The sequence below is a fragment of the Poeciliopsis prolifica genome, unplaced genomic scaffold, assembly GCF_027474105.1.
Source record: "Poeciliopsis prolifica strain line A6 unplaced genomic scaffold, Auburn_PproV2 SCAFFOLD001, whole genome shotgun sequence".
Taxonomy (NCBI): domain Eukaryota; kingdom Metazoa; phylum Chordata; class Actinopteri; order Cyprinodontiformes; family Poeciliidae; genus Poeciliopsis; species Poeciliopsis prolifica.
The window spans coordinates 22,083,664-22,227,842 of record NW_026562376.1 but is presented as its reverse complement, the minus strand read 5'-3'; the positions used below and the strand labels follow the sequence as shown (position 1 = coordinate 22,227,842).

At 42.1% G+C, this 144,179-nt stretch overlaps 1 protein-coding gene across 1 annotated transcript; it reads left to right on the top strand.

Annotated features, from left to right (window-relative positions):
* The first annotated feature begins 49,906 nt into the window (after positions 1 to 49,906).
* On the top strand, positions 49,907 to 122,735 carry cspg4 (chondroitin sulfate proteoglycan 4). Its single transcript, XM_055034087.1, is given in 12 exon segments — positions 49,907 to 50,068; positions 94,318 to 94,481; positions 95,732 to 99,265; positions 101,383 to 101,571; positions 101,710 to 101,985; positions 106,398 to 106,574; positions 115,063 to 115,261; positions 115,576 to 115,707; positions 116,982 to 117,142; positions 118,326 to 118,509; positions 119,147 to 119,386; positions 119,389 to 122,735. Coding segments are annotated over 12 exon segments (6,876 nt in total). The 5' UTR covers positions 49,907 to 49,992; the 3' UTR covers positions 120,933 to 122,735.
* The last annotated feature ends 21,444 nt before the right edge of the window (positions 122,736 to 144,179 follow it).

Sequence of the window (144,179 nt, the reverse complement as noted above, 5' to 3'; positions counted from 1 at the left end):
ATAGATTGAAATTGACTTTGAAATGTAAACAATACAGGAGATAAACCAATTAAGCATGACATCATTTGCCCTGACTGGGGGGTGTACAGCATTCGGTAGCAAGTAGATGTTTGATAAAGGCAAGACTGTGACAGCTAGACAGCCAGGTCAGAGCATGTAGAAAACCACACAGTGCATCGTGAACAGGTGACAGGGTCACTGATCATGTGGAGCAAAACCTGATCTAATGCAGCTATAAGGAGCAGTATGTACTTTCCTGCAGCGTTTTTACCCTGTTTTTAACATCAGTTGTTGTAAAATTGCTGAAAATGTCAAATATGTCAAATTTACTTCTTGATTTAATGTCTCTCAATTGGCCCTTTGTCTTTTTAAAAGCAGGTTTATTTGAATTCCTTCAGAAAAATCATCACAACATGGCTACTCTTTTAACCCTTTAGTGACATTTTTACCAGTGTTTCATTGAGAAGCGGCTCATATGTTCAGCTCAGGTGTTCCACCAGGTGTTTGCTAACCGCTGCTGGCTAGTCTGAAGGAGCTGAGCGGGGGAGTAACAGGGGGAGGAGGGCTGCTCTGTGAGGCCGAAGCTCGGAAACTGCAGCTCTGAGGAGGAGCTGCGCCTCAAAGGCTGGGCTCGGTCCAACCAGGCGTTTCGCACAACTGAACGCTTGCCACAGGAGATTGAAGGATTTGGCAACACTCCAGCCATGTTTTTGATGACATGACATGAGGCGAAGCTCAAAAAAAAAAAGCCCATTTTGTAAAGAACTTTGCCCCTTTCACGAAGTAAAGGTGGTGCAGCTGTGATTCGAGAAGCACAAACGAGTTGCAATCCAACAGAGCAAAAGCATGAAGCGACGAAGAAGTCCAACGTAAGGAGGCTTCACCTCATAACTTAAATGACTGAAGGCAGCACACCTTCAGAGCTTCAGTGGAGTTCGTACCTCAACCTGGCAGGTGTAAACTGTTCTTCTTAGTGTAAACTGTTTGTTTACACTAAGAAGGGAAGAGGGTCTAACTCCAATAAGAAGGTGGTCTTAATTACAAATACTTTTTTACTTCTACTCTAGCTGATGACGTTTGCAGCAAGCAACTACAACTACATTTCAGTAAAATCTGAAAAGACAAAAATTCCTCATCCTTTTTTGCAGAGCTAGGAAATATATATATATATATTCTCTTTCATGGCGCTGTGGTGTTCCTCAGTCATTCGTCTTGGGTTATGGTGCACTAAAACACACTCCAGTGCCTCCGCTGACCCCGTCCGGCTCTATAGATCTGCATTAGAGACTTGTTCCTGCACAGTCTGTCTGTATGACTGATTCTGCCATGCTCCTCCGCTCTTCTCCTCACAAGGGCAGAACTCTGAGTTCCTCTGTTTTCAAAGTTTCCTGTGCTTGGCATTGCAATGACAGTATGCTGGTAGAACTTGCTCTTTGCTCCTTTGGCGCTCAAATACTCACATTGTACAAAGGGAGAAAATAAGAGAAGTGTGACTTCGGCATCCAATTATAAAAGATCGGCGTGTCCAGATGAATCAACGTGGCGCTGTGATGTGGTGAACAACGAGGACGGGGATGACCTTGGAGAGCAGCCGAGGAGCGCAGATCTTTTTAGGTGTTTACTGTCAAATCATTTTAATCAGCGAAGCCCTGGCTACCGGGTTGCACGCCGTCTCGTCTGTCGGACTGCTGTTCCGACAGATGTAAAAAGGCTCGCCTTTCATTAGGGATTCCGCTCCACCCTCAGGTAGCCGTCTTTGCGACGTGTGCGTCTGTCACCTGCTCTCTCGTTCGTGTCTCCGTCTTCTTGTCGGCGCGCGCGCACGCTTTGTCGGTCACTTTTTGGATCGTGATTTAATGGCGGCGGGGGATATTGATGGGCTGCGCCGCAGACTCTGTCGGAGTTCATCTTAGTCAAGGGTCTTTTGATGTCTCCCTCTGCAGACGAGGTGTGGAGTTATTACACCCTCATCACGCCCCCCTCACCCCCCACCCCCCACCGCCGGTCCTCATCAGCACGTCTGCCGTCTCGGAGATGGAGAGAGGAAAGACGACGGCTCAAAGTAGCCTTCTGAATCTCCAAGTCAATCAATGCAGCCGCCCGGCTGTTTTAAGTGTGACTATATGCTTGAAGAGGTTTTTGATTATCCAGAAATTTGGCAGCTTCATTTTTTGTGACTTAAACTGTAGTTAGCATTCTCGCTCTATTCTTGAACGACAGAAAGTCTTGATCAGCGTTACGTTAAAAGTGTCGGTTTTACCTAAAACAAGAGTTCTTTGAGCTTTGCGTCGTTATAATTTTTTTTCCCCCATCAAAAACGTACCTGGCGTGTTGCTATGATTCGTTCATGCATGTTTGAGAAACACTTCAATCTCCATTGCAACCGGTTAGCTGTACAAAGCACCTGGGGGGACCAAGGGCGTCCTGCAGTTTCCAAGCTACCGAATTACAAAGCTCCTCCACGGCTGCCTCAATCAGCTCCTTCAGACTAGCCAGCAGCAATTAGCAGACATCTGGTGGAGCTGGGCCTCAGCTGAGCTCATTTTAATATAATATATTAAACAGTGCTTCTTAAAAAGTGGTTGAAAACTTGGAAGAAAGTACTATAATATAATTTATTCAAGGGTATGACAGTGATGAGGAGGAGTTAAGGGAAATCCACTCTACATTGTATTTAAAAAAAATGACAAAATGTCAAAAAAATTAAGACATGATGGGCAGCTAAACAACCAACGGGAGATTAATTTCTTTTTTACGTTACGACGTTAAGTTCCAGTTGGCAACTACAACGCCGTTAAACAAACTAAGCAGCTAAGCTACTTCTGGCAGCTGCTCATGTTGCTGCACTGCCTTCCCGATCATCGCAAAAACCATTTGATTCACGGTAACAAGCTTTCATCTAAAGCGGCATTTTTAATTCCTGCCGGTGTCGTGACCGTCGGAAAACCCGTATTCTTCATTAATTCCATTAAAAAACTATTTTGAGGTCTGAATTATTCATTTCTCACTGAAGTCTTTAAGGCCGTTTTATTCTGAACAGCTCTCGTGTTGCATAAACAAACTGACAGAACATAAGGACTGAGCTGTTCAGTCTGATCCTACTGAGCACCATTACGCTGCCTTATGTACCAGGTCACAGTTGTCCATCATGTCGGAGAGAAAGAGAGGAAGACTGGAAATGGAAAATCAGTGGGGAGTTCAGAATGACTAAACGAGTCACGCAGATGAAGACAGATACAAGGCCTTTCTGTCAGTTCTTTAGTTTTGCCAACATGGAAACGATCCGGCAATATTAGAAACGTGAAGGGTTAGTTTGGATTTCTTTGGAGAGAGATTCTGGGAACGGCTCACTATGAGCCGTCACCAGTTACTTTTATTTACTTTTTGAAAAGTAAATAAATTGCAGAAGTGGTGAAAACTTAATTGGCTTTTATTGTACGGTTCCTGCTCATTTGGCTGACAAGGTGGATTGGTGGATCGGACGTTCAATGCATGGGACTGTACAAGAAAATATCACTTTGTTTCTATTTGAGTTCCCTAAGGGGGTAAAGGCCAGACCGTTGATCTACGCTTTGCTCCATTCGCTAACATTGTCCCGTTCGAACTGTCCAGAAATTGCCTGCGCAGTAAACATTCATCCTCCACTGCGACCAGATCTCGTCACAGCATTCGCTTTCATGTTGGGAAAACAAAAGAACTGAGAGAAAGCCCTTGTATATGTCTTCATCCAAGCTACTCATTTGACCTTGATGAAGTCCTACGCTGCCATCTCTAAAGCGACAGACAGACTGCAATTCTAAAGCAGTGCAGAAAATCATTCACAGCTTCTTCTGTTTCCTGATTGGTCCGGTAGAAAATCTACCGGAGGAATCCAATTCTATGGGAGAAATCCCAGACAGGCATGCTCCAAAATCACTAAAGTACTAACGGGGCACAAATTTTTGCTAAAATAAATTGAATGTATTATTTAAAAATGGGTCCTTTTCCATCAAATTTTTGTGCTGCCCAATTTGCCACCGTTCCTGAATTGGGGGGCCACACACAATCATTCCAGGGGCTAAAAATTGCCAACGGGTCGCACTCTGGGAATTCCTGGTCCGAGAAAAATACTATACAGCAAAATCATATTTTATGTATATGATTCTTTCTCATGGGCATAAATACTGGTTGATGTATAAATAATTGACAAAGCAAAACGTTTACAAACCATTATATTCATTAATATATATATATAAGTATATATATACTGTATTCATTAAACATGTCTACTTTTAGTCTTAAAGTTGGTTTAAGATGATTGAATCCTCTTTGGCCGCTTTCAGGCTGTTAGCTTCAGCCCGGATGAACTCACTTGAATTCATATGAAATGAAAAGCTACTGCAGCCATAACTGTTTATGCAAACCTTTTAACAGGAATTCATTTTCTAAATCCTCAAGAATCCTTTTAATTTACAGGATTGAAGTACATGAAAAGACTTTTCTAAATCTGTATTTTTGTCTTCTGGTTGCCCAGGAGGCAATTATTGTTGCAAGTAGCAGTTGACTTGTAATCACAATCGTGACCACTGCTTGGATTTATGGAACCAATGTGAAAACTCAACAACCTTGATTTCCATTCCTTTCCAGAATTAAGCCGCGATTTTCTTTCTTACAACAATTCCCTTTCGGGCAAAGCGTTTGGTCCGCGCTCGAGTGTTTTAAATGCACCATAGTGATGATGGTGCATTTAAAAGATAACACTTTCATTACACTTAAATAAATCTATTTAGGAAGGTGAAATTAAAATTACCCAGCTATGAACAATTTGAGGCAGCCGAGTCTTAGCCGTCCGTAATTAAGGTGAAACGTAAAATCGGTTAGTCACATCCCATTAAAGGCCGAAAACCTCTCCGAACCTTCGCTAACGGTGGGGGGGGAAGGAGGGTTCATAAGTTCAAGCGAGACATGAGGGTTGAAGCGGTGAATCTCTGCAGTTTATCGAGGGCTGTGGGCTTTTTGATCAGCCTAAGTGAAGGTGATCCGCCGCGATCCTCGCCGGAATCGTCGGAAGGACGGCCTCATGATCTTCCATCTCTAAAACGCATACAGCTACGCTTAATTCCTCCTAATGCTTTCCAGTAACCTCACCTAATCCTGCACCCTTAATTCCACAAATTCTTGTTTCTCATGAGTCACTGACTGCTTATCCCTCAGAGCCACGTCTCTGTGATACAGTTTAAAAAAATAAATAAATAACCCGTGTCGAGAGAGGATTCCGTGTTTCAGCCGTAGGAAGCGATAAGACTTGTGCGGGTTGTTGGTGTGAAAGGGGCATTTGCTTATTTGTAATACCCTGGGCTGCACTCTGACCAGTCATGCTGGAAGGACACGAACAAGGCAATAAAAAGCAAGGACGTTGGTCTCTCTCTCTCTCTCCCTCCCTGCACCTCCGCTCACCCGTCATCCTCCTCTCCCCTCCACGCTCACAATGAGGAGGGAAATGATGCGTTAAACGCTACGGAGCCACTCATGAAGGAGAGGAGATAGTGCTGGTAAAAAAAAAAAGAGGCAGAAATGACAACTCGTTATTCACAGTTCCTACTGAATGTGCCCACAGTTTTATGACTATGAGCTCCACGACTGTGAACATTAATGAATTTGCTCACGAAGCCGTTCGCGCAGCAGATGCAGTCTGCACGAACTGGAATATCCAGAATTTCTCAAAGGAGTCCATTCGACAAAGAATGCAACTTGGAACCCAAACACAATCAGAATGGTGTAAATGCACATAATAGATAATAGTATAAACAAAAAAAACTACTAAAGAAGCAGAGGAATTTAAAAATTCTGGTTGAAACAACAGGAGAGACAAGCAAGTAGTGACTGAGAAAGAGAGAATTGTGTGGCGGGATAGGTGCTTATTGGAGGGGGAACAGGTGAGGCTAATTAAGGAAACACAGACAGCAGCATTTATTTGCACGCGTTGTCCCACTGAGATCCAAAACGTCACTTACGAGTGACCCTCTTCCATAAAACAAAATTCCACACACAGTGACAGCAAGCAATTAAGAAATTGGTCTCATTTAAATGGATTCAGCAAAAAAAGCCAACTCCTTTTGACACACCTAGCGCACGACGACCCATCAGAACGTTTTTTTCTGAAGCAAAAGTGAAACACTGGCAGGGGAAAGAGAAGCGGCGTCCGATGCTGTTTGCTGGTGTCACTTGTGCGTCCGGTTTACAGGCGTACTGGAAACACGCGCACACAAAGGTTCCACCATGAAACTGTTGCAAATTTTAAAAAAACGCAAACGACTCCACTAAAAAATTGTTTTAACATGGTAAAATCTACGCAATTCATTAATAATATACCACACCATATATATATATATATATATATAATATATATATATATATATATATATATATATATATATATATATATATATATATATATATATATATATATATGTACATATTTTTTATCTCAAGCCCTAAAAGCAAAAAGAAATGCAATATATACATCAGCTTCTCATCCCAGCACCATTTAACTTGGCAGAGCATCTCATTGGATTCCCAGCAGCATAAACACCAAATCTGAAGTAGATTGGATGACTGGCTATAAAGAAAAACAAAACAAAGAAAATGGACACACACACACACAGAGTAGCCCACACTTTTTCCAGATAATTTACTTGAAAAGGGTTCAACAAAGGATTTTGGAAGGATTCAGATTCAATAAACGGATTGAAATCAGATAAATGCTATTGAATCTCATCCCAACTTCCACCTGAGCCCACGCCACACTGCACTCCTAAAGGATTTGGAATCATAAAAAACAGACAAACAAAAAAAAATAGCAAAATGCCCCTTGCAACTTTAAAAGCACCTGAGAAATTCAGGAGTATCAAGTTAGGATGTTTGCTAGTGCTCTTAATCTTTTCGCAGAAAACACAGAGGCACCACCGTGAGCACACACGGCCCCCGTAAGGTGGAGGAAGCGGAGCCGAAATTGAAAAGATTGAGGCGAAAATTGAATCGCTAGACCTCATTTGTCAGCGAAAGAAGCGGACTGTGTGGAAACTGAGAAACCCGGGAACCGTACCAGGCTGCAAAAACGCCGAGAACCCTCCCCTTCCTGTGACGTTTTCATTGGTTGATATTTCGTTCTGCCACTCCCTTCCATGTAAAAATCTAAATTAGATGGCGTCATAGAGTCGGTTTGTGGACAGGAATCTTTCTTGTTTGATTTTTAGTGAGCAAATCTAACCGACTGCAGTCGGCTCTTACTGCCCAGAGAAGAAAACAATAAGGACCCGTGTCGTTCTGTCATTCTGAAGCGCCGTCCCCCAGGGCTTTAGAGCCTTCAGTCGGCTGTGAACGGGGCGGCTTTATTAAAACTTTGCTCAACACGCCGGGGGAGCTGATGAACCTGGCCACGGCTGAACGCCCCGTTGCAGAAACACACGGCACACGCCAAGGGTCTGTTTCCTTCAATCACACGCAGACTCCAAATAAGCATCTCAGGCAACAAAAGTAGTTGGCTTAAAAAAAATAAAAACAGCAACAGTTATTCAAACTGAAACCAAACTAATCAAGATTAGAAAACTCTTTGTGGCAAATGTGTGGAATTTGATTACAAAGAGGCCTAAATGAGAGAGGGTTTGCGACGTGCTCTCCGACTGGAGCGGCGCTGGGAGGCGCGGCTGTTTGAGGTGCACACGGCGACACCGTCAGGGTTCGTTGATTCAGCAGCAAACTCCTGGCATAATCAAAGCCCATCCCAGAGGCAACGCCGTCACTGCTCTGCTGCACTCCAATCATATTTGCACTTGATCACATCCCAAAGAGCTTGTCACCTCTGTGTTTTGTGACATTAAAACTAAATATATATACACACACACACACAACACACCCCGACCCCTTCGTCCCGCTCCCAACATATAAAATGGAAGTTGGCCTCTCTTCCCTCCGGTGAAGTTCAGGCTCCAGTGGATTTTTTAAAGGTCCGTTTGTTTGTGTAGTGCTTGGTAATTCTAACCCAAATAGTCTAATGGCGTCTCTCCCAGAGAGGCGCTGTGAATATGGATCAGCTGGGATCCCAATTCCCTGCTGAACGGATGGAGCGGCCAAAGTCCGAAGCAGAGATAAAACGTCGCAGGGAACAGTGAGCGGCTTCGGTTATCACAGCTGGAAACCGGCGATACGATGGACTCCGAGCAGAGCCTTCAGAGTCACATAAAGACAGTTAGAAAGTCGGCCTTCTGTCACCCGAAGAACATTTCCAGGATTAAAGGATTAATGTTCCTAGAGAAACTCATCCAGGCGTTTATCTTCAGTCAAATTCGAAAGTACTTTATTAATCCCAAAAGGACATTGAAGGTTGTTTTAGCTCTTTGAGTTTCTTCAAAGAGCCATTGAAGTTGGCGATGGCTGTCAGCAGGAAAGACCTCCTGTAGCAGTCTGTACCACATTCAACCTGAAGAAGCCTCTGACTGGAGATGCTCCTTCCCAAGACCGTTTTCTGAAGAGGATGGTCAGGGTTGTCCATAATTTTCTTGACTTTATGAAGATATCTTTTATATGTCTTTGTCAGTGAGATATTTTTCTCACTGGTGGAATGTTCTTAAATTCAAGGTTGTATTTAAAAATTGTGTTTTAAAACATACAATTTTATGTTTTAAAAATCCACACCTCTTTACCAGGTGTGAAGGTCACTGTACATGCTGTACCTATTAGTGACATTTGGACCTTTCCTTCTAAATTTCTTTCAAAAAAAAAAAGAAAAAAGGTTAATCCTTGATCTACTTTCAATAATTGAATTTTTTTTAATGCATTATTTTGAACACAAGCACACTCCGCTCAGGTAATGTCATACATAACCTATAGGAGACTGTGAGGAAGAGATTTGTTGAGAGTCAGTATAAGCTGTCCTGAGCATTCAGCATCACTGAGCTTCCACCTACTGAAACTCCTCAGAGGCGAAGCACCAATTCTCTTCTGTCTCCCTAACTTACTCGGAAAGGCGTTGCTTAGTTTCTGGTCACCTCAGTTTATGCTAGGCCAGCTCTTGCCATTTGTGTTACTGCCTTGTCTTCAAATTTATAAGGTATGGCTAGAAAGTCTCCCACCATTTCCTCGTGCGTCTGCACTGTCAGGATTTCGGCGACACATTGATTTGATGCTCGCGCTCCCTCCTTCCTAAGGGAAATACAACCTGTTGGATCAGAAATCATCAACGCCGCAGCTCTTGCGCCGCCGCCACTAAGAAATGCGGCGTGTCACCCCTGGGCTCGGACGTGGGGAAAGGTAATTGATCTGCGTGGTCAGATGGATTCAAAGCAGACAGAATCCCACCAGGGAGCGACCTGCAAAAAAAAAAAAAAAAAGACATCCCCCCGGTAAGCTGCGTACGAATTGCTTTCCTGGCCGATGCGCCCCGCTCTGTCAACCCACATCTGGCTGCCGGGGTGAGTGATTGATGACAGCTGTCAGTCTGCGATCCGCTCCACCTCGTCATTCCCGTCAGATACCACTTCTGCCACGGTGAAAGTCCATCTCCTTTCGGCTGGCAGCTCTGACAGAGGAGCCACGCTAGAACTAGATCTCATTCCCTCCCCAGTCAACAATGGCTGCCCTGCTTTTTCCTTCCAAACTCTCTGAGCCAGAAAATGATGTTCAGACGGTTTACAAGACTGGCTTGAGTTTATCCTCACCTCGGCCAGTGGTTGAGATAGGGCATATAGGGTTTTGCAGGCCATTAATGTGTTAATTTACCTATGTTAATTTAGCCAGCCTTTATCGAGCCTACAAATTATGGAAACTATAGTTATGGAAAATGTAGCAAAAGGTAACTCTGCTGTTCTCGAGTCCTGAGCAGATCCTCTGAGGACATCGTTTGCCGATGAAGAGACATCTTCACCTCTCGTTAGCTGCGTTTTCATAGACCACACAACTGCACCACGTAACATTTAGAAAATAAATTTGCTTATTGGAAACACACCAATGCAGAAACAAACCAGTGTTTTGATAAGAAGTTTTGGTGATGGGATGATTTCCCGCAAGACAAAAATTTGCTCTGCTGCCAGGCATTTCAAACATACAAAGCAAGATGAAATACATAAAAAACTGCAATAATGAGACTGCTAATTGATCAAGCACTTATGGTGAAACAAGATTTAGTTATTTGTTTTTTTAACAAGGGTAAATCAAATCAAAAATCAAACCAAAAAGCAAAGCAGACCAGAACCAGAAGACCTGAGAGGTCTGGAAGGTTGATACAACAACAGCAGATCTTTGATGTATTGTGGTGCTAAACCGTTCAGTGATTTATAAACTAACAACAGTATTTTAAAATCTATTCTTTGAGCTACAAGGAGCCAGTGGAGGGACTTTAAAACTGGTGTTATGTCTCTATCTTCCTGGTTTTAGTGAGAACGCATGTAATGTAATCAATTGGCACTGACGTTACAACTGTTGCAGTTTTTGACATTGTTGATGAATACATATATTTTCCTATATGTTTGATTTGCCTACAGATGAAGGAACCAGCAGAGCATTCACCGGAGCATTTCAGCAGCCTAAGGACAAGCCCATTAACTGCAACACAGCGAGACGTATGCCAGGCTGTCGAGGCAGCTTCACTCCATCCTGCTGATTGGCCGTCCGTGTCTGACACGGCGAGGACCACGTTAGTCAGCAGAGGGCTTCCAGACTATGTTTTCAAAAACAGAGGATGGGGAAACCAACCACTAGAGAATAGGGTAAAAAAAAAAAAAAAAAAAATATGGAGAAGTTAGCCGGTGTATTCTTCATGTGGTTACGACACAAACGTCTCTGAAAAGATTTCAGTGTGCAGTGGTTGAAATATGATTTTTTTTTCACATCGTGGTTTTCACGGTGGTTCTAATCGTCATTTAATTTCGACATAGAAATGGAAGCTGGGCAGAGTTGATGGAAACATGTTTAAAGAATGACTGACAGGAATGAGTAACTTATGACATACGTTGTGAGTCGTCACATTTTTAATAACATGGAATGACGGCCGTAAATACGGGGCAATAGTGGAAAAAATAATCTGTCATAGTGTACAAAGGGTTTGAAACTGTAGTGGAAGTTCACGTACCGCAACAATAAATGTTGTTGTTGTTTTGCAATGGCCTAGTCAAAGTGAAATGAAAATGAAATGAAAGTAAAATTTAAAAAAAAAGAAACAAACCTTTTGTTGTTGTTGTTTTTGTTTTTTTTGCTCTTCGTTATTTTTTTTCTCTGACATTTTACATGTCTGAAATAAATGTAATAATTTTATTTAAAAAAAAAAAAAGATATGAAGATTGACTTGTTTAAAAATCATGTCCTTTTTCTCTTTTTACATTTCAGCAGAGCTATGTTATGGCTGTAAATGTGTAGATTATAAACACCGGTCGGCTTTTATTCCTCCAATCAGTGCAGAAAATTCCCAAATTGTACAACAGAGCAACACACCAAACATTGAGTTATTATTAATTTTTACACATTTTTACTCAGATGCACCTTGCCAAGCGAAAAGATCAAAACTTTGAGTATTTTTCTTTTGGCTATTTATTGCAAAGCATCCATTGAAACAAATTAGCTAAAACTGACCATGTTTTATCTCCAGCTGTAGTTTTCCTCGGTTGTTAGCAGCAAATCCAGCCGGTTGTATGTGTCTGTATCTCCGGTGGCTTTTGTCGAAGGGGATTAAAAACATAAATATGGTCGGGGAATCCAATAATTGTGTGCACTGAAGGGAGGATATGCATCATCTGCACTGAGCAAACACCTAATGTCAGCAACAGTAGCGCCACGTGTAACCTTGACAATGACAATAATGCCTATTAAAATGGAAATAATGACGCCTTGCCCCCCGGGATTAAGATGTCTGATCTGTGTGTGCAGCGGCCATGTTGCAATTACAAGTTGCTGGAATCATAAACCGCATTATAGTGTGGCACTAACACAACTTCAACCTGGGATCGATTACCTCATAAACCCAGATCAGAGAGGATGATGCTCTGCTTAAACATGTCACTCTTAAAAACACAGAGGAATGCAAGAATTGTAAAAACAATGTGCACTTCCTGATTTAAAGGGTTTGACTTTTGTGTTGTATCTTGTAGGAAGGTAGCGATATATTCTGCACATGAGACAAAGTTACATAGATGTTTGCATTTGTTTCACATGAGGATTTTGAAATAGAAAATAATACTGTTATATGCTCAGAATTCAAATGAAAAATACTGTACAATAACATTTCCACTCAGCACCATTCAGAAAGTCACATAAATGAGGAAAAAATAACTTAAACACTTTTGTCACATTGAACAAAAACTACACAAAATCTCAAATGCCTACATGGTTCTTAAATACAAGGTTATTTTTGGGTAAACTTCTGTTTGAACAAACTTAAAAATGACTGTTTAATCAAAGTGTTTCTGATTTTATAAGCATGCAGTTTGATATGATGTGAATCCAAAGTACTAAGTGTTTACCTGGTTTTATTGAGTTTGTATAAAATAAATAAATAAATGAAAGATGGACATTACTTCTGGTGGACTTATAGATGAAAAAAAAGATCTTTATTTTTTACAGTATTTACATCACTTATGTGTTTATAAGGAATGTATCACTACCTTTCTTTACATTTGATGACTTGTACAACAGTACAATAATCTCAGTGAACTCAGTCTGTAAGACTCTTACAGTCTGTAAGAGGGAGACAACTGCTACACATGGGCTAGAAATGTCACAATCCTGGCATCAAACATTTACGGACGAGAGACCGCACTTTTACACGGTGGTTCCCCTCTTCGGACAAAAGTAAAGTTTACATTTCATTTCAGGCCAAAAGCTGGTTCAGTGACCATGATGTTGCCGTGTCTGATTGGCCAGCGAACTGGATTGACCTGAACCTCATAGACAATTACTGGCCTGCTGTCAAGAGACAATGGACTCGACAACACAGGTGAGCAAAAGGAGCCCCAGCCAATCATTGAGCGCATAGGAATGAAACAGAAACCTGACATTTCTGTTTCATATCAATAATAACACATAATTTTGTACAAATTCTTTTGTAATATTCAGATTTTCTGAATATGACTTTTATGTTTTCATAATTAGTGAAGCTTAATTATCACAATTACAAGAAATAAAAGCTTGTCACAATTTTTATGCTGTATGTAATAAATCTATATGAATTTCACTTTCTGAAAAAACTGTCAAAAATGTTGAACTTCAATATTTTTATTTTTTTAAAATAAATGGAATAAATTGAATTGAATGAAATTGCATAGCATTTCAGTGATTCTTTACCGTATTTTTGGTTAACTTAAATATAAAAATTAGAGCACTTATTGCTTGTTTCTAGCCAAGCTCCCCTGTATGACGAATCAATTTATACCATATGCGGTTTGCACATATGGCACGTTTACATTCTCTGCTATTGACAAGCTATTCATTGACTTGGATTTAGGAACCCAAAGCTGCTGATTCGTGTCTACATGTGTTTGTGTGTTTCTGTGAGGGGCCATCTGCTAACAGAGAATCCATCTCAGATCTTGCAGCATTGGATAAACATTGAGAAATCTTCACTAAGTTTGCAATCTGAAAGCAAGCTGTAGTGTATACGGTTATTGCTAACATGAGTGATTGACCGTTGATTGGAGACGGTTCTTGGCAGACGGTATTAATCAATATAAATGACGGTGCGTTTCTGAAATAGGCCACCAAATCTCTGCTGCTGTTTTGGCTCCACCAGCAGATCGATGTGATCAGGTCAAGAGCAATTAGATTTACTTAACCATAAAAGTTGATGTTGCCGCTTGTTCTTTTCTTGACATTTCTTTATTTAAATGTGTTGTCATGCGTTTTTGATGTGTATGTGTACGTACTTGTTTATATGTTGTTTTGAGGATTTACTCTTGAGAAACAACTACATTTGTAGTTGTGAGGACATTTTGTCATGTCCATACTGGGTAAAGACATAAATTTGGGATTACAGGTTAGGATTACAGAACTAGGGTTGGAAATTGAGTTTTCACAACAAAAGAAAGAATATATAGCCTTAAAACATTATGTATATAGTTAAGATTTGAAACATTTAACTGTTTTAAATGTTTCAAAGCTTTATTGTTTCATCCTGCTGCTCTTGTAAAAGAGATCTTTGGTTTAACTGAGTCAATTCCTTGTTAAATAAAGATTATTCAATGTTATCATTTTTGTTTGGGTCTTAGAAAGGTCTTGAACAAACAAATTCAAACATAAACCACACAAATGTTTAATAGGCCTTTGTGATTCATTTGAAATTACACAGGAATAAGCAAACATTCAGTTCAATGTTAAGTTTGCATTTAGTTATCAGTCTGCATTAACAATCTATACGTATTAAACCTTGTCCAGCCTCACAAACTAATGTCTCTCTTAATTAAAATAATTACATTCAGTACTAATCTCTTTTTCAAAAATTACATTGGCTTTTTATTTATTTAGAGACATACAAAGATTAGATTTAAATGTTTTAATGAGATTGTGATGTTTTAGTAATGCTTTTTTAAAATCACATTTGTATGAACATGTTTGAAGATGTTTTGAAAAGCAAAACCTCCTTTTCGGAGCTGGTGCCAGTCTCACTGACTGCTGTCTCGACTCTTCCGTATGAATTTCTGGATCTTTGAACCGGCCCTTTAAGGCGAAAAATGATAGTGTTGCTCTTCCTCTTTGTGTTTCCCAAATGAGTGATTTCTGCTTATATCTACCTCGCACTTGTGTTGATTTAAAAGGAAAACTTTGACTCTTTTCAATTGTCTTTTTTAATGACCGCCGATCAAATTAATTAAAACAATTATTTACCAATACTGAAGGGTCGGAGAAACGATCAATGCACCCTTAATGAAACGACTGGGTTGAGGTTTAGGCTAAGGTCATCAATAGAGGGAGGATACGTTATACTAATCAAGCATCTGGGAAAAAAAAAACTATTAGAGTGTGTGTGTGTTTGTATAGGAGTGAGACAAAGCATGTGTCAGTATTAACAAAGATTGAGCAATGTGCAGATTTAATTAAGACTATCTATCTGAATAAATATCAGAGGTGATATCAGTTTGAGTTAGGACTAGACGTTATCTGGACAGGATGGATTGTGGTAATCAACAGAAATATCAGTGTTCAGGGTGATTAGGACAACAGCATGTCACATAGTATTCTGTTTGCTGAGGGATTAGTATAGTGGACACTGATATATACAACATTGTTTCAGCGAACTATTTAATATGTACCAGTAGAAGTCCTAATTTTGGAAGATTCGTCACATTTTATATTTTCTCCTCATATATTGTCACCTTTCTGAAATAATGGGCTAGTAATTTTTTGCCTAAAGTGTTTTTGTCAATCACCAAATGCCAGAAAAAAAACAGTTTTGGCAATAAAATGATTTAGGTTGTTTTTATTTTAGAAAAGCGACAGTATTTTTTTATACCAACTTTTCAATGTCTTTTTGTGAAATTTACATGACAACATTATGAATAATTGTGAACTGGAAAAAAATTATTATAAATTCAATTTTGAAAAGTTTGACATACAATATGTATTCAGCTTCCTTTACTGTGAAAGCTCTGAATAAAATCCAATAATGCTGAGCGGTTTCACCACATCACCCAATATTTGGGTCAGCCAAACACAACTACGAAGCACTTTTACTCAAGCTGTCAAATTTCATTCATACTCTACATCATGGGATTTTAAAATAATACTTTCAGACATAGACTTGGTAACTGGGTTCTTTAACTTTTCCTTACTCATGCTACTCAGCTCTTCCACTTATTCTTTTATAAATGTCTCTGAGTATGATGAGATAACACATTCAGGCAAAAATATTTTTGATGCCTCTGAACATCACTATGCTGACAATATTGTTTGCTGTGATGCCAAAGCTATTGAAATGGTATTTAAAGTGGGAATGTTATGTGTTTTCCAGGCATTTAGTGCCATTTTATAGCACAATCAAGAAACTATGTCAAGTAGTTATGTAACTCAGTTGTTATAAAAATGCTATATATATATATATATATATATATATATATATATATATATATATATATATATATACATATGCATATATATATATATATATATATATATATATATATATATATATATATATATATATATATATATATAATGTTGCTATATATATATATATATATATATGATTTAAATAAAAATTCACTCCCTGATTTAACGCCTTAAAATTCAGCCTCTGTTTCTTTAAAAACTCCTTCTCTTTCTGAAATTCCACCTTCAGGAAGTTATCACGGCATCTCTCTACTATTAATTATTTAACGACGGTTTTACCAGCATTGCCCTGAGAAGTAGCTTGTACAATGAGCTCAGCAGATGCTCATCTCCACCAGGTGTTTGCTAATTGACACAGGCTAGTCTGGAGGAGCTGAGTGGGGGAAGGCTGCTTTGTGAGGTGGAAACTCAGAAAATTGGAAGCTTGGAAACTGCAGCTAAGAGGAGGAACTTCATCCAGATTGAAGGATTTCTCAAACATGCTTGGACAATTCAAAGCAACACTCCAGGTATGTTTTTGGTGAGGGGTTAACATTGCAACATGATGTGAAGCTCCAAAAAGCTGATCTTATGTAACACTGCCCCTTTTAATATTTTTGCCTTAATTTAGCCTCATATAACAGGTCTCAAACTGCTTCTTAACTTGAACCGAGCCAAGTTATTTTTTATCTCTCTCTAACAAATAGAAAGTTCCAGCAAGATGGGCATCTAATCAATGTCTAAACATTGTAGTAGAGTATAAATACTTAAGCCTGTTGACTAATGGAACTGTCTTTTAATTCTTGTATTACGCAACTTTAAAAGAAAACTAAAACTTGGCTTCTTTTGTAGTTTTTTTTTCTTACAGAGATAGTAAATGTCTTGTTGCTGCCATTCTCCTAACAGACCTTGAGTATGGAGACATTATTTACATAAACGCCTCTGCCAACTGTCTGAGACTGTCAGATAATGTCTACTACAGTCCTTTAAGATTCATAACAGCGCATAAAACACTCCCGCACCACCACACTCTGTTCTTTGCTCAACTGGACATCATTATCCACACATTGACATATGCATTGGAGCAACTTAATATATGAATCAATACCTGGACCTTCATATTCCATAGACATGGCAGTCACAACCCCCACCCTCAGGCATTTTTAACACTCGCTCCTCCATCAGTTGGTACAGAGATGAGCAAAAGGGACTGACTATTAAATAGAGTTCAATGGAGTTCAGTGATGCTAATATAGAAATATGAGATGGGAATGATAAGTTAGTAAGCAGAGTTTGTGAGTTATTTAATCTCAGGTGCATTCACACCAACTCTTTTTAGTCCGCTTTAATCAAATTCTAGTTTGCATGCCTTGCAAGTCCAGTTTGTAGAGGTGTCAATGAACAATCAAGCTCTGATTTGGACCAAAAAAAGAAAACTCTGGTCTGGTTTGATTGCGTATGTGAACACTGAGCAAACTGCTCCAAAAGCAGGAAGCAAACTACAACGCAGGTCATTCTGAGTAAATGCAACCAAAACATAGTGGGAGAATTGGCTCATGATCTTTCACCAAAGACAAAAGAGAAATCCTACAACGCTAAAATCTGACGCTACTCAACTTTTGCTTTCATTTTACAAAAAAGAAAGTTGCTCTCAGGTCTTCTTCAGAGTGTTTTCTGTTGTTTCCTTTGGTAGTTCTTGGTGCAGCGCCACCACATGGTGAGGGAAGAAACAGGTTTTCCAAAGGGTTTGGATTGTTTGACACAGTGCAGTGTGAAAGCAAACGGCACCAGCTGAAGATGTAACAAATGTTGCAATTATACAACTATAAGGAATGAAAACAGTATAAATTCAGTTCTTCTGGGTTCAGACGTCTGCTAAAGAATATTACAGAACAGATAGTATCAAGAAGACCAAGGAACACAGAAGACAGGCTAAAGAGGAAGATATAAAAATGCTTAAAATAGGGTTGGGTTATTATTAAAGTATCCTTTTGCAAATCTCAATATGCTGGACTTTTAATCTGAAAATGGATAGGACAATACAAAACACCAAGCCAATCTGACGTGGTCGAGAAGGAGGGCAGTATAGTTACACAGAGATGCAACCAAGAAGCACATGGTGACTCTGGAGGACCTACAGAGAGCTACAGCTCGGGTGGCACAAACTTAGACATTTTGAAAAAGTCCCAAGATAAAAGCCATAAATGTAAAAGACAAAACAAACATGTGAAAGAAAGTCCAAAGAGACCAATAAAGATCTTATTGCAAAGAATATAACAGAAAACTAAAAAAAGAAAAAAAAAATTACAAAACTTCTGCTCAGTGTTTAACTTGAAAAATCTGTGTGATATTTCCAAAACTTTGTGAAATAAAGCTTAACGTTGCGCAACAGTTTCTGGAAGCGGACAAGTTTTCATGTGACAGAAACCTAACACTGTGCGTCATCCTGAACATACAATTTCCACGTTAACCATGGTAGTGGCAGCATGGTGCTGTGTGGATGCTTTTCTGTCAGTAAGAACTGAGAGAGATGGTGTTCCTTACAAGGCCAGATCTGTGAACGACAACAGACACTTTCTGTCCACTGAGCTCAGGCTGTTTTGCGAAACAAAGTTTGTAGAAAATTCACTGTCTGGACATGAAGAGTCGGTAAAACTGATCCCAAAAAGACTTGCAGCCACAACTGTTCACTGCATAGAAAGATTGCGCTACAAAGTATTGACTCAGCTCACTGATGATAAATGCTGCACGTCTCTGACTTTCGCTCAGTAAAACTGTGGCAAACCATGAATCATTTGCCACAGTCAATCATTTTCCTTCCTTGTACACGTTTATGTTCTTCTTCTTCTTTATATTGTGAAAAGATATGAAAATATCTGAAAGGCCCCATATAAGTTCCAATTTTTGCACAAAAAAGTTTTTCCACGAGGTTTGTTCATCTGCTATTATTAGATTTTAAGAAGTCCTTACATGCAAATGTGCTTGGAATGGACATATATCAGAAAGCGTACAAAAAAATAAACTGATATCATTGCATTTATTTTAAAGTCCCCCAATGTTTTTGATATCACATCCCTTCCTCCATTAAACTTTAAAATGCACTATTGGAACGTATCAGTCTAACATGCTTCCTTGATTTCTTGGATGTGTTTTCATTTCAGTCAGTAATGTCCTACAAATAAAAAAAAGCACTTTCAGTTAGAAAAATCAATGAATTTATGACCACCGTGTGAGTAGGACAGCAGTTGCTTGGTAACCAAAATTGTGCAAACAGTGATTCCTCAGATGATTTTCTTTCACTTTCCAATAATGAGAAAAAATATTCAAACTAAACACGGCGAGCTTGTTAAAAAAATAAAATAAAATCCTTGAGTGAATCATCACATCCGCTCCTTTGGTAGGCGTTCTGCGTCGATGCAAAGGAGACCACCAGCGACCAAAAGTGCTTCGAGTATTCACTAAAGACTTTTATGTGAGAGCTTTCCTTCTAAAATATGTCGTATTGATTGAAAATATAAAGGTGTCAGATCAAAAGAATGGAGAGAAGGACATGCTTTGTTCTCTTTCTAGCTGGAAAAACCTGCAGGAAATGTCACTTATAAAGACAGTTTATTATTTTCAGAGCAAAGCACAGAGCTCAAAATCAGTATTATCCCCCTTTTTAAACTTTGTCAGCCAGAGACAAGAAATACTCTATCAAGCTGTGGGGAATTGTAATACTCCCACACAGACTGCACAGTATTGAATAACAGCCTGATTTAAGTGCCCATCACTGTCCTAATTGGTTTCCCCTGGCTCCGTGTCGGCTCCACTTTCCCCGGCTCCCTAACATTTTGACCAGTCTTCTTCTTCTTCTTCTTTCTGGGAGCTTGAATACGTCTGCTCTGTCTATCGTACCATAATTTACTGCTTGGCCTTATCTCAGACTTCCCTCGCGTGCGGTGACTGATAACGGCTGGACAAGGTGTAACTTAGATTGATCAGTTCTCACTCTGTGTTTTTTTTCTGTGACATATTTCAAATCAGTGGTTGGGTTAAGTCACCTCTTGCTAAAGTCCAACCAAAAAGCCCCATTGAAACTGTTTCAACAACTAAACTTTCTTGGATTTCAATAGCTCCGTCAACAACAAATTCTGGAGTGATGGTTGGACTGCTTCATGTTATAGGAAGTATTTTTTAAAAATGTAAAATAAACAGTTGTGTGATTTTAATTTCCTCGTCTATGCCATTTTTTTAAACTTTCCTCTAAAGACTTATATTGGTGCGGTGACTCCAAGAAACTAAATTCAATTGAAATAAGAAATACCAGCAGCCATGATATATTCTAATCATGTTTTGGTTTATATATTTAAAAAAAAACAGACAAAACAATTATCTTTAAGTGAAATTAATTTATAGACTTTTCCCCCCCTGCCTTACTTTGATTTCAACTATTTGTGCAGCAGATAATTGAATGTTTCAGCCAAAGTCTTTCACATGCAAACGCAAGAATCTAACTTGTTTGCCAGAAGCTCAGCCACTGAAAAATTCAAAATGACCTCCATGGTGGCCAAAGAAAATCATTTTTCTTGCTCTAAAACTGCCAATATTTATTACAGTTGGATAATCCACTAAAGATAAATTTCTAAACACATAAAGAAAATTGGCAGAAGCTAACGCTAAACACATAAAACAAGAAGTGGAAGCTAATGCTAACCATTAAAGCTACTCTCTCTCAGTGTGTTTCATCTCCTTCCAGTTGACAACTGGCCTTAGATCAATTTAATGTGCCGATAGATTTTTGTAAAATATAAGCCATTTAAATTGGCCTTTAAATGGCACTCATCTTGAAAAATGGCATCATCCTGAAATTTAAGTGGCTCTAGGGAAATATAAAAAAAAACATACAATCTGAGGGATGTACATACACATTTTTTATGCTTGTATCCAGACATAAAAGATTTTTACAATAATGTGGATTTACTATATTTACTATTCCATTACATTTTACATTTTATATTCCATTGTCAGAACATGTTTCACACAGGAAGCTAAAATCTGGGGCACCGCCTCCAAACTCAATTTCCTGTTTAAATAATTAGCTGCTTCTCTGTAAATTACTGATGTATTTACTGAAATTTCAATTGTTTTCAGATTGTAAAAGTCCACTAGCTATTAGCTTTAGCCTCCAGGAACAGCTAATCTGTGCTCCATACCAGACTATGAGTCTATCAGGGACCAACAACATGATTTAGCTAGACCACAGACAGTAAGTAGTCTTTGACATGATTGGGGAAAAGGTGAACATACCAAGCTGAAAAGAGCTTTAAAATATGGAGGCTCGGAGCGAATGTTAAGGCAGAGAGAAAAGCAGCTATTAGAGGTACAGAAATGTGCAACGATGGTTGAATTTCCTTAGAAATAGTAGCAACAACAAGACTGAGAGAAAGCCGAGCAAATACTCTGCCTGGAAAGCGACTAGTATAAATTAGAGGAGACGTACAAGAACCAGAAGCAGCATGTATCACTGTCACAGACATCTGAAAGTCGAAACACTCCTCCAGGCCCGTATATGAGAATTCATAATGAGTGAGTGGCAGAGTAAATGAGCAAGTCACCGTCAAATGAGATTTATGTCCTCAGTTGAGCTAATGTTCAAAATATAGAAAACTTTCAACCGGCAGAGAAGCTCCTGTTCGGCTTCAGCCCAGTGAAGTTGTGTGGGCACATAACTCGATACGTCAATATTGGCCAGAGGGAAATTGGAAGTGACATCAGAGGAGGCAAACACCAGCTTCAGATCGACAGAGAAGTCACTCATCAGGGCGAGATTAGACACAAAACCCTGCAAACTCCTGGACTGACTAGAAGGAAAACTGTCTAAGAGAAGAAGCTGCTTTTATATCTGCGGAGTAGTTGCTGTTCTAACAGGAATTAGCCCTTGCAGTACACGCACCAGACGAATCGCTGATTCTCAACTTTCACTGCTGTGCTCGACACAAGCTCATGATCCACTAAGGTCGAAAAAGACAAAATCTCGCAATTGCGGTGTTTTCATTAAATAAGAAGCGCAATTAAAATTGCATGAACACGATTTTTTGCATCAACATACATCCCGCCCCATCATCCTCCAACTACTTCCTGTGGTCATCTTCGTCTCATCTGCCAATAGTAACATCTGGTTTCAGATGTTACTATCAGATCTTCAGCGAAACAGGCGCTTCCGTCGCGGTTTTGCGGAATACACTAGTTTTGATACAGCCAAAGGGAGAAATGGAGTTGTTGACATGCTAAAGAAACAGAAACTGAACTGGGAGAGTGCAGAGCCAGTGACGCAGTTTGAGAACTTCAGCCGGAGTGAGAAGAGTGGAGATGGTTGTGAAAGATTAAGGGATCCCGATTCAAAGGACAGACAGAAAACTGGTGATTTTAAAGCCCTTTTATATGGTCTCATTTTTAGACTGCTTTCGTGCTAGGCATTTTACTCTGACTGGAACTGCGCTTGGTTTTCAGTAAGTGTTTAAAGGTGGCGACCGCCTACATCCATTTCCTGTACACGTAATTATCGGCTTCTCATTAAGTGAACGCCTGACTTAAAGACAGCAGTCCTTTGAAGACTTATAAAATAGCCTTCATATTAACTGGTGAGAGACCGAAGTTGTTTCAAGACAGTTAGTCTGTTTTTTTCTCTTGGCCTCTTTCTGACAAGCCGTTATCCTCCAAAACACCAGACAGTGGAGACATCCTTTTTATGGTTGACTAAACTTTGTCTTTATTTAGCCTTAAAACTGTTTGGGAAAGACTTTCTTTACTCCCGGTGTCCCATCTCACCAAAACAACGTTGTAAAAAGTCTGGCTTGCTCAGCCCTTTTCATCAGCATCAAGCAGATTTAGAAATTAACACACTTCTCTACGTCGACATCCTTTGTCGACGTAAAGATGACTTGATCTTTTCTATTTCTATTCAACTAAAAATTTGCTGTGGGCAGCTGTTCAGATATTTGTGAAATAAAAACAAGTCGAGGGAGAGTTATCTACTGCAGGAAAGACATGAATTGCTCATAATCTTTAATGAGAACCTCACTTTGAAAATCCCAAAGCACCCTTTTAACATCTTTTTGTGCTTAATTGACCATCTATTTCACAAGACCTAGAGAATCAAAATAGGGCGTATTCAGCGAAAAACACTTCTCGACTTTAATCCTCAAGGCAGAGCAAAAATAAATGTCCAGTTTCATCATTTCTTTTTTGTTTTTTTATGTGCCGATAGGATAAGCAGGGAACATTTTCACCACTACTGACAATGATATCCTCCTGAGACGCACCAGTTCATCTTTGCCACTTGTAATTTGTTTAAATAACAACATTTCCTCTTCTCAGACCGACGTGAAGCATCTCACCAAAGCCAGCTCACACAGCTCAAGTTAAAAAAAATAAATAAAAAAATCAGTGGAAATGGAGAGAGGCAGCTCATGACGTCCATGAAACCAAACAGTCCTCCATGCTGTAATCTCATATTCAACGCCACATACGACTCACATTCACTATGTGGTAAAGTGAGCAACATGCTCAAGGACCGTGTGTAATGACCCCCTGCTGACTCTAACTTATGAATTCTGGTGAGACGCTATATTGAATAATCTCAAGGATCTTGCGCTTGTGTGTTATTAAATTATCAAAACGGGCTACAAGATCCCCGCCTCGCTGAGAGCTCTCTAAGAGTGACATCAAGAGGAAAATACGCTGCTTTTCTATGAAGTAATCAACATTTGAGCTGTTTTATTTTTGTAAAGTAAGAGACATGCAGCAACACAAGCTGAATGTTCACGTGCAGCATGTGAGGAAGTGGAGAGAAAATGCAGTTTGTAAAGGGAATATACATCATGATGGCCAAAAGCTTAACAGATGTCATGTTACAGGGGCAGTATTATGTGCTTTCCAGGCACATAAAATCCTTGCTGCATAATCAATAACTATGGTGCCTTCAGTTGTTATAAAATTTCTCTACACATCAAATATCACTTAAAATTTTATCACTTTCTTATTTAACGCCTTGAAATTGGGCCTCTGTCTCTTTAAAAACTCGTGCTCTTTCTGACGCTCCACCTTCAGGAAGCCATTACAACATGGCTCCTCTATTAACCCTTTAACAAGGTTTATACCAGCTTACACTGAGAAGTAGCTCCTATAATGAGCTAGGAGTTTGCTAATTGCTGTTGGCTAGTCTGAAGGGAAAGGTGGGGGAGGGACGTACTGTGAGCGCTGAAACTTAGAAACTACAGCTCTGAGGAGGATCCACGTCCTTGAAGCGACTTCCACCCAGGCGTTTTGCACAGCTGAACGGTTGCGCGGGAGATTAAAGGATTCCTCAAACTTGCATGTAAAAATCAAGGCAACACTCCAGGTGTGTTTTTGATGAAGAAATAACATAATAACATGATAAAAAAAAAAAATCAAAATAACTTTCCAAAAATGTTTTTAGCTGGATATAATTTTCAGAATGACAACGTAGAAGATTTAAGTGACACAGTTCGACCAAATCGCAGAAATAACGTCAAGATCCAAATTGGATCGCAGCTCATTGACACAGCGAGCAGTGAGGACGGTATGTCCTTGACTGTGTCCTTGACCGTGTCTCGCTCAGTGCGGCGGATTACCTCTGCTCTCTCTTGGACCGAGGTCGCGCTCCGACTTGTGACAAGTTCTGACTCGAGATCGTTCCACCTGCAGCTGCCTCCGTGGAAATCATGCCTCTTCATACAGATGTGTTGCTTAAAAACATGCCAACATGGGAGTCATTTGGAATGAAACAAAAAAAAAAACATCAATCATTGGAAGAGTTATTTTGTGGCAAAAGAGTGTCTCGAGAAAGCCTGTGGTATCTGCTTGAACAGATGCTTTAAAGTAGCACCTTGCATATCGCTTGCACTCTTGTGATTTGGTAAACTCGTGTTCTTCTTGCTCCTAAACATTTTGTTAGTGTGTTGTTAAGTAAGATGCGTTCACTGAGTAGAATAAAATCAGATTTTTGAGTTTCCAGTGGGCCAGTCAAAGGAAAGGACCAATTAAGAGCAAAATTAGTCAGTTAACCAGCTGATTTTTGTTTTAACTTTAAAATGGTGTAAAAACATTAAGTACAACAAGTAATAGTGGATGCGGCAGAAAGCACAAGACTTGTTGAAGGAAACAAAACCCTAAATGAGAATCAACGTCTCTGCATCGTTTTTATTAGTTCTGGTTGTTACAGTGAGACTTTTTACCATCATATTGTGGCATATTTCTGTCACATTGTAGGTTTTCTTATCCCTTCTGGGCCACCGTAAAGTGAAGATTGAGGAAGAATCTAGTAATTGTTTATTTGCCGATCATATTCTTGAGTAAATGAAATTCTCTTTTGTGATCAGCTGGTTTACACCCGATAATGCCTTAATTTATCTTCATATTGTCTTGGAAAATGATCGTTTACTATCGAAGAGAGAGGTGAAAGAAGAGGAAACAAACGATTGGTCAGTGTGACCATGTGCTCAAGATAACACTGGGAGTTGTAGTGAGGTTCACGACCTGCTTGCAGATGATAGATGAACTCTGGAGAGCAGAAGGTGCTCCACCTGCTGGTCCAACACTGTAACTGTGGCTGATACTGACCTTTGGTTATGAGGACACTGGCAGTAAAACATATTGCCATTATTTGAAAACAAGAAAGTTTCTTGCTGATATAATACAGATTATACCAGCTGCAAATGTGAAGTGATTGTACATATTTTATCATTTGCTTAAATCTTGAGGTAGCAAGGCTAATCCTACCACCACAAAGCGCCTCCTTGGAAATGTGTCCTGAAAAGTTTATCTCAGTTTGGTACAGAAATAAATATAGAGCTACAGCATGTTATTGTTGTTACCTTAGTTGTTTACTGGCTGGAAATCGGCTTAGACTCCAAAGGACCGTCTCCTTCAGACTTAAACATGGCAGCTGTGTTTTTTCCCCCTCTCTTGTTCTCTCTTTTTCTGTCTCTGTAAGCTGTGGGGGGGAATGCAATCTGTTTCAGGGATTGGCGTCAAAAACACTAACACTGAAGAGCTGGTGTTGCCTTGTCTTCTCTTTAGAGGCGCCCTGTCTCTAAAATATCTGTTGGCATCTTTAAAGGGAGGAAAAGAATCATGTGAGTCAACTCAGGTTGGGTTTATGTGCTTAACAGCGCAGAGAGCAATTATTTTTTTATTTTATGGCCTGATGAATAATTGTGTAACAACTGGGGAATGTAACAATACCTCAGGAAACAAATGCACAATTTAGACTGAAGAACAAGAAAGGTTCTAGCAAGTCTTTAACAATAATTTTGTGCTTCAATTATAGAGTAAAGGCTGCGCAAGTCACAAATTGTGTGCGTGTACTTGTTTATGTATTATTTTAGGACAATTTCTAACCTTCTGAAGACTGATGGGCTTTATGGGGACCAGCGCCTGGTCCTAATACAGTAGATCCCTTGCTTAGATTGGGTGTTAGGTTTAGAGGCATGATGTAATTTAAGTTTTATATAAGGTTAGAAATAGTCTAGCAATGGTTAGGGAAAATGTTTTGGCATAAATGCCGTCACTAAAATGAATGGAAGTCGATGTTATATCCTAATAAAGGTAGAAATAAATTCAAAAAGTTAGATTTAGAGGTATGGTGTAAATTAAGTTTTAGCTAACATTAGAAATAGACTAGTAATGGTTAGAGGTATTGATGATGTAAAATCACACTGGGAAATACATAATACCGGCCATTTAAAATGTGTGTTTAAGATCAGGGTCCTGTTGGTGTTTTTGTCAAATGGAGTCAAAATTTTACTAATTAACTGTTGAGAGCAAAACACTACGTGTTGGGAAAAAAATAATAAAAAAGATGCAAAGCACACTTTTTATTGCCATTATTTTTTATTTACTTCACAGTTGCACCACTGAGTGCTGGTCTGTCTCATCAAATTCTGATAAAATATACTTTGGTTGGTGGTTGTACGGTGGCACGATGCACAAAAGTTCTGCAGGGATAGAATTTTGCGAGGCGTCGTAAACTGCCTTGCACCCCCACATCCAGGGTTCTCCTGCTGTTTTCCTGCATGAAAAGCATTAGCTGCTCATCGTTCATGAAAATGACAGTTTTATGACAGTTCCAGCATCTTGGATAGAGAGTTTCTGCAGTTTTTTGGGAACAGAGAATTTTGAAAAAACTCGCTTTTCAATCTAAAAGCTTTGGTGCTAGGATGACACCATATGTTTCGGCCATATTAAAATTGTTTTATTTCACCAAACTGCAGAGGAAACACTTTTTTCATGTCACTCGAGTCACATGATCAACATTCTGATGTTGCAAGCCATGAAGAAGAAAACCCGAAGCAGTTGGAGGATGATGGCGCTACATGTTTTTTAATGACTTACCACATGAACAAACTTATTCACACATGATTTTAGTTGTGTTTCTTATTTAATGAAAACGGCACAATAGCAAAATTGTTTTATTGACAATAGTGGAATATTGACAAAGTTGGACATACGTCTGTAATGGAAATGCAGCTAGTGACTATTAGTTGGAAAACTACCAAGTCAACACTCTTTGCTATGATCGTAAAGGGCAACACGGCATTTATATAAAATCTCAACTTATATTAAAACATTTCAAATAAAATACTTCCCATATGGGCGTGGAAACTTATAAATATGTTCACATTTATGCCTGATTTCTCGTGCTGGTCACATTTCTCTGGAGGAGGAGAAGCCATCGCAGGACCAGACTGTGTAAAGGACATGGTGGCAGAAAGAGCAGCAAGCCAATGAACAAGAAAAACAGTGCAGCGCCCGATGTGAAGAAGTGATGAAACATGTTTTTTGGCAAAAGTCTTGTTTCGACAGGCAGAGTGACATTCGCATTTCGCCGGGTTCGGTTTGAAGAGCTGCAAAATGACCCTGCCGCAGGTTTTCTCCGTCAGGCTGATAAACACACACGTGTAAAAAAAAAAAAAAAAAACACACAATGCTTGGTTAATCACGTCATTCTTAGTTTAATTGTAAATTCTGGATTCTAAAAAGGATCCTGTAAAGGGAGATTGTTTTGAATGATGGAACCATTTTTCAAATAAAAAAAAAAAGATATCAAAAATACTTTTGGGTGTATTTATTTTTGGGTCTGTAGGAAAAGCTGAATACGCCAAATGTGACTTAAAAAAGAAATTTGTGCATGTGCTGTGGTGGTGTAGGGATTCAGCACAACTCATATATGGAGGCCTTAGTCCTTGTCGCAGGTTCAATTCCTGGCCTTGTGACCTTTGCCGTATGTCTTCCCCTTCTCTCATTACCTGCTTTCCTGTCAATTAACTATCAAACAAAGGCCACTAGAGCCAATAAAACCTTTGAAAGAAGAAATTTGTAATTTAGAGTCTTGAAATTGGGACTCTGCTCCTTCATAAGCATGTTGTCGCAACTTTTCTCCATTAAGCCGAGTGATGTTCTTATCAGTGTTGTACAGAAATTCAAGGATTTTTCAAACATGCAGGACAGAATCAAAGTAACACTCCAGGTTTATAACAAAACATGATGTGAAGCTCAAAAAAGTCAATTTTACATACCACTCCACCTTCAACACTAGTTTTGGATAAAGTAGTGAATATTTAACATTCGGAATATCCCAAAATTTGAATATACTACTAATTTATTCAAAAAAGACGGCTGACAGTAATCATTAAAAAACATCTTTGAAAAGAACGAACAAAAAAAGACGCTTGCACTGTATTCAAACACTAAACATCCTTTGAAACGGTGCATTTTGAGCTTCAATTGTAAGCTTTCATCGCCTGCCACAGAAAGTTTTAGTTCTGCTCCTGCAGCTTTTGTGGTATATTAATGGGTCGAGGGTCGAAACGACGAGAACTGCAGGGCAGCCTGAATGTCACGTGGTACATACAGTTCATGCAAGCAGACACAGAAGCACAGATAACTTAGGAATGAAAGAAAATCATGACAGCGTTGACTTTTTATTCTTTGAGCCTACACACTCAGACATGAGAACCTCTGAATTGGAATGGATTCCTGCATATTTGTGCTTTTAAGCCCCACTGTGACTGTTTTCACATCTGCTATCGCTGTCTGCTTTGAGGGATAAAAATCTAGTCGCTGTGCGGTAGTTAAAAAAAAAAAAAAAACATCGTAAAAAAATATGTGACAGCGTGTAATATACGACAATCATAATACAGTAAAAGCAAGTTTCTTGTTGTGGCTCATAGCCCTTGAATAGACTCTCAAAAGCGCTGAAGGATGTTTCAGAGTTTGATTTGTGTGCGGCCGACGGTAGAGTACCTAATAAATCTCAAAACGCACAGTCTGTCGCTCAGTTATCCTCTGCGTCTCTCCTGGCTGATCTAAAAGCGGCATAAACAGAAGGACATGTAGGGTTTCTATCATGTAAAAATGATACTTTAATTCCATTTTGTTCCTCGGGGCAACGTAGAATGTTGATTTTCCACAATGCGTTGGACATACTCAAGGAAAACACACATATTTTAAAGTTCTCGTGTGTTATTTTATGGAATAACACACGGTCTGGGTGACCTTTCACAATTAAAGGAGTGAACTTTTGTGGAAACGTCTCAAAAAAACTGAGAAATTTCACCTGTGGAGTTGAAGTCAAACCGGAGTGGAAATGATTGGGGCCTTTTTGTGTGTTCAAAGTCCCTTTTTGCAGGCAGAGCACTTTCACTTGAACGTTTTTACTACCTCTAAAGTAACACGCCGGTTTTGATGATAACAGTCTAAGGTATAATCTTTCCTCTCTCTTACGAGATTTTGGTGCATAGAGTCGAGAGTCCAAGTGTAAACTGTGCCATTAAGGGTGAACGCAATAAAAACATGCATTATCTGCAGCGCTGCTCATTGAAAAGGCGCAACATTATTGATGTGTTGAAGGAAATATGCAGACAGTAGGGGCACGTATTGATATTCCAGTCAACACAATTCATTGCATTAGGGAATAAATTGGGCAAGGACTTTTAAATTAAATACTTTTAAAAGCAAGTATGTATTTTTTGTGGGGGTCTGTTTACGAAAGATTTATTAGGCCGCAAAAATCCTTCCAAAGCTAATTTGACCGATGGGGGACAAAAAAATCTGAAAATAGACAAAAGTGAGTTTTTTTTTTTTTGTTTTTTGACCACTCACCAAATTAATTTTTTTTATTGGATTCCAATAAAACTTCTCTGTTACAGATGAACTCGGCTGCTGAATAACATACATTCATCCATTTTTGGCCATCCTCAACAGTTTCCTTGATATTGCTGCTAAAAAAATAGGAATTATCCCTTCATCCACATTTTATCACAAATGACGTGGCGTCTCAATCAGCCGACGGTGACTTTCGCCGCTTGTGTCGTTTCGGACCAATCAGATCCATCTGTTCTGGGAGCTTCAGCGCGACGGAAGCCGTTAAGGGCTCCATATAATCAAGTGTCTTGGAGTCGTCAGAATTTCCCATCTGGTCCCATCGGTAATGAACTCTTCTTCACATTCTTTGGATTAAACTGGCGGCAGCGCCGACTCCAGAAGACCATGTTTCGCAAACTGCGTCCGACGCTCTACGTCGCTTTGCTCGGGTTTTAACTGCAGAGCCATAAAGGCGGCGGCGCGCGATGATGAGAGGGCAAATCGCACCGTCAAGAAGTCAGATTCCATTAGAGCCTCGCCGTTAATGGAGTCTGTCGACCATAAAGAGCTAATGGCAGCTCGTACCCTGCCAGCAATTTGCACGGGGGAGGTCGTGGCATCGACAAAAGAGGAAAGAAAAGAGAAAAGAAAACGCCATAGACAGCCATCTGGAGCCGCGGCCCAAATGGCTGAGTTCTGGATGTCCCATTAGCGCCTGAACCAATCAACGTCACATAAGTAGCCCACTCAGAGCAGGCAGCTGACAGATGAGGCTCGGCCGGCCCGTCTTATCCCATCTGTAATTTCCTTGTTTGTCACTTTCTCCAGCTCTCTAATTAAAACGGCTGGATTTTTGTTGGCTTCTTTTTTTCTCTCCTGCCTTTGATGCACATGGATTTGCTCTGTCAGTTACAAAAAACAATACAATAACATTTTTCCTGCACTTTCAAAAAGTGACTTTTTTTCCCCATTACACTGTCGTTGTAGAAGCAATTATAATAACTGCTGTCGGTGTAAACAGACGTATTTTCTCCCTGAAGCTAATCAAGCAGTTTCTGTAGACGTGTATTTACATGTTAGCGTTAGCTTTGACTTGCTGACAGAACGTAGGAGAGGTTGTGGTCCTGGTTCCACCTGTCGGCCGTGACCTGCATGCATGGCAACTTGACTTCCACTGATGGAAGATGGAGGGGGTGGCAGGTTTTATGTTGCTGTGAAACGGCAATTAGGCAATCGGCTTACCTGACAGTGCCAGTCATCCGAGATGCTTAATTACGAGAACTTCCTCCTCCAAACTGAGCGGTTCATCTGAAGCATCCATTGGTGAAGTTGCATGTCTCCGCAAACCTGTCAGTCAAACCGCCTTTGATGCTCACTTTTGCTCAAAATGCTGCGTTTTTATACAAATTACATGATTATTTTTTTTCTGAATTAAAAGACATTTTGTGTAATTATAACAAAAGAGAAATACAACCAGGTTATGTTTACATTTGTCACATAGCAATTTTAGTATTTGGGACTGTTGACATAATGTAAAGGGTATGTTTTTAATAGAAAAAATCTTAAAAGTGTGGTGTGCACATGCATCAAGCTCTTTTTTTTTACCCTCTTACCAATGAACTGCTTTCGGTGACCTCCACACTTTTCCCCGGACACATTAGCTTCTGAGTTGGGAGTCTTAAAAGAAACATAAACTTTCTAAATGTTTTGTTTTTTTCTAACTTTTGTTGATTTTTCTGTAATTATAACATTCATTTAGCATAAATACTGCCTCAGACTTTCTGATTTTAGTTAGAAAACGCCTTTGTAACCTTATTCCAGGGTGATGAATGTCAATATTTTCCCGTTTTTCTTTTCCTTTTTATGCTGTGTTGATTTCTGAGATCTTTTAGCGGTCAGAAAGTTTCTATATAAATTATTTGTTATGTCTGCAGGTCAAGTAATAATTAGGCCTAGTCTCAGTTAGCAAAATTGAGCTCGATTTTTTTTTTTTTATTTGAGGTTTGATCCCAGTTAATTCATCATTTAACAAGTTTGGGAAATGCATCCCTTCAAAAGGCCAGTCTGGTTTGGAAAGCTTTTCTCCCTTATTGTACAAAATTATCATTCACTTGACAACTGCTTTTTTGTATTTTCTTAGGTTAACTTTAAGAATAAAAATGAATTGTTTGATGACCTCAAATATGTCAATGTCACAATATGAAGAAATGAATCTAAGCAAACAGCCACAATGGAAACGGCTAAAGTCAAAGTAGTCCAGATCTAAGTAAAGTTAAATTAAGAATATTTTGGCAAAATTTGACCCTAGAAGAGCCAGACGTCACATGCTAAGGATCAATAGTTCCCACAGTCTGAACAGGAAATGATCAGCGCCATTTTAGCAGGCAAGCATATGTGCGAAGAACAGTGGGCCCATGGCTCCGAGACCAATAAAAAGAAAATATGTGGACACTCAAGACCAATGTGCGAGAAAAGATACAAGATACAATTTAGCTGACCTTAATATTGCCTGTGTTGAATTTTGGCCATAAAAACATCCTGAAATGTGAAGCCCCAACCTCATGGCATGACAGAGAGGGTAGCTATTAGATGGCTAGCGCGGAAAGTTGTGCACATCTGCATCCAAAATACTGATAACTTCACATCTCGAATCATTGCGATGGACGAGGGCGATGGGTGTTTGACAGCTCACAATATTAGCCCTGCAGTCAAAATACCACATTTTCACTCGTTCACAATGGGGCTGCGAGGAAAAAGCGGGGACGCCACGAGGTGCTGGCGTCGTACAGTGGAAGCAGTGCAGAGCTTTTAAGTGCTGCGTTTTCTCTTGGCTGCGTGTGAGGCCTTGTTACGGCGGCAGGAGCCAGGAATCCGTAATCCACAGGGGTCTCAGCGGGAAGGGAAAGGCTTCTTGAACAATCCCCCGTTCTGGGAGCCTGTGGTGAAATCCAGCGATCAGTCAACCCTGAGCCTCTGAGCCTCCTGAGGGCCTGGGACTCAGGCCAGTGTTTTCCAACGGCCCCCGCGCACCGCGGAGGGAGACCGGGGGTTGGCGGGGGGTGCAGTAACAGATGACAGAGATGCAGCCAAAAGAGTAAAATAAAGAAGAGAAACTGACAACCAAAGAGTGCTGGGGGAGAAAAACACTCTATAACTCAGATCCATGGGAAAAAAAAAAAAGGAAGGAAAGGAAAAAAGGCTCAGGATTGGTGTGTTCAGAGCTGAGTTACAGTCCTGGCAGAACACATGGGTGGGTGGTGATTTCACATCGTGCCTACACACACGCACACACACGTTTGCACACATGTCCTGAAAAAGTACATGTGAGGCGAGTAGTATGTGGAAAGTGAAACAAAACCACTTTTCGGATGTGATCTGTGGGTATCAGTGGAGGCCAACAGGAGGCCCCGGCGAGCCATCTTCCTCGTTTCGAAGTGCTGATTTAGGAGCCATTCATTCTGCAGCTCCTCCTCTGTCACTGAAGGAGGTTGTGTTGTCGAAATGTGAATGGACTGCCAAACGGTTTCGCTCAGTGGAAGAACAAGGAAGGCGGCTTTTTCACTACCAGAAGCAGAATCTCAAAAACATTCCTACCTCCAGAGTTTATGGTCGCAAAAGTCATGATAAACGTTTAGACTTCGACGCAAGATAAGGTTGTGGATAATTGAACGCTGTTTCCCAAACTGATATGTGTGATTTGGTGCTCAGCCCCCCCGGAGTCGGTAGGACCGTCTTTCGCTCCATCTTCTGGGATGTTTCGCAACCAGCTTTGCACATGCAGAGGCTGAAATGTGTTTCCAATTTGAGCAGAAATAGCTCACTGTGTTGGATGGAGAGATAAAGGGAGCAGTTAATTTGAAATGTTGAAGAATAAGCTGAATATAGATCTGAACGTTGAGTAAGCCATCCTGACTAGGTAGCGTTTTCATCGGCCATAAAATTGCGCAAATTGGAATTACAAAAAGAAATGCGGCAATTTGGAAAAAAAAAAATTTTTTTATGTCTAAACAATTTTTGGTGGTTTTCCCGGCCATATCGAAAGAGATATAGTTCACAAAACTTCAATTGGAAAAGCTTTTATCACATCACAGGAGTCACGTGATCAACAGCCGGACATTACTACTGGCAAAAACCACAGAGAAGACGACAGGAAGTGGAGGGAGGATGATGGGTTGTTTTTGTTTTTGCCAGGCAACGTGCAGCTGGCTCCACCAGAGCTCATACAGCAACAGAACCATAAAAAGTTGTGTGTCATTGTGAGGTGTTGAATCCATAGCCCTTCTGCAAAATCACCAACTTCAATTTCCCTAAAACGTCACAAATGTAGCCGCTGCCAAGGAGAAAGGGTTTCTCACTCCAACGCCTTAATAAGACGCCGACGTCTCCTCTGATTGGCTGATAGAGGATCCCTTGGCTGAATTATGAAATTCATGTAATTGTTTACATCCATGGCTGCCATGATTTTCAATGATCAAGTTTATTTCATCGATACATTCTGGCATTTAAGACTGGAGGAGTTTGTGACCTTGATATGGAGCAAACTGAAAATGAGTTCACCGTTCGTTATCGTCCTCGATCGACTCAGAGGATTTGTTAAAAGTGACTTCATTAAAAAGGTTTGTGAAACCCTGTGAGGTTTTGCAGTGTTGACTTTGCTAAGCATTTTTCACTGACAGGTTAAAAATGTAGTTTATAATACTTTTCTCATGAAAATTATTTATGTGTATAGAAGGTCCACACACTGGCATTTGCGTGTTTTCCTGGATTATATATACAAGAATGTTGTGTGTCATTCCCACCACATGTTGCATTTCACATAAATTCAAAAGAAAAAAGGTTAATTTTGCTCTCTTCTGATACTTTGCTTGCCGAACTTTCCAAAGAACTCCTCAGAGAAATCTGTTCAACAACAGATTTCTCCTTTCCCGCCGCTCCTCCACTGAGGACGGACTTGTTGGCAGAGTGCACCGTCAACAAATTCCTCCACCTGAACTGTAGCTGCAGCTCCTGCAGAGTTCCCCTGGGCCCGTTGTCAGCTCCTCTGATTAATGCTCCCTCCTGCCCGGTGTGTCGGTTTTAAGGTGGACGGCCGCGTCTTTGTGAGTCTGCGGTCGCAAGATTCTCCTTCTGTCACTGAGAGATGGATGGAGCAGCACTCCGGCATAATGCTCAAGCGCCGCCGCTTTAAACTTCTCCAACACTTTTTCCCCCACCTGACCTGTCGGCTGCTTCTTGGTCTTCGAGCCGCAGTTTGATCTCCCATCAAACTGCGTCTCGATGTTCTGTTCTCTGACAAACTTGAACAGAACATCTAGATCCATACTGAGACTCCCCACTAATCAGATGATTTTTGAATTTGATCCAGATTGAAGCGGTAGAAAAGAGATGCATGCCACGCTGTTCAGAAACAGCATATTGTCAAAGTACTGAGGATGAGTCGAGCCACTTTTTTCACCTCCGTTACCGATGTCTGATGCTTTTCTCACGCAGAAAATCGGTGCTGAAGTGACGGAAACCGTTTTTTGCAAATAAATGTTATAAATAATAAGTTTATGTGAGGACTCTGCACCAGTGCAGCACATTTAAATACGGCAATATACCCGCAATCTTGGTCAAACATTTAAAAACAACACAACTTTAATTTGTGATTGGGCATATAGCAGTGAGTGCGAAACAAATAAAAAAGAAGCTGACAAAAACAACAGCTTGGCTGCCTCGCACCCTAACAAGTTAAAATCAACTTTCTTCTTTCAAATGTCTCAGGAAGTTCAAGGAGGAATTTGATGTATGAGATAAATAATATAGCACGACGTCGCTCAGAGCACAAAGCATAGAATTAGACTGAACAGATCGTGGATCCGACAGATTGTCGCCAATACTCAATCTAGAGTTTTTGTCAATATCGGAGCCGATCTCGGGATCAGATCGGTGCATCTCCAGTAAATACCAATAAAATGCATTGAAGTTTGAGGCTGTGATGTGGGAATAGAGGGGTGGGAATACTTTTGCAAGCCACTGAGAATTTAATGTTTACTTAATACTACTAATGTCTACTGCTTACTTTTTTAAAAAATCATAAACCTAAAATAACCATGAAAAAAACATCGGTGCTTAATTCAAGCCTATTTTCTTGATTCCATTCCCATGCAACTCAATTATTTTCACAAGCTCATATTTCCTGCGTTTTTTCCCAGGAACGCGGACATTTCTCTCAAAGAGGCTCGTTCTGTTTTTCTACGCGGTGATGACTCCTGCCGCCAGTTTTCAGGGCGAAACGCTGAAACGCCGAGCATTGGAGCTTCCCCATGGAAACGCTCGTGGTGAGACGTGCGTTATTCAGACCGCTTCCCAGTGAAAACCCCTCCATCCCTTTGTGTTTGCTCCTGCTCTCTAACAAGTGTGTGCAGACAGACCCGCCTGATGACAGTCATCAGAGCTCATTGGATCGGCCACCAGAGGGCAGCGCTGAGCGCTCTGTTGACCTCAGCTGGACTGCCCAGCTGTTCCTCATCGTCCCGGTGCTGCAGCAAAACACTCAGCTAAATTCACACGCGGCTCAACTCTTAAACATCTGATATGTAGTTTTCTGCAGCTGATGCTGGACTGGTCTCTGCATTCGCTGAACGTGGTGGTGCTTCAACCTTCAGACCGCCGCTGCCTCGTATCTCTCTCAGCTACAAAGCAGAGATGGATGCCACTTTGAATCTCCTATGAAGAAGAAAATAAAAAAAAAGCTATTAGGGCATCTAAAATGGAGCAGTTTCATTTTACTATTACTTTGTTTGCACTTTCCTTTCGCTGTGTGTTTCAAAGTGTCTTTTGTGACACAACAAGGAGGACGCAAAAGACGAAAACAGGATATGAAATGGGTTTCTTTATTATTCTCACAGCAGGTTTCCTTTGTGTGAGGCATTGTCTCCATGTGGTACAGGAGTCTTTAATAGAAATATCCGGAAAATGTAAAGCGTTTCCTTTTTTGCATAAATGATTTCAAGGGAACTGCATTTTCATCTTTTTATGGCCACAAAACGGGTCAAACGTCTGAAAGGAACATTTGCAGGAGAACGCGACACGCGTTTGTCCATTTTTCTGCAGACACGTTGCATGTTGCTTGTGAGCAGCTGTGCAACAATCATGGGCGCCTTGGGTGCTTCTCTGATTAATGTCAGCTTAATCACAAAGTCATGGTAGGTTTGAAGTTGCGCTTCGCCCCCTGTGACATATGCAAAGCTCAGGATATCGTTTCATAACTTAAACTCTGTTTTAAATTTTTCTCTCATTTTTTTTTTTTTTTTTTTTTTTTAACATTCTTATGGAGAAACCTCACACGCACACAGTCACACACATGCATACACACCGACACTCACACAGGCGTTTATCAGACACGCTCTTAGTCGGGCAGCTGCTGCTGCTGAACACGTCTTGTTCGTGTATTTTGATGCCATGACTGTTATTATTGTATTACACATGGATATGTTGTTCATCGCTTTGGTCCCTTCATTTATTTTTGTCCCTCTTTCTCTTCTCTGGTCACTCTTTCCTCTTAAAACTTCTCACCTCCCATTTCCTCCCCTCGGCTCATCATATTTGAAATAAACCCAAAGAGATTTCCGATAAAGTTTCACACGGTGCTCCACTTGTGAGAGTAAACCCGTTTGGCCTCAACAATTGTGATTGGCACATTGCTGGACTTGACACGTTCAGATAAATTTGAAACAATTCTCTACCAGGCGTCTACTCTCGTCTTCCGTCGGGATTGCTTGGACAAAGGGTCGTTGGCGAGACAAACGGCCTTAAATTTACGGTGAAAAGCAGATGCTACGCTAGGCTACACTCGCAGCGTCTAATGGGGAGAGCAGGAGAGTCCTCCGGTCCGAAACTCGTGCAACGAGGTTCTTCCACAACCTTGAGCAAGAGTGGATGGACGGAGTAAGTCTTGATTTATTTTATTTTTATTTTTTGTTCTTTGTCTTTTCACCGATGCTTTTGTCTGTGCAGAGCTTTGGTTCGCTGCCTTTTGTCTTCCAGTGTGCGCCGGTACATAGACTGAGCTGACCTTGCTACTCGCAGCAAGACGCCGTGAGATGCAAGCGAGCCCCGACCGGCCATGGCGGCACGACCTCTGACAGGTGAAGTGACAAACATCGATTTTCTGCGCCGGATGACGGTGGGGATTTCTCACGCGGCGTGTGAACCTCCTGACCTCGAAACCAAAGTGTCAGGAGCAAAGAGGGAGACCTGACAAAACAAATCGACACGTTTGTATTTCAGTGACTTTAGAAAGGATCGGGCTGTTGCGCACATCGTGGTTCACGACAGTAATTATACTGGGAGGATTTCAGTTTGAACTGGTTGGGACTCACCAAACCTGCGAGTTCAAATGAGCATCAATCAATAAGTCCTGAAGTGCTCTGAAGTTTCCACAGGACTATAGTCTTATAAAACCTAATATTTCACTAATATAAAAAACTAATTATTTTATTTTATTTAATTTGTTGGGATTACAAATTAAATGAATTCCAAACTGAGAAATTATTGGAGTAATGGGAGTTACAGTGGGAAACTTGACACAGCAAATTGAAGCTGCAGTAAATAATTTGTGGAATTCTTTTGTGCAACTTTTGTCAAAACTAAAGGGGAAAATAAATGTTTTATACATAATTGTTAAGATATATTACTATGGCCAGACTGTGCAATATTAAAAATCTGTAAAAAGAGAAGAAAAAAAATCAAAAATCTAGCCACCCTGCCTCCTTCCTGTTGTCCTACTGCCAGCAGCAGAAATGCACCACTTGGTCAGAAACAACCAATCAGAGCCAGGCGTAGGGTCTTATTGCTGCCAATCATTATTGTGTACTCACTGCTCACACTGTAACCAGCCTGCTGCATGTGCACAAGCTTGTTAGCATTGGATAAGTAGTTCTCCTGTAACAGTAAATTGTTTCCACTACCAAAATTTGCCGCAAACCAGCAATCTTGAGCAGCTCGTACAGAAACAACCAAGAAGATGGCAGGAAGTGGCACGAGGACGAGGGTTTGTTTTTGTTTTTGTCAGACAATGTGCGGCTGGCTCCACCAGAGCTCTCGCAGCGCCGCACAGTTCATGAAATGTGTGTAAAATCGTGTTGAACTCCCCTGTAGAATCACAGACTGTGATTTGAAGCAAAGCCACTCGCAAGGCTTAGAGGTTTCTCGCTCCAACACCTGAATGAGACGCAGACGTCTCCTCTGATTGGCTGATAGATGATGAGCGTCACGGCTGATTTTCGAATATATCTTCATCGCTGCCTTTTAATGGCTTCTTGGGTGCACAAGTCTGCTTATGTGTGATTTTGATTTAAATTCTGTTTTCTGCAGAATGGATTTCAATTTTGCAATAGTCAGAAACCTTGTAACTATTGTGGCTCCATCAGGGAAGGAAATGCCTCAAAAAGAAAAAAAAAGTCTTAATGTTACCCACAACTTCTTCAATTATTGACCTTAATTGACCTTAATTTAACTCTCACTCAGCTGTTTATTCCAGTACAGCTCTTTTACTGTTTATTAAGAAATTTCAGATTTATTTCCCAGCTTAAGTCAGTAAAAGTCTGCTTGTTGGAACAAAGAAAAAAAAAAAAGAGGAGTTTCAGAGAATAAATTTTAATATCCTGCTGATTGTGTAAATCTGGCTTTGCAGAAACAAGAAATCTGATGCAGCGCTTCCAGCCCGGTAATATGTTTTAGTAATATGCTGCAGTGCATTACTTATTGATCTCAGGTGAGAGATCAAAGGCGTTTTTTTTTTTTTTCCTCTTCTTCTTTCACTTAGAGGCTTTTACAGTCTCAGGCGACCGGCCTGAACTCCCCTCTCTGCACCTGAAGTGGCTCTCTGAACACGTTTGGCAGTTTTAGATGTTGCTCATATTTCCAAGGGGGACAGATATTCAAATAACGTCTTCTTGTGTAATGTGTGGATGCTGATCGTAGTCTTGCATGCGACTCACTACATTGGACTCCAGCATGTTGCTCCTTGTACTGCCACCTGGTGGCCAGGGTAAGTGAACAAAAAAAATTGTATTATTATTAAAAAAAAATTAACTTTCAAGAATTATTGAACTTCTCAGTTATGTTTTGCATTGAGACTTGTGAGGTAAAAAAAAAACAAAAAAAAAAACAAATCAACAAAAAATGAAGAGCTAAAATGATATTGAATGATGGCGCATTGAGTTTGTGTGGGCAAGAAAGTGCAGTGAACAATTTCCCTTTAAAAGTGGACATAACGTTCTGTTGACTATTACAACTTATGAGTTTTGCAACTGTCTGAGTCATATCCTCTGCCTTACAGCTGGACTCAAAGTGATTTGATTTATTGGGGAAATCTAAAAATTCACAAGCGTTTGTGACAAAGAAACCAAACGAAATATCAGCAGTAAAGCAACACGACAAATACTACAAGTGGGTTCTTGAAATTAAACACAGAATGCCACTTAGGCTCAGAGTGTTTCCACGTCGGTAGAGACTCGGCAGATCTAAACTTCTATCTACATAAAATAAAAATCCTAATTGATGTTAGCATAATTTATGACTGAGTGAACCTCAGCCTCTGAGCTGCAATTTCTAAGGTTCAGACTTGCAAAAGGAGTCCCTTCTCTGGACTCCTTTTTCCCTGGTCAGCTCCTTCAGACTAGTCAACAGCAACTAGCAAACACGTGGTAGATCTGAGGAGCTCATAATAGGAGGCATTTCTCAGTGAAATGCTGGTTGAAAATGTTTTTAAAGGGTCAACAGAGGAGCCATGTGGTGATGACTTCCTGAAGAAAGAAAGAGCGGGAGCTTCTTAAAGAGACAGTGGCCCAATTTCAAGGTGTGAAATTGCAATGTCTAATTTAGTAAAGTTGTATTTGATATATACAACATTTTTATGAAGTGAAAGCAACATAGTGACCTGACTGTGCTATACAATGGAACTATGCGCCTGGAAAACACATCATACCTCTTTAATGAATGATTCTTCATCCTCCATTTTCTTTGCATTATGCTACTGAACGTGTTTTCATTCTTTAATCTTCAGCGCCTCAGACAATCCCGCCCAAAGCACTGCACTGGAGATGCAAACATGTGAGTCAAAAAGCCATCAGAATTGAGATGAGATGGTTCTTCCAGTGACTTGGGCCAAGGTGAGTTTCATGCAAGCAGAGATCAAAACTCTAAAATCAAATTTACAGAAAACAGAGTTCGGGACGCAATTATTATCACACTCGGTTGCTTTTAATGTGTGTGCAGCGGCGTGATTGGCAAGCCTAATCCTCCCTGCTCTTGAAGTAAACATATCATAACACGTAATTATTTAGACTGAGAGGACGGGGGGGTGGGAGAAAGCATCGCTTAGGCATCACTAATAAACCGGGTAGATGCAATATTACGTAAGTCAACTATTTACCTATTTTCACGGATTAGCCCGGAGGAAGGCAAATTAGCTTGACGCTTCCGACGGTTTGTCAAAAGAGGGAATGTAATAGGCTTACAGCAGGAGAAAGTAACTCAGAGGACTGGCGTGTGATTCGGCTGCACAGAATGAGAGCTTGAAAAATGGTGTTGGCCATGCTTTCCTACTGAGTGAAAATGTTGTCTCATGGTCATTGGGAGAGATGAAAATGTGTCCCTTGGGTGAGCTGATGTTATCAGTAGCTGCCGGTCAGCGTTAAAAAGAAAAAAAGAAAAATCAAAAATCAAAATCACTGCGGTTGGAGACGATGCAACCCGGTCAGTTATTGACTGAAAGGACTTCAATTATTCATACTTTGACTTGCTTTTTCTTTTTATTCCTTTAAAACCCAAGCCGGAGACTGAACTCTGAAAATGGGCTCAGTTAACACTTTGCTAATGGTGTTAGCAGCTGAAATTGAACCGTGAGCAAATGATATGAATAAGAAAAATATTACAAACATCATAGTCTTTAAAAACCAAACACCTGGGGGTTTCTGAGAGGAATATGCTGCAGCAGCCAGGACCATCTCTCTTTTACCACGTTTCCACAACAAGGCAGTTCAAAGTGCCTTACGTCATAGAGGTCACGAGTTATGAAACTATTAAACATTTACATTTTGTCAAATTCCATCATCAAAATCATCAAACATATGGAATACGTTCGTCAGTGTTCCATTTTAACACTAATCGGAGGTAGCTAGCTTTTTGGGGGGTTCAGATAGCAACAAATCAGCAACAGTGTGTCCTGTGGAGGCAGATTTATAAGCTGTTCAGTGTTAAGTCAGCAAACGAAGAGGAACATAGTTTTCCTCTGTGTGTTTGATTTATGTTATGCAGCTTACAGATTCCAGCGAGGCCTCATGTTGTGACAGTGAGCGTTGGCATTCCTGAGACATTTACAGAAACACAAGCAGCCCCTGTTTATGCCGTCACAACTGCTACCGATTGTAATCTACACACAGGCGTCAAACACAGCTTCACCCAGAAGGTCACAGAGCAGACCGGAGACAAAAGTCTGATATTATACCCACAAAATGTCATACAATCCCAAAACTGCTCAGATGCTGGAATCCTGAAAATGGCATTCTGTCTCAGTGTGTGCAGGATGGACCTGACTGCTTGAAACCACCGAACAGTGGAGCTAGAAGTTGATACTTGCTGCTGATTGGAAACCCATTCGCAGACAAATAACCTTTCAAATCTTTTTTCAACAATCAAGAAAAATATATAAATTTATTTATTTTTATTTTTTTAACGTGGATATTTTTTTTGGCCTTATTATAAATTTTCCAGGGACATTCTGCTATAAAATTGCATCATCAAGTGACTGTGTTACCTTCAGTTGTTATAAAAATGCTGTATATAACTCAACATTTTACTTTTAATTTCAATATTTGAAATATTTTAAGATATTTGACTTAATTTAATGCTTTGAAATTGGCCTACTGTCCCTTTAAGAAGCTCCTGCTCTTTCTGAAACGCAGCCTCCAGGAAGTCACCACTACATGGCTCCTCTACTAACCTTTTAGCAATATTTCTACAGTAGCAGAAGTCGTTTCTCAGCCGTTCCGCCATATGTTTGCTAATTGCTGCTGGCTAGTCTGAAGGAACTGAGTGGCGGAGGTCTGCTCTGTGAGACGGAAGCTCGGAAGTTTGGAAACTGCATCTCCGGGGAGGAGCTTCATCTTTGAAGGCGGAGCTAGGTCCACTCAGGCGGTTTTCGCAAGGACATGCAAGGATTTCTCAAACATGCATAAAAGGCTCACAGCAACACACCGGGAATGTTTTTAACGAGGGAGTAACACTATAACTCGATGCAAAGCTCAAAGATCCATTCCACATAAAGAATGAAAGAAAATGCATCTCGGTTTTCAGGGACCACAGAGCATCTTGAAGTTGGGACACATTATTTATCTGAAGTTGCACCAGCTGTGAGCAGATAGGTGAGTAAACCCAGAGTGGATGAATTATATCTGGTGAAGCTAACCTTCACCCTGCCGCCAGCAGGCGCTTCTGTCCTTGAAACACACAGCACCGCGTTCAGACCCCTGCTTTTTGTCCTGTTCATCGTCCAGAAGAAGCTCTGCTTTCAATCAAGCGACGATTGTTTGCCTTCCTGAACGCAGCACACATACAATTCCTCCCATCTGAGCTCCTTACGTTTCTCTTCCTTATGTGTGTTTAAATGTCAGGTATCACGTTCTCTAAATCTGGTTGAAAATATAATTCTAAGAGTAGAGTCAGAGCTTTTTTTGATTTCTCCATAAATCCTCTAACCCATGTCCTTTGGTCTCCAGAAGCCATGTGACTGTTCGTGAACCCTTGTGATTAACTGGCTTTCCTGTTTGTCGTCTAACAAACAGGAAATGCAGTGTTTTTCACAATAAAGCTTGTTTAAAAATAACTAAAATCAGGAGCTGTTAATGGTTGGAGTCAAATGGAATCGGTTTGGGGAAAACTTTTTGCCATGGAGAAAGATCCACTGAGTGAACCTCTGCATTTGAATGTTTTCATCCAACAGGATGTTTGAGTTTCATTCGATACAAATAAAATGCGCCGACTAATGCCGCCAATGCTGGCGACAAGTCAGTGGAGATCAATTCTTTGAAGACAGTGACACACATTTGTGGTACATCTGCTACATAGAGGCACAATTCAGTCCGGCCCTGTATAATACGCCGTTCTTGGTAAATTAAATATCCGGAGGAGTTTTTGCGGCTGGTCGCGGTGAGGAAGGAGCTGACGCAGAGAGAAAAGCCCTCCCTGTTTCTCACATTTGGACAAATGGATATGGGTCACGAGGAAAAGAACGTGACTGCAGATGAAATGCGTTTTCCTTTTTCTGTAAGGTCATGCTTGGCGATAGCATCGCAAGGAGTCAGCCCAGATGCTACGAGGCTCTTCTTGCTGGACGTTTCTCGACCCTGGGTCAGCCCCGAAAACTCTGGAGGGGCGACATCTATTCCCTCTGAGCGGAGGATCTCCCACAGTGAGCTGGGGAGTGACCCAGAGGAGGGTGACGACTCGAATTGCTTCTGACCTCATATCCCAGTAACTTGATATTCCATAAACGGAAGAATGTAACTAGAGCGATTTTCATCAAACATTTTTATTAACTTATTTGACTAAAATGACTCAATAAAACTAATAATATTGAAGCAAATATAAAGAAACAACAACATAAGTTGATAACAGTCATCCAGTTTCCTTTTATTTGTGATTTAGATGGTTTAAAGTGAAATAAAGCAATATAACATGTTTATATATATATATATATATATATATATATAATATATATATATATATATATATATATATATATATATATATATATATAAACTTGTTACATATATAATTTATATATATATATATATATATATATATATATATATATAGCTGCCGATATAATATAAAACAAATAACATGGCTCTTTCCAGTGGCTCTACTGCCATCTGCAGAAATCTCCCACTTGTTCGGAAACATCCACTGAGAGCCTGCGGGGGAAAGCCTCTCTCGGCCAAACACAACTTGAGATAATTTGGTTAATAAGGAGAGAAGTACGTGGTCCAATAAACTCTGGTGATTTTGACAGCAGCAAGTGGATCATACAGCCGTTTTTGCGGTGATTGGCACCGCTGTTAAAGATGTCCAAAAAAATCCTCATAGTAAGTAAGTAGTTGCTATGGCGACCTTGGTGACCTCAAGAAGGACGTTCTGCAGCTCTGACACTGCAGGATGTTCGGGGTGGAAAGGTGATCTTTATAGGGGTGGCCGGAGCAGGCCAGTATAAAGAGTACACACTAAGAAAATAAACGTGCTAATATGAAAATATCCATGCTAATATTTTCATAAATTTGACCCCAGAAAGGATGAGGAGCAGATTCTCATGAGAGGGAGCTGTAGTTACAAATTTAGAAACTGTTTTTCAGAAACAGCACATTTCTCATGCTGACCAAGTCAGCATATAGATGAGTAAAATCTAATCTCTCCTTTTAATATGTTTTAAATTCTGTTTCATGAGTTGTTGAACAAAATGTCTCCTTTACAGTAAAAAAGGTTTGAAATTCGTCTCATTTTCACCCACACGTCGGGAGAGCGCCAGCAACGCACCTTATGCGTTACTAAAAACAGAACATGGCTCTGTTTTTCATCACTCTGATCTCCTCTGTACATGTACGGCTCCGGAGGATCGGCGGCGGCGGCAGAAAGGTGGATGACGTGAGAGCCTGAGCGTGATGGAATGCCCTGTGTGCTTGAATGTGAAGTTGCATTCCTGTGACAGAGAAACGAGCAGCTCCAACCCGATTCGAATGTTGCGCCGTGTCTTTTCATGCATTAGCTGGTGAACGGTTGTGAAACTCATCAACCTTTTGTGCTGCACAAAAGGTTGAGAACCGAAAGGGAGGAAGCCGATAAATTCAGCACTAATGTGGACACTAAACGTAGCATTTCCTCTGCGTTTGCTTTTTTGCTGTGTGTCATGTTGGCCGTCCAACATTTCAATTCAGTCTTTCATTTTTGTGAGGAGTAATTACGTGACCTCTGCTACTTCTTCTTCGTCCTCCCTCGGCTTTGGCTGCGTGTTATGGTGCACGACTTAAGTATAAAGTCCAAAATTACTTCTTTTATAATAAGAATAAGTGTCCGGGTTAGATTGCTTTTTTTTAAAAAAAAAAATTAATAAATTATGATTATTTTCTTATTTTTAAGGGTGCAAAATGTGTTTCGAGTAGCATCGGTGCATGTCCTCATTCACACCACTACTTGTTGTCCGATGTTTGATTGAGCTTTGCACTTCTTTTCCACGACCGCAAGAATTTGACGCGCACGTCCGGTTGCAGGGGGATAAATTAAACCGGAAAAATGAAGCAAAGCCGCCAGAGAAGCAGCCACAAAAGAAGAAGCAGAAGAAGAAAACAGTGCTTGCCGATGCAAACATAACAGATATTAAAAGATTAAAAGAAAAATGGGGTGAGCAGATGTTTTGTGAGGTTGGAAACACATGAAACATGTTTTTTTTCTTAAGGCTGGAGGATGCATATAATGCATTTTGGTATGCGTGGATGAATGCAAACAGAAGCCTGTTTGCTTGCAAGCCTCCGCCCGACACCTTTAATCAAAGCACGCCGATGCATTATTAAAAGCCCCGAAGCCTCCCCGTGAACACAACCGGCTTCCACTAATAAAGGCGGCTTCCCCGCACCTTGGCTTGCGTCAGGCGCCGCGCTCCAGCTAAAGGGGGTCACTGATGTTTGCGGCTTGCGTAAGCCTCAGCCCGGGCTCTCGCGTTCCTGCACCGGCTCCCACTCACTTCAGTGGGTGACATCCCCGCAGGGAAAGCTCTGCTTCCTCGGGGAGGCGAGGAGCATGTCATCCGCACAAACCGCTGGCCGAGGCTCAAAGGAAGCCCTGTTTTTTTTTTTGTTTGTTTGTTTTTCTCTCGCTCTCTCTTTTTCTTTTTTGTAGCGTGTGTCATGCTGAAATAATCAAGGAGGCTGCTGCGGTGTCAGGAAAGGTTGTGTGCAATAAACAGCGTCCCGTTACGCGAGCCGTGTGTGTGCGTGCGTGCATGTGTGTGTGTGTGGGTGTGTGTGTGTGTGTGTGTGTGTGTGTGCGTGCATGTGTGTGTGTGGGTGTGTGTGTGTGTGTGTGTGTGTGTGTGTGTGTGTGTGTGTCGTTTCACAGCTCCGCTCGCAGACGCTGCAGCTAATGCTTTCTTGGAATGGAGGCAGCTGAAAGGCCTTTAGTGTTTTTATGTTTGTTTACTAAAAAAAGAGAGAGAGACCGAGAATGGTACCTCAGGACAGAGAGCTGATTTGGGGGCTGAAAGCAGGAATATTCTTTCCACTTGAGTTTTTTTCCACACTTTGCTATAAGAAAACCACAGACTTTCATGAATTTCAATGGGACTTTACGTGTCAGATCAACAGAATTAGCACAAAACTGTAAGGTGGAAGAGAAATTATCCGTTATGTTCTTTCTTTGTTTCGTTTTACAAAGGAACTTTTACAATACTTCACAGAATCAATTATAGCTTGAAGTCTTTTCTACACGTTTTGTAGATTTAAAATGTCAGGTTTATGTGTTTTCCAGGCACATAGAGTCACTTTATAGCACAATCCAGTGAGCATATTACTTTCAGTTGTTTTGAAAATGCTACATACATAAAACGTGACTTCATATTTCAATGCCTTGGATTTGGGCCTCTGCCTCTTTAAGAAACTCCGCCCAGGAAATCATCAAAACGTGGCACCTCTATTAACACTTTAGTGGCGTTTTTACCAGCATTTCACTGAGAAGTGTCTTGGTCAATGAGCTCTGAGGATGCACAGATCCACCAGGTGTTTGCTAATTTCTGCTGGCTAGTCTGAAGGAGCTGAGGCGGAAGTTACGTCTTGAAGGCGTAACTTCAGATTCCACACCTCCTATCCTCTGAGAAACGACCTCTGCAAGACACTGTCATAAAGATGACATCAAACCCACCATGAAAATGACGGCGTCTTCATCATGAATGTTTATGAAGTGTCATTTGGTAAATAATGACACTTTTAATGTAACTTTTAGTGCAACATTCCCTACAGAAGTTACCTACTGCAGCTTTCATAAGCAAAAATGAAAAGAACATCAGTTATGTTTAGTCATGTTTCAAAGTAACACAAGCATTTCTTGTAATTTTCTCCAAATGTGAGGAATCGGCTTAAAAGGTCGAAGTTCTACGGTTCTTTTCAAAGAGCTGCGTTTGGATTGAGCATCCAGGCTAGTCGACAGTGAGAGGGAAAAAAAAAAAAAGACTCTCCGTGTTTTTCTTCTTCACATTCCAATTACTCGGGGCTGCATTTCCAAAGAACTGTATGTACAGCTGAGAGGAACGCCTAATTGAGCTTCGTGGACTCCAGTCGAGAAGTCGCAGGCAAATTCTAATTGCACACTCACTTCTCCAGCCATGGGAGAAGCGAATGAGGGATCATTTGCAAGCCAAACGCCTGAGCGACAGGTAAAATTGAATCTTCAGGCACCGACGGCGACGGCAATTATTAGTATTTTTTTTTAATATCCAGGCAGAAAATCCTCTCGTTGTAGTGCACACGATTGTTCATTACCAGAAATTTTTATTTTTTTTAAATTAGAGAGAAAACGTGAAAAAGACGAGTCTCGGATCGCGTGATGGCCCGACGCCGTCGAATTGTCCTTCGTCTTTCGATGGGGAAGACTGAGAGCGGATCCAAAGTGGCCCGCCTCTTTTTAATCGGGTTTGAGTTTAATTAGCGAAGGCTGCGGGCCGGTGGGAGAAAGCCGTCAGAAAGTCTGGCTTGTGAAGCACCAGGAAGAAGTTGGTAAACACGATTTGTCTTCAACAGTAAAAGGTTGACCTGGTGTGATCACAATTAGAAGAGAGTCCTAGAAATCTGCAGGGGGAATAGAAGCGATGCTTCCACTGCGTTTTGACGCTTCGAAAATAAATTTGCCTCACGTTAACGCGCAATTTCGAAAATGTTTTCTGCTAAAAGGTTTCGGAGCTGGAATGAGGTGGGGTTCTTTTATTTTAGTACAATCGAAACTAGTTCATTTCGCAAACCTGTAATGTTTTTCCGCATCACACAAGTCACATCATCAAGAAAACGACAGGAAGTGGTTGGAGGACGATGATGATTTGAATCGCTTTTCTCATATAAAGAAAACGCAGCACATATGAAATTGTGTTGTTTTTTTCGACGACAGCAGAATGTGCACAAAGTTGTTTTGCACATTTGCAATGAAACGCAGCAATTGAGAGCGATACAGAGAGGAGCGACTGGTGTGAGGCCTCTAAACCAACGTCTGTCAACGTGTAGCGCGCGCACGTATGTGTGTGTGTGTGTGTATTGATAAGATTTACTTCTTCTTTTAAAAACGAGCCAAATAAATCAACAGGCTGCTCGACTGGGAGTGTCTGAGTGCTGGGTCGGCAGAAAGAAGCAGCATATGATTTTCCAGCCCCACAGACATCTAAGTTTGTGTGTGTGTGTGTGTGTGTGTGTGTGTGTGTGTGTGTGTGTGTGTGTGTGTGTGTGTGTGTGTGTGTGTGTGTGTGTGTGTGTGTGGGGGTGTGTGTGTGTGTGTGTGTGTGGGTGTGTGTGTGTGAGGAGATGATGAGGGAAAAAAAAACAGGGCGTCCCTCTTGCGGTCCCACCCCAGCCCTGCCCCCTTTCACATAGAGAAGTATCCTGTAGCAGATCAACCCCCCGAAAAAAACTGGAAACTCATTCAGTCTCTTCTGAATGGAGCGTCTTTAACGTGAAGAGTGTAGGACTTATAACGTAGAGCAACCCCGACAACACAAAAATAAAGAATACCATGCGAGCCCTGAGTCCGGTCCTGGTTGGTGCCTTGGTGACCCTGCTGCTCTGCCTGCCTGGCCCCGCGCACGGAGGTAAGCGCCACAGCAGATCGGCGTTCGCATCCCGCGGCCGCCTGTCCGGTTCAGAGACGGTGTGCGAGGCGGGACGTCAGATCCCCCCCTGTACGTCAAAGGCATGACAGTCAGGGGGAGCTGATGCCTCAGACTTCAACTGAACTGACTTCAACTTTAATGCTGCTTTCTTTTTTTCTTTTTATGTAAAAGGTGTACCTTGTGAAATTCTCTACAACCTCAGTGCCCGCATCATTCATTGTGCTGAAACTTCACGCGTTGCTTGGACTCTTGTCCAAAGTCTGAGACAACATCTGTTCCCTTCTAATCCTCTTTAAGTTTTCTCTCCTTCTTCTCGCCTCTCTTCGCCTGCAGCCGGCTTGCATTTTTCTTGAAAGTGTTTTGCACGTCGCCAAAAGGAAAGAGGCGGCGCAGCCGGAGCCCTGTGAGCTTATAGGTGCCCCGTGTCAGAGGCAATGAATGGCTCTTTCAAAGAGAAGCGCGCGGTGGCAGAGCAGAGCCGCTCCGCATTCACCCGGAGAGAAGAGATGAAAGTGAGAGAGGGAAAGCAGGGCTGTGTGAGGACAGCAGCGTGTGTGTATGTGTGTGTTTGTGTGTGTGTGTGTGTGTGTGTGAGGGAGGTGGGCTGCTTCATGGAAGAGGCCCATACGATGTCCTCACAGAGAAGGTGTGAAGTGCCACAGGTACACTTTCTCGATGACACGACAACGCCAGAGGGCAGTGGGGTTCAAAAGTAGCAAGTCGGTTCACCGACGCACAACATCAGCAGGAAAACGCGTTATAAACCGTCTTTGGTTCGGACAGCTGTTGAGTCCGTTGCTTCCCCCTCCTCGCCTCCGAAGTGTCAGTGCGCTTCCCGCCAAACCTCTCCAGGAGAGGCTCATTGGCTGCTGATGAGGGCAGGATGGGGAGGGGGGCAGAAGTGACTTTGATCAGAACACGGGAAAACCGCTCTGTTTCGGGTTAGGGTTAGTCAATCAAAGCTCAGGTGGGAAGTTGGGCTCGGTTTTCTCCGCAGTGTGATCAGTTTCATCTCTGGCGTGGGAAAAAAAAAAAAAAAAAGAGTGATTTTCCCCTCATGTTTGCTCATTTGCAGATGAGTCCTGCTGAACGAAGTGATGGCGGTGACACCTCTGCTGGAGGAGTTGGCGGCGTGTTGACCCAACGGTGGCTTGTCGAGTTATGTCTGCTGGCAATTGGCGAGGCGCAGTTTAAGCGTGGCGCCAACGTTGCTGTAGCTGTGCTGTCTGGGCAGATGATGGAGATGATGCAATCTGTTCAAAAACCTGTGTTTTCCAAATTTTCTCCACAAACTATCGTATTGAATTTGGACACTGTCTGCAGAACCATTGCAAAGGTTCTGCAGATACTGAACTTTACCATATGGAGGCTATTTATATCCCTGTAGGATTTCATATTTAATTTGTGTTCAATTTAAAACTCATATAAAGTAGGATAATGTGAAAAATTTCGTTATTAGCTCTCTTTTCAAAAATTAAAGCAAAAATCTTAAGAGTATTTGAGTGTCAAAACCGGATTTAATTTGCTGGGTTTCCACTGACGATATTCTTGCGAAACTTGACATTTTGAAAAATAAATTTGCAAATTCAAAGAAACCTTATCAAAGTTTTGGCACTTTGATAAGGTGATGTTTTTTTTTTTGCCCATATCAAAATTGGTCTACTTTACAAAACTGCGATGAAAATACTTTTTTCCACACCGTACTAGTTACATAATAAACAACTGGCTATTGCCACTGCCGAAAACCACGAAGAAGACGACGACAGGAAGCAGTTGGAAGATGGTGGCATGGCACGTTTTCTAACGACTTATTGCACAAACAAACTTACTCACGTGTAATTTTAACAGCGCTTTATTTAAGGAAACATCGCCACTGTGAAATGTAACTCATAAAGGTTTTAAGTGAAATAATCTGCTAATGGAACTGGTCGTTTTTCTTCAATATTAAGGATTTATTACTTTTTTTAAACTTATAAACAAGCTCTGAAAAGTTACTTTATAAGTCAGTTTTGTCTAATTTCAAGCCTACTGAGACATTTGCACTAGAAACAAAAATACTTGGTGAGATTTTCTGTTTTTACAGCCTCCCTGCCTCCTCAGTGTGACAAAGCTCACCCACTGACCTCAGAGAGCTAAATGCTAATGTTGACCAGATGTGTCAAGTTGACGGTTAGATTCTGGGGGCTCCACAAAATCCCGACCACAAGCTCCAGATGAGCTTTTATACAACAACAAAAAAAAGTCAATAAGAACGTCATCACTTTCTTGTTCTGAAGTTGTTGTTTTGTTTTTTTTGTCTCCCTTCCCGTTTATTAAGAGCTCTGTTTGTACCAGTCTGGTCCAGGAACATCTTGCACAGGAGCAAAAGTTGTTTAGACGAAGCAGTGACCGTCGTTCGTCATGAAAAGTGCTCATGAGTGGAGAAGTTAAAGTTTCTTTCTGGTGGTAAAATCTTGACTCTGGGTTTCAACTCAGGTGTCATAGCTGCGCTGCAATGTTGGCGTCAGAACAGATTTCACAACTTGACCTTTTTTAAAATGCACCTCCCAAACTACAGGTTACTTCTAGCTCATCGTATGGATAAGTCATAAGCTTCATCCTCAAATAACGATTGTTTTGTGATCAAGGTATAAAATAGGTCAACTCAATAAACCTTCTCTTCATTTGCTGCAATGTATGTCTTATTGGTAAAGTTTTGCTTGCAAAGGAGAATATTTTCTTTCATGTGAGTGTTGTGACAAAAATATCAACGGATAGAAAAATACGAAACATAGCCATGGCTACGATTCATAAAAAAGACATTTTAGCAAGGCTGTTACCAAAACACTTCAAAACGGATCCACGCTTTGGGATATTTACTCTTAACAGGGTGGGGTGTTTCCTTGGTAGCAAGCTTGCTTGACTTTAGCATCAGTGTTGTCGGTAAAACAGCTGACAACAAGATTGCATCCGGTTTTGAAGCAAACCAGTCTTACGACTGGCTCCAAAATATTAAAAATGATGATATATTTCTTATAAACAGAACTTGTGCAAACACATCAACCCTACTGTTCTCTGCTGGACACACAATACCAGCAGAAGTAGCTAATAGTTTAGCAAAACTCCAATCAAAAAGTTCGGCGTGGATTTGTTACCAAAATAAAAGAAGCCAACGTCCTGCGAGTTTAACCATTAATCGACTAATGGTCACATTTGCAAACAGAAACGCTCTTTGGAAATGGATATAATTTAAACGGCCCTCCAAAATGACTTTCTACGATGCAGCCTCGCCGAGAAGCGCCTGGCTGATTCCACCATTATACCTGTAAGAAATGGCATTGCTGCGTTAATGGATGCCAACTTTTTGAGACGCTGATATGACGCCGCTGTGAAATGTAAAAGTGACATTTTTATGGCTCGGGAGGAGACAGGCTGTGCCGCGCTGCGTGGATCAGCCATGTGAGAGCACTTTTCCACATCAGGGGATGCTCACTTTATCATAGAACCATCTGAAATTGGACATGACATGTTCCTGTTTCAACTTTTTCCGTCAAAACATCTCAACAGCCTCCGCGTCTCCTCGGCAACCGTTTAGGTTCGTCCATTCGGCTGAATAAGAGAGAGAGAGAGAGAGAGAGAGAAACAGTACTAATAACTGGCCGGCCGAATATTTCCGATCCAAACACGCCTGTTTGGTTGGTATGGTGACAGTTTCTCTTTTTGTCGCTGTGTTAGTAAAAACAGGAAGTCTGATGGCGTTAGTGACATTTTGGAGCTGCAGCTCTTTTCTTCAGCCAGTGAACACATCTTGACTTTTCTCTCGCCCCGTTAGCAAACCCTCCACAGAGTCCTAAAATTTGCTGTGTTGGAAATCCATTTGGTGTGTTTGGGTTTCTCCTCAGAAACAACCACAAAGAGACAGACGAGCAAAATATGAGTACGATCGTTGCGTGAAGGCGAAGGTCCGCTTTCTCCGTTGCTGGACATCGACGGGGAATTTGAAGCGCAATTTGCCAACAGCAACTTAAAATCTCCAAACCAAGTCCAAGAGAACTTTCCTTGCTAATGTGAACGGTCTGCAACAGGTTTAGCTGAGACAGGTGTAGCTCCAGATGTCGACACTGAAAAGGTTTGGACCTGTCGTAATGAGTCCAACGAGAGGAGTTTTTTTTTTTCTTCTTTCTGTCTGCGCAGCATCTGCTCGTGAGTGAACGAAGAACATGTTCCCCCTTCAACTCTGTGAGGCTCATAGGAAGGAATGCATGAAACATTAACAAGCGACGATTCAAAATGAGCCAGGTTTTTCTTCCCAAAACGTTGGTTTCTATATGAACTCTGGAGGCTCCTGTGCTTCAGCGTTTCCTTAAAGCGCCGATCATTTTCTCCCGAAGACATGCTGCTCGCTTGTCCTTTGGACTTTATGAAAGCAAGACCCCCTTCTAGCATCGCTCAAGCGATCAATATTGATATTACCTCTCCTAATGTAACTCCCTCACTGCTCGCCTGACAATTATGGCTGCCACTTTCAGGCACAAAGTTTCAGGCAGTCATGGGTTATTAACTATTTTTTTGGGCATTCTGGCCCGAGGCAAACATCCTTGAAGCCGAGGAGCTAAAGTTGTCTGTGTGAGCAGCCGGCCTCACCCTGCTTTTTTTTTCTTCTTTCTGACTTCATCTCTTCCCTGCAGGATGATTTCCCTCCCCAACCTGCGGCCACAGAGTATGCAGCCCTGTAATTGCCATGCCCGGCCCAGAGTAGATTTACTCAACAAAGCTTGATTCCTGCAGCGCCAGCGCTCTCACTTCTGTCGAGGAGACCTGACATACGCCACATGCTAACTCCTCCGCCTGTCGTCCAAGTGAGCCGCTTCGGTCGGATAACAGTTTCGGCTGCAGGAAAGAAATGCGAAAGAGTGCTCGAAACGAGAGGGCACCTCATGTATTCGATCTTTCATTTCTTTCAGTTGCAACCGCAACTGCTCCGTCCTGTTATATTTGGGGAAACCGAGCTGACCTTGAAACAATTAAACACGTGCCGATACGTTAGGCGGCTCATTTTCAGCATATTGCTGGTAGAAGTTGGACAAAACATGACAAATAAGACGCGGGCGTACAGCGCGGCTGGTTAGAATCTGCAAATTGAGTTCTGGTCCATTTGGAAAAAAACTCTTTCAGCTTATCCTCCGGAGTACATTTGGCCAGCCTTCTCGCGAGGCCGGATTAGTGAATGAGCAGCAGCTGCAGGCAGAACTCAAGAAGAACTGAAGTCCACAGGTCATTTGGGAATGCAGATGATTGGAAACCTTGAATATTTCTGCTTATACTGGCCGTGTTGAGATTTTGTTTACTGTCTTGCACTTCGAAGCAGAACAATTGAGGGAGCGTTCACACCAGACCTGCTTAGTCCGCTTTAATTTAACTCTCGTCAGCTTGTACGGAGAGTCTGGTTTGTTTGGGCAGGTCTGAACGCACAATTGGACTCTGATGTGGATCAAAGGGCAAATTCTGGTCCGCCACCAAATCGGACCTCCGTTCAACTGAACTCTGGAGGTCCAGAGTGCAACTAGAGTTTCACTTGAAGTGACCTTTTAGGTTTGACCTACGGGTTCCCAGATTTTCTGAATGTCCAACCCTCAGAAAAGCACTAAAAGTGCTTTATGTCAACGCTGTTAAAAGCAGAATTTTTCAGTACCCAAACTGTGTTCCAAGGAATCTCCGATTGTCAAATAATCGACTCCGAATTTGATAACTAAGTATTTTAGATTTTAAATTGGAGAACCGTTCAGCCTCATCCAGAAACTGCAAAACAGCCGTCAACTTTAGCACTGTTAGCAGCTAGCTGTAGCTAACAGTAGCACTCACTGTGTTCAAATATCATTTATATTTTCAGTTTTTGATTTTGCTTTTCTAATTACTCAAAATGGCTGCAGCACAATTTCAACCAGAGGAGGCTTCTGCCACAAATATGTTACCGGGCGCCGTCGTTCTGCCTGACGACAAGCCTTTGTTAGCCGACTTTGTCAACACGAAAGTGAAACTCGAGACCCATTTCTCTTCCTTATGCCATTCAGTGAAAGCAGAGCAGTTACTGTGTACCAAGCAGTGCATAATTTTAGCTCCAACGAAGCATTGTGACTGTCTTGTGGGACGGCTGTGACCGTCTCTGTCCCTCCTGCTCCGACGCCTCTTGCAGCATCTCGCGTTTCATCAGTCACGTGGGAGGCGCCCACCATCATATCTGCAGCGAACGACGGCCATGTCTGCAAACGCGAAGTGTGAGTCGTGTGGCGCTGGACAGAATCAGTCTTTGGTGGAGGCGGGAGGGGGACAGAAGCTGAAGCCATCTGGTCGTCCTTCACAGATGTGCCAGATGAACCCTTCTTCCAAACAAAGAGACGCATTCTGCTTTCCTATTCCTGCTAAAAGTTCTCGCAGAGTTGAAAAAGCTCTGTCTAAGACATTGCTCATGTGTGATTGTGGTAATAAAAAAATGTGTCACAACGTAATGTGTAATTTTTCCTTTTTGTATTAGAACTGAGTAATTTGTATTTTAGTCTTTATTTTAAAAAAAAAGTTCAGTTGCTTTCATTCAGCCGTTGTCTTTAAAGGTTCAAGTATTTTGTGACCATTTGAGAAATGGTCACATTGTGATTCAGCAGCCTTAATAAGAAGAAGGAAGAAAAGACACATCCCTCGCCTTGAGGACTCGTTTTCCCTTGGCAGATGATCTTTCCCCGCGCTGCTCCCTTCGAGGCGGCTGGCAGTCAAAGGCGAGCAGCTCGGATTATATTTTGGGGCTCTGATCTGCTGAGAACGCAGCCCACACACAGACCTCATTTAGCCCTCTCCTGTACACAAAAGACTCTCTTACATAAACACGGGCCCGGATCCTGATGCTAGGCAGAAGGTCAAAGGGCGTCTTGCGACGGCGCTCCTTCATTATTGGAAACTCTTTTACGTCAGCAGCAAAAAAATAAAAATAAATGCTTGAGCAGCAGTTCATTGACAGATGGGCTACACTGAGATTCAAGGTCCATAAGTGGCAATTTGGGATTTCAGATTGTTGTGATTACCTTGTAGCCGTGTTATTTTATGCATTCTAGGGGCCTGGTGTTACCTACAGCAGCAGCAGGAGGTCCAAACCGCACCGAGAGGAAAATACTCAACGTTTCTCGAGAAGAAGGAAACTCCAGAACTGTGTCAATATTCCGCCGACGTGGAAACGGAAAACACAACAAACCCGAGCCACGCCGGCCCCGCCGCCGCGTCTGGCCGAGCTTTGTGACCGCGCAGTCATAACAGATCGACAGCGACGACAAAACTTCTAATCAGGGGCTGACGCTAAACACAGAGCAGAGCCTGTGGAAAACACCCGGTGCGACTATGAGCAGAAGGAAAACAACAGCCGTCGCTTCTCCCGAGAAACATGGCGTCTGTGGAGTTTCTGTCAAATCAGAGCAAACCCAGAGGCTCCGGTGCTTTGAATGTCCAGAAGAGTGTCGAATTGGATTTTCTGATTATTTGTTCGAGTGGGGCAACAAAAGAGAAAACTGGGTATCAATAAAGTTTCACTTTGTGTATGTTGCTTTTAATATTATGTTTTAATAAAGATCAATTCAGAGTTAGACAAATTGATCTAATCCATCAAACTTTAAGCTTTTGTTTCATCTTTTATTCGTCGTCTTTCACTTAGTTTTGTCCCGACCTTATTTTACTTCCAAAATTTGAAACGGACTGGATTGCAGTTTTAGTTGCCAAAACGAAACAAAGCATTGAAATGAATCCCGTTTTCTTTATTTATTTTTTTTATCTGGGGAAAGTTTGAGCTCTGTTTGGTGAAAACCGATTAAACAGTTATGTCCTCATATGTCTATAGATTCTAGATCTGGCTGAGACATTAGTCCTCTGATCCTGGAGATGTTCTTCAGGTGATAGAAGGCCAACTTTGTCAAGATCTACAGCCTCAAAAGTGGAAATTTCAGTCAGAAATTTGAGTCAGAGTTCAACTTGTCCATCCAGTTAATCCTGCAGTCATTTAGATTTTCTTTTTTTCTTCTGCAAACTAAGTACGCGCAGCAACACAGAGGGCGAATAAAACCAACCCTGCTGGATTATGTTTTAAGCGACAGGTAGAAGTCCGGGCAGGGTACCTGCTGTGCTGAGGCGCCCTGACCGAGGGCAGAACTTTTTCTTTTAATTTTTTTTTTAATGCAAGTGTGCTGTGACCCTGAGAAAACAACAACAACAACAAAAAGAAAGAGAAAACACTGCAGCAGCAGCAGAATTGCATGTTTATTCTTGATAAGAGCTTTTGGGGAGTTTAGTGCCCAAAATGAAAATTCTCATCATCGCAGGACTGCCAAGCTTTCAATAAGCAGGAATTATGCATGACCAGATGCCTCGATACCAGCGGCCTCCACGGGCTTTTCTTTTCAGATTTTCTCTCTTCCCTTTTTAGAGAGGACTGTCTGTTTTTATCGTTTTGACTGAAGATGAATGCGTTCTCTCTCTTTTTTCTTTTTTTTTTGTGCCTGCAATTGTTTCTTTTTATGGGCTGGATAAAAAAGAAAAAGCAGAACAGAGGAGCTTTTGTTAAATTAATCATTCGGTTTATCCCAGAGGGATTAACCATTAGGATCTTTCCTACTTGTTTACTGCGAGTGTCATCATTTCTAAAGAGCCGTTGTCGTTACGGGGCCGTAGCCACGTTAATGTGTTACATATCGTCGTCATGTTTGATTCATTAGCAGCGCTTGGCCTCTTCAGCTTACAATGCGACGCAGTGACTCATTTGTTTATCTTTTAGTTTACAAGCACTAGATGTGTACAAAACATCGATATCGAGCCGGTATCGGATCGCTACTAACGGGCTAAAATTGATAACTTTTTAAAATTTTCTTTTGGCTTGTTCTCAATTTATGTTTATTCTTTTGAACAAAATCATGTCAGTATGTTAATCAATTGTTTTTGTGACACCTTCAAGCTTTGTTAAAAGAAAAAGAAAAAAAAGCAGATGGAGGTTAGAGGTTTTATATCTCAAACGTGAATAAAAATAATCAGTATCAGTATCAGTGACACCGGGCCTGTATTTATTTGGTATTGGATCGATATCAAAATATTCAGTATCGTACACATTTAACAAGAATAAGTGTCTGTGTATTTTACTGGGATTTTAAGTGACAGGACAACAATATATGTTGCATAAATGTGAAGTTGGGGAGCCTTTTATAAAAAAAAAAAGGTGTTTCTATAAAAAGGCATAAAAATTCTTCTTAGGTTCTGAGGGTTTTTTTCTAAAACAGGTTGTTGTATCTAAAAAAACAAACTTTTAAGCACACGGAGTTGTTTTCAGGAATGTTTTCATTCACACGGGAACGCAAAGAAAATGATGTTTTTGTTCCTCCGGACCTGTGAGTGGCGCTAAACAAGCAGCATGGTACATGCGCATTAAGGCTAGCGGGAAATAGAACAAAAAAACAAGAATGACGAGAAACAAAGTGAGAACAGAGTCTTTTGCAGAACGGCATGTCGCAACTGAAACAAAGTATATAGCATGTAGGACGCCATTGTTGTTGTGTACGACGCATTTGGGGTTATAGGTCAGAATCACCTTTTCTTTTTTTTCCCCCCCAAAGAAGCCGATTTTACAGTCCTTAACATTACGCGAGGGCAACATTTTCACTCCAGAATGAGTTTTATTTAGAAATAAAAATAACTTTTGGTTCCCCTAACATGTCGTTTTTATGTGGGCGCATGAAAAAAAGGGCTAAAAACGTTCCTATTTCGGAAACAGGTGTTCCTGTGTGAACTTTTGCCACAAGCCATTTGGAAGTCAAAGTCAACATGTGAAAGAAACTAAACAAGAGAGGTTTTGGCCTCCTCTCTGTGAGCTATGAAAACTAAAAATTAAACGCCGTACCAAGTTGGCTTAGTTGGTAATTGCTAAACGCTGTTGATAGTCATTGCGAGGATTTAAGGAGCTAAATACAACACCTTGAAAAGCAAGACAACACTGGATATCCAGAATGAATGGGCTGGTTTAAATCAAACAGGTGTGTTTGTGTGAGAGACTTTGCTTACTGAAAAATGTTTGACTAATCTAGATCTTTGAAAAGAAGAACAGCGAAGCATTCAGTCTCTATATGTGAAACTCAAACCCAGAACAACTTGCAGCTGCTTTGCTGATCATCCATCTTCTTCACCACAGTTTGAAAACCAAGAGTTGGTTTTCTTTGGTAATGTTGGTCCATCACGTAAAATCCCAGAGAAACACATGGCAGCTTGACTCTGGAATGGTAAAAAAATAAATAATAATGTGACAAAGTTGAGAGGGCATTGTGTCTGCAAACCTTTACAAGGCTCTGCATATGTCTCAATCGGTCATCTGACATTAGTTTTGGCGCGGAGAAGGCATGTGGAGCCCCTGGAAAAGCAGCATGACTCAGATCATGGGAACCGCGTCCCGATTGGTCGAAACGGTGTTGGGAACAGCTTGCGGTTTCCCCGTCCGACATCTGGAGCTGGCGCGTTCAGCTTGGGGCCGGCCAAATTTAAAAAGGGCTTTAATCACATCCTGCTCTTTCTTGCCTAATATGGACGTAAAATAAAATAAAAAAGAAGGCGGCGAGAGGACCTCAACGTGCTGCAGTCAGCGAAGTTTAGAGAAACACCAGAGTGTTGTTGGGAATGGGCCCGGCTGCTATCAGACCCGATTATGTTCTGTCAGCAAATTTCCTGCTTCTGGGTCGGCGGCTTCATCAGATAAATCCACTTCAACAGGGCAAAGCTGGACGTGTGTGTCTGTGCATGTATACGTATCCAGGGAGCCATGTGTTGGATTTCACGTGGGGCGAGGCTGGATTCAGTTTCAGGTCCGTCTGGTTTGCTCTGGCCCTCGCAGACTGGAGTCTGCTATTTTAACAGCGGTGGTAGCTGAGCATGACTCATTATTTTAAATAAAGAGAACTCCGCTGTCAGTCCGCGGGGGGGAGTCCCAACACCCCCACCGCCCTGGAGCGCCGAGGGGAGATGACTCATGAGCACAAGGCCGCGGTGGCTAATCATGAGGCGTCGCACTCAGGACTAATTGTTTTTCTTGTGACTAAGCCTTCGACTCTGATACCGACTGCTTCGCCTTCGAGATTAAAAGACTTGATCTTCAGCCCAAAGGTGGCGCGCGTCCACATTTAGTCTGCGGCAAACGTACGCAGAATCTCCTCACGTTAATGCTGACTACATTCATATTCGATCCTCTGCTTGTGTGAGCCTCTACCACCTTAAAAAAAAAAAAAAAAACACAGGGACCGAACTTCAATTTTTATGCTTTGACCCGCTTTTTCAAATGGATTCGGGCCTGAGTTTTAACGGCGATGGACTGATGCAGAAATGTTTTGGTGTAAACTCTTTCATCACAGCTCGGCGTGTCTGTTTAGGGAACATTGTTCTGCTGGAATGGCAAAATCTCCCCCCCGTTTCTAAAGGCTTTTGAGACCTGAGGATTTTATTTCATAACTGCCCCATGGACAAAGTATGGAGACTGTATTTAGCTCCACAGATTTCTAGCACAGCTACCATACAGGATAAAACATTCAGTGTTGGTCTAGTATGACCAAAACAGTGGTGGACACACTTCTGCTAATGCCCTAACAGCAGGGCTAATTTATCTATTTTGTTTGTTTAGCTCTTTAGCACTTTTGCTAACTTTACAGACGTTTAGCACACTTAGCTTTAGCGTCAGCAGAGCTTCTGTTTATGATTAGTGCTTTGGGGTTAGCGCAACTGATGTTTTAGCAAGCAGTCCTCACCACTAGCCAAAAGGCAGCTGCTTCCATGTTTGCTCTGTTTCCCTACATGACCTGCCACAAAGTTTAAGCTAGGTGGCAAAAAGGAATGGGCAAAATGTTCAGTCGCTTGTCGTACAAAGGTTGTCGTTGCAGAACATTGCAACAAGAAGTATTAGTTTTGTTTCCGAGTAAATGATTAAGTGCCATGTTTTTTTCACATTAGTGTGTGAAAACAAAACAAAAAATAACGTTGCTGGCGAGTCACCGGAAACAGATTTACAAGGTTCTGAGTCACTGGGATGAGTCACTTGGTGCCTCATTCACTAAAGAAAATGGGTTTTTCTCATTCTAACTTAAATTCATTGATAGGTAGTCCCATTCAGCAGTGAGCATGAACTGATGTATTGTAGGTTTAATATGGCCAGTGGTTCCAAAAAAACCCTACAACTCCAATATTTTCAAATACTTGGTTATTGTTAATATTTATCAAAATTCCAAAATACTATTGCAACACGGATATGGGCATTAAAGTCTCACATGAAGTACAATGTTTGCAAAATATACACTCATTAAAAAGAAAAAGGAAAGTCTTTGGGGCTGCCCAAAAAAAATCACGAGCCCTGGGCTAGAGCCTTACTCACACAAAATCACAATAAAAACCTTTGAAGTTTGTGTTTGCAATGAGACAAAGTGTGTAAAATATCACACACCTGCCTGCTTCGTGAAAGATTTTCATCTGACTTGGTCAGAGTTCACTCTGAGTGTCCAGCTTCCCTGCTAGCACTTGATGGCTTTCTGCAAAAAAAAAGTGTCCTAGTTTGTTTTTTGCGCATTTCCAATTTTCGGTGATGTAAATAACCTTGGTGTCCCCCACCTCCAGCCGGGAATCTTGCCGTGTGCAGCATGGCGGCATAGAGGCAGATCAGCGCCAGCTCCTGTCTTGAAGATCATCATCAGCGCTGCTTTGGGATGAAGAAACGCTCCGAATAATTTGAGGCCAGACGGCATCATTACGCAGTAACATCAACAGGGCGATGGGGCTGAGGGGAGAGTCGGGGGTGGAGGGTGGCACCAGACCCAGCATCTGGCAGATGACAGACTGAAGTAGCATGCGGATGATAAATATAGCTGCAGCACCAACAAAAGATCATGTTGGCTTCACATGAGGCTGACGAAAAAAAGGGAAAGGAGGGAAGGCGATCCAGGGAGAGCGCAGTGTGTGTATGCGTGTGTGTGTGTGTGTGAACTCATGGTTATGTTTACTGTAGGCTCCCGTGTGAGGGCGTGTATTCTTTATGCTCTGTGGTTCACACAGAATCCAGTGTTCAGCAGCCGGAGCGAATGTCGTCATCTGGCTCGCTGAGAAGGCTTAAAATAACCGGAGGAAATAATGAATCCCGGGAAGTTTGGATTGACTCGTGGTTCGGCCGTCTACAGGGGCATAAAGCGCTGCGCAGCGGGCCTGAAATGCACGGCTCTGGTCTGCCGGGTCCCACAGCTCCTTATGGAGCAGGGAGGCGGGGTGAGGATTCTTGCACATGAGATGCTGAAACTTTAGACGTTTTAGTGAGGAAAGCAAAGAATCAACAGTAAATATCTTCACATCGAAATCGCAAAATCAGTTTTTGAAAAACAAAGAAACGGCACTCAGTCATGATATTGCGGATTCAGTGGATCTCTAGTTTTTGCAAGGCCACAACAATCGGCTAAGAGCTAAAATCGGTAAATACTGGTCTTGATTACAGACGCGTTGCAAAGTGATGTCAAGACTTTCTGACAGTTGGTCAACAATAATGACTGCCGTTGGTTTTCGCGGTTAAGTTGTCAACATAACGCGCGAAATCTTAAAGGTACGCCTGACGTGTGAATGAAAAGGGGTTTCAGTGCTTTGCTACTGATCCTCAACACCAGGACAACAAGAAAAGGTCCAAGGAGATTACTTATGATTACTCTTATGACAGATAAATAACGGGCCACTGCACATTTGAATCACTTTGGAAACAATCGGGTGTCTGCCTGGTTGACATGTACGTTTTAACACAGTTCCTCAATAACGTGAAACAGCGATGACGTGTGAGGAGAGACCGTTATTTAAGGAACCGAGAAATGTGAAGTGCTCGCACTGTTGCAGTCACACAAAAGCAAAAAATAGAAATGCTGTTGCTATAAGACAGAGAGTTAGTCAAAATACATGTCAACAGTATAAATGACACGTCAGCTTGACTTTTCTTTTTTCCAATCCCTAAAGCCATTCAGACATCCTGAAAGGAAAATGTAAGGTTTCCCCAGTTTTCCGGGCAGTGGCCCGACACCTGTCCAATAGCTGGGAGGCTCTCAGTCTTCAGAGAATTATCTCAACATAAAATATCTAAGGGAGATTAGAAAGGTCTGCAAAGCACACCTAAAGAAAGTTTGTACGTTTTTCTTATTTTGATCCATAGAGAAAGGAAGGGCACCATTTTTTAATTTTTTTTGCTCTGCAGACACTGATAGTCAATTATGCTGTGATTTTTAAATGAACAAGCACAATATTAATGACGTAAACAATCAAATGAAATTGCAAGAGGAAAGATTTGCACGCGGTCTGTTTTTTGCTCATCACTTCCTACTTCAGCATTTTCGGTGGTTTGGAACAGAAATATTTTTGGATTTGCTCGACACCTTGACGGACATTTTAAACCTGCTTTGACAATAAATATGAGTTACATATATTCTGCTTGCACAATCTCGTCGGAGCATTGTGTACTTATTTTTGGTTTGATGTCTGCTCAAATTTCTCTCATAGTTCATGAAAGCGTTGGCTCCTGACAGTCAGGATAACAAACAGTTTTTTTTTTGTTTTGTTTTGTTTTTGTTTTTTTAAGCTGAAACATCCCTGGAGCTTGCCACATACTATCCCCCTGGTAATACATCCCAATTATTGAATCTGCTCAGAAGGTTTAAGAAAAACCAGTAGGCTGCGTTAAATAATATCTAATAAATGTCTGGAATGTCTCTGAGCAAAGAAACTGGCGAGTTTCTGTATGTCCATCGCAGCCTCCTGAGAATAAAAAAAAAAAAAAAAAGTCGGTGAGTTATGGGAATCTGACGGAAAGTTCCAGCACACTTTGGGAAAATAACGTTTCATTAAATAGAAATACTGCCTGATGATAAACTGACGTGCGACGTTAAAAGTCCAGCTGGTTGACTTGATATTAAAATGAAGATGGTGAACACGGCTTGACCGGAATGTTGAACGTGACGTTTTTTTTTTTTTCATTTTATTCTCAATTTTATGATGCATCTAGCCAGTTATGTTACACCATAACAGCCTGTTTCTGTCCATGTTCAGGCGTCAGGTCTCATTTTTCTTTGCCAATAAAAGGCGAATCATGGTTTGCCACGAAGCACATATTTGCAGCTCCAGACATTCGCCACATTTCATAAGAACTTCAGAAGACCGAGCTTGAAAACAATTATATGCTTGATTTCTTTGCTTTGAAGCAAAGAAATAAAGTAAATAGCAAAATCTCCAACCACATACACACTTGTGGATGGAAAGAATGAGAGTTGAGAGAGAAGAATGTGAATCTTTTAGCTGCTGACAGCAGCAGAGCCCTTAAAAAGTCAACGAGTGATCGGCCAAAACCGACAAAAAACATAAAAAATGTGCGATAGGAGGGATCGCTCTGAACAACCTGTGTTCTGCAGCCAACTATGCAACCTGACGCACCGCATTGTCAGCCGAGGCCTCTGGGGGAATTGCGATGAGCCAGAGGTGGTCGAGGTGACCGCGTGTGACCCAGGAGCGTCCCGTGGCTTTACGGCCAAAAACGCATTCCCGAGGTTCTCCTCAGGATCATTTCCCATTGTCCCGAGCGACCGCAAGAGGATGTTTCAAACTTTGTTTGCTCCTGTTTGGATTTGGTGAAACGTAATTGTTGCCCTCTCCATCCTTTTTGTGAGGTGGAAGCGTAACTCCGTCCCAAGGAGAACTCCAGACTTTTTCTTGACAAATTCTGACAGGCATGATCTGCAACAACAAAATAAAAAAATGTCTCCGAAGGCCATGATATTGCAGGTTGCTCCACATGAGTGTGCCAACGACGACTGGACGGCAGTTTCCTTCAGGGCAGTCTGAAGGAAACTGAGGCTGGTCTTATACGGGTTCATTCATAATGACGGTCTGTGGGTGTTTGTTTAGAAAGCCACTGAGAGCTGGCTTGAAAAATGGAAACGTAGAAAAATGCTCATTTCCAAAGCAGAGCGGGAAAGGGAGCCGATGTCAAGCTTTTGAAACCAGATAGAGTTCCCGAAGCTCTGAACTGAAAGACCGGAGGCCGTTCTGGGTGGCCATTCATCCCTAACACGATGACCAGCCGCTCTGCCCTCATCAGTAGGTGGAAGCCATCATTAGCCAGGCTGACCAAGTCGCTCTCAAATGGGAGCCGCAGGCGAAGACAGGGAAGACGCTTTCAATCAGGTTTAAGCTGCAGCAGCAGTCGACTCGCACGCCACAGCTGGAGATCTGAGGCTGTGAGCTGATGATCAGGGATCCACTCATCCACGTTTCTCACTTTGCAGTGCTGAGAGCGATACAGATACGAGGTTTCGGACACAGAGAAACAACGCTGAGTCGACTCGAGTGTTTGTTCTTTTTAAAACTCAGATGAGTTCATTTGATAACTGCACCAGTGCAGCACAATTTAATACGCCAGCCGCTTCACAAGACGTCTGTTTCAGAGCTGGATGCATATTCCCGTCTCGCTGAACCTGACAGCGCAGCAGTTTGTCAGGAGCTGATGAGCGGCTGGTGGCGGCGGCGGAGCAGAAAGGAGGTTCACCATAATGGGTGTCGCTACAAAAAAAAAAAAAAAAAAAATCTCCAACAGCACAACGACGTTGTCCTGCCACTGCGTTCTGCAGTAGGACGCCTTCAACCTGAGCAGCTCTGCAGCCGCTGCTTCTGCACGACGTGATCTAACACCAAGCTGCATATTTGGAGAAATATTCTCCTGACAAACTGATGGTGGAAGGTTTTAGGCTAAAAGCTTTGCCCAAAAAAATCTTGAGAAATTTGTTAATCCTGTTAAAAGTCTGCCAGTTTCTCGACACAGGGTTTCTGTCTCCCAGACGCATTTAGGTGTCAACAAGCCCAGACTTCACTGCAACCCATGTGACACATAGACGTGGAACTACTTGATAAGCTTTAGTTGACTTTGCAAGAACCGCTCAGCCAAATAACTGCCAGGAACATCCCTTATAAGAGGCTGCAGGCTGAAACCCACTCTCACTGGAATTCCACTACCAAACTTAGCCAAGAGCTAGCTACGCTGCTACATTCCTGTCCTTTCCTGCTTTCTGAGAGATGAAAGTTTAAGATTGAAGTAGGCAACTGTCTCACGGTTTTATTGGGAAGCACTTGCCATAATATACAGAGCCTGGCATAAAAAAAAAGAAAGAAAAGAAAAAGAGCCATACCCTCTGACCTTGATGCATTTTGGTCCATGCAACCACAAACTTTGGTGGATTTGATAGCTTTTTAGTGGTAGGCAAACACAAAGTACTGGATACTTGTGCACTGTATGAACAGTTTGTATGGATTTGTACTCACACCCATAAATTTTACCGCATAAATTGACTAAATTGTTCAGAATTCATTTTATTTCTGAATACAGTTCATCTCAGTGTCGACCTAATAGATTCATTTGGGTGTTTTCACACCTGATAGTTGCAACATTTGTCACATTTTTAGCTGGTGAGGTTCACTTTCACACTGCACTGTGTCAGACGATTCAATCCAGTCGAAAACCTGTTCCACCCCCCACCTGTGATGTCACTGCACCAATGACCACTGATGGAAAAGACACAAAAACCTCTGAAGACAGTTTTCCTTTTCACAAAATGTAAGCAAAAAAGGATTTTATCACTTCTAGGATTTCTCTTTTGTCGTTGGCAAAAGGCTAAGAGCCATCTCTACTGCTAGCGCTCGATTCACACATTTGTTTTGGTTGTGTTTACCCAGAATTCCCTGCGCTATAGTTCACTTCCTGCTTCTGGAGCACTCACACCTCCCCAATCGAACCGGACACCCTGGACAAATGAACTAGAGTTCAGGACATGAGACTTCGAGGTTTATCTTCCAGGAGGGCAGGACCCTTAAACATGCCATCAGATTGGTGGAGTTTAGATCATCTCATCTGCCTCTCTGCGTTCAGGTCAGCATTCCTGAGCCTCTCAGTGAGGGTGGAGACAGCTTAGACATTTCTACAGAGAACCAGGTTGGAGAAATGCAAAACAGCTGCACTGTTTTCATCCATCAGACTTCATTGCCTTTAATCCGCATCCTTCAGAAAGACTTACAAAACACAGAAATGCTAAGTGCGTTTTAATTTCTTTTCCTTTATTTTATGCTTCCTAACTGCAGTAAACTACCAGCCAAGATAAACATCGACTTTTAAGAGTTCAGCCAATAAGATACGTTGGATACAAGGAAAGTCAAAGCGCATGCACTGCGACTCCGTATGGTTTCAGTGAAAGATTTGCTCAACAAAATATGAAAACCCTGACTTAGGCATCCCAGTCTGGGTCGAAAGCCATGTTTCCATTACAAATATCAAAACCACAATTTGCAATGGCACGGTTTCCTTTGAATAAATACAATTGAAATTGCGTGTGACTAAGCTTTGTGTTTAACCACTGCCAAAGACTTAATATTAACATTTTATACTCATAATGCAACAAATTTATTTCTTCTAGCATTTTGGCTATATTTTCATAATTCTATGACCCTATTCTCATTTTTATTTATTTTTTTATAACTTTTATTATTGTGGCCCTAATACTTCTTCATAACATAGAAACTGACATGGTGCCTGTGATGAAAAAAAAAAAAAAAAAAAAGTGCTTCCATTGCAGTTTTCTGAAGCTCATACATTTCCATACTGGAAAACAAACCTCATACTTCCAACATTTCAATTTTCCATGAAGGGAATTAAATTTTTGTCATTCCAATTTCATGGTTGTAGTTTAGGCCTCCTTGAACATCTTTATAGGCAGCGATTGAAGCGTTGGTTCTTCTCTTTGCTATGGTTCTTGCAAAGTCAATTTGAAAATATAAATTCCTTCATAAATTCATATGTAGCTTTAGTTAAATTTTTATCGACGGTTGGATGGTTTTTTTTAGTGACCTTCCTCTTACGAGGTGCTTGGATCTCGTACACTTCGGATCCCGTCTTATCTGTCGGGTTTCGTTCAAAATGCGGTTCTCTTGATGCACCGCTGTCCAATCCATTCACAAACCATTGACGGTGGTCTGCATCCGAACGCGCTGCCGGCTGCTGAATCGCATCACTCCAAGGTGAGGTCACTTGGAAACAATCTAAGCGGCCCTGAAACGGGCCGTCTGTGCAGAGAAAGAGGGTCGGAGGGGGGCGAGCGTGTGTGTGACGGGTAATATGAACTCCAACAAGCTGCAGGTCTGGATTTATGAACAAGGCTTGACCAGGTTTCATGTCTTACAGACGATGTCCTCCCCATCTGTGACTTCTTCTGGCCAACAAATATTGCTTAGGAAGAGAGGGGCTGCTGTGCATTGCTGAACCATTCAGGTGTTTGGCTGTGAAACACTCGTATGATGTGGAAACTTAAGTCAAACATATTCCTTCTCTGCTGGATTTTTCCATCTCACCCCTTTAGAGACAGAGACAGAATTAGACATGCATGCATACATACGGAGCAGTCTGCGCTTCACTCACTTCAGTTTGTGGCATGCGGCCTCATTTGCTTACGTTGAGCTCAGGTCTGGGGGTTTTTTCCCCAGACGTGTGCAGAACTTCAGTAGCACCTGAAACGGCTGAACGTTGCGACATCAGTTCGCCCCAATCTTTTCTGTGATCGCTTTGTTTCCCATAACGGCCCGACAGCGGGTTTAAGGTCTCACTCACAAAATGTCCAGTGTTAGGAGTGAGTCTAAAATCCGACCACACCATCATTAAAAAAGAAAACTTTTTAACAGCACCTCACTTTCAAAATCCCGAGCTTCCATTTGATGACGCTAAAGGTCGTGATGCGTAGACGTCGTGACGCCCAACAGCTTCAGCTTTTGGTTTGATTTCTCAGAAATGTAAAGAAAGAATTTCAGACCTCAGGCTGAACTCTCTTTGAAAACGAGGCATGACGCAATGAGCCGGCGTCTGTTCAGCACAGCCAGGACCGGCAGCAATCCTTTACGCTTTGTTTCCGGCAGAAAAAAAAGGTGCTTTACTGAACGTTCCTGACAGCTTTGGATCTACGGAGCGCTGTTAAGAGCTAAGAACACCCAACAGCTGGAGGCTCCACATGTGTAATTTTGTCATAAATGGCTCGAAAGACTGAAATGGGTTTTCTTTCACGACGCTGCAGCCACAGGCCCGAGTCCCGACGACAGGAGGCCGCGAGGCTCGGCAGTAAACGACAAGCCGATTGGCGAGCGTTGGGTTTCTTCCTCTTGCACAAACGCTTTCAGCCAATGTGCCCACGACGCTGATTGTCAAAGAGAAAGAAAACCAACTTGTGTGCGGCGTCTCTGCCCACAATAACTGATACGGCTGTCGAGGTCCGATGAGTATTCCTTCACGCAAAGAGAGAGAGAGTCTGCTGAAAGACGAGTTTGACGATACGCCAAGGCCTTCTGGTGAAACCGCGTATCACAGGCCTCAAGAAGGCGATCGCTGCCTCAAAATGCATCTTTTGCCGTTAGAAAATCCCCTCCTCCCACCGGGTACACTGCGTACTCCCTCTCGTTTGACTGCTTCTTTCCACTTGCCCTTTCCTTTGCTGCGATTAGTCGGTTGGAGCAGATTTTTGAGGGTACAAAGGCCCCCTTTACAGATGCCATCTGAAAAATATGTTTTTGTGCCATTTATTTGGTTAGCTTTTTTTGGTGGGGGAAGCAGTTTCCTGGGTTTCGGACCGCCTCTCACTCCTCGCTACAGTCACCCTGCAGCGTATAAATGTTTCAACAAAAAAAAAAAGAGAGAGAGAGACTTCTTTTTGCTCATTCCCAAAACCACGTCAAAGCCTGGCAGAGTTAAAGAGCGAATGCAGTAAAATACATTCCATGTCATCAGGAACGCTAAACAGTTTCAGTTGTGTTACTCAGTTAAAGAGGAAAAACAAAAAAAAAAACCTACATCTGTCTTTGTGGAAGTTCAGTTTAGTCTCGGCAGTGTGTTTTGTTTTTCGGACTTGGTGTTTACTCACCGTGGCCTGAATGAAGCCGCGCAGACTCTTTCAGCTTTCGCCGGGAACGGTGGCATCGGATTGGCAATCTGATGTTCTCCGCATAGCAGCAGGTGTGTGGAGGGGAAATCGCTGCAAAGGGAAGACGTTTTCCAACACTCTGCCTCAGATTCACGCCAACAGGCCCACGTCTCGCCAGAACGGACTTCGCTGAACCCTCGCCAAGGCGAAGAAATGTCGGTAGACGAACACAAAGATCGTCCAAGGGTTCAAATTTGGTGCTTCGTCTGGTCGGAAGGGTTTGGGTTTGTGTCAGCGTGAACCGAGGCTCATGAAAGGCTGTCTGAGCAAAACGGGGGACCGTTGTGCATCTAGGACGTCATTTGAAGCACGGACATGTTTTATCAGACATGTTTTATCCTTTTATTAGCGCCGATCATTTCTGAATCGGGGTTTTTGTTGCCATCAGGGATTGCGTGCCACACGAGAAATTTTAATATGTAGCCAGAAGCACCTCGTTTACTGGCAGTTGAGAAACATCAAAGATGTAACATTAAAAGAAATTGAATTTTTAGAAGTATTGATTATCTTGATCAAGCAGAATGGGGTGGGTGTGGGGGGTCAGAGCTCTGGAACATGGGTGGAAACAGTATTCACTGCTGTATTTACTGGTGTGGATATTAAAACACCAGTAGCTCCACTGGTATCGGATTGGCAATTTTTTTTCAGCAAATTCACCTCTGTCAGAGACAATCCTATTTAAATGGTAACAAACAAACACACGATAAGCGGGAGGAGCTACGGAGTTAGTTCGCGTGTTGGTTTGTCGTCTGCAGGTTTTCCAAATTTCTGTTTGTCTTCTTTCCAGAGCTAAATGAAATCATCACGCTTCCCTGGTTTTGGCTTCCTCGTGTCAGACCCCAGTCTATTTTAGAGTGTGTTGTTGGTGTTCGTAAGAGTCTTTTATAGGCTGGAAACACGGAATCCTGTCGGCCTTTTAATCGCACAAATACACCTACCAGAGCCTTGAGATCATCCATTTAACATTAACGAGCTTCCTGATCCAGGCTAAAATTAAAAACAAGCTGATCTTCCCAGGACTACGAACAATTCAGTGCACCTCTCAAAACAAACAAGTTTTAGGGAGGATCTTTGTTTTTTGTTCTTCTCTTTTTTTTTTTCTTTTTTTTTGTTGCAGTGTAGACTTTCAGTCTACAACTTAAATTAAAGTAATAGCTTGACTAATTTGTTGGATTTCTTTGTTTTGTTTGTTTGCTTGTTTCACATCAATGAATTGAAGAAAACATGACAAACGAGTCACGGTTTACATAGCGACCACAGGTGATTCGAAAACAAAATGTACCTTTAGAAGAATATGCAAAAAAAAAAAAAAAAAACGTTCTGAAGAGGAAAAAAAAAAGTTGTTAACTTCAAGTTGCTTCGCTAAATATAGACTCCGTGGATGTGTCTGTGGAAAGAAAAAAAAAAAAAAGGAGAAAAATCAATCACCAGACCCTTTAACTGACTTGATGAGAGGAAACAAAATGACATGTTGCTTCCACAAAAACTGTATTTAACATACCCAAAGAGCAGAGTCACATTGTCTTTAGACCGCCGCATGCGATGCCAACTGTATGAATCAATGCCTTGTTAGCCATTAATTAGGCTGCCATTGCAAAGTACTTGCACATTATTCAATTAACTCAATTGTAAAGGATCTCTGTAGGCGGGCTGCCAAGCAGTCATAGGCCTCTGGCTCCTGACTTCAGCTGTTTCAGTTGAAAGAGAAGCACAAAGCTGCGGCGCACGTCCTGCTGCAGCCTCACTGCGTCGTCGTTATTAGCGCCGCCGTCTCCATTGTCCTGGTCTCTCGGCGGAGCGTGTTTCTGAAGTGTCAGGGTTGTGAGCTGGCGTGGTGAACAAGCCGCTGCCGCACCGCTTCCTGTCCTGCCAGCAGGTTGAAAAAATAAAATAAAACTAGGAGAAACAGGAGAGAGAAAAACAAAACCCGTGTGTGATTTTCTGCTTCACTGTCCGTGCCGTCCTCTGCCCTGGACCTTCAAAGACAGAAAAACTTTTTTTTATTTTTTATTAAAAGGCTATTGGAGAGATGATCCTGGTGGTGCAACAAAAAAAAAATATAATTATTGTTATCTCTTGAGCTGCCAAAATATGAACTATTTAAATTCAAAATTTAACCACTAAAATGAACATACAATGGGATTTTTAAAGTATATTTTTCCCAAACACTTTGCACTTGCTCTTCATACCTTGTCTGTATGTGGAAGCTCGACTTGGAAACTGCAGTTCTGAGGAGGAGGAGCTATGTCATTGAAGGCGGAGCTAGGCCCACCCAGGCGTTTTGAACAGCTGAATGGCTGCCTGGGGGAGATTAAAGAATTTCTCCAAAATACATGAAAAGAATCAAAGCAACACTCCAGCGATGTGTCTGTTGAGAGAATAAGATTCTAATATGATGTACAGCTCAAAAAACAACAACATTACCCCTTAAATGCTGAGTTAAATATATTTGTGACCTGAAGCAGCACCGTTCGAACAGAAGTACACAAAACTGTGAAAGAAGGATTTCAGAGAGTTTTTGCTGTTCGTCCAAAGCTGTTGCTTTTGTTTGTGTGGCATAAACCAACACGATCTCCTTGGGCCTCAAAGTCACTCGAAACTTCACTGAAAACATGCAACATCAAACCCGCCAAGCCGTTCCCTCTTGAGCCCGAGTTGAGATTGGGCGTAAACACTCGCCGGCTTACAAACGAGTTCAAAGGGAGGATCCGGTCCCCGAAATCTAAGCAGAACGCGCCGCGAACAACAGATGAGATGAAAACGATATCACTCACCACACGCATGATGGTGGGGTTGGGGGGGTGCCTGCTAATGAGTCTTTATGAATGTCTGACCCTAATAAGAGCGTAATCGCATTGGGAGCTGTGAAATTATGTGTACTCCCATTAGCGGCGCAAAAAAACTCACTTCTACAGTCGCCCAGATAAGTCCAAGAAGCTCCCAAAAGGACGGTTTGCACGCGCGCCCGCCGTATTTAAATCCTGACGAATTTTAATTACTCTCAGATAGCTTTTAACCAGGCTGGCTCGCGAGGCTTCAATGGTAAATTGCAGTTTTGTAAGAGCTGCGCTCCTTTAATCTGCAAAACTCAAACACGGGGAAGAGCGAGAAGACAACATCACAGGCTCTGAGAGCGAACTAAGCACTGTAATCCTGCCTCCATGACACAAGGACGGACGAGGGGGCTGGTTTTCCACAAAAAATAAAATAAAATGTCGTTTCGCCTCAGACCTCAGCTTCAAGTCAACAGAAGGTCTTTCACCCTTAGTCTGTTTCAAACCGTTTCTTACGGTTGTTTTCTCCGTTTAACAAAAAAGAGAGGGAAATCTTGGAACTTACAGGGGAGACATTAGTTTGTGAGACGTTCTAAACAGAACTCCGGGAGCGGTGACATGATGCGGCGCCGCCAGCTTGACGGCTCATGCAGATCCGCGGCAAACTCCAAACGGTAATCCTCGGATTTCGATCGCATCTGCCGGTTCTGAGTTCCCGGCGAGATGCAACATGCACGTTCTGACCTGCCAGACGTTCCCGGCCTTTGGAGGTTTTGCTCCGTCGGCAAAGCGAGAGCAGAAACGACATCTGCAGACGGTTTGGAAGAAGAGTCGGAGGGCCCCTGTGTCCACCCCTGTCTGTCCCCCCCCACTGTGTCCCCCGTCCATGGTTCAGAGGGTTAAACTGTCAAGTTTTTATGGCATTCAGATTCGAGACGGAAAGGTTTGCATTCTCCCAGAAGCACGACGTAAAATATGGAGGCCCGTGATTTTTCTCTTTCCGTGAAAGTTGAGATGATTTTCCAATAAGCGCCGTGAACGTCTCAAACACGGGCGAGCGGCAGGACGAGCGAGGAAGAAGATGTCTGACCTTATAAAAGACGGGCTGACATTTCAGCCACACCAAAGTTTGGCTCCATGATTCGGTTTCAGATTTGGATCTTTTATTTTGCACCTGGAAATTAAATACAACCCGAGTGATTGAAAAGAGACCCAAGAAAGTTCTGTAGGATGGTTTGACTTCAAAGTTATTTACAGTTAAGCTCAGAAACTTTTTAGAGCTTAGGTTATATGTTATGTTATAAAATGTAACGTTATGTTTTAACATTATAACATTAAGTTATAATGTTATTCACTCATTAAAAACACACCCAGAGATTTATTTTGATTCCATCATGTGTGTCTGAGGAATCCTTTAATCTACATGGCAACCGCTGAGCTGTGCAGGAACTTTGAACCCGATAAAGAATCCGTTGAGGTAATCAATGACTAGGGTGATGGCAAAGTGGCCTTTCAACCTCGAAGACCTGATAAACGCGTCAGAGTCCGTAAGAGACGGGGATTACGACAAGCTTTTTACCCTGTGTGCAGCACGGCGAGGCGGCAGTGACCCCGCGTGCGCTTTTACGAGGATTTTTTTGTGCGTGTGGTTTTGGGAACTGATGGTCTGACGGGACACAAGCCAATAACCGACCGTTATTATAACGACAAATCTAAATTCTCATGATAGCATGATAAACATCCACCCCATTTCTTATGGAAATGGCTTTTCTTTTCTTCAGGTCTTTTCTTCAGGACGAAACAGGAAGTATGCCAGCACGCCTTACAAGACTGATGCGCTGGAACATTAAATATGGAAGGCCGTATACCTGCAGGTTGTCAGCACGCAGATATACGATCAGAGAGCATTAGATTAGAGACAGAGGAAGGTGAACGACTGAGAATAGAGCCGATGACATGCTGTCAGCTGCGGCAGCACCATCAAATCAAAAACACCTCGTCTACGTTTCATTTTTTTTAAAGACACGTCCGCACAACCGTTAACAATTCGGTCAGCCGCCCAAAACCATGTTTCCTCTTTCCTTTTGATGCGTCTCAACCTGTAATTAAAACTGAATAATAGATGTGTACAAATGTATGAAATTTGGCTGCAGAACAAGCAGCGAAAGCATTAATAACTGTCTCAGGAGCATCACTGGATAGACTGGAATTACAGAGTCAAAATAAACAAGATAAACCCTTCATCCAATCGATATTTAGAATCCCCAGCTCTCTGGATAGATTTTTAAAGCCCCCGGGGGTTTCTGTTTATTTATCTCTTCACAGCATCAAAGTTTACAATGGGACTGTAGCCACGATCCAGTTCTATTCTGTTCCCAGAAACTGGGTTTTATGAAGTTGAGTATTGATTTTAGTTACAGGCTTTGTTGGAGTCTTCAGTCAAAACAGTGAGCGTCTCAGCGGACTGTCTTTTGCCTCGAGCAGAGAATAAAAATAAAATAAAATAATAAAAAAATAAAAAAGAACCACAATGCTTGCTTTCCCTCCTGCGTCTGTTGGTGCTCAAGGTCCTGTTGATGATCTCTCTCTTGCTCTCAGCGACTCTCCGTCTCAAAACACTCAGACTCGGGTTTTCTTCCAGGCCCCTTTGGATTTATAAAAGTCTTACAGCTGCGTCGATATCCGCCATCCAAACAGCAAAAAGCAAATCCACAGGATGAGGTGAACAAATGTCTCTATGAATCCACACATAGCCGGAGAGCTGACAGCTTTGTTTGTAAAACTTTGTGTCGACGACGGACAAAATCTGTTCAGGGCGTCTGTGCTTAGGTCCCGCAGCGTGGAATCAGCCTCTGATTCAGCTCTGGCATGACCAGCATCGTTCGCCTTTGTATCGAAGGCAGAAACGCCACACAGCCATTTGTGCAAATAGGGAGGCTCAGATACAACCACTCTAACAGCTCATTAGATTGAGGCGAAGCAACGTAAGAAATTGGGTTCACGAGAAGATTAACTTCACCAAACGTTTGATTTGTAAAAGTTTCACAAATTACAAGATGTACTTTAAAGGGGCAGTATTGTGCATTCTCCAGGCACATGGTGCCATTTTATGATTGCAATTTTGTAACTGGGTCACCTTCTTTCTGCATGTATCAAAAATGACTTAGAAAGAGCAACTGGTGGTGTTTGAGAGACAGACTCCGCTCCGATGAGAAACGCCGGGCGGAACGAGAGAAAGTCATTTTGTGTTTTCGGCCAGCTGTCAGAAACGTCTTGACTTCTCAACCTCCACCAGAGGTTGCTTTAGTTTGATTCAGCAAAATACTGGAAAAAGAAAAGTTGGCCATTTTCTCAGATTGCAGCACATGGACGTTCAGTGCGAGTTGGGAGTATCGGTACTATATCGGCCGGTCGACTTGTACTATCTTTACATTTTCCGATCATATTCACACTCAAAAATGTATGACTTCACTGAGTCTAAGGTTTCATTTCCCTCCTCCCAGGAACACCAGGTCTCCTTTACTGCTCTTGTTACTAAGACTGAGGAGTAAATAGTTATTTGTGGTTTCTATTCTGGGCCGTTGCATTACGTCTTGGTTGGAACATGGACTTTTTCTCTTTTTCTTACGGCTTTGATTCACACCGCAAGCATTTTAGGGGCTGAGCGGCACCACATTTACGTAACTTAATTAAAAATGACTTGGTATGCATTTCCTAAGAATGTAATATATTGGTTTTAATCTCAAAACTGCTTCCTGTTTTCACAGTCACCTGCTCAAAGGTTAAATTAAAATACAATGAAATGTTGACGGAGCTTTTCTTGATTTAAAAATCCACGAGTCTAGTCTGCTCTATGTGTTCTGTCTGCCATGTTGCCATTGATATTGCAGTGACACGTGTACACTTAAGAGTCTACCCCAGACCTGATGACCGACTCCCTCTATTATTGTGACAGAAACAATGACAATAACCTACTTTACGGTTTTAGATTTACCGCAACATGACCAAAGAGTCTCATGTTATGCAAGACACCAAGAAGGGATGCAGTTTTAAAACAGGTTTTTGTTAATCCTTCTGCAAAAGTCCTTATTTTACGAGAAATTGGAGCTGAGCATCAAAGTATTGCGAGGACAACCTCACTGCCTTGTCCCGAGACACGGTGAAGAAACACCAGAGGTATTCGATTTGCTCTCATCTTATTGACGACGGCACACTGACTCGTCCTGACGTTTCACTAAAAAGATCGGGAGTTCCTTCAATCTTTGGAGATATTTTTGATAGTTCAGCAGGGAAAGTCATTGTTTGAAGTTCAAAACGTCGCATTGCAAGAAATGCCGCACCATCTCTCTTGATAGGTTGTAAGACGCAGCCTATCAACCACACCTGTACCGAGACGCAGGGACACAATTGGTAGCGCTCAAAACGTATTCAGATAAGAGTAGAAGACGCTTTCCCACACCTGTAGACGGAGCACAGGCACAGCAATACGCCACCGCTTCTCAATTCACCTGATTTGAATAAACAGGTGATTAACAGGCTTGTGCAGCACTTGAGGATGTGCATGCAGAGGAGGTCATGCAGTCATTTGAATCAGGCATTCTGGAACAGAGACACGTTTCAAATGCCAGGGGCGAAGGCTCCCGAGGACCGGAATAGAGAAACACAGCACCAACACCAACTTAAAGACATCTAGAGCTGGTGCTAACATCTGCTGCACACCAGCGTACATGGAGTCATCATAGATCAGGGACAACTTCACAGAGACCACCTCCAGAGGGGGTCCAGTGTGCTTTCATCTTCCTTACTTAACGATTCTGGGCACCGTGGGCGACCTGCTGTGACCTTCTGGCCTCTAGAGCCTGGAAGCGTGGAGTCTTTCTTTGGACGTTTTCCAGGCACACACCCTCCCACCGGGAGGAGGCCCCTGGGACAGATGCAGAACATGCTGAAGGGACTGCATTTCCCTTCCGGCTTGGCAACAGCATGGGATCACCCAGAATAATCCAGTGAGTGTCACATAAAGAGAGAGAGAGAAACAAAGAGAGAGAGAGAAAAAGAGAGACAGAGAGAGAGAGAGAGGTGGCCGGGTTTCCCACCTGGATCTGTTACCCAGTTGTTGTTTTTCCCCCATAGCCCAATTTCACATACTGAGACGTCTGTGCCTGAGTGACTGAATGGTGTGAATGCGTTCTGCTTGATTGATCACGACTTCGAAATATCTTTTAGAATTTGCCACCATTTGGCTGAGTCGCTTCAAATGGGACAATAATCCCACGGTGTTCGCCCTGCTTCTCATAACCATCTCTCTGGGTCTTTCTCCTCTCTTTAAGTAACATCAGCTTGTGGCTTCCTGATTTGTCAAAGCACTGCGTATTGTTGTCAGCGCCATCTATTTATGTCGACCGTGAAAAATCTTTGATCTCTCTCTTAAAGGAGCAGTATCATGAAAACGTTTTGCCTCGATTCTTTCATGCACGTTTGAGAAATTCATGTTGCGATTGCTTCCTAAAGGCGGAGTTTCAGGAAGAGCGGGCGTTCTTAAAGAGACAGAGGCTCAATTTGAAAGTGTTAAACTATAAGGACAAATTCATTTTAAGCCACATTTGATACATATGTAGCATTTTTATAACAACTGAAGGCGACAGAGACTTGACTGTGCCATATACCGCCCCTTGAAGTTTCACCTTTCTTGATTTTAATATTTTATTGGCTGATATTTTCAAGAACTGCTCAGAAACAAAAAGGTGAAACGGACAAACTTTTTGTTTGTCAACCCAAACAATTGCCCCCCTCCATATGTCGCCATCCTTGTAGAAAAACTGCAGTACATGAGACCGTTTCGAACAGAGTGACAAGCATTTAGCTCGTTCATCCATGCCGTTCGAGGATAACAGAAAAGAGAGATTACGAGCCGCTTCTCTGGAATTAAATGAAGAAATAACAACGCGATCAATCAGAGGCAATGAGGCGCATTACTCGTAATTGCATTTGTCGGATCCTCAGAGAAGTTGCTGGAACGTCGGCCCGTTCACACTCCCCGCTGCTCTTATCGTCTAAATGCAAATTGCGAGAAGTTGGAACCGCCGTCGATCAGCTGAAGTTTCCCGCAAGCCTGCAGAATGACGTGAGGGAGGAAGCTGGCTCTCTGACGTTTGGCTGTAAATGTCTCGTTTTGTCGTCTCCGTCTCAACCGTTTAGTCATCCGATGATTCTGAACTTCTTTGACGTTCCCGTCTTTAAGGCGTCTCGGGGGCTCTACGTGCTCGTGGCGCCGTGCATCAGTTCTGACTCATCGTCGTCACAAGTTCCGACTTTCACACAGTAAACCATGCCTTCCGAGCAAAAACACAGAGCTGCTTGTTTTCTTTTCTAGTTGCCGGGAATAACATGTGATATGACTTTCGCCAAAAGCAACACATCTCACAGCTTTGAAAGAATTTCCCTTTGTCGGTAAGCAGCAGCGATTTCTGAACCACATCACTTTTTTTTTGAGGTAGAGAGAAGTATTTTACTAATAAAAAGTATTTTACTAATAAAAAGTAAATACACATCTGAATGTAAGCTACAAATCTTCTGCAATCACACAATCATCTTTCAGAAGTGGCTCAAACTCATTCGGTCTGAATGGGCCAAGCAAGTCTGGACAACGGCTGATCGGCCCATTCTTCCATGTGAAGCGGGTCTAGGTCTAAAAATCAGCCACTGTCATCCTATTTCTCCTCGTTAGAGAGGTTTGACTGACAGACCCGCCCACTGGGTCATGTCTGCACATTTGGAGTTAGCAGTAGTCACTCCACTGTGGCAAACTCAGTGACTTTCTTGCTACATTTAGCAACATTTCAGACAAGAAGTAAATAAAGCAGTGTCGGCCAAAACTGAAATGGCCGGTGTGGATTTTTAAAGGGGCAGTGATATGCGTTTTGCAGGCACAAAGTGCCATTTTATAGCATAATTTTATAGCATAACCAAGTAATTATGCTGCCTTCAGTTATGGAAATACTGTACAAAAAGATCATGACTTAAAAGAAATTTAACATAATGGTTTAACACCTGAAAATTGGGCCTCTGTCATTGAAAACTCCTCTTTCTGAGAGCCCTCCTTCAGAAAGTCAAGCGTCGGTCCTCTATTAAGAGTAGTAGCTTGTATAGTGAGTTACACCTGTTACACCAGGTGCTTGCTAATTTATGCTGGCTTGTCTGAAGGAGCTCAGTGAGAGAGTCACGGAGGTCCCGGGTCCAGCCAGGCGTTTTGCACAGCGACTATAAAAGATTTCTCAAATATGCATGAAAGGACAAGGGCAACTCTGCAGCTCTATTTTGATGAGGAAAAAACGTTATGACACGATGTGAATCTTAAAAAAGCTGATTTTACATAATACTGTCACATCGGTCAGTGATCGGCCAGAAAACTGCAATCGGTGCATCCCTGCATCACACTGTGGCTCCAGGCTGTGGGGTCCGATGGGACCACAGCAGAAAGACGGTGGTCTTTCACCTCGGATTGTGTCCGTTTTCCCTGTGGACACAAGTGTTTTTCTGCGTGTTGGGGCTTCCTGTGATCAACTGGCACCCCAGCTAGGGTTGGCCCCACCTCACGCCTCATGAGTGTTGAAGACAGGCACTGGGATTCCCATCACACAACTAGGATAAGGAGGTGTGAGCAACTGATGGATTTTATTTGGTGGTCTCAGAGTAAATGATTTATCTATATTTGCTTTTCCTTTCAGTGAGGCTCTATCTTTCATTGGGCTTTCACATGAAATCCCAATAAACTTCAAGTCTGTGGTCTCCTCCCTCACCTCCCCTCCCCTCCACCAGCCGCTCATATAATAATACCAAAACCTTGACTGCAGATCCTTGTGCACACAACAAAGCTGCCACAGGGCGTGAGTTACGTCCAATAAACAGCGTCCCGCCGTTAGAAGTCGCGTGTTGCCGCAGCGTCCCCCTCGAGGCCCACTGCTGTGCGAAGAGCGTTGGCCTTCGCTGAACGATTCGGCCCCGCTGACGCTCATTATGCCCACCACATGTTCAGACCGTCGCCGCAGATGCGGTCGCTGTGTTTGAACCCGACCCAATCAGACTCCGTCTTTGATGCGTGTTCATTGTGGAGGCATTGTGGAGCGCACAGATGCTGCAGATCATGTCTGAGCTGAGAAAATGTTGTAGGTTGATCTGCAACACAGGCTGACGAACATCAGGAGGAAAAAGCTCGTTTTGTTTGCTCGCAAAAGAAGCCCCCAACTTCCATAGTCCGGAGCGTTCTTCCCTGCCAACTTTGAACGGTTTCTGCTATCCGTTGTGACATTCAGTGACATTTAACTATTCAGTGTCGTGGAAAAGCAATATAAAAGTTGGAGCGTTAACACTGGAGTCCTGTTCGACATGTCACGTAGTGTTCCCGGGCTTTTCTTGGTAGGCGTTGTTTATTTTGGGGGGGCCAAAGCGGCGGGTGGAGGCAAAGTGAGAGTGACGTTGAGGGATGGGAAAGAGGAAAGGGCGAGGGAAGAGAGGGATGGCTAACTTTTCCAAACGAATGCTAAATGTGCTGGGTGGAGCAGGGCGCGCCTCCTCGACAGTAGTCTGGCGGAAAACCTTCGGATTGGCGGGAAGACGGTGGGCTGAGTCAGCCACTGGGCACACAACGGCTGATTGAGAGACGGTTAACTCATGGCGGTGTTGAGGGGAGAGAAAACGTGTGTGTGTGTGTGTGTGTGTGTGTGTGTGTGTGTGTGTGTGTGTGTGTGTGTGTGTGTGTGTGTGTGTGTGTGTGTCATTAATAGGGGCACAGTTGGGCGTGGGTGTTTCTGTTTGCACCCGGTGCTTCTGTATTTGGGGCACGGAATGTTTAGATTAACGCCGGATGATGGAAGACGCCGGGAGAAAGCATCTGGTGAAAGCATTTACCTGATGAGAGGTGGTGGAGTCGATGGGGTTGTTTTTGGAGAAGGCGTGAGGGGGTGGGGGGTTTCAGTCTGAGCTGGAAAAAGGTCAGTCTGACTGTGCGTCCCTGCAGCTGGTTCTCATTATGGAGGCTAATGTGAGGCTCTGATCTCAAACACACACCGACTTTGCAGACCCGAGTTTGAAGCCGGATATGGGTTTTAAGAGGCCCCTTCGCTGCTGCTTCTGTATCACGGTTTCCCTCCTGGGAGCCCCGCGAGAACGAGCGCCTTGTTTTATGGAAAGCCCTCGCTATCTGATTTGGTCATGGCAGAGTGTGCAGCTATGAAAGGAGACGTTTGCTCCTGATTGTCTGCCTGGGTGAAGAGAGGGGAAAAAAAAGAAAGACATGCAGCTTGAGAGACATGGTGATATATTAACATCTCCTTAAAGAAGTTGTTTTATTTCCTGGAAGCCCGCGCAACAGACCGACCCAACACAAAGCTGATAGAGCACAAGACGTTTCAAAGACAAAAAGTGCGGTGTAATTCAATAACATAAGTACAGTTCCTCTGTGAAGGCCTCAAATGTTTGAACCTTGGTGAACAAACCAAGGAACACCACAGAAAGGCCAGGGAGAATATTGGGGAAAAGGAAAGTTAGCGTCTGTGAAACGATATCAAGCTTTGAACAAGCAGAAAAAGTGACACAGCTGCAAAACGACAGACATGACGGGGAAGACAATCAGAGAAGAAAGCTACAGTCTCTAGAGAAGCTTCAGAAATTCACAACTCAAGTGGGAGAATCTTATCAACAGGACAAACGTCACCTGGACTCCACAAATCTGTCTGATAGCACAGAGACCTCTGGTTGAGCTTGGAGCATATTTGTAAGACCAAGTCCTGCACTGGGACTGATCAAATAAGGAAAGGCATGGAGTATAGGACCCGTCGGAGAAGGGAGAGCCTATAAGCTAAGGAAGACATGTATGAAATGTTGTGGATAAAAAAACTTGTACTGAAAGTTACAGCTTTATGTCAGGGAACGTCAAAAAGACAACCCCCCCAAGACCAATAAGGGTAAAATCCGGTGCTGGTTGTAACACAAAAAACAAACAGTTGTCTGTAGCAAAATGTGGATAATTTATTTACAGTGCAGGTAAGTCAACTAAAACAAGAACAGAACACAGGGAAGTATTTATCTTCAGGGTCTCCAAGGCCAAAAGAACAAACAAAACACCCCCCCCCCCCCGTCTAGCTAAGAAATTAAAAAGAACTTTCTAATGGTAGATAGGAAAAAGAAAGTACAAAACCTGAACTCCCTGGCTAGCCATCAAAACAGGAGAAAAAAAATGGTTGAACACAAATGGCAGAGAACCCCTACCAGCTTCCACTGTGAAAAAAAAAAAACAAGTTTTGGTTAATACACTTCAACAGGCTCAGAGCCAAAATCACTCAGTCAGCAGTCAAAGTGTCAGATCAGATCAAGGCCCAAACAAGAAGGGATCCAACACTGGTTCTATGGAGCTCTTTATGGAGTGGCTGATGAGCTCCAACACATTTCACCTGTGCATCTGAAACACAGAGAGAGGACTCTCTTATGAAGAGAGCCCCCAGAGGTCAGTGACGGTAACAGGGCAGTATATACGTTCTGCCTGGAGGTTCAAGATCACCTTCTGGGGTTCTTCCCCGATCCGACCAAGATTCCTCGTGATTCGTTAGCTGTGACGCCTGCCGCGGTTTGAAATAAAGTCTTTTGCAGTTTTATGGCATCATGGATATCGGTGGAACAAGGAAAGCCGTTTCTGATGGGAAACCGTTTGTCACAAACCATGTCGGGGGACACGACAGAAAGATACAGGAAGGCGATCTTGTTCAGTGAGACCAAAATTAGAGTGAGACAAAATTCAATTCAGTTCGACTCAGAATAAAAACACTTTATTTATCCCAAAAGGAGACTAAATTTATGGGGCTAAAGATGGAAAGTGTTTACAACAATATTGCACATTCATGCACTGTCCTATTTAAATGAAATCAATTCAGTTCTTATAAAAATCCCTCTGGTGCTGGATGACAACATATCATGACACGTTAAAAGCTCAATTTCGAGGCAACAGAAAAGATGACGTGTCCTGGACGGCACCAGAAATTGTTTCCAACCATTTGCCATTGCTGGAGTGAATGTAGACAAAGCCTTAATCAACATCTGTATCAAAACATATAAGGTTTTGCTCATAACTCAAAAGTGTCAGTACTATAAAAGACCTCAATGAGAGAAAAAGGCCAAATAAATGGCGGAGGGGGAGGCTGGAAGTTAATTTCAGCGATCTGGTAACTATTTGGAAGCACTTCCCGCAACCAAACCAAACCGTCTTTTCTCTGTTGCCGTCATTTAAGCGGCTCGATTTATGACAGTGAATGGCTGCTCAGCAGAGAGAGAGCGTTCCCAGGCCGCTAAAAAGCCCAGAGTCATGCTGAAAATCAGCAGCCGAGTGACTAATGCGCACACTTACTGTCGCCACAAAGGCACTTTTAATGAAGTATGAATGGACCTATTGATATCGTGTCAGAAATGAATGCTAATGACGAATGAGGCAGACAGAATCAGGATGGGCGCAAACATGCTGACATGCAATTTCAATTAGCATAAAAGCCAGGCCCCGTGGAAACAGGCCCAACAATGGAGCTGTCGAGTCTGTTGCTCGTTGGGAGTTTAATCAGCAGGGCTCCTGTAGTTTCTCAGACGCTGAACCCAAGTGCCTTCAAACGGCTTTTTTTTTTTTTTTTTGTTTTTGTTTTTTTCAAAGTGTAAAAGCCGTCGCGATTGCGCAACACAACAAAACAGACGGGTCACGTAACGGCAACGCTCCAGGGACGTTTGTGAGAGTCGAGATGCGTTGGAAATAATTGCAGCCGTCGCCGAGTCAAGAAGGAATCTGTAAAACATTAAGTTTCCTCAGAGCTCGGGTAGAAAATCACTGAGATGATGAAGCTCGTGTGTCTGTTAAACTCTTCACCTGCTGCGTACAATTGCAGAACATATTCATCTGGAAGCGGCTTATGTTTTGTGACTGTCTTCTCCAGCACGTTAGCATTTTTGGAGGCGTTTCAAAGCCAAGTTACTTCAACACTCCAGCAACGGATGCATTAAAAGCTCTGCATTGCACAGATGCTACACTAAAAGACTCACAGGGTTTTTGACGCAGAGCAATGAAAGTAATGTTTCCGTCCATCTGGATGCACTGTTGCCATCGTTTCTCTCTTTTCTGCAGAATGCGGAAATAATATAGGTGTGTTGATTTAAAACAAATGCCAATAATGCTGTGGTCTGTGCTGTTAAAGATTACAGAAACATCAGGGCTATAGCTCAGAGTTCAGCTCTTCCAAATGTGAATATTTCCATCTTGGTTTATATTCTCTAGCCTGCTGGCTGAAAAATGCTTCAGCCATTAGATTTACTAGATAGACTGACATGGTGATGGTGTCACTTCCTCATTTTGATGCAGACACTAATATCAGGCTTTTCAAACATGTCGGAGTTTGAAAAGCCTGAGGATCACGACATAAACAATCAACACCTGAACTTCGCCTGCGCTTTGTCTCCGGTGGACTGCTTCTGGAGACAAGCTTATTCAGGGACGTGAGAGTAGATGGGGATAAATGACAGTGCATGGTACATTTTTTTCTCCAATTTACATTTGATTAAAAAAAGGAAAAAAAAAAAAAAAAAAAGAAGAAGAAGAAGAATGTTGTGCAACGTCTCCAGAATCGGATGCAGTCGGTTCAAGCACTTCATTAAGTTCAGAGGTTGCACGAAATAGTATGGCCACATGATGTTCTAAAATATATACATCAACTTCACAACACTGTTTGTGAGACTTTAAATCATGAAGCGATCCACATTGAGGTGGTGTCGAGCTAATTTATCTGCAGTTTAACACAGGTATGACGACGAGCCCTAAAATAACCGGCATGAAGCCAAATTAGTTTAATTATCCATTCTAAACTGGATGCAGCAGCAGAACAAAGAAGCGTTCTGAACTCTCGGTCCGTGTTGACATTGTAAACGTTAAAAGCCAAAGTGGCTGTTGTTAACTGCGGGCTAATTTCCTGCTGCTGTTGCTCTCTGGGCCATTAATTCCGCGCGGCACCGCCGAAGCCGACAGAGCCTTTCGATGCCGCGCTATCCAAGTTCACTGTGAGCCTTAAAGCTCTCCGTTTCCCCCGCACCGTTGTTTCTCGTAGTCTCCCCTCTGAAAGGGCAATTCAGGTGTGAAGACGAGTAAGTTTTAAATCTACTGGTATTTCTCTGTTGCTTTTTGGATGTTTTCTTTTTCCCCGTGTGGACGGATGTCGGAGAAGGCCGCTCGGTGCGAGGAAGAGTACGGCTTGGAGCAACACTGTGGGGGCGTCCACTCCTCCGATGTCATGGGAAGATTATGTTAACAGGCCCAACCATCTGGGACCTCGGCGGTTTGACGGCTTCCGTAGCTTGGCCGGGCCGACACAGACATGCTTTGTATTAGTCAGTCGTAAACCGCAGCAGAGCCCGGAGTGACTGCAGTACTTCTGTTTGGGTTGCAGCGCTGGGAGTGAGATCACGACTCCAAACTGCTCATTAGCGACAGGAGAGTTTGATGAGCCTCCACACAATGACTCCATTAAACTCTTTCTTTAGGACGGACACATATTGTGCTGTGCAAGAGCATTCGATTTTCTTTCCCCCCCTCTCATGTTTTCTGTATGTTGTTGGGGTTTCAGCACAACAGAGAGCATAATTGTGACATAAAGGGAAAAGTTTTAATTTCTCTCTCTCTTTTTTTGAGACAGGAAAACATCAGAAATGTAAACAATAATGGAGTTTTTACGATTTCTGTCTATGATAAAAGACAACGAGCTGTTTCCTCCACTAGTGTGGGACTCGCACAGTTGTCTTGGTTGTATTTACCCAGAATGCCCTGCGCCACGGTTCCTGCTTTTGGAGCGGTCTCCGGTCCGCTTGGCATCCACATGTGTATTCATTCACCTCCGCCAAACTGGGAGGTGGGATTGAAGAGACTCTTTTTGTCCCAAATGGACCGGACTTTCTGGCCAGACCAACTGGAGTTCGAGTCAAACTGAACAGGGCTGCTGCAAATTCACCATTCGTCTCGGCAGCTGTTCTGTGAGCGCATCCGAGGTTTTATGAAGTTCATAGAAGACAACACAACGTGCAACTAGCGAATCTGGCGGAATCGCGAGAAGAAAGTTACACCTGAAAGAGAGAGTCAAACCCATTTGTAGCTTGTTAGAAGTCATAAGGGGCCTTGGAAAAACATGCTGATGAAGGCAGTCTGGTCAGATGAGATCAAATTACAGTTTCTCGCCAACATGAAAAGCTCTATGTGTGGCGGAAACCTCGCACAGTGGCGGCAGCATCAAAGTGTAGTTGCCTTTTTTTGAGAGGAGACATGGAAGCTGGTCAGAGTTGATTAGTAGATAGATGGTTGAACGCAGCCCTGAGAAAAGCCTCAGAGGCTGAAAAATGTTTGAAAATGTGGCTCATGTGTCAGCAAAACACTCAACCAGAGACCCAACCGAAGAGTCAGAATGGCCCAGTTAAAGTCTAGACGTGAATTCGATTGAAGCTGAACGCGCTGTCCAATGTACTTGCGGCTGTGATTGCACCTATTCTGTAAAATACCGAATAAAGGAGGGTTGAATATAAATTCACCCTGCTCAGATGAATATTTGTGAACAAACATGTGTTGATCTGTCAGGTTAAAGTCCAATAAAATACCTCAAACTTTGATGCCGTGAACGCGGGAAGCGATACAAACGTCTTTCACAAAGTACGAAGCCAAAGATGTTTTATTCAAGCGTGAAACCGAAAGGAAATCCGACGTTTGACAGCAGTTAAGCTGTTCCGGGCAACGCGGGACGGTTCAAAGGCAGGAGAGACGATTTTGTCCCCTTTTTTGCCTTGATTGGGAGCTGACCTTCACCTTCTGACCTCTGATCCCCATGGATTTTCTCTTCTCGACATGACAGAGGAGAGAAACGGCTTCGGATACAAAAATACAAACGTCTCTCCTCTTGTTTGCGTGGCCTCAACACCATAAGATTCTCACAGCCAAAGATACTGTTTTTTTTTTCATGTCCATTTACTTGTCAAGAAGCCGAGCCTTTCGGACCAAACTTGCAAAAACTGCACAGAACTGAAACAATGGTGAGTCTTTAAGGTCCTCTTTTCAACGCTTTTTGGACCCGTTTCTTTCTTTTTTTCTTTCTTTCTTTCTTTCTTTCTTCCACCCCTCCTGGTCTATTTTTCCAAAGGTAAAAATTACACTCCATTGCCGTTCTCCTTTTCAAAGAGAAAGGTCATATTTTTTGCTTTTCGGCGCCCATCTCTTTCTGTGTTGTGTAAATGCGAGTTTCACAAAGCGAGCTTGAAAAGTTATTGGAGGAAACCTCCCGCTGTGGCTCCATAAGCCTTTTATTTATTTATTTATTTTCTTTGTCAGAGCGTCGTACCTCTTCTTTCTGGCTTGCAACTGGAACTGGAGTGTTTTTAAAGAGATGCAGAAGCAGATGGGGGGCCGGGGGGAGGGAGAAAAAAATAAAATAACGTGCAGCTCGCTTTCACGCTGAGATATGCAAGTCTGAGAAACGGCTCCATAAAGCCCGTAAAAAGTGCGTCCCCAGTGACTGCTGAAAGGTCGGTGGGGGGCCGAGGGGGACTGTAAGGGGAGGCCCCTAATAAAGCAGCACTACTGTCAAGGTGTGCAGAGTTGTGGTCCAGCCCTCTGCTGTTTTAACGGCGCTGGAGCTGGCTGTATATTCTTATACAGACAGGCTGCTGTGTTCAGAGTCAGGCATGCAAACATGTTGCCTACATGATTAAAAGCAGCTTGGAGGCTGTGGTTTGTCGAAATGCCGTGTTTACGGTTGTTATTTTGTCATAGCACAGCATAAACATTTTTTGAAAAAACTAAGTAATTATTATGAGGGTTTATAGAGTCTTTCCTGAGAGTTTTACAGTGTGTTCCTTCAGCCTCTTCAAAACCTCGAATTTCGATTCTGATGCGAAAGTTTCGATGTGTGAAACAAAAGATTCATTCATTCGGTTGTTGTGAAAAGGGGGGGGACAGACAGAAGTTATTTTCCACCCAAGACTCGACTGCTTGCCAAGCTTTTAGACGATTTGATTCCACCTGTAATGTTCATGCAAAGGGGTGTGAAACTCATCCTGGGCCACATCGAGATCATGAGTTTCCTTAAAGTTGCCGTATGTAACTTTACAAGCATCTAAAAAAAACTTATTTTTTTTTTGTAAAACTGACCCCATGTCATCGCAGTATAAGATGAGAAAGAAAAGCGGAGAAGAAAAAAGAAAAGTCAACTTCCTCCTTGAGTCGCAACTTCGAAAACGCACTTTCACTTTTTCACGGTTTTTATTCATTTCAAAGACAAAACAGTTTTTGTAACTCGTCACAATTTTCCCATGTTACAAAATACACAAGGCAAAGCAAATGAAATACATTTTCCCTGACATCAACACATCATTTACAGATATTTGAAAGATGACTTGATCAAATTCCAGTGAAATATTGATTCAGGAGGCTGAATAGAGATGAACTGAAAGTGATAGGGATTCAATTTGAGGTCCGCAAAAGTTCCACTGAGTGTGAAAGCGTCCCACGTTGCCCTGCAACAAAACGGAGCCCCACAGTAACAAAGTTGACGCGATTGGTTCTTTTTCAGTCGTCTTTGTCCCATTTCTTCACATTCAGTCGACCGATTTACCTGGCAGGCCTGTAACGTTCAGGTATTTCATGGTTTTGCGGCCTGCGTCCATCCACCGTTTCCAGAGCCAACAGGATATCAGGCGGTCATTGACGGAATTGCCCGACGCGTTGATCGCCTCGCTGGTGCAGCGTCGCCTTACGGTTGATGCCGTAACAAAGTGAGCTGCTCTCCAGTTCAATCCGTGGCTAACAACACCCTGTCGTTAAATAATTACACGCTGAGCGTTTTGTACCAGGCTGAAGTAGGCACAGAGAAATCCCCCAAACGGCCTCTATTTATAGTGACGTTAGCTGCGGTTTTGCTGAGCTAGACGGGGGAGAGAAAAAACAAAGAGTCCATCTTTTTCTGCGAAATAGTCTTGAGTTGGAAAATATACGTATAAAAAACACTTATGGTTGCAATATCTATGGCTTGACTAACATGTTCACTGCTTACGTAAAGCAGTAGCCAACAGGAAAACAAATTATGCAAGAAATCGAGTTCATGTTTCACTTCTGTTACATGAAAAGAGAAGAAAAAGGAATACGAGAGCAAATTCAGTCATTGCAAATTATAACAGGACTTAGTGATGAAATACTCCTCGTCTGCATTGGCCGAAAGACAAGATCCTGCTGTGCAAACAATAAAGGATTGTGAATCAATAAGTCGCACAACTTCAGGGACTTCTCTTTAAGGTGGGTGAAAGTCAAAGTTTTCCGCTCCTTAGAGCTCCGGGTGTTCCTTTTCTGATAATGGAGCATTGTCCAAAAATATCCAAACATCTTCTCCTGCTTTTGACCGGTGGAAAATGTGGCTTTGTGTTTTCCTGCAAAAGAGACACACCAGGTGGTTTCTGACGCAAACTTAGGTTTCCTCATAGGAATGGAAAGACGGGGAGGCGGCGAGAGACAAGCAAAGGTGTACGCTTGTGTCATGGCGATCCCTACTCTCATGCCACAATGGACAGGTTCTCCATTTGTGCTCATGAAAATTTCCTCATGTTCAATTTCAATTACCATTCAACTGATAATTACTTCACTACATGAATAAAAGTTTGGGCTTCCAGTCCAAGATGGAAAACAAAAGGTGAGACAAAAAAGTGACTTACGTTCTCCTGGCACACTCTTCTTCCCAATAGCATGCACTATTCAAAACACTTAAAAGTTTCATAACATCAGAGTTTCAAACAGCTGAATATAATTAACCTTTTTTTTTCTCCCCTGAAGGCAACGGAAACAAATCGAGCCAGAAAAGAAAAATGCCAGAAACGCCAGAGATCACGCTCGTTCCTTTACTCCTGAATCTCGGGGAACGATCAGACGATCAGACCGAAGCTCAGCTGGGCTTTTGGAAACCGTGAAGCGCGGCGTGCATTTCTTTGTTAGCGCACTTGCACATGAAAGACCTCCGCTCCCCAATTTTTCAGGTTCAGCCTGGAGGCTGTTGTGCAATTAGCGCTCAGCTTTCATTTCGAATAGCTTTGCCTAAGCGGAAACCCTCCGACCTGTTGGAAACGCTAACGAGACGACGGCCGTCCAGGCTCGACATTTTGAAAACGAACGATGCGGAACGGGGGTAATTTGTCGAGGATGCAAAGCGGGATGTGTCGAATTGTCAGTTTGACCGGATGTTGCCCAGCTTCTCCAAAGAGTAGCATGGCTGAATGCGAGACGGATGCTCCGTCGCTGTGCTTCTGTCGCTGATGACAGAGAGGCTTTGGATGAAAATGCAAATGCCTCTTAGTTGAATAAAGGAATGTGCAGGATGATAGCAGGGTGGCTTTCCTCGTTGCCGACATCAAAAGGCTTTTCCTCGCTTATATTTGGCAAAGACTATGGATGGGGAGTTTTATATGAAGAGAGAGAAACAAAGGACAAACTGAAAATGTCATGAAAATTTCTCACATGGGAAAACAAGATCCTAACTAGGCACAGATGTTCCCAAGGGCTTACTAGTTTTGGAAGAAAACAAAAGTTAGCCACTGAAAAAGTCAAGATGGCCGCCATGGCCTTCAAGGATAAATCAGTTTTGCTCTAAAGTTGCCAATATTTGTCACAGATGAATGCTTTGGTTTCAGGTCATACACAATGCAGCCCATAGAAATCATATTCACTTTTAACTGTTTGATTTTCTTTCGAGTCGGCCACTGGGGTTGTCATGCAAAATACTTTGTTGCACTAAACTTTCCAATCAGCTGAAGGAGTCTGGCGTAAAATCACAACCTATGTGTTTTGAGCCACATAAATCATATGTAATTACTTCATTTTGTGCCCTGCCAATTGCCTAAAATTGGCAGGGCGAAGAAAACAAAAAGTTAGATTCACTAAACACTAATCTGCTAAAGAATCCAGGCGCTGCTATCGCTAGCGGCTAAAACAGAAAATTAGCAAAAGCTAACGCTAATCTTCTTCCTGTTAACGACTGGTTTGCGACTAACGGCAGACCCCTCAGCTTCAGATCTTGATACACATTACTTGGAGTTGTGTGAATAAGATGACCAAAGTCCAAATGAAAATGTTTTTTGGGGCAATAGAAAGGCTCAAAAGTGGAAGCTATCTTTAATAATTGTCAATGATCCTGAATTTGAAGTAGATAATGAGAAATGTGAAAGGAATACGACCTGAGGGGTGAGAATAGATGTATGTTTGTATGCAGATTTGAAAGGTTTTTGCAGTAATATGCAGCACTATGAAATGGCAGGACAGGATTGATGTACAGCACAGACAGAAACACTTTGGCTTGAGCCTTGGGAAAATGTCATTTTTCCATGAATTGATACGGATGAGGAAGTTATATGATCTTATGTCGTCCTGTGCTGGATGCTTTTCCAGAGACGGTTGGGTCCGAGGGGTTTCTGTTTTATGGCGTCGAGCCAAGACTTTTTTTTTTTTTTTTGCCAAATTTCTGCGTCTCAGGGAACATTTTGACCCTCAGTATCTCGCAGGAATGTCCTTAACTTTTATAAATCACTGTCTTGATCTGCTTCGCTGTTCCAAAATATTCTAAAACCACCGGACTTATGGATTCAGAAAAGTATTTCCTACGCATCACAGTGACTTTCTGTGTCTCGAGCTATCACCTTTGTGAGGGCAAAGCAGGTGGCTCGTTTAAACCCTCCCTTTTACATCTCCTGCTAAGAGAGTGGAAAGTCTGAGCTGAGGAAACTGGGTCTTGGAAGCTGTCCATTTTCATTTTCAGACCATGTGCGCTGGTAATTAATTGACTTCCTCCCTGGTTTACATTTTGTCAAGCGCTCCAAAGAGCAGAAACCGAGGCAGGTGGCTGAATTAGCATATCCCTTGAAAACGAAGCAAGTCGAGCCTGGGAAATCCCAGGCCCCGGCATTCTATATTCCCGGAAAACCTCCACAGGGGTAAAGACTGATGTCTCAGTCAGAGAACGCCTTTGAGGCCGGGGACCCTCCTGTTCAGCCGCGCGCAGCTAGAGGCTGTGTGATTAAGCAGAAATCGGGTCGCGTCAAATGTGAGAGCCCCCCCAAAAAATGTTGGCCTAATTGGTTTCTCTAATTGTCAGATTTTTTTTTTTTTTTTAGTCAGAGAGCTGCCAGTCAGCAGCCGTCAGGTGACTTCATACAGCGTCATATGCAGGGGTCCTTTTGTTTTATGCACCTGAATTTGCCAAAAACGAAGCAACCGGTCAGCTTCAACGGACAAAACATAAAAAAAGTGGTTAAAAGAAAATTAACTGTTGTTGAATGCTTGGTTAAAGTAATGTCTTTTTTTTTCTGTCATGTTTTACAGAATCCTACTTTGGGGACAGCCACTGTAGCATAGCAGTCGTCCAAGATGTCTCAACCTTCCAGCTCACTCTGAAATTCAAAACGAGTCGCCGAAGTGGTCTTCTGCTCCTGGCTGCGGGAATGGAGGACTACCTGTTCCTGGAGCTGCTAAATGGGAAACTGCAGGTGAGGTTCAATTGGAGCAGAAGGAATACTCCGTATGTTATTGGGAAGAGAGTCATGTGGAAACATAGGACAGCCGATTAAATCTGGAGTTTTTTCAAAAAGGTGCACAGGATTATCTGCTGTTTCATCTGCCATGCTATGCTGACAGATAGGACAAACGATACATGCACACGCTCATGGGAAAACGGGCTGGCGTTGTCTAAACACTCTTCTCCGCACAAAAACATTTCCAAAAATCATTTTTGTCAGCACAGAAATTCAGAGAGCAGCCCAAAATGCAGTTTTCACCCTGAAATCTGTTCTTAAGGGGGAAAAAAAATACTTTTTCAGAACTTACCCACTTTAAATGTCACGTTTAACCTATTTCAGTGAATTGCAAATCAAAAATAAGCATGGAATTAAAGTAATGTGGAGGCATTAAGGTGCACACTTTCTTATGACCAGGGCTGGGTTAGGGTTAGGGTACTGTATAAAGGACTTTGTGCCTCTCTCCATCATTTAAATTGCCTGTGATTGAGCTTTAATAAAGTCCAGCTGTTCCTGTGAGCTTTTTCCTCATGCAGAGACCCTCCACGGCATTAGTGGGATCTCGTTGTCAAAAGTGATCAGTCAGGAAAAGGTTGCAAAGCAAACAAAAAAAAAACAACAATTCGACGGCATTAGATACATGGTATACAGGGAAGACAGAAGTAATCAAATGCAGAAAATATTTCAGTGACATTATCAAGACTTATACGTCGGTCTGGAAGTGATTAAGAATCCGGGGAGGGGAGGGAGAGAGAACATGTCAGGGAGGAAGCCAAGAGGCTTACAGAGCAACACTGCAGGAGCAGCAGGAATTTATGACCTGTAATGGCTGTGTAATACAGTTAACTATCTACTATATTCTTTATATATGTGTGGACTGTGAAGACGGTTGACAAGGCAGAAGTCTTTTCTTAAGAATAAAAAGCATTGAATTGCATATGGATGTCTGAAGTCACAGGAGGAGGTTTGATGAAAACACGGTTGAACTTTTTAACCTAAAGTTGCGTCAATTAAACACAAGACATCACAAGAAAAGGAAAGTACCCCACGTATTTCACACAAAGTGCATATACTTTTCATGTATACTCTACATGCAGACCTCAATTTATGAATTAATAGTTTTTATATTGCCGTTTTATATTCGGTAACGACTGTAGTTTGCCATATAGAAAAAATATAGATCTGGAGTTTCTTAGTGACCTTCTTTTGTCCTCTTCCCATAGGCACGAATGAAAGTGGGCGCTGCAGAAGACACGCTGTCCTCTTCTCAAGGAGTGCAGTTGAACAACCTGAGGGAACACCAGGTGTTTCTGACGTTGCAAGACGGCAAGCTCACCATGACGATAGACGGTCTGTTTTCAACATTCGTCCCTATGGATGTTGGTGGAGAAAGGCTAAATATCGACCGCGGCCTTTGGCTCGGAGGAACCGGCGACCTGGACACTCCCTATCTCAGCAACGCCATCCCACCTTTCCGTGGCTGCATTACCGACGTTAAATTCGAATCCCACCAGTTTAACATTCTCAGCTCGGCATTCAAGCAGTGCCAAGACACCAAGGAATCGTGCAGCAGTGAGTTTGAGCATTCAGACGGGGAGGCAATCAGTTTCAGCACTCCAGATTCCTTTGTGTCTTTCCCTACATGGAGTGGATCCGCTGGGGCTCCGAGGTCACTGGAGTTTCTAATGAAAACCACCATAGAGGATGCTTTACTCGTCTTCCACCATGGCCAAACGTCAGACTTTATTGCTATCGGTGTTGTAAAAGGCTATCTCAAAGGGGTTTTGGATCTAGGAGAAGGTTTAAAGTCACTTGAAAATACACAGGTGCAGCTGGATGATGACCAGTGGCACAGGGTCAAGATTCAGGTTAGCCCGGATTCTTTTGTTCTCATTATAGACAGCCAGTCATCCTCCATTTCTCTCGACTCATCACAAAAGCTGGATTTGGTAGGAAATCTGTATTTTGGAGGCATCCAGAAGAAGATGAAGGAAGTATTTAGTGAAAGTGGGTCCTTGAATCGTTTTGAGGAATTCATCACATCTGAGTCTTTCATTGGATGCTTTGGGGAAATTAAAGTAAATCAACGCGACAAAGGTCTGCAGGATGCTTTGGTGACCAAAGATGTCCATATAAAATGTGAAGGAGACGACTATGACTACTCAACTTATGCAGATCCTGATGGACCCACCACTTCCTCGCCCATCGTTGATTTCGTAACTCAGTTTGTTGAACCTCAATTAAATGAGCAAGAATGTTTCCCGACCGATTCTGAACGTGAGGTGTTCAGAAATGTAACAAAACTTCTCAACATCTCCACGCTGCGAGTGTCTGATGGTGAAGAAGCCTATCTTGACATCAACAACGTGAGACCCACGTTTGACCTCAGCGCTGCTGGGATAAGCCAATCACAAATTATCTTTACACTCACCGATGATCCTTGGTATGGCCTGGTTGATGTTAATGTCAATAGAAACATGGAAAAATTCTCTCTGCTTGATGTGGTCGAAAAGAAAATCAAGTACATGCATGATGGAAATGGAGGAACCAGCGATAAGATCTCCTTATATGTGCGTGTTGTAAGTAATAGCTACCTTCCAGAGTGTCTGAAACATACCCACAGTTACTCGATTCCGGTGGAAATTATTCCAGACAGGGCCTCACCGGGATTCACTGCAGAAATTCCTATCACAGAAAAGGGAAGATCTCATTTGAGCCCCAGCCTTCTTAAAATGAGTCAGTCCGTCTCCAATTGTGACCAGCTTGTAATAACTGTGACCACGGCTCCCTCATTTGATTTTGGTTACCTGGAAAATAGTCAGCAACCAGGAAGAAGAATCTCAGAGTTTACATGCCGAGAACTGGAAGATGGAAATATCTTTTTTGTACACAAAGCAGGCAGTACCAGTGAAATGACCTTGAAAGTGTCGGACGGTGGGTCAGCACCTCAGACAAGCACTTTTATGTTTTTGGCGATAGAACCAAATGCGGTCGTTGTCGGTGCAAATCGCCTTAGCGTAGTCCAAGGGAGCAATGCGTCAATAGGGATTCAGAATCTGCCTGTCATCCCTCATCCTCGTAATGGGGATATTTTATATATCGTCACACAACCTCCTGTGTTAGGAGAATTAAGAGTTAGGGGAAGTGATGGCATGTACACGCAAGTTACAAGTTTTCATCAGTTTCACCTGGATCGAGAACTAATTAGGTATTTTAGCACAGATACAGACAGCCATGAAAACTCTCAGGTGGATAACATTCTGTTCGACATCCAAATGGGAGAGTTTGTTCTCACAGACAACCTGTTCCGAGTTCAGATCCAGCCTTCCAAAGTGAGAGTGTCATATCTGGAACGTCTGGAAGCCAAACCTGGAGAAAAGCAGATGATCACAAAGCTTCAGGCTGAAGTGCTGGGCAAATCCCCAAATCCACAAACAATTAAATACATTCTTGTGAAGTCTCCGACACATGGTAGTCTCCAGATAGCAGACAAAGAGTTGAACGAGGGTGACATGTTCACACAGAAGGACATTTTGGACAATTCTTTGAGTTACATAGTGCAAGGATTTGTGGACACTAGTGACCAGTTTCAGTTTCGAGTCTTTGTTGAGGACCAGTACTCTCCATTATACAGCTTCCCAATAAGCATACTTGATGGAACGGATGACTTTGTTTTGACAAATAAGCATCTTGTTGTTTTACAAGGAGGTGAGCTAGCTTTGAACAAAAACTACCTCTGGCTTCAGTCTTCAGTTTCCCAGGAAATTTTGTACAAAGTCATTCAAGAACCAAAGCATGGACGCCTTATCAGGGATACCCCAGGACTGCCTAGATTTGATGGGGCGGTTAGATATTTTAGTAATGAAGATCTTGAACATGGTCGGCTGATTTACAAGCATGATGGCTCCAAGACTACAAGCGATGAGTTCCACTTCTCAGTCACCCAGCAAGATTCAGACAGTCCAAAAGTGGTGACAGGTATCTTCAAGATACAGATTCAATTCAAGAACGAGCACGTCCCAGTGAGGATAGTGGACAAAGTCTTCAACGTGGTCCGCCGGGGTCAGCGTTTGCTCACAACCGACGTCATTCAATTTAAAGACGACGACTCAAATTTCAACGACACTCAAATTGTCTATGCCAGAGAAGGGATTCTTTCGGGCAATATCATGTTGACGTCCAATCCGTCGCAGCCAGTTTTCCGTTTCACACAAGCCGACCTGAGGGACAAGAACATCTTATTCGTTCATCATGGAGCAGATCAAGAACGGTTTCCCCTGCAGGTTTCAGACGGCTTTCATAAAACCACCGCAATGCTTCAGATCCAAGCTGGTGAGCCCTACCTCCAATTGGTGAACAACACAATGATTGTCATTGACCATGGAAGTACCAAGACCCTCGATACCAGCCTATTGAGCGCAGACTCCAATATGGATATCAGAGAGGATAGCGAGATTCATTTCGAGGTTACGTCCCCACCCAGCGATGGCAGGATTATTGTGAGTGGGATTGAGGCTTCACAGTTCACCCAGGAGGACTTGAAAAAGGGAGTTGTCTCATATGAGCACAATTATGAAAGCCTTAAGACCAAGGATTCCTTTGGTTTCACAGTGCGAGCAAAGGGACTTTCTGAAAAAGGCACATTTGAGATAAAAATTCCTAATCAAGGTCACCTTTCAGAGCCAGAGGTCATAGCCAATGAGGTCATCATTTCTTATGAGGGAGAGCACACCATAATCAGCGGGGATCATCTCAAGGTAATCTCTACAAACTGGAGAATTACAATTGGTTGAAAAAAATCCCAACCTTTTACTAATAGTCCTAATATCTGGAACTGTTACTGTTCTTCATATTAGAACGTACGTTTTAGTTTCATTTCCATAAATTATGTTTTTCAATCAATTTTAATTAGCGCTGTCAACATTAACGTGTCAATCTAAAACGTTAATCACATGCCCTATTATGACCTGAAAGCCCCTCTCCTGTTGACGTTTACCCAGTTCACAGTTTACTTGGCCTTGCACTGTGTTCAGTAATGCAGAGACACAAACCCGAAAAGCGAAAAGAGGCTCTAGTTAACATTTCTAAATTGCATTTGGAACAAAATTACTTCTTTTAAACTTCTTTGAATATGAAAAACCCGGAAGACTGATGTTTTGTCTGATGCAATAAAACTCACATATTTTGAAAACATGAGAGTGTGATTAATCTGATTAATATATTTTTTCAAAAATTGATTGACAGCGCTAATTTTAATGCAACGTGGCAACGATTACAAGAAACATGTTACTTTCCTTTGGCCCGTTGAAGCTTTCTTGAACGCTGAATGTGTCAGACGAGGCATTCGAGTGACTCCTGGAGAAAACTTTGCCATTTCGTAACCCTGCTTCTAATCTGCCACATGAAAGCTGGAGCTGATGTGACTGCACCGCTCCTGCTTTTAATTTGACATACGCACTAAATTGCAGTCTGTTAAGTGTGGACAACGGAGCACCGAGTATCCCCACAGGAGCTTCCTGAAGCCTGGCGCTATTTCTAAGATGAGCCTGCATGCACTTCATCCTAAAAGCAATTAATGAAGTTTAAATTGCTGGTCCGGTCATAACACACTCTGAGTGCATCTTTGTATGTTTTGACTTTCGGAATAATGAGAAAGCTTTTTCGGAAAGTAAAAACGTGAATTTCCACAACCGTTTCTCAGTTTAGTTCTGCAGTATCGACCTGTGGATGCCCAAACCACTGAAGAATTCATCGAGGAAAGCCTTGACAGATTGGCCCCGTTCAAGATCTGAGATGTGAATTTGACCTTTGGGAGCTTTCGGGTCCTTACTGTGACATGAATAGTAGCCTCGTCTCCTGGAATAAAAAAAAAAAATGGAAAAGAAAAGCATTAGCATGCCTGCTAGACAGGCCAAGGCCCCAGACTGCAGAGAGCAGATTAAACTATTTCATAGAGGGATGGGCTTTAAATCTGCCCGTGTGGAAAATCAGCAGCTTAATTGTTTCCAAATGTCACAGAAGTATTTTAAGGAGTTGCTATCAAATTTGTGTCAAAGCGCGTTTAAGCTCCTTATTGCACAATATGCGGCAGTCGTTAAGTGCAGATGAAAACCTGAACTCGACATTGCACGGTGAGGATGAACAAGCGTTTGTTCAAAGGAGCAATAGCCGCGACGTGAAGATTTCCCCACAAATTCTGCAACAAACGTTTGAAAATTAAACCGGTTTCACTTGTTTTTCTAAACCGGTTGAGACAATTTTACAGTTTACAGCCTCCTCTCCGAGATCTGATGTAGCTTTGCATTATTAATAAGATACTGAATTCCAAATCACATGTGGAAGGCTCGCTGGGGTTTCATGCTCGAGGAAGTATTTCACCTGTGTATACTGAGATAAAACATATGACAGGTTTTGTATGACTGTATCAAAATATCAACCTTACACAAAGTGTGCTCTTTGGATTTAGAAAGCAGCCATTTTTTTAAAGGGGTGAAATGTATTGTGTGAAATGTGGTGGAACTGAGTGTTTTGAGCTCATCATATCAGCTACTTCTCAGTTAAAAACGTTATTAAAGGGTTAATAGCAGAGCTCTTTCTGAAGGCAAGGATTCAGAAAGAGCAGGAGTTTCTTAAAGAGACAGTAGCCCAAATTTAAAGCATTCTATCACAAAGTCAAATTTCACTTAAAGTCGTATGAGATAAAAACAGCATTTATTTGTATAACTAGACCTAACAGTTACTTGGATGTGCTGTAAAACTATTCGACGTGGCTGGAAAACACATAATCCTACCCCTTTAAGCTTTTATCGACATTTTATGCACCTGGTTTTCTCCAACAGAGAAAATACTGATAATGTCGACCTTTGCCTTTCAGGTGAAGCAGTCCAATGTCCTTCCTACAGACATAATTTTCACACTGAAAAGATTGCCTGAACTCGGTCATGTGGTCATGCTGAAAAACAGTTCAGAGGTGGCGGCCTCCCCGGTCCTCGACTACATCCAGTCTTTCACTCAGGAAGACATCGATCTGAATCGCGTCTTCTACGTGTCTGCATCTGTGCAGGTGAGTGGGCACTCCCTTTCATTCCGCTCTCCGAAGTTGACGTGTTTCCTGCCACGTTGAAACAAAGAAATCGGAACAAGCCCCGACTCCGTCGGCCCGTCGCCGATGATTAGTAAACCGTGTCGATGTCTCTTTCAGGGAACCGACGGGTTCACGTTGGACGTGAACGACGGTTTCAGCACGCTGGAGGACCTGAGCGTCAGGGTGGACGTCATGCCGCGGTTCATACCCATTCAGCCGTCCAACTTCTCTGTCAAGGAAGGCCTCAGTCGAGCAATTAACGAGGAGATTCTGAACATCCCGCATCGCTTCTACCGCTTGGCAAACATCGACTTTTCTGTGGAAGAGCTGCCTCAGCACGGTGAAATCCGCAACCTGGCAGGAGACGAGCTCTCCTACTTTACATGGGAGGATGTAAGCATACCTACATTTCTGTTTTATGCACTCCTATTGGGAATAATGGAAACTGAAACAGTGAGATTTTTCTACTGAAATATGTTCCTAACAGGACATGAAATCCACACCAATTATTAACAGACAAAAAGACCTAAAAGCAAAATGTTGCATAAATTAAGTTCTGTATAAGGAAATGGAACGACTCATGGCAGAGGAGGTGAACATGCTAACTGCTGGGGTAGCTCCCAGGTGTTGATGTACTTTGCTCAGGTGTGATTGTTGTTCCATTGCACTAAAAGTGTCTCAGATCTCAGTGTGTCTGGGATCCTCTTCTGTGTAATCAGATTTCAGTCAGGTGATGGACTGGGCCACCCGGGCAGCTTCATTTTTCCATTCTCTTCTATGGAGTTCCCCCTGGCTGTTACCTCGGTACCATAGTCTTGCTGAAAACTCCACCCACATCATGCCTACGGATTCGTCAAGATGTTTTTGTAAATTTCTTCCTTCACTCACTCATATGAAGCCTGCCGGCGCTCAGTGTTGTGTCAGTTCATCTCAAGAACCAGTTCTTAAACTAGTTAAGAGGAATCGATTCCTGTTCGTGGTTCATCATAAGACTTTTGAACTCAAACGGCTCTACCTTTAATTATCCCTACTTCATTTTTTCATCCAGTGTCTAAAATAAGGTTTATCAGATAGTTGCATCATAAACAAAACAGAATGTGGGAAATCTCATTTGTTTAATACAGTTAATTTATGCACTAATTTTTGGGCTTCTGGGGTTTTTACCAGCATCCAGTGTGAATTTCAGGTTAACAGCCTGATTAGAAAGATGCTAACTTAGAAGAAAATGGAAGGCACTCAATACTTATGTTCCTCTTCTTATGCCTGCCGTGAGATAATGCACAGTCACAAAAACATGAGAAGCTGAAACATGTCTTCGCTAATCATTTTCTCTCACTTTCCCTTATACTTATGACATATTGGAGAACAACAAGACATAAGCTTGTGAATTCACGTGCGTGTAACAGATGTCTTTCCATTCGATTTGCAATGAGATTAACTTAAATAAATAGAAACGCACACAATGCTTGAATTCGAGGGCCAGAAACATCGTCTCGTTTTGAGAAGCAGCAGAATCCTGGTGGCTCTGGGGAGCACAACGTCTTCCTCCCAAAAACTGCATCGCGGTTGCGGCGCCACACCAAGGCGTCACGGTGAAGCTTCCCCTAGCTATTAGCAGTTAGCTCTGGTTTGAGGTTTGTCGTGCTGTAGCAGGCGGAGAAGTGAGCAGGGTTAAGGGGGGGAACCTTAACCCTGCAGCGCATCTATCTGGTCTCCCTCCGTGCGGTTGAGCCGCCCCGACTTCAGGATACCATGAAAAATGGATGAGTTCCTTCGAGTGGAAAACATCATGCATTGTGAATGGAGAACATAGTTTAGCGGAGGTAGTTAGTCACAAATATTAAAGTTCCTCCAGCCAGCCTGTATTCTCTCCCCCCTTCCTCTCTCTCTCTCCTTTTCCTTCACTGCGCCACGGTGGAAAAACTGACGGTGCCTTCGGAAAAAAAAATATATGTATAAAAATACAGTGGAAAAATGTCTTTGTCTTCTTCTGTGGAGGCAAACCTCACTGAAAAACTGCAGTACATACATTTTCACATCAGCATGAAAAAATGCCTCTCCTCTGGCAGGGAAGAAGGTTATGATATGATGAAGTCATAAATCATGAAGTCCTGCTGAAGTTATCATAGCTTACAGTAACATAAATACCAGATGGAAACATGCAGGGACAGTTACTCAAATCGGTCTTCATGAACTCCAGCCAGAAGAACGTCAAGACACATCTGGGTTAAATGTGTCGTCCTCGACCAAATGTGTCATACATCAGTCGGCTCTGTGTCAAGCAATAAAGTCATTCACACGTGCAGAAACATATGACTTCTTTGCCAAACCAATACAAGCTCTCTATTGGGTCTTCTCTGTGTTTAAGGGAATTATTTGGGTATTTTATGTTTTCATTTTTATGTGGATCTCTCAACGGGATAAAAGACATTTGATGGCATGCATCCAGGAGACGACTTATGATGCATCCTGGTCAAATCGATTTAAAAAAAAAAAAAATTGTTTTCTGGCTAAAAGTTGCTGTAGAGAAATGAAGACCAAAGTGGACTGTAGTGTCAAAACAATAGCAATTTCAAAAATGTCAGTGGTTTTATAGAAAACCTGTTTTATGAGCGTTTTGTTTGCATTGAGAGGTTGTTACCACATAGGCTAACTATTATTTATGCTGGAAATGTAGCTGGGAGGCAGCGTGCCACCCTATGATAATCCCGGGAGAAACATGTAGCTGTAAACCGCTTCCGGCCGGCGGGACCGCCTGGTGATCAAACGGTGCGAAATGAGCGAGAGACTTTAGCTGATGCTACCAGCCGAGAGAGGTTGAGCGGCTAATTCCCCATCATGCATTAGGGTTCTGCTGACATATATTGGTCACGTGTACGAACCTTGCTAACTTTTACTAATTCATTCTATGGCCCCAGTAGAAATCTAGACTACAACTGACCCACGCCGACACGCAGTTGAGTTTCTGCAAATTTACCTGTTTGTGGAACAGAGCAGCAAATTAATCATGCAAAATTTGCCTGTTTGTGGATTTGTGCAATATTCAGACAAGCAATTTAGCTTAAAAAGTTAAAACAGCCAGGGCAGATGCTCTTGATAGGCTATTGGCTGGCATTTGCAAAGCAGCCAATCCAGGAGCACCATTTCTTTTTCTTTTTCCCTGATTGGCTGTAAGGAAATAAGGAAGACTATAGACTCTGAGAGAGACCAAGACTGAAGTGGGTTTCTACTGCATCAACTAGTTAAACCAATTGAAGATCTCAAGACTATATACTGCTAGTGGGAAGGGAACAGTATGGAAAAACCTCACCTAAAAACCGTTAGGTAAAATAAACCACACAGCTTATGACAACAATTTACACGTTTAAGTCTTTATCTAAATCTGGCAGGTGTTTAACGTCCCCCAAGGTATTTATTTTCTCTGCAAACAGACTCATTGTTCAACTGATTCTTTTTTTTTTTTTTTTTTTTTCCACAGTCAGAAATAGCGGTGGAGGTTGTTAGTCCAGATTCCAGTCATATGGGATCCATTTGGCACTTCCTGCCCTGTAAAGATGCAGCCCATTGGTACTTGTTCACACAAAGTCCCAACTGTTCCCAGTGCTGTCAGGGAAAAAAAACATTTTTGAAACAAATCACCAAAGGATGCTGATATGCACGCCTTAATTTGATGCAGACCAGACTATTAAAAAACACACAAACTGAAATAGCAGGAATTGTGTGAAGAGTCAGCAGAGTCGCTTCGATAGCTACGCCCTAAAGAGAACTGCAAACTGTTCTTAGGTGCTATTTTTGCTCTGTTAGCCCATAAGAAAAGCATGAACAAATGGACTTGCGTTGTGTTTCAGTCTTAAAAAGAGGAAGTCATGAATTCAACTCACTCTTCTTCAACCTCACACATCAAGAACCTAAATGGAGAAAGGATCGTTTTCCACAGAATCCGCTGTTTCTGTATTTATACTTGAACTCTACCTGTGCGCTTTGATCGAATTAGACTAAGGTTTTCCATGACAAACCAGCCGGGTCTGAAATAAAGATTGGACACTTCAGGCTCACTGTTGAGCACAGCACAGGAATGTGTGATGCTGTGTGTGTTCACCTTTCAGAGGGGAAACAAATTTGATGCCGTCTCATTGGTAAGATGAGGTCCTATGAAGTACTTAAAACTTAAAAAAAACTTTGAAAAGAACTATCAAGTTTTATAAATATATAGTTTATTTTTGGTAAAAATTGAGGAAAACACATTAAGACGGGTCTTAAGGAAGCCCTAAAGTTTGACTGCACTGCTTGTGCCAATGACTCATTTTCTTCATAGCCGTCTGAATATCGGTATAAGATTTGATCACGGTTGTTATTCATGACCTTGTAATTTGTCAATCTGCAGAATAAATGAGACCTTTTCTTATTAAACTAGTTTTTCAGAGATATTTCACGGAGGTATGCCTGTGCACCGACCTTGTAGGCACGCACCCTGACGCCAGTTGTCATTCTGCTCCTCTATGATAACAACGCTTCAGGCTGAAGTCTAGAATATCTGCAGATGTGGTCTAATTTCAAACCTCCAAATAAAAACTTCAAGTCTTAAAAGTTGAGTGGAGCCAGAGCTACTTGATCAAATATAAATACCATATTTATACTCGTGTAAGTCAAATAATACTGTTGCATTAGCTCTTTTAAATTGACACACTGTGTCACGACTTGGGTCAGCCTCAACGCTGTGATAACTCTCGATTTTCCAGGAGCTTCGAACGCTCGCTTCAGATTCAGAATTAAGTGACAGCCGGACGCGTTTTCGTCTCCTGCAGGTGAGATCCGGACAGGTCGTCTACATGCACGACAGCAGCGAGACCACGGAGGACAGTTTCACGCTCTCTGCCTCGTCGTACGAGATTGAGCGCCGCAGCCTCCCTGTCACCATCTCGGTCACCATCATACCGGTGAACGATGAGCCGCCAATCGTGACACGCAACGCCGGCCTGGAGGTAAGGCTTCTCTCTTTGACAGTGCGCTGGCAACACTTTAGGGTAAAAGAGGCGGAGACGCACAGTGGATGGGCAACTGTTTGGTAACACGGAGAACAGAAAGCCTGTTTTCTCTCGACTTATTACACGCTTTAACATGTTTGTGGAGGTTTCCCCAATGCATTATATTACGATACACACTTGATATCAGCTTGTGCATGTTGGACTGTAAGACTGTTGATAAAACTGTCTGGTTTAATGCGTTGCCCAAACCATAAGAAACACAAAAAGGAGCAGGGAATGAATGGCCTCGTAAGAATTTATTAGGTTCTGAGCTGCAGAAAAGGAGCCCGGTTTATAACTACATGTTAGTGCTTTAAGCTTTCATGTTGATTTAGTGCGTCAAAAGCTTGGGCTTTCCACAACAAGGTAAGTGGAGCCATTGTGAAAGTGTTACACTCAAGTGAGTCTAAGATCTACTTATTGAACATTGATTTTCACAAAAATAACATCATTAAACTGAATTTGTTCACATCCAGCCCATCATAAATCTCAATTTACACCAAAGTCTTAAAAAAACTTGCTTTCTGTATAATATTACCCCTTTTGGTGCTCTTTATAGAGTAATGCTAAGAAGCCAATAGTAGCAAGGTGCTACCTCAGCTAGCTAAGCTGCTATTTGTAGCTCTTCGGCTTATTTTCACAGAATTACCTCCTTCGGATCTTGGCCAATATGTGACAGGGAATGTCTGTCTGAATGTACAGTTGACATGCTAGCAATCAAACCTCCAGAGCTACAGATACCAGGATAGCTAGCTGAGCTAATGACTCTGATAACATTGGCTTTTTCACATAACTCTATAAATGGCACAAAAAGGGGTGATGAACAGTAATCGATTAACACAGAGGTTTCAAGAAAACCTGGTAGTATTGCAACTTTTTGTGCTCTTTATGCTAAAAATGCCAATATTAGATGGGTTGTTAGCTCAGCTGGCTAGCTAGCCTGCTATTTGTAACTGGAGCTAAATGCCTTTCAGCGTACAGGAATATCTGAAATTGATTATAGAAAGTTAAAGATAGTGTTATTGCATCTTTTAGCCAAAGGCTTGTAGAATTTGATGTGATGTTGGGCAAAAGCAACACCGAGGTTTACGGTAATGGTCGACCATATTCAAATTAGTTCCTCTTATCTAATTATTCATCCCGACCTGCAAGTATAACATATATAAGCTTTTTATTCTTCTTGCAAAACAGGTTCAAAGGGGAAAAAGTCAGAAAAAGGAACACAGTATATACATATATATATATATATATATATATATATATATATATATATATATATATATATATATATATATATATATCAAACCTCAACTTAACCAAAGTTTAACTTTCTTTGTTTGGAAAAAAAGCCGAGGGATCTAGTAGATGTTTATTATGAAGGTCTTACTGCACGGTGGAAGTTCGTTAGAGTTAATTGCTTTTTTGAGTATTCTGTACGTTTTGTCATCCATTGTATTTGTTGTTATTGTGGCCAAACGCTCAGCAAGCCCAATTAATCTTTGATTTGCGTCAGTCGAGTCGTAGAAGTTTCTGAGGTTCAGTCGGGTCAACTCCACCGTTGAAGGAGGAGGGCTGTAGGAGGAGAGCGTGTGTGTGTGTGTGTGTGTGTGTGTGTGTGTGTGTGTGTGTGTGTGTGTGTGTGTGTGTGTGTGTGTGTGTGTGTGGAAGGGCTAAGGGGGGTAAAGGCAGCAGTAATCAGCTCACAAAACTGGAAACTAACTGTGTCACTCAGCCCTCCCTGCTCTCCCTGCGGCTCCCCCGTCTCCCTGGCAACCCGTATTTTTGGAAAACTCAAGATGGTCGACGAGACCGCTGCTTTCTGGCAGCGCGGAGGGCGGCATCCAAACCCTGCGACTCCTCTGCTGCGGCGGCAGAATGTAACATAATAACATACGGCCCCAGCTGCCGCTGCGCTGATTTAAAGCAGGAAGTGTATGGACATGTGTGTGTGTGTGTGTGTGTGTGTGTGTGTGTGTGTGTGTGTGTGTGTGTGTGTGTGTGTGTGTGTGTGAGCAACCTCTGCAGCAGATGATCAGATGTGATGACTTACATGGTCTCCTCAAGCTCTGTTGGTCTTAATAAAATGTTTTCCTGTGTATGAATTTAAAACGAATTTTGAATATTTGTACTTTTCGTGCTCATAAACATTAGGATGCAACTGATTTGGACCTGAAATCACAATGGAAGTATCGCTGCTGTCGTCTCGTCTTCGCAGTCATGGCAGACGCTCCTAGAACCCGAGCCCTGCTCCGGAGCCAGCCGAGATTTTGGTTGTTGCAGCTCCATTTCCCCACAGACTCGAACAGAAAGAGGAGGGGGAAAAAAGCAATACTGTCCTGTTGAGTCACCTGCAAACTAAGTCATTTGTCTGTGGCTGCAACTTCATTAGTGCCTCAATATGAAATCTCAGCCATTGTGTTCAATCAAATTGAATTTGCAATCTATCCTCTTTAGTTGCTAAATGCATTGATTGTTATATAAACCATCAATTTGTGGGACCATTTTTGGAATACCTGCCCTAGATTGTGTGGGCAGAGAATGTGGCAATGTAGCCATCTAGTGGAATATGTGGGTAACTGCACTGCAGAGACATATTAGGCAGTAAAGAAAGTAATCTCCAACGAGTGCTGGACATTACGACCACTTAGGGATGAGACTAATCATCTCTTGAACGTGGCACCTGTCAGTGGGTGGGATATATTGGACACACATCTACGCCACAAAGTTGATGCGTTAGAAGGAAAAATGGGAAAGCTTAAGGGTTTGACTGTGTCAAATCATCCCCCAAGAAAAAACCCTTGTGGGGATTGTAGGTAGCATCTATCGAATATGGCTAAAGCAAGGATGAGCAGCAAACTGGTGATAAGGTCATGCTTTTTGACGCTGGTAGGGTATTGCAGCTTACCTTTGTGGTTCAGCCCAAGAAATTATTTATTGCAGGTGACTTCCATATCCATATGTTAATGGGTATGGAAGTGAGAATGCGATCAGCATCGTTCTGGATCAGAATTAATTGATTTTTTTTAGGCAGGCCTGTAAAGACTGTTCCAGTCTCTAGGTCTTGCGGAGACATTAGTCCTTCAATCCTGGAAATGTTCTTCAGGTGACAGAAGGCCGACTTTGTAACCGTCTTTATGTGACTCAGAGTTCATTACTGCACCCAGATTTTGGGCCTGCTCACCAGTTTCTTGCTGTAATAACTGACTCTTGATCAGAACCTGTTGCTCTCTGTCCTTTATGTTGGTTTTAACCTTCAAAAAAACATCTTGGACTCGTTTTGCTTCATCGCATTAAAGAATATTAAGTTTGCCATAAAAAAATTTTTATGGCGGTGATCTTAAATTGGCTTGCCTTGAGCTGCATCAGTATAGAAAAGCTATGTTTCTTCTACTATATATGATGAACATCTATAGATGACTCACCTGGTCAAGGGTCTAGAAATGCAGTAGCTTCCTCTTTAAGGCTCACGACTTTCCAGGAATCTGACTACAACACATAATTCTCCACATTAGCATTATTTATTCCGCGTTGCCTGGAGCTCCTTCCTAAACCCGTATGAGCAGCAGCAGTTACATAAGCAGACTTGGATGAATGATGTCTGGGTTTGGTAACATTAGTATTTTTCTCCTGGTTGGTAAAGCTGAGAGACTTGCCAGGTGGCTGCTATTATCAGTTGAGTCATCTCTGCATACTGCGCCATATCTGGAGTTACTTAAAGAGCTATCTCTCTCTCTCTGTTGAAGATTTCCGTGAGCAGACGGACAAAGTACAGGAGTGCATTGAGCAGCTGTCTCGTCAAGAGATGGTGGGTGTTCTGCTGGAAGGCAAACAGAACTATTTCCGCTCTTTCTCACAAAGAGTGGAATTGGCTCAGATTGTTTGGGTTAGTCTCCATTTACCTGCCGTCTTTGTGGCCCGAGAAATAAGAAATAACTACCAGGCTGTGCATTTGTGGACTTGGGAAGAAAACAGCCCTGAAGAGATAGAGACTTCAATGTATTTTATTAAGTGGCGAAGTGGAACGTGACGCAAAAGTATCTTCCTAAATATTGTCGTACAACAATCTGAAGAGGTGCAGTGCTAATTAGCGTAATTAATTACATTAATTAGCAATTAATTATGTTAATTGCTAATGAACGTAATTAGCAATTAGGTTAATTAGTAAGTTGCACAGATATAATATGGTCGTGAGAAGGTCACAGAGGTAAACTATGTCAGAGAAAGAGAATGCCACTGAGAGAGTAAGGAACACAGCAGAAAGAGGCAGTTTTAGAGAAGAGTTAGCATCGTTGCATTGTTCAATTAATGACCAAACAAATGTATAAGTCCAGACTCAGTGGAAGAGTGGCAAGAGGAAGCTCACCGTTTAAAAAAAGCAATAAAGCGTCTGGTTTTCCGCCCAGAAACACGGTAAACTGGTCACGTGAGAGCAAATCTGGTTGCAATGGGACAAAAAATGTAAAATAAATAAATAAATGAAAAATGAATTCCTGGTGCGTACAGCTTAAGTCTTTTCTCTGCCTTTGAAGTTATAGGCACATTGGAATACTCAAAGCGATTCATTTCAACCGTCTGGCCTTTAACGGCACTTAGAAACGGTTTCAGATCAGTCTCACGTGTGGCCATGTGGGCCGGATCCCAGGATGACATTCGCGTTTGAGACATTTCAACGCTTTAAACTCCGTCAGGGGTCCCTAACAAGACAAGCTGACTCACCTCTACCTCAGAGGCTCAGAAATCAATCTCTGTTGGTTCTAATAAATAACATCCCCTTGTGTGTTACAGCAGACGGGGGGGATAATAACTACTTTTATTGGCAGCTATATATCAAGAACATTAAGAAAAACCTCATAGTCTGGTGCAAAGAGGATGGAAGAACTTTTGCTTAAGAATGTCTCTGTGCCTTTATGGTCCAAATGCAAAGATTGAAAATACTCCCGTGTAAATCGAAATGTTGCTCTTGAACGTAATTCCGACTATTGTGGCAGAAAAAACGAACGAGTACAGCCGCAGCCTTTCTTGGACCGAGCGGCGGGGCATTTGATTTCCCTTCCACTCAAAGCGCACTTGTCTTTAAGCTCGCGGTCGGTTTTAAAAGTTGTCATTAGAGCAGAACAAAGACACGATCTCGCAGCTGAAGAGAGAGAAAAGGGCCGAAAGAAGCCCAGAGTGCGTGATGATGGATTGCGGCTTTTGAACTGTTGATGCAGCGTGTCGTCACAACGGAGCCTCGATGGAGTGTGAAACTGAGCAGGATGTTTTACGCAGTGGACTGTGAGGCAACTAAATTATACACTTCACAACACATTTGTTACATTTGAGTCTGAAATGCTGTATCAGAGATGGCATGAAGGGGGTTTGGAAAGTAAAACATTTCTGTGGCTTGACAACAGCAGGTCTGGGCTGCAAAGATTAAACTCACAAAGTGAAGGAACGGAGAGGTAGCCCAGCAACGCCGTCACACGAAGTCGAGCAGTTCCTCGACAAGGCGAGCACACGTAAAATAAACCACCAGTGGACCATGCTCTTGATCGATATTAAGAAATTATTGGCTTAAAGCAAGCTTAAAAGTGACTGAGATTACTTGCACTGAAAAATCGACCAAAAAGTGCTTGGGTAAGATTTGTGTTTTTCAAGCTCACAGTTATGATGTAATGAAACCGAGACGTTTCTCAACGTCCGGTCAACTTTTGAAAGTTGACCGGAGCATCTGAAAGCTTTACATTAAAACTCTGTGAGTTACGGGACACGAATAAAATCTTCACAATCAGAAATGCAAGACAATATGCCATTAAAGAAAGGTAGATATGCAACAACAAACTGCCTAAACTAGGCTTTATATACAGTCAAAGCAAAACCACTAGTGCTGGGACAAACCAGGCTGGACAAGGACTTAGTTAAATCTGACTAGTCCATAAAAATAATATGTTTCATACCTCTGCACATCTTTAGTACCGGTGTATTAGTAGGTGGCTCTGCAAAAAAGACACGATCTTGTTGTAAAACTTTTGACATTACAGAAGCATTTTGTTACACTAGAAAGTCCTTCAATCTCTTTGTTGTTGTTGTTTTGTACTTTGTTCCTTCTTGACAAAACTCAAACATCCCTGGAGGTGTGGCTGCTTTACTGTTACAACTTTTCTCTTTCAAATGAGAACATATTTTGCTTTCAATGAGCTCTAAGTCTCAGCAAACTATCTTGTTTTAATGAGATACTGCTCCTGGATTTATTTTCCTACCTTTGTCAGTTAAGTTCTTCCGTAGAAGCAAAGCGTTCAACATCCCAGAAAGAATTGGCTAGCTTGTTCTCTGAGCGTTCCCTGTGATTAAAAACGCCAAGTCAGGAAATTTATTAGCATTTGCTCATTCTCAGTGTCAAAATGAACTAATGTTAGCCATGTGAGCTAACAACAACAACGTAGCAATAAAAGTCAAAAACAATCTCATGTAGCGAGACTTTCTGTAGAACAAGTTATAAAGTTGTCTGTGGGATTGATTTAATGGGGAACAAAATAAACAGTTTTAGCAGTATTGGATTTGGAGGTCAGAGTTTGCCAAGACGCTGGAAGCAAAACTTTTGGATTCACTGTAACGTTTTGTTTTTTGGGAGGTTTTGTTTTTTTGGGAGGGGACCGGAAAGTTCTAGAAATTCTAATGGCAAAGCAGATGGACGACATTTAGCTAGCTGGTTAGCATGCTAATATTAGCCTTCAGCTCAAGCAGCAATGATGACAGAGCGGCTAGCTTGACTGCCGACTCGCAGTTTTTACGGTTTCTACGGATGACCTTGAAAGTGAAGTTTGCACTTGGTTGAAATGAACTACGTGCGGCTGAAGTGAATTTAAAAACAAGCTTTTCCTTGAAGTACTCAGATCCAGAGAATGCCGATGCTCTTAGCGAGAATGCTAGTGCTAGCATTCTCGCTTCTTTTACTTCATTTACTTTAGTGAAGTCCTGGGTACATTACAGCTGTATTACAAAACTTATCACTCTCTCTATATAAAAAAGTTACATTTATATACCAAGTTATTTAAAAGTCTATTATTCCAGTAATTCAGCTCTCTGAGGGAGCAATATTATATAGATGACACAGTTTTCAAGGCGTTGTTGACATTATATTTCCTCTTTCAGCTCATAAAAAGAAGATTATGGAAATATTAGAGAACTATGTCACTATATAAAAATGAACAGCCTTGTTAATACCTGCTTACAGGTTTTTTATCTTCAACTCTTGATCTGACATCATCAGAGCATGCATTGTGATTTTCTAAATATGGCTTTGTACGACCCAACCTTATCTCTGTGTAATCCTCTGTTTCTAAGCGTCAAAAGGTTCACTGAACCACATCCGCTTGTTAAAAAGAGATGAATGAACATATCGGACGACTCGTTACAAATGGTTTGTTGGTGTCGTACAGCTGAGCAGCACCGATGAAGCGATATCCAAGCCTGGGGTATCGTCTCTGCTTTCTCCTTTTCCAGAGGAGACTCCACGGATCGATAGAAGACCCTGACTGCGGGCCTGCTGATCCTCGCCTATTTAAGAATGCATTTCGCGGGATCTGGCCCATTTCTTTCAATTAACGGTCCTTTCAGCCGGCCAGCCATTAGAGGTCCATTAGAGACCCTACGCCCTGGGAGAGTCGCTCAGCCTGCAACGCTGCTCCGTTGATATAACAGGAGCTTCTGGGCTCTGCACTGGAAACATAATTAACCTTTTTAATTGTTTCCGCTGAGGCGGCTGTGGACTGAGCTGCATTCTCGTCTTTGTATTTAAACTTGTTTTTGCTTTTTTTTCCCCTCCCCTTGTAATTCTGCACCAATTAGAAATTCTGGGCTGATTTCTGATGTTCGGTTCGTGTAAATCTTTTCCCCTTCAGACACAATTGTAGTGGTTGACGGTTTATTAATTTAAAGGGCAAAATTGCAAGCCTTCCAACCGGTATTAATTATTTGGATCGGGACCAGAGATCACATTCCTACGGAGCATTTGGGAATTTCTTCTTTTGCGTTACTTAGCAAAGAATCAAGGCTACCCTTAAAAATAAAATAATAATAAAAATAATAATAATGATTGTCATAAAATTACCAAAAATAAAGTTGTATGAGAATAAAGTTGAAACAATGTGAAAATAAAGTCATAATATTTTGAGAATAAAGTCGAGAGTAAAGTCGTAATATCACCAAAAGGCGGTCATAACCATATGAGAATATTTCGAGAACAAAGTCGTAATGTTGTGACTTTGCTCGGGGTCTCTGGAGCATCCCACCACGTAACATGGGCCAGGTTTCCAAATCAGATGCTGACATTAATGTTAGCTTGACGATGTGATTTGCAGCCTCACAGTCTCCCGTCTGCCACCTTCCTGCCCAGGATCTCCTGGGTAATCGTCTGCGACGTCTCATCCATCCCCGCGTGACTCCGCTTGTCTTTGATATCTCCCAGGTTCGTCCCGGCGAGCAAGTCGCCATCAGCGCCAGCGTGCTGAGCACAGAAGACGCCGATACCCCCGCGGAGGAGCTGGTTTACCACGTGGAAATGCCGACCAACGGGGTGGTGACATTAAAACAGGAGCCGAGGGAGAGCATCCAGAACTTCTCCCAGGCTCACATAAACAGAGGGGAGATCATCTTCACCCACCAGGGTTGGGGCCTAGTTTTCTTTATTAAATGAACTTCATGTGCTCCCAATTCTCTCTTTAATTTGCTGGAATGCGCCATCACCAAGTCCCTGCACCTTTTAGCATACACTGAGGCTCCAGTGTGAACCCTTGATCATCACTTTTCCACTTTACTGTGATACATAAATGTCTTATTTATTGAATTTTTTTTTGCTTGTCAAGGTTACAGACCTTCAGCAAACTTTTTATTACATGCTGCTTTTACGACGCAGCAAATGTAACGTTTAAAAGGAAAAGGGGAAAAAAAGAATGCCAAACGCCTCTCTCTCCTCCTGCAGGCGAAGAATCCGGCGAGTTCAGCTTCACGGTGACAGACGGAGAGCACACGTCTCCTCTCCATCGATTTGTCATCAAGGCCAGGCCTCACACCATCACCTTGGAAACGGGGGAGGAACTCGTGGTGTTCCCAGGTAAGGAGAGGAGGCTTCCAGATTTTCAGCGGCGAGGCGACGGATGTGGTTTCGTGACCGAGCAGGCGGGCGTGACGCAGAGCCAAGGATTCAGAACGTTTTGTGGAGGAGATGAGGATGAGCAGGAGTGATTTGCTGAATGAATGAATGAATTAACGACCGCGTGATAATTTGGCGGAGGTGGCCAGAGAGGTCAGTGAGGTCGTGGATTCATGCAGGGCTGTGAAGCTCCTTTCAAGGCGCTTTGCAAAAATATCCGCGTCCCCTGCATTTCTTCACATAATGTGTCATGTATTTTACCGAGCATCGGTGTGTTTGACTACCACGAAGAAAATTAGAGTGGAGAGTCAAACCTCACATTCTTACTTCTCACGGCTTTCTTAAAAAAAAGAAAAAGAAAGGAAAGAAGACGTCAGTCCAGAGGAATGTGTCCCAGAACTGCTTAAACTTAAAAAAAAAAAAAACGTTCACATCTCTTTAAACATTAAAGGGGAAACTATTCACAATTAGTGACAATAAAAAGCTGTGCGACTGTAAAGTTGCACAAACACCAGAATGGGTGTAAACGTTGAGTTTACTGGGAGCAGTGATTGTTTTCAGACTTCTATTTGCTAACGTGCCGCTCTGTGTTCTTGCTTTTACCAATGTTGTGCTTCTCCATATTTAATGCTGTGGCTAAAATACGACATGACGTGAAAAAGTTGTGAAAAGAGCCATAAATGCATATGTTTGGAAACAACTCCTGTCAGACGCCAAACGTGTTGGGGGTAAATCTCGTCAAACAGCGCCACTTAATGGACACAAGTGGTAATTGCAGTGTCATGCAGTTTAAGCATTTTCTAAAATGCTCATTTGGACAGATTTAAGTTTCAAGGAGCTGCTTTTAGCTTTAATCAACATCATTTACTTAGCTGGATGCTACTTTTGAAGTAATCTCTTTAATAGTTATGCTTGTTTTTGTTTTGGGTTTTTTTGTTTTTATTTTAATGTGTATGCTTTGTTTTACTTTTGGAAATTCAAAGTTCACACACACACACACTTATGTAATGTCTTATTTAATAACTTAAATTAAAATTATATTATTTTATTTATTTAAATAATCACTTATTTTCTGCGCCACGCATCTTATCCGTTGTCACATTTCGTTTAATTGATTTAATTGAGACATTTAATTGAAATATTTTTTCAACCTTGGATTATGAGGTTTAAGGAGGATGTGGTGCACAAGAGACTACTGTCCACACAGACATTTCTGTGTCTATGTGTCTTTTCAGGAACACGACAGGTCATCAAGGCCGCCAACCTCAAAGTGGGAACCGGCGAGGACGGGAACGAAGCGAGCTTCCTGCTCGTCCGCGCGCCTCGTTTGGGAAGGCTCATCCTGGCCATTGAGCGGAACCAGTTTGTGGAAACTATCTTGTTCTCGCAGTCACAGGTAACTTTGAGTGATGTTTAGATTGTTTCCTAAAAGAGGTTGAAGAAGAATTAACTGTCCCACTGTCCGAAGGGACATACGTTTTAGGGCCTTTGTAGATAGAAATAAAAAAAGGAGTAAATTTATGCCAAGAAATTCAGACATTTTCAGACTAATCTCTGAAATCTTGAAAAGAAAAAAAACATGGGAATTTCTGAGCTTGAAAAGTTAGCAATTTGCCTGAAAAAAATCTCAAATTGTGAGATAAACCTTAGAATTTGTCTTAAAAAAAAAACTTTAGCAGAGTGGCAGGATGATATTTTAACATTAGAAACCAAATTTAGTTTTAGATTTTTAAGATTTTATTTACAACAATCACAAATCACCGGTTCCACATAAATACCTTCATCCATGTCTTTGAATTTTGGTATGTACACAGAAATAAGTCTGCCTCATCACCTGTTAGCCTTCCAAACCGAGTCCAGCTATAACAGAGGATAGCAAAACATTTTTTTTTTTTGGAAAACTAGAAGTAGATCATTGTTGTGCAAGTCATAGCAGAACTACCAGATTTGTCCAGAAACCATTAATATTCATCCAGCCTATCTACATTGTGAAGATAACTGGGAAAAAGAGAACAGCATTCTATTTTAATAATTCAGTCATGCAATGATATAAGATCACATTTTACTGCCGCTTAAAGATTTGTGAAGGACAAAATGGTAAAGTATCAAAAAGAAGCTTGAGTTCAGCAAATGAAACTTTTAAAAACATTTAAACATTAAAAGCATTTCAGAGTTTTAAACAATCACTTATTCTAGCGTATTGTGGAGTTTAAGGATCCCGATGCTGGCCAGCCAATACAGACATTCACCCAGAAGGACCTGGATGAAGGTCGTGTAGCAATGGAAATACAACCTTCATCCGGGTCGTATTTGATACGACTTTTGATCTTGATACTGCCTCAAGATCAAAAGTGAAGGGTAATCCGGATGAAGCTCGGTTCCTGCTAAAAGCCCGTGGAGTCCCTCCAGCAGAATGTGTCCTTTCCTTCCGGACAAGCCCTTACAACACCTCTGCAGTTTATCATATTACCCATTTTCCTGTCAATTCACTATCAAATATAGGAAACTGGAGCCAATAAAACCTTTAATAAAACATGTAACTCAACATTAGCTATCCCTGTTTTTCTCTTGATGCCCAGTTGGAGTCTGGAGCAGTCTACTATGAGCACCAGCTGCCCACCGAGCCTTTCTGGGTGGTCAGAGACTCCATGGAGTTCACTGCATCGCCCCAGGCTTCTCCAGACGTCCGGCACGCGCTGCCCATCACAGTCTCCTACTATGCTGCTCATAGCAACATTTCTTCTCAGATGTGGAGGAACAAAGGTAAAATAAAAGTTTTTTTTAGTAGTAGTAACGTGAACATTTAAGCTCTAGGGAAAAAAAAAAAAACTTGTTCTGCGATGGACTGCCGACCTGTCCAGGTTGTACCCCGTTTCTTACCCGAAACGTCTCTCTGGAGATAGGCACCAGCTTTCCGATCCCACTAGGGACAAAGGTGTAAGAAAATGGATGGCTGGATGGAAAAAAACTTGATATATCGTGTAGTCTAACCATGGTAGAATTTAGAATTGATCGATCATCTTTGAAACCAAAATTTATCCTCAAACGCCTTGTTTTATTTTAGAAAGAAAGTATTTTGAGTAATCCTTCTTGAAGACTGCCAAATCTAGCTATAGTCTAACTAGTGTCTTTGCCTACATGATCTGTTATGATGTTTGAAGGCTGTAGCTCATTTTTTATTTTAGAAAGATTTCCTTGTTTTAACTGGAACTGAACAGTCCAAAGTCATAAAGAGGATTGACCAAGCCTGCTTTTGCTGCTGCCACCACAAGCTCCATCTGTCTCTGCAAACATTTTGACACGAGACTGTAAAAGGAGACAGTCTGACCCCAATGTTGAGGATATTTACATATGATATTTGTATGATTTTGAGATTTTTACTTGTGTTTTTCTCCCTCAGGGCTTGAAATTGTGCAGGGTCAGAGGAAAGCAATTGACAATTCCATTCTTGATGCCTCCAACCTTCTGGCAAGTCTGCCTGAAGAGAAGAAAACGGACGCGGATGTTGTTTTTGAAATAAAGCGCTTCCCTGATCATGGTCGTATCACCCTGCGGGGTGAGGATCTACCCCGAGACGATCCGCTCTTCACACAATCAGACGTGTCTCAGGGAACGTTAGAGTATCTTCACGATGACTCCGGGCCACTTTTGACAGCCTTGCTTTCAAGGCCTATCTGAAGTTAGGAGGTGGTGGTAAGAACTACCCTGCTGAGTCCGTAATCCTGGATGAGATCTTTCATATTTCAGTCAAACGACGTGGTTCCAACCCTCCTGAATTAGTCACTACAGATATGCTTCTGGAAGTTCTCCAAGGCTCCAAGACCTCACTAACCCAGAAGCATCTCAACACCCAAGATGAAGATAATCCACCAGACGAGGTGCTCTTCAAGGTGACCAAAGCCCCTCGTAATGGCTATCTCCTTAACTCTGTTACGTCAGAACCTCTCTCTGAGTTCACTCAAGAAATGATCAATCGCGTAGAAGTGGCCTTCCAGAGTGACGGCACCCTTAAAGACGGATTTGTGGAATTCACCATATCAGACGGCGAGCATGAAACGGAGCCGCACACACTCCACATAGGAATCTTAGCTCGCACCCTGCTTCTCAAACAAGTCCCAGAGATCAAGGTACGACAGGGAGACGATCAGATTCTTGTGACTGAGGAGATGTTGAGTGCCTCTACAGGTGGTCCTGTTGAGGAGGACATCCTTTATAAAATCACCAGTACTCCAAAATATGCGGCTGTCATGGTAGACAGGCAGCCTACATCTGCCTTCACCCAGAAGCAGATCAAAGAAGGAAGAGTCAGTGTCCGTTTTGTGAAGTCCACTTCACCCCGAGACAGTGTTTTGTTTACAGCCCGTAGCCGGGCTGCCAATGTCTCCTCTGTCCTCAACATCACTGTCCAGCCTCTGGCTAAAATTGCTCAAAATCCTTTGTTACCTCAAGGCTCACTTGTCCAGCTGGACAGAAAGCTTTTGGATGCATCGCCCCTAGCCAACAAGACAAGAGCCTCACCCACATTCACAGTCATCCAGCAGCCAAGAGGAGCTCGTATTGTGGAGTTTAAGGATCCTGATGCTGGCCAGCCAATACAGACATTTACCCAGAAGGACCTGGATGAAGGTCGTATCGCAATGGAAATATATGATGCTGCCTCAGGATCAAAAGTGAAGGGTAATGAGGATGAAGCTCGGTTCCTGCTAAAAGCCCATGGAGTCCCTCCAGCAGAATGTGTCCTTTCCTTCCAGACAAGCCCTTACAACACCTCTGCAGTTTATCCTGCCACCCTGCTAAAGAATCCTGATGAAAGATTCAAACCCCCAGGAGATGGAGTCACCCCATCATCCCCTGACTCTGGTAACCATGGGAAACCACACGTTTCCCGACGTGGAAATTTTTGGTCCATCTTCATTCCCATTCTAGTTGTCCTCCTTCTCTTACTACTGGCAGGCGTCTTGGCCTACTATCTAATCCGTAAGAACAAGACAGGAAAACACAACGTCCAGACAGCGGCCTCAAAGCCCAAAAACGGAGAGGTGGCCACAACGGAAACCTTTCGCAAAACGGACCCAGCCAACAACATTCCTATGTCCAATGTGGACTCTAAAGGGGCGGATCCAGAGCTGCTTCAGCACTGTCGGACAACGAACCCGGCCTTGAAAAAGAACCAGTACTGGGTCTGAAACACTTTGATTTTGGACATAGAAGGAGGTGGACTTCATTTATGTTGGTGTTTAAATTTTCCTACAACAGTTTAAATGAAACACACTTTTGACGCATTTTTTTCACTGACTTCTCTCAGAACAGCTGTGGACAAATTCTCAGGCATGAAAACACTGAAGATGTATTGGCAAAGAAGGAAGTGATCTTTTACATTCAGAGGGCTATCGCTAACGCCATGTCTATTTATTTCCATTGTGCCATTCCTCACTGTCAAAGAGCACAGACACGACATGAACATGCAAAGTGTTTGCAAAAAAAAGTACTTTCTATGTGCTCAACTATTGTATCAAACATCATATAGGCAAACATTAATCATGCTGATAGGTACGAATTTCAGTGTTGTTTTTTAAACTATGTTTTGGATAATCAGGATACTTGATCAACAAAATATATGAGTAAGAAGTGACATTGAGGTCAGTGTACGCTTACCGTATCCGCAGTCAGAAGCTCTTAATCCAGTAGAACCCCTTAGTGGTGTGATGTAACAATGGCGTGGTGGATTATGAATGTGTAGCTGACAATTCAGAATCTCAGGAATATTAAGAACACCTTAGTGAAGATTTACCAAAAAGAATTAAAGCAGTTCTGAAAAATAAAGACACTTATACCGTGATACTGGCAAGGTGTAGCACATAATGTAGCTTTGGAGTATAAGGTACCTTAATTTTGCTTTATTTCTGAAAATCGAACCTCAATTATTCAATTCAAAATACTTTATTATTCACTTTCTGTCTAGAAACCAAAAGATAGATGCCACTTTCACAGCTGTGTCTACACACCACTGCATCACATTCACACCTAAAGTTTAAGGTATTCTCTTGTCATTTTTTTTATGCTAAACTAAGCTAAGCTAACAATAGCTAGCACCTAACATCTTCTGCCAAGCTAATGCTTTTCCCATAGTAAGCACACGTCAGACAGGAGTTAAAAAGCAGCACTTGAAGTCAAATTGCACAAATCTAATCCACTCCAGCTCCCGGTCATGTTGACATCTGTTGGACTGCAATGTTGCCGCGCGTTTCCAAAGAGCTTGTGGAAATCTGTTGGACTGGAGAAGCAGAACAGAAACATTACTTTGGTCCTGCAATATTTACGCTGAGATATATTTAATCTCAAACCGAAAGGCACAAAAGATGAAAATGACCGTCAACCTCCTCAGCTCGTTGGGTTGTTAATTTTTAATGACAAACCAAAAGAGCAACTATTTTTAGTAGAAACATTCCTTATTTTAGTCTCGTTGAATATACAGACTCATTTTTCATAAAATACAATTTTTTTTAATTCTTTAGTTTTCTTTTATCGCATGATAAAGACTTTTTTTAAAAAAAGGTTGGTACTGTAAATCACAAAGTTTTCTGCTAAAGTTTTGACCCGTTGTGCCTAGTCAATCATTTTAATTTAGAAGTAGAGCAAAATGAGCTGCTATTTTTTTTTTCCTGTACCAGAATTGCCTTTTTCACAAGCCAAATAGTAATTTTGTTGTGTTTTGTTTCTTTACATTAGCCCTGATTTGTTGTTTAACAGCCTCCAGGAGTAATAATAGATGCAACACAGGAGCTTCAAAGCATTTAGGCAAGTTGTATTTCAGTGATGACGTAAAATAAAGCTTCTCCCCTCAGGATATCCCATTTTGGTTTATGTGTAAATATTGCGTTTCAAAATAAAAGTCTTTGGTTTTCCTAGTAAATGAACAGATTTTCCATATCGGAATATACATGTAAAGAGAACAAGTAATTATATTAAAACTGACTGTTCAACGTTGATATATGTATATGTTTGCGAGTCCATCCCTTTTATGTGTCAGTTGTTTTGTTGGGGTTTTTTTTTGTTTGTTTTTAGTCCACTGCAGCGTTTCATGACCGTGTCCTCGCATTTTGTCGTTATTTATTAAGTCGCCCCCCCCATTCATCAGATCGTGTTTTCGTGCGCTTTTGTTCTTTCGCCGTCTCCTGCAGACGCCTTCAAGTGGAAACGTTTCTGGACCAAATGCAACGTCAGGACCGCAGCGTGTCTCTGACTCTGTTACAGGCGCTAATGGAAATAAAATGTCGACGCAAACAAACCGTGTGCTCATTGTTTCCTTCGTGGCTTTTGTTGGTCATAAAACTCAATGGCAATACCCTGTTTTTTTTTATTTTTGTTTTTGTTTTTATAAAATAAATAAATAAATAAAAAATCTCAAGTTTGGTTTATTGCTTTTTTTTTGTGGCTGCACATGTTGATGCATTCGTGGTGAAGTGCATTTTAATATCTACCACATGGAGAGACTCCAATAAACATCCTTGTACAAGTTTGTTGCAGGACCTCGAATTCACAGAAACACAGACATTAATCTTTTGAACCAGCAGGGGGCAGTGCGGTGTAAAAAGCTCTTGGATGGGGGGGTTGGTGAGGAAACTTGAGCAACGTTTCAATTTGTCATGATTTAAACTTCACTTCAAGCCATCATTCTTTCCACTGAATGGCCTTTGCTTTAAGCATGTCTCCCAGCTTTTCTTTTTCCTCCTTCCCCCCCCCCGTCTGTCTCCGGCTTGCCTTTGGCCTCGCTTTAAGAACTAGTCCTGCAGGTTTCATAAGCTGCTTGGCACAGCTGTTCCTCCACATGTGTCTGCTGAGGTCACCGTCTCTGAGCAGCGCGTTGCTCGTGCGCAACAAGCCTCCTTGTGTTTTAACGGCAACTGCCTTCTGTCAGCAGAACAGTTGCCGAACCCACGACCCGAAAAATCGTAAAAGCGAGCGAACAGAAACCGGAGCGCCCGCAGGCTCCAGCTTCACTCTCAACAGCAATGTGGATTTTCTTGTCAAGTAATTATGTCAGCAGTTTGACCAGGTGAGGCTGAAGTCATACTTGGGCAGCAACTCACAATCTGAAAATGAAATATTCAGAAATGAGGCAAACTCAGCACATTTTTCTTGACGTTTAAAGGGTCAAATGTGGCGTTTTTAAAAGCGTGTCTCTGGGAAAATATTGGATTAAAAATATATATGGCCAGTAAAAACTAGCTCCCTTTGAATCCACAACATATGGAAGACGAGAGCGGATGTTTTCCGCATATACTTTTTTTAAAATGGTTTTTGTTTAAGCTCTTATCCCAAGAGAACTATTATGAATTCAGCTGGTTCTTTTGAAAAAAACCACCGTGAAACGAACTTCTCTTAAGAAAACCATCCGGAGGGAAAACGTATACGCGGTAAACGCCTAATCTAGGCTTCCGCAGCAAAACAAGTTAAACCATTTTGTGAGATTCTTTTTCTGCTTATTTCATTTCCAGAATCTTAAAATGTAGGTTTTATAAATACTAAAAGGTAAGGAGAAAATTGTTAGATGTCTCCGTGTGAAATGATACCTGCAGGATATGAATTTCTGACTAACAGCAACGAACAGTGTTTACTTTAGTCTCTACAAGCTTCGACTTGGACTTGGGGCAAAAGAGAGAAGATTTGAATTAGTTATGGGATGAAAGACTATCAGCGTGCCCCAAGAAGACTGAAGACTTGGTTTGGTTTTTGAACAAATTTGTGAACTTTTTACACAAACGCATAATTATATTACAATATAAATCACATAAAAGCAAACAACCCACTAAGGATGATCACATATCAACCTAACGACACTGTCAAATTTCCAAATAGCTGCACTGCTCCTTATTTGGCATCCCATATGTTCTGGCTACATCACCACCAATGTTAAAGTTCATTTCTGTCACTTAAATGTTTATATAAAAAAATATTCCACAGTCCAGTAATTATGTCATGTTATAAAAATGCTGAGTACATACAAGCATGACTTAGAAGAAATTTGATTTTGTAATTTAACGCCGTGAAACCATTTGTGTCGCTGTCTCTTTAAGAAACTCCTGCTCTTTCTGAAACTCCGCCTTCAGGCTGGGGTCACCCAGGCACAGCTGAATGGTTGCCACAGAGATTAAAGGACTTCTCCAACTTGCATAAAAGAATCAAAGCAGCACTACAGGTCTGCGTTTGATGAGGGAATAACGTTATAGCATGATTTGAAAAGTTGATTTTACAAAATACTGCCCCTTTAACGTTGCACTTTCTTTTGTTTTTAGCGCTGCAGAGTAAGCGGTACCTGTGCTCCAGCAGCGCAGCATGCCAACCTGAAACACAGCAAAGAACTTCAACTTCTATTTCAATATATAAAGACCTACGGCTCTCCAAGTCACGATTTGGCTTCCGATGGATGGTTTTCTTGTATTTAAAGCTGGAAGCTCCAAAAGTTTGACTTCTGAGAATAAAGAGAATTTACATTGGGCCAAAATACCAGAGAGGAAGTAAGGATTTTTGTGATGATCCAGTTATCATCATATCATCCCGTTCCTCCAAGCTGGGGTTTTTAATTCCTCCCTATATCTAAGAGCGTATCTTCTCATTGCAACTTTTCACGCTGGGTTTCTCTTCCAGCACACAGACTGCAGATCTGGCACAGCAGTGAGTCTCATTCCAGTCGTTACCTGATCCCTAACATTAACCTCTGTCTGAACCGGCTTTCTTCTGGGATATTCATCCGATGTATCCTCCCAGACTTATAGCAAGCGTGATACCATTTCTGGTTTAACGCCTTTGCTCCTTCAACAAAAAAATCTGAAAAAGGGCAACGCTGATTTGAGAACGTAATCTCTTCCTTTGGTTCTGAAAGGACACAGACTGGTTTTGGGAACCAGTTTTCTTCTGCAATCACAGAGATCTCTTGACCTTCAACCACTGTTGATTGCAGGCTTGTGTAAAGCTTAATCAGATAGCCAGGCCTGTGATTGGGAAGAGGCTGTCCTTCCTCCCAGTAGGCCAGCAGGAATGAAAACAACCAGCGAAGGAAGCACAATCAATTCTTCGGATAGCATTGGGTCAACCCTGACTGTCAGAGACTTGGGGAGGGAGAATGTCTGTGGAGCTGCTTATGAAGCGTCAAGTAGCGTCAAAGCAACAACTCATGAAAAATGCAAGGTTTTTACTCTATGTCTTCTATCCCAGACACAATTCTTTATCCACCAGAAACACCAAACAGTACAACCAAAGATTTAAGCACGTATGCCAGCATTACTCCACTAAAAAGGGGTCTTTGTTTGTTTATAACCCTCTATATGCAGACTTGTGTTGACATTAGACTTTCCTCTCTGAGTCAGCTGCTGCAGAAGTGATATGTCTGTTTGCTTTGGACGTCATTCAGCTGCATTATTTACATACTCAATGAGCCGACCTCACACACCAAAGGGAACTCAGCGAGACGTTTGTCAATCCTCGCCACACTTCCCTCTCTGCCGTAACAGAAAGTCAGAGGCCTCACCTCGCCTCGGCGCTGATTGGTGCGTCACTTTTATTAGATCCAATAGTGAGCTGTGACTTCTTCCTCCTATCAGGCTCATGTGATTGCTTGCAACTTCCTGCTCGTCTTTACTTGGCCGACACACAATTTGTGTTGAATCTGCTGGCATTCCGTGCCTCACGGCTTGGAAATTTTGCCCCGGGAATATCGAGCGCAACGGTTTTGTAGTGGCCAAAATTACAAGGATTTTTCTGTCATGCGTCATGTATCTTTTCCAGCGCTGGAAATAAAAGGAAATCAGCTGAGTCCTAACAACAGTCAAATGTGTGCTTCCAGAACAAACACATTAGAGAAAACGGGGCGGGGTGATGTCATTGTTGCTTGTGGAACAGCATTAAATCAGTAGTACATAAAGTAGTCCGACATGCGTTTGGCCACTTTGAGCTCCCACACATTTTGCAAAATAAAAACAATCCTAAAAGCTCAATAATACTATGAAATTATGAGGATCGATATCTTACCTTGAGCAGGTAATAGTCTTTGTCTTCACTTTGTCGTGTGAACGTTGCGCAAACAACCCGTAAGAGTTGAACGTGAATATAAAGTCTTTGACTGTTCAGTCAACATTCCTCTCACAGTGGGACATGTATACCATGTAATTAGAAGGACCTCTTTGTAGGACGCTCTAATGACTGGGAAGTGAATATGCTATGCAGCGATTACTCTAATATGTTCTTCTTTAGCAGAGGAGCTGAAAGGTTCCCACATGGCCATTTCTGGATAGAAAAAGCAACACCAGCAAGGCATCGACCAAAAATGTTACTGAAATGCAAACTTAGACTGTAATACTTTCCCGCATCAAACAGAGTAGTTGTTCTTTAGCTCTTTTGAGCTTTACATCATGTTATAATATGATTCCTTCATTAAAAGCACACATGGAGGGTTGCTTTGTTTCCTTTATACATGTTTTGAGCTTTGTTTAGGGGGACCATTCACCACCTCCGAGAACGAAGTTTGTCCTCGGAGCTGAAGTTTCAAGGTTTCTGGGCTCCTGGCTCACAGAGCCCTCTTCCCCCGGGACTCTGCCACTCAGCTCCTTCAGACTAGCCAGTATCAATTAGCAAATACCTGCTGGAACTGTTCGCCTGCTGAGCTCATAATCGGAGCGACTTCTCAGCTGAACGATGTTAAAAACATTGTTAAAGGGTTACAAGAGGAGTGGTGTGAAGACTTCCTGAAGGCAGAGCAAAGACAAATTTCTTTAAAGTCTTACTTGACATATATAGTGTTTTTATAACATACTTTATTACAGCATAAAATGGCACTATGTGGCTGGAAAAAACATAATACAGTCCCTTTAAGTCTCTGTACTCAGCATAACGCTCTATTTTCAGTCTAACTCCCATGAGTTCTGCCTTGTTTTCAGTCACTTTCAGGGCCTGATGGGAACAGATGACTCCATCCATGTTTCCCTCTGTGTGAAATAAACTGTGGTCGCCCTGCTTTGTTACTTTCTCAATGGTTGGAACCCTTTTGTCATGGAAATGTCTGTTTGCGAGAGTCTCCAACACCCTACGGCAGGATTGGGAAAGTCTACAGGAATGAGGCAGTGCTGGTCCTACGCTGCATCCCGCCCTCCTTTCATGTCCCTCACCCGTATTCCAATTCACCATGCTTTAATCCTTTCCATTTTCAGGCTAAGAGAGTGGATCAGGCAGGAAATCAACAGGGTGGACCCCCATCATTCCTCCCAAGCAGCAGAAGGTGGGGGTGGGGTCAAAGCCTTCAGATCTGGGTTGTGTAACTCCTCTGACCAGCTGATAGGGTGCGTCTCTCCCTCTGGGGTTTTGGTGCATTTAGCCATAAAACTGCGTCAGCTCTGCATGAAAACATAACATAACAATTGTCCCACGCTGCAATTGTGTAAGAAGCCGCTGCTGCGCTTGCGACTCCTCTCGATTGCAATGAAGGTTAAATGTTGAGCAAGTTCCCTTTGTTGCTGTTGGGTAATGAAGATGTAAAGGCCCGGCAGGAGGAGGGAGGAGAAGGAAGTCCGGTTGGAGGTGAAAGCTGAGGGAGCCGGGGCGAGGCGATGCCCCGATCCGCACGGACCAGGAGGGAACGGGCTGGGAGTGAATTGGGGCGGGTTGTGGCACACACAGAGATGTGGTATGCAGGACCTGACTGGGAAGTTATTTGAGGGGAGAGACCTTCTGGAAATCCACTCAGCGCCGCCGTCTGCCTCTGCTGCCTTTCATTAACAGCTCTGCTTCACAAACCGCCTCATAACCACGTTGAAACAAGCACTTTGCCTTATGTTTGCCCCTTTATAGTCTGGGAATAGATTTAATAAAAGATTATCCCAGCATGACTGAAGGAACTGTTCAATTGCTACTTTAATTGAAGGATTGTAACAGTCTTATTTTATTGACTACTGTGGAAATTACAGCTCTGTTTTAATAAAGGAAGCATCAGCCTAAAAATTGCTATTTTTAATTGTGGTTGGTGGTCTTCAACTTTGTCCATTCAAATTCTATTTTTCTACTGTCTAAAAACAACAAGGAAGTACGTTTTCGTCTTGTCCTTCCCACTCAAGGAACAGAAAAATATCTGTTCTTGCAAAGTGTATGCAGGTCTTAAGCCAAAACTAAAAGCTAAAGCTGAGTTAAGATGCGACCAAAACAAACGCACAAGTCTAACACTGGTCGGAGAAATGGCTTCTCTGCGACAAGCTGATGCTATTCTGCAGGAAAGTTGCGCTCAGTGTCTTCTTTGGAGGTTTCTGTGTCATTTCCTTCAGTGGGTCATGGTACAGCGCCCCCACAGGCAAGTGAGGGAACAGATTTTTCAAAGGCACTGGGGGCGGAGGGCCACTATCCACCAAAAATGGAGAGTGGGCCTCTGCCCAAAGATCAATTGAGAATAATAAATTAGCCCCCCCCCCACCAAAAAAAATCATTGCACAAGAGAAAGGCTATGATATTCACTTCTGAATAGAACTTAAAATATTTTCATGCACCAAACTTTCTGTTTCATTTTGACTTGTTCGCTTTTCAGGCATGAGAATTCATTTGACTCTTTGACTCCTCCTGAGAGACCTCCCGACTCATGAAACACCAGGAATGTGGCTTGGAGGCTTGTTGACCAAGTGGGTGTATATTTTCATCGCTTGTTTCACCGGGTTCCCTCTTCTGCTGGTAATAGCTGTTCAGGGTTTTGTCTCACGCTGTAAAAAGAGAGTCCGGCTCCAGAGCGAAAGCAGGGACAGTGGAGACTCAAAGAAATCCCAAAGCAACTACCTGGGGAGGAAATATTTTGCTGGCAGGAGTCCGCTGCCTCTCTACCGGAGCAGAACCCTTCCGTATCCGTTTCCCTTTGCTCGTTGCTTCACATCCAAGGTTTGCAGAGGGCGGGACGCGGGCAGATAACCGCCTCTGGCTTTGCGTTCGCCATTTGTGGGAATCTCTGACGGTGTTTGTCCAAGACTTGCACGACGTATTTTCCTGCTTTTGCGTCATCTCTGAAGTGCTGCAGGCCAACACAAGGCAAACACTTTCTCATGACTTCTGAACAGATGTTGTACTTCTTGTAATGAAAGGGAATCTATTCATGCAAAACGTACATTTTGTACAGTTTCGCACAAACATTTGAGTCTCTACAGATTCTAAACAACTTTAAAAAAAAACCTCAGCCCTTTTCTTGGTCTCAAGAAAACAAGCTAAATAAATTAAATATTCATTGTTATTATTATCCATAAATTCTTCCGTGTGAAGGCCCAGAAAAATGAGCTGCAGAGTGCGGAAAGTAGGAGGAGCTTGTGTGGGAGTTCAGGTGTGAATGGAGTGATTGGGGTAAATTTATATTTCATCATCTCACAGTTGCAAATATGTCTTGTTTAAGCAGCTTATAGATAAGAGGAGCTTTGCAATGATAGTTTTATTTACATGTGTCTGCTTTACTTATTTGACGTGCTCTATTTTCTCCTGAGCTGACCTAAAACTGAGAAGAAGAAAAAACAAGTTGGTGTTAATTCTACTTTAATCTCCTTTAAATAAGCTGCTGTGGAAACGGGAAAATATCTCACGCAATCCTCGTGAAAATGTCGTTTTCGATCGTTCTGATCAGTTTTAGCTGCACACCGGGGCTCGGCACATTTTTGTTTTTTCTCCCACCTGTGTTTAGGAATGACGTTTTTCTTTTTCTTCTTTTTTTCCCCCCTTTGCTCAGAGAGGGACTTGTTTCTGGTGAAGATTTGGGAGCCGCAGGATTATCGCTATGGGTTGGGCGATAAAAGTGAGCTTCTCTGGAAACATTAAGCAGCACAAACTGTGATATTGCTGTGAATCACTGACCGCAGATGTGTGTGCTGGTGGAAAAACAAAGCCTGAGTCATGCTTTGGCTGTTTAATCTCTGCGCTCTGATACTCGCCTTTGGTCAAATGGGAACTCTGAACGAGACAATGAGACCAAAGAGTGCGTGCACAGCTGACAGAGTTGACCGTTGCTCAGTTGATTGAATCAACATGTTTCAACAATCTGTGGAATCACATCATTCATAGCAACCTAACTTTTTTTTTTTAAGACGGTACAGCACATTTGTTTTCCAGAATTGCAGTTCTCTAATGTTAGTTCTGATTTTGTTGTTGTTGTTGTTTTTTTTGCAGAGGTATTATTTTTTTGCAGAGTTCTTCTCTCTAGTTTTCAATACTGCGCAGCTCAAAATGTCTCCGCTCTTGCCTTTTCACTTTTGGACAACAAAACCGTGGCAACAAGGCGTTGTTGTTTTTACAACTGGGGAGTCGCTAACAAGCATCTCAAGGGCTACCCCAACAATGGCTCCAAAGAACATCTCTCGAAGTGAAAGAAACAGGTTCAAGTTGACCCGGTACCCCTCAATGAAATCCGGTGCAAGCGACCACATCCAGAAATCCCCCATAAATTGGTCAAAGTCAACTTTGAGGAACGACAACTGAGCTGAGAAGGCGTCGGAGGTTTGTTGGAGGCCATTAGAGAAACAAAAACAACACCAGAACATAGGAACACAGAGGACAGAGCAGGAATGAGAGTATGGAGAAAAAAAGAGAGAGAGAGAGAGTTTGGTTAAAAAGAACAACACGTCAAGGTTTGGAAATCTCCCAGAACAGTGTTCAATCCATCATCTGAAAAACAGAAACATTCTTAAAACAGCTGCAAAAATCAACCAAGCCGTGGCTTTCCACCAAAAACTAACAGGGATGACGAGGAGAGCAGCAGTGGGATAACAAGCTAAGAGCGCCATGGTAGCTCTGGAGGAGCTGCAGAGGTCCACTGCTCAGGAGAGAGAATATGTTGAGAGGACAATAAAAGAAGGCAGAATTGCTAAAAGGGTAGTATTGTTTTTCAGCCACACAGTGCCATTTTATAGCACAATATAAAAAAATGCTATTTTTATGAAATATGATTTAAATTAAATTTGACATTATGGCTCCTCTGTTAACCCTTTAACAATGTTTTTACCAGAGTTTCACTGAGAAGTGGCTCCTATGATGAGCTCAGCAGATGCACCGTTCCACCAGTTGTTTGCTAATTGATGCTGGCTAGTCTTGAGGAGCTGAGTGGGGTGAGACACTCAGCTCACCCTGAAGATCGAAAATAAGAGTCAGTTATTAATGCAGGCATAAAACATAAGGAGAAAAATGGAAAAAGGAAGCAGTCAAGTCCTGATGTGTGACTAAAAGAAAAAAAAAAAAAAGCATTTCTTTTGTTTCCCCAAAGCAGGAATGTTGTTTACATGGATCGGACAGCGTCTCAGGAATGCGCTCTGTATTCTGAGGAAATGGATGTTGTCTCCGGAGGGAACTTCTGCTGCCTGGCTGTGGATCTGGAAACAAAACAAGTAGCACACTTTTAAAGATGTGATGAAATAACGACACACGCATAGCGTCACACAATTGGAATACTTTTTTTTGTGTTTTGTTTTCATTGCCTTTTTAGAGGATGTTGTAATTCCTCCTGAGAGCAACTTTGTGGCTCAGAGTTTCGACTCTGTTACGAAACTGGAACAAAGTTGCATTTCCCGCAATATGATCATCCAGCGAGAGAACCAAAATGTGAGATTGAATGTTGCCAGTGCAGCTCGCTGAAGTTGATGAAAAGTTTAAGAGAATGGCACTCAACTTTTGACAATTAGTTCTGCAGCTCAAACTGAGATTTCTTCATCTGTCGTTTTTCACCAGTCTGAAATGTGAGCCGGCTGGGCTCATCTTCTGCTGGAGTGGAAACAAACTCTGTTCCCCCGACTGCAGCAGACCATAATATCGTCCTGACTCAGGAGCAAATGGCCGGATAAGGAGATGGAAGACTTGTTAAATCCAAGATGTCGTTCTTTAAGAATAGGTTGTTGATCAGCCACACGTGCTGCATTGGCAGTTCAAATGTGCGCCAAGCTTTGTTGATATCTGGCTAATGTCAAAAAACACAATTTTCCAATTGCAGTGTTCTCATTAAATACTTAAAAGTCCCGGGCTTTTGATGTGAAACAAACAAATTTCTTTTTATCGAAGACCATTTTCTTCTAAATTTTGTTTCCATTGAAGCAAATCTTTTCCCGAAATGCGCAAAAATAAGGTAGATGGAAACGCAAATGGAAACCCAAAAAGCCAAACCTTAAGGGGTTGTATCTTCTAATGATGCTGATATTGGGTTAGTTTCTTCCAGATTTAATGTTTGTGTGTGTGTGTGTGTGTGTGTGTGTGTGTGTGTGTGTGTGTGTGTGTGTGTGTGTGTGTGTGTGTGTGTGTGTGTGTGTGTGTGTGTGTCTGTCTGTGGTGTTTTTTGCTCTCTTGTGTCATTATTGGGTATCCAAGTTGCCACTTCTTAATGATTGGTATGTTGGTATCATTTTCACTCTAGTTTCTGCAAAGTACTGAATGCTAAATGTCATGACAACAACATGGGCTTATTATGATTAATTAAGCTATCTATTGATTATTTAGACGTATTACAGTAAATATACAAGACTCTAGATGCTAATTCTAACATTATAAACAGCTCTCTTCCAAAGAAATTAAGAAAAATCCAAAGCATGTAGAGCATTTATAGTTTATGCCAATAACTGTGTAAAGATGAATAGTTTCCACGTTTAGCCATTAAAACTGTCCGAATGTAAAAAAAACAGAAGAGCCAATTCCTTTCATCTGCACTTCATCCAAATTCAGGAGGGAATAATTATTCAGACATGCAATGCCTCAACCCAAAAAATTATAAACAAATGTCTACAAAAAGGATGAATCAGAGCCAAGCCGGAGCTACTCCAACAAGTTGCGACTACTTTCTTTCAAGTCAGGCAAACTTAACAAGGGACTGCACAGGAAGAGCAAATTCGCATCGTCCATTCAAAGAAACAAGCAGCTAAAGTGAATAGAATGCAAAGTTTAAAAGAATATGGATGAACTGTGCATATAACAGTAAAGGACATAAATACTTCAATCAATGTGAGTTTATTCAGAGCAGTGATGGTTAAAAAAAATCGAACAGCTCCTGGGTGGAAAGATCTGTGATGACGCCGGTTTGTGCACTTAGGATGCAACACATAACTTTTTTTTTTTTCAATAACTTGAAAAATCTGAATATTTGTTCTAATCTGGTGAGTTAATACATCAAAACGACATTTTGTTGCCCCAACCCAGTTTAAAACTGGCATTTGAAACTGAAACTTTTCGCCCCCCATTCTGCATTGCAAATTAGTTGAAACTCATGTCAGACTGGATCCAGTCCTCTTACCCAGTGGCTGAGAAAAACTACAAGAACACAGTTTTACAATGTCCACTAAAGAAAACTGTTTTTTTTGTTGTTGTTTTTTTTTCCATTTTGTTTCCTATTAACTCCATGTAGCTTCTAGTTTGTAGTAACGCATCTGAAGAACACCGATATCAATAATGTTGCGTGACTCCAGTCCCGGTTAATTCCTTGCACAAGTCTGAAAACGTGCCAAAGTCAGAATGAGACTTAAAGCAGCTCGGTGGTGCGGGTGTCGACAGATTTATAAAGATACGGGAGCGCTCCGATTACAACAACAGCCTCTGCAGTTCCCACGTGATGACACAGCAACACAGCGACCATGAAGGATTTCTTTATAGGTCTTGTAGTTTGCCTCATTTGAACATAATCTCCTCTCTTCATTTTTCGCCAAAGGCTTCAGCAATTTTGGTGCGAGTCCCTTGCAAAATAAAAGCTGTTGAGTTTTGCGGTCTTTTACGTCAGGAACAGGCTTTTGACACGTGGCGAACTTGAAATGTAAAGCGGTGAAACCTCAGAGATGATCCATGGGACACCTGTAGGAGAGCCTTATTGATTTTAAAGCGAAGCAAAGCAACGCCGCAGAGATCTGGATTGTTCTCATAGTTACTGAAAGCAAGCAGACGATTCATTCTTGCCACAAATAATAATAAAAAACCAACATAAACTGGTCAGGCAATGTGGAACATCCTCTTTTCTCGCGGAAAAGAAACAAAGACAAAGAGTCAGGTCGGGACTTCCCACTATCAAAACATATGCTGCATACGCAATAACAAATCCCTTCATATTTGGCTGTGAAACAAAAAGCAAAGGAACTTGTGAAGATGCTGACAGAAGCCAGAAGTGAATTTAATTATCTACAGCGAAACCAAACCTGTACTGCTACTTTGTGAGAGGCCGTTCAGTGATGAAGAAGCTATTAGTGTGAGAGCAGCACCTAAACAAGATCACAGTTTGCAACAGGCCTTAATTTTGGAAACTTTATGCGGGTGTTTTGCTGCACGAGGGCGTGGTGCATTTCACCAAGTAGATGGTGTCATGACAAAAGATTATGTGGAAACATCTCAAGACAAAAGCCAAGTGGTCTTCCAAATAGGTTCGTTATAAAGCGACTTAAGGACAACAATCTGTATTTAAAGTGACCCTCAGAAAGTTCTGAGTTTCAGAAAATATGTAAGATATTTCAGGATTCCCTCTGAAGTCAAACATGGTGATGCAAACGGAGAGCGCTGGAGGCAATACAAGGAAATACAAAGGAAAATCACTGTCACATTTTCTGGGATTGTCCCAAGTTAAACAGTTATCAGATTGGTGTCAGCAGCAAACCCCAACAAATGCAATTTTCAAAATGTATACTTCAGCCAGGTAACAGAACTGACAAAAAAAAGGAGATATTAAACTGCTTCAGTGGCTGGCAAGAAAGCTGTAGACAAAGATTTCCACATTTGTAATAGAAATGCAGTTTATGCTTCCTCAGGGTCTACTCTCCTTTCAATTTCAGATTCTCGTTTCTATGTTGTTGTACTGTAGGTCTCTGGATTCGTGTGCAAAGTCTTGACTCAAATTTTCTCCTGGCCTTTGTTACATGCCACGTGAGGTATGACGAAAGTTAAATTCCCTTTTTTGATGAAAAACATAAAGAAATAAAAGGTCAGACAAAATTTGGACCAAACATATGTTTGCATGGATGCATTTTTCACTTCGACAACTGCAACCTGCCCTCAAAGGAATGATACTTGTGTGTGACCGTTTCCAATCATAGAATAAAAAAATATCTTCAACAAATCCACCGGCCACGCCCTTCTGTAATGTTGTACAACATTGGCACAATGAGCTGATGTCACTTCTAGTTCCCCTGGTAAAAACAATCATGTTAAAAGTAAAAAAAAAAGGAACATTAACGGCACTTCTCAACGAAGTACACTATGTACACACTACTTCTCTGTCCAACTTCAGCATTGGTTCATTAAATCACTTCCATATCATTTTTGTTCTGCCTTCCTCTTATTTACGTTCCTATTTCATTCTGTGGATTTTGCTGTCCCTGGTTGTCCTCTGTCTGAAAAACTTTTGTTTTGGGTCAGACTTCAGTTTTCTGTCCAGCTGCCTCCTATAAATCCGGGTGCTCTCTCTCCCACACCACATAATGACTTCTTTAGAAGAATGTGGAAGCATGTTGGGTCCAGCCCACTGGAATCTGCTTCCTCAGCCAGGCAGAGTGAAATAAAACATTAAGAAACGATATAGTTTGCTCTTATGAAAACTCATTTTCAGCTGTCGCTTTAAGGATGTCATGGGATTGGTGCAAACACAACCTGGCAGGAAGTATCCGTACTCTTTATGCTTTTCCGACTCATGTTTCAAACTTTATTTCATCAGGATTTCGTGTGACTTCAGTCAAAATCCAAACCTCAATCCAACTCAGAATATGAAGACTTACTAAGACTGAATCTTACCGCATTAAACTTTTACTGTGCAAAAGTTTAAATTTCAGTCCCTACTTGGGTAAAGAAAAAGCATAGTTCACCATTGTGTACTACTTTCTGTCGGTCTGTTACATCAAAGTCCAATAAAATACATTGACGTTTGTGCTAATAACACAACAGAATGGGAAAAGTTTCAGTGCTTACCTCACCGACTAACCAGTGGAAATGTGACCTTCACCCTCAAAGGCATCTCAGATTGAACTAGCTGATGTGCGTCTTGTGTAGAGTTTCCATTACACAGAACCAATTAGATGGGCCACGCGGAGCTGACTGCTTAAATTTGCTGTGACCCGGAGTATTTTCAGTCGTTCCAAGCCGAGCGGAAAAACATACCTCGTATGTGTTGCAGAACAGTTCTTTTAACCTGGAACCGTTGGCAGGCATGACGGAGCACTCACCCTGTGAGAGACGTGTTTCTAAGGAAACCAGAGTGACTAACTAGTCCCGCTGAATTCTGGGACAGCTTTCCCTTGGTTTTATTGAGCGATTGGGAGTAAAGAGGAGGTGAGATTCAGAAGGAATGCTGAGGGTGGACAAGGAAACAAATGTGGAAAAAAAAGAAGCCACAAAAACATTCTGGCTGCCACAAAGATGGTAAACAGTATGAGGGCATTATGGTAAAGTAAGAAATAATAGAAATATACCGTGCTACGGGCCAGTAGGAGGTTTTGGGTTTCCAAAATTGTGTAGTCTGTATTTGTATTCTGAACTGCTGGAGTTACTAACTCGTAGAAACCAACTTTTGCTGCAGTTACAAATCAAAGTCTTTTAGTCATTGCCTTTACCAGTTTTATACAGGCAGAGATCAGAGTGCTGGCCATACATCTCCACAAATGAGCTAAAGCTCAGTCAAAGGATGGAAAGAGTCTGTGGACATTAGTTCTCAAGTCTTGGTGTAGATTTAGGCTTGGATTTTGACTGAGCCATTGTATCACTTGAAAATGTTATCTCAGCGACTGCCATGTTCCATTATGGTATGGTGTGTTTTCCAGTGATAGAGTTCCTCCACAAATATCACTTAGTATGGTTTCTCAAGGTTTAACTTTGGTTGTATTGAACCAGAACTGAACATCTTAATCAACCCAACTCTGCTTCAGACCTTTTCATAGTTTTATCCCCAACAGGTCTGGTGTGCCCCTCAGTCTTCATGATGCCAATTGTTCTTTAATACTCTCTGACAAGTTTTTAAGGAGTTGGCAGAACAATTGTATTTATGCTGAGATTAGATTATATCTATCTAATATCAGCAGACACACCAATACTTTGGATTTCTTTCACATAAAATCCCTACAACATACAACACAAAAACAATCTGTGTTGTATGTTTCATACAACACAGATACAACTGTGTGGTTGCATCTGTGTTTGTACCATGGCACAATGTGGAAAGTTTCAAGTGATATGAATATTTTTGCATGACTTTGTTTGAACCTTGTAACCTCCCAACTGCTGTCAACAGAGACACACTCAACTTTGGCCTAAACCAAACCATACATTAGCTGGCCACAGTGAGACTGAACAGTGGAGAAAGAGCTTTAGTGACCTTGACAATCTTATTAATGTGATTGCTCTGACTACAACTTAAAGTAAGCCTGTTACTCCCAGCCAAGTTCAGAAGTGAAGAAGGTGTGTGGCTGAGCAGTGAAACGTCTTCAAGATACAAGAGGAGAAGTTCAACTGATTTCTACCCCTGTTTTTAGAACCATCATGTCCTGGCAGCTTTGGTTTTTTAAGTGTCACTTAATATACTCTCCCAAATGCCTATAAAAAAATTGTGAAATTTGGTTAGCCCCTCCAGCAGTTAAATGAATTTCTAAAAAAAAAAAAAAAAAAGAAGAAGCAGTAGCTCACAAGAACAAGGTTATCTTAGGAATTTCTGCAAACAATCAAACAAGGACAAAAAATCCTGTGAAATATTCTAAACGTGTAGCGCTGGACATCCCTTCCAGTCTAGACAAGATGGATCCACAGAAACATTTCAGCGGGAGCTTTTGGCCTTGTGACATTGGCGATAAGAGGGAGAGGAGATTACCCACACTCAACCGTGGTGCGGATTCGATCATCTGCTGCATTCGTTTCCTTCGGACGCTAAAGATGGAAGCCCTCTGTCCCAAGGGTCAAGACGACGTCAGCGGTGTCAGCCTGGATGTTGAGATAGTCCAGCTGAACCAAAATAGCACTCGTCTGAAACAGATTGTACACATCCTATGCCGTACACCCAGGAGGATCACTCAGGAATCTAAGGGAAATCTGAGTTGGGTGATGCATGTTTGCAGTCAGACAGTTGATGCAGACAGTTGCGGCGCTCTTGGGGCCCGACAACATGTTTCTGGAGGAGCACAGACTGATTTTTCATTAAGGCAGACTGAGGTTTGCTCCTGGAGGGAAAAGCAGAGGAGCGCTTCTCTCTACACAGACTCTGAATCCTAACACTGTCCTTTTCTTTTCTTTTATAGACATCTGCTGCCACTTTAAGGTATGATGCTTTTACCACGTGCCTCTTAAGGCCGCAAGACAGACTACTCTGACGTCTAGGCTTTTGCTTTAAGATTCAAAGTTGCTAGGGACACTTGGATGTTGTGGAAATAACGAAGAAAAGGACTCGAGAGATTCTTTGAACAACTGTAGTAAATGTGAGGCCAGGAAATTAGCAGTCCAAGTTATTTCTCGGCACACCAATCCCATAGTGAAACACGGTGGCAGCACCAAGCTGAGGGAATGTTTTCCTTAGGCAGAGGTGGTGAAGCCTCTTTTAGTTCAGAGCAGTGCGTTACGCGGCAATGCAGTGCCACAAACGCGAGTGAAAAGATTCGTGAGGAGACTCGACGTAATGAACTCGAAGGCAAAGTTAGCTCAACAGAAACACCGCGATGGACGTTTGGATAAAACGCCTACTTATTGCAACAATGGATAATCCTTTCACTGATGCATTTGGCAATTTATGGTTCACGTTTCTAAATTGCATTTAAATGGCTTCTTTCGAACCTTCCTGAATATAAAAAAGCTGGAAAACTGATGTTTGGTGTGAGACGGTAAAAGAATTTCTGCAGCAATTTTTTTTAAGACATAAATTTTCACATTTCAAGTTTACAAAGATGAATATAGTGATTAAACATATATATATATATATATATATATATATATATATATATATATATATATATATATATATTATATACACACACACACACACACATTTATGTTCTCAGATGACGATCTGCCTTTCTATGATATGAACATGACTCTCTAAGGAGGAGAAAATGGGGTGGACAGTATTTTAGTATTTATAAAGAAGGAGCTATGGACCCCTCTGCCCCCTTCTTCGGGGCACCACCGCCTCTAGGCCACACTTTTCAGATTCTTACTTGGAGAATTTCCAGAAAACTGTGGGTTTTTTTTTTTTTTTTTGTGCTTCACATTTGTCCACGATGTTATGGTGGCTTGTCACATAAAGCCCAATAAAAGTTGTGGTTGATTTCCTGAAGTTTTTAGAAAGCATTCTAGATTTGAAAGGGGCCAGATGTCTCCCTACGAAGTTGGAACAGACTAAACTCAGCTTCCAGACTTCTTCGGCCTTCTGTTTCTTCCTCGGATCCGTTTCGGCCATCTTGGGAGAGAAGTCGCCAACCGGTCCCGGGTATCAACTGAAGGGGGAAAAAAGGCTTTTTGAGAGGTTCGTACACCAGTTTGTACATACCTCATCCCTCCCACCTCCTCCTCTCGCAAATCCGGGTGCTCCGGAGAAAGTGCGCGGTTAGCTGGCGTCGCCTGAAGGGTTTCTGGAACTTTCTCCAATTTCCAGATGACCCAATTTCAGTTGAACTTGGGTGTTTGAACCTCTTTTTTTATAAGCCCCCCCCAAAAAAAAAAAAATGAAAACACACTTCAACTTAATTGGTCTGAAAACGCTTTCTAACTCAGTTATCAACACTCTTTAATTCCCGCGGTGATTTAAGCGCCAGGTTTGGATCTCATTCGCTGCTGCGCGAGCCCCGTTTCAGGGGAGAGAAACCTTTTGATGACGGCTCCCTTTTTTGGAGGAGGTTTGGCGCGCGCCGCGAAAGGTGACGTCACCGCCAGTCCCACCCTGGCCTCGGAAGTGTCTGGATTTTCTTCACCTTCCCCGCGACGTCGAGTCACCTTTTGGTTGAAACGGAGCGTCGCCGTTGTCGTCGGCGCCGTCCGCCCTCATTCACCTTTCCTGTTCGGAGCATCTGGAGCACATTAAAGCCGAGGTGGGTGGAGGAGAGCTGGGGAGGGGGTATTTAGTCTCCCACCTGAACGTACTGTACCAGGCCTGCGAGCTGCAGCTCGGCATTCCTGTGAAGCGCCTCCCAAGAATCGGCTCGGCAGGAGAGCTTGACTCATTCAAGGACATTTTTAATAAAACGTTACTGGACTGAAGGACTTCAGTCTGTTGAAAAAAATAAAATAACATTAAAACGCTGAAAGTTTTTAGCCTGGTACATGTGCCTTGCTAGAATTTTGCCCTTTCCCCCCCAAACACTCAAAAAAGATGCAGAAAGTGAAAAGTGCCATTATTCCAAAGTTGTTTACTATCCTGAAGTATATTTTGAGTGTGTAATTCATCCTGCCATCGATCCTTTTCCACACGCGTTGCTACGCTTTGTAGTTTTTCACATTGCCGTCCATTGCGACAGCAGTCTTTTTGGATTTTAATGAGATTTTATGACGTTAACTATAAGTAATGACATGGATGTAATAGTTTTCTTTCTGACAGCCTTTAGCTGCATGGATGAAACGTCGTTTCGGCAGCTTGCGTGCCAGCTTTGTACTTCTAGACTGCAGCGTTTGCCACCTGGTTCTAGTGAACAACCTTTCAGTTGAACTTGGGTCTGAACTTTAACCGGGCGATTGTTTTTTTTAGCCAAACTACACACAGCTGGACTCTATTTAGTAAATTAGGTAACTTCTGAGGGCGGTCGGACACATTATTTCACTGTCGAGAAGGAAAATGAAACGGGATGGGACAAAAATGCACTTTTTGATTTGTCATGCAGAAAACATTGAATTTGTGGTACGGGAAGTGACAAAAGAAGCACGACAAGTCACCGTTTTAGGAGGCAGACATGGAGCTCATATGAATAAAGTTCTCTCTGGGATATTTATGGCTATTGTGATCTAATAATCTATCGATTTGTCTAGGCCTGGAGCCACAGAGTCCTGTAAATCAATGTGTGTCAAAACAAATAACAGAAAAAATAAAAACACAACACCGGCCTCTCCTAACACACCTCTCTCCCCGCCGGCCCTCGGGAGGCAGGACGGTCACATGCTTCCTCAAGCGTCGTCTTTTGTTACCACATCTGCGTCTCAGCATGCAAACTCCCACAAACAAAACGGCTCTCGTCCACCAAACAGTGTCCCGTTGTCACAGATCTGATTTGCAGTGTGGAAACAAAAGCAAACAGCAACAAAACTGGCCCACTAGATTTGACACGCCGAGTCGCTTTCTCAATCCCTTCAGAAAGTGGTCCTGGTTGGTCACTTGTCTCAAGTGCCAATGAAACGCGTTGACGTTTGTGGCTGCGCTGTGACAAGATGTACAGAAATTTGTCAACTGGACAAGTCAGGCAAGAACTAAATTGACACCAGAAGTGGCTGGAGTAGCCAAAGATTGGACTCAAGTAGGAATAGCAGTACCCAAATGTAGCCGTTTCAGAAATGACTCAAGCAAGGATAAAGTATTCAGTAAAACAACTAAAATATCAAAACGTGAATTATTTAATAATTAAAAATTACACCGTCAGACTGACCAAAATATACATTTGTGTGGATATTTTATCCTCGAAATAATTTAGTTATTTTAAGGATAATTAAACTTTAATCTATGGGGACATCAGAAGAAATTCAATCCCCAACTCTGGCTGACATTTCTGATTATATTAAAACTTAAACGTCAAACTGAAAACCACCATCTGTTACCTCAAAACCGCCAAAGAGGCATGCGGCTCCCGCAGCCATAAGTCAGCCTTCAGACGGATTCTGGCTTTTTGTTGGCACACATTCGTACTTGGTGTTTGGTGTCCTTCTTTGTGGAATGTTTTTTTTTTTTTTTTTCCCGCAATGCCCTCTTTATATTTTCCTCAGAGAGGAGCAGATACAATTACAAAACCAGAGAGCAAAATTGAACTGCACCACCAAAGCCAGTGGTCTGGTGGAAAATCTCTTTGCTCACATGGACGAAATACAGCGACATCAGCCACTTTGTTCCTTGTCTCCTTTTTTGAAGGAAAAACAAATATCTTTAAAAACAAAAAAAGACAGGATATAGTTACAATTTTGGAAGGCACCAGCACTTAAATTTCCCTTTTTAAATTGAGAAATTAATAAGTCACTTTTTGTGTTTTCTCAATGAAGACTCATTAAGTCTTCATTAAACTGTTGCACCAACAGTACTTCAGTTTAACTCGGTGTTTTCAGAGGAATGTAACAAACATTTTTGGACTAAAACGAGGCTTCATCCACCTGGTCCGGTTTAGGGCTGGATTCTTTTGAGGAGTTTGGAGGAGGCGGGAACAAACAACCAAACAGAACTCTGCTCAGCGCAGGGCATTCTGGGTAAACGCACCCCAAACAAACAGAACGTAGCATGAATGGGACCGATAATACGGCGACGGTGTATTAGGGCCATTTTAGATAGATAACAAATTTCTGTTAAAAAACATCATTCTGGATTAATCAAAATAAATAAATAAATAAAAAATTCTGAGTTTGGAAAGTCAAAACATTTGCCAGAAAAAACTCTGGATTTTTGAGAGTCACAGAAATGTTATAGAAAAAAAAGAAAATATCTGAGTTTTTGTTTAGCAGAAATTGGCAACTTTTTTCTATGTACTGTGATCCCTGCACACAGTCGTACAAAGACAAAAGAGATCTCCAAAACCTGTTCTTTTTTTACATTTTGTGAAGAAGAAAGTCGCGCTCGAGACGTATGCGGAGGTTGTGTTTGGGTTGTGCTGTGTGACAGTGAAGCTGAAAATGTAACCAGTTTCACAATTTTGATCCCCAGTGACCTCAGTCGTTCAACCTCTTGTCTTATTTGACCAAAACCTTTTTCCCCAAGTTTCCCCATGTTCAAAAGTTCAATGAACCTCGAAGGTGTGAATGTTGGAGCCGACGGTCAATGCGTTCAGCGAGTCCATTTTGATGCTGACCGGCTAACTGGCCGTGGATACTGGTCTTCTAACCTGTTCCAGTTTACAATTGCCTGAACCATTGTTGGTTTTCAAACATCCTAGGACATTTTCTTTCATCTAAAGCTTGACTCAGACAGTTGAAGGTCGAACATAACTAGGGAGTTCTAACAACAAAACCTCTGGAAGAGCCCCAGGCCTCAATCTGTTTTAAAGTTTATAGACTATGCATAAATGTTTGGTCGGTACCAGGAAACCAAGCAATTAAAATGTGCTTTGCCATCTGTGCCGAGAACAGAGGTCAAAATACCCAACCATAATTAAACCAGGAGGCAGCATGTTGCTATATTTAAGCGTTTGCTTCAACTGCGCTACTAAAAACCAAAGGTTAATAATATCACTTGGTGATGATTTTATTACGGTTATGACAAACACCCTCCATCTAAAGCTGACAGGTTATGCGGTTGGAAGTTGGAAATGGAGCTCATGTGGAGCAGACACTGCATG